The 144,179-nt window shown below is 41.6% G+C and overlaps 5 protein-coding genes and 1 pseudogene across 7 annotated transcripts in view; 4 read left to right on the top strand and 2 right to left on the bottom strand.

Moving 5' to 3' along the window:
• The first annotated feature begins 39,271 nt into the window (after window positions 1–39,271).
• On the top strand, window positions 39,272–45,762 carry TMEM72 (transmembrane protein 72). Of its 2 annotated transcripts, XM_052677500.1 has the most exons (5): window positions 39,272–39,660; window positions 42,943–43,009; window positions 43,420–43,491; window positions 44,092–44,231; window positions 44,417–45,762. In XM_052677500.1, the coding sequence occupies exons 1-5, from the start codon at window positions 39,591–39,593 to the stop codon at window positions 44,875–44,877; spliced, it is 810 nt and encodes a 269-aa protein (XP_052533460.1). In that variant the 5' UTR covers window positions 39,272–39,590; the 3' UTR covers window positions 44,878–45,762. The 2 variants fall into 2 exon arrangements, with proteins under 2 accessions (XP_052533460.1, XP_052533461.1); XM_052677501.1 differs by lacking the exon at window positions 42,943–43,009 and having other exon boundaries at window positions 39,444–39,660.
• Window positions 45,763–61,616: 15,854 nt separating this feature from the next.
• Window positions 61,617–68,435, top strand: LOC128077845 (lipase member M-like; annotated as a pseudogene).
• A 2,268-nt stretch (window positions 68,436–70,703) lies between these two features.
• LOC128077823 (lysosomal acid lipase/cholesteryl ester hydrolase-like) lies at window positions 70,704–115,598 on the top strand. 2 transcript variants are annotated; one of them, XM_052677381.1, is made up of 10 exons: window positions 70,704–70,809; window positions 73,367–73,505; window positions 75,888–76,002; window positions 76,892–77,090; window positions 77,667–77,776; window positions 79,086–79,222; window positions 79,793–79,933; window positions 81,006–81,077; window positions 82,477–82,545; window positions 83,511–83,749. In XM_052677381.1, exons 2-10 carry the CDS (start codon window positions 73,374–73,376, stop codon window positions 83,742–83,744), a joined length of 1,209 nt encoding a protein of 402 aa, XP_052533341.1. In that variant the 5' UTR covers window positions 70,704–70,809; window positions 73,367–73,373; the 3' UTR covers window positions 83,745–83,749. The 2 variants fall into 2 exon arrangements, with proteins under 2 accessions (XP_052533341.1, XP_052533342.1); XM_052677382.1 differs by lacking the exon at window positions 83,511–83,749 and adding an exon at window positions 114,942–115,598 and having other exon boundaries at window positions 70,705–70,809; window positions 79,086–79,226; window positions 79,797–79,933.
• Window positions 83,985–95,416, bottom strand: ANKRD22 (ankyrin repeat domain 22). Its single transcript, XM_052677383.1, has 6 exons — window positions 95,229–95,416; window positions 89,960–90,151; window positions 88,207–88,314; window positions 87,808–87,885; window positions 86,678–86,776; window positions 83,985–85,941 (listed from the first exon to the last, which is right to left on the bottom strand). Exons 1-6 carry the CDS (start codon window positions 95,247–95,249, stop codon window positions 85,864–85,866), a joined length of 576 nt encoding a protein of 191 aa, XP_052533343.1. The 5' UTR covers window positions 95,250–95,416; the 3' UTR covers window positions 83,985–85,863.
• Window positions 115,599–127,130: 11,532 nt separating the features above from the next.
• On the top strand, window positions 127,131–138,795 carry STAMBPL1 (STAM binding protein like 1). The gene is made up of 10 exons (XM_052677078.1): window positions 127,131–127,360; window positions 128,230–128,447; window positions 129,859–129,934; window positions 131,343–131,438; window positions 132,469–132,823; window positions 133,458–133,582; window positions 133,662–133,799; window positions 134,462–134,574; window positions 135,745–135,844; window positions 138,417–138,795. Exons 1-10 carry the CDS (start codon window positions 127,277–127,279, stop codon window positions 138,471–138,473), a joined length of 1,362 nt encoding a protein of 453 aa, XP_052533038.1. The 5' UTR covers window positions 127,131–127,276; the 3' UTR covers window positions 138,474–138,795.
• A 362-nt stretch (window positions 138,796–139,157) lies between these two features.
• Window positions 139,158–144,179, bottom strand: part of ACTA2 (actin alpha 2, smooth muscle) — a 9,361-nt gene continuing 4,339 nt past the window's right edge. The window contains exons 4-9 of the mRNA XM_052677079.1: window positions 143,811–143,921; window positions 143,242–143,326; window positions 142,998–143,159; window positions 142,574–142,765; window positions 141,444–141,625; window positions 139,158–140,643 (exon numbers count right to left, since the gene is read on the bottom strand). Of these exons, the coding sequence (XP_052533039.1) occupies window positions 140,500–140,643; window positions 141,444–141,625; window positions 142,574–142,765; window positions 142,998–143,159; window positions 143,242–143,326; window positions 143,811–143,921 (876 nt within the window). The 3' untranslated portion in view covers window positions 139,158–140,499. The remainder of the gene's footprint in view (window positions 140,644–141,443; window positions 141,626–142,573; window positions 142,766–142,997; window positions 143,160–143,241; window positions 143,327–143,810; window positions 143,922–144,179) is intronic.

Here is a 144,179-nt window from a genome sequence, read left to right as displayed (position 1 = left end):
GACCTCTCTGGGGTCTAAGGGCCTTCTGCAACTCCAAATCATTCATTTCAGCAGAGGATTTCCTCCTTGTCCATCCATGACCAGCTGCACAGGACACCAGCACTAGTGAGAAGTGGCAGCGAGTTGTAGTAGGGTGGGAAGAAAGGGTCCCCTTTGGAGAGATCCCTAAGCCAGGTGTCTTCTCTCGCATTCTCACAAGCAAGAAACAAATAGTATGGAAACATGTTGGGTGTTCAGGGAGCAAGCCCTACGGAACTGCTATGATGTACAGACCAGGTGCACTGCTGTTCAGAGATGGGAGTAAGGTCTTAAACACAGCGGAAGTGGACAACCCCACTAATTTCCCTGAAGCACCCCTCCATGTGCAGCTGCCAGGAGCATTGCATGCCATATGCAGCAGCAGCACAGTGCTGACAGCTGGGCCCAAGCAGGAGGCCACGCTCTGTGGGGTGCAGCAAGGGGCTGGGTTCTGCCTTGGTAGTAGACATGCAAAGGCACATCTGTGATCTATTTCTTTTGCTAACAAGAATTCTCCACATGAAGTCTTTTTACTTCCAATTCCTATTCTTGAAGATGAGACTAACGATAGTCCTAGAAGCTCCCATAAAGAAACAGGAATCTTCATTGATGCCTGCAAAGTCCTTCAGAAAACAGCCTGAGGATGAGTAAGGATGATTTCACTGATAAGCTGTGCATTAGTTGACAGACTGAGGAGTCAGGTTTGCTCCTGATTGTTAAGTAGAGCAGTCAAAGCAAAGTAGCTGTGTTGGAAATGCTTCAATTTTGCCCACCCGGATTGTAGCAAGATCAGCTTAGGACTGAACTAAGCTTTGGGGAGTCATTGAACTCTGACCTAAGCTAGAATAATAGGATGTGTTTATGTCTGACAATGGGGGAGCTTTGCAGAAACCTTCAGTGAGCTCCATATGCAGCACTGTTTTAATGATCCTCCTAAGAAGAGAATTTCAAGGAGTTGCATATGCCTTAAGTGTAAATTATGACACGCATTAAGGACCACCCGCATCAAACGGACGGTCGCCCCAGTCCAGGGTTTTTCATGGTGAATTGAGAACAAATTCCACAGCCCCTCTGCTTTGCACTTCCACTGCATAATATATTTTCCAAGTCAGCAGAGCTGTCTGCTGCTTATACAATAGATCCTTTCTCCCTTTTCCCTATACCTGTCAATTGCTCTCTGCCTCCATTTTAATTTATGTACACTTTCAAACTGTACAACTAAATTCTGGAAATGTGCGCATGTAGCATCTAGGAAAAGCCAGTTCCCAGCCATTGCAAGCACAGTGTTACCACTCCAGAGATGTGAATGGGTAACAGGAAGCCTTAGAGATGCACAGCATCACTGCACAACCCATGTTCATGTTGGCAGTGCCTCTGCTGAGGGGGCTATTTTTGTGGTTTACTTGGAATACTTCATGATTCATATTTGTAAGGAAAAACATGGAAGCCAAAAATTGATCTGTGGATCAAAGAATATCTCACACACTCTGATCCAGCTACATGCAGGCTCTGCAGATGGCTCTGAATTGGGCAACTTGTAATTCCTCGCAAATACTCTAACTTACCATCACAAAGTTGCAATTATGTTGCTTAATGTTTTGCATTATTGGTTTGTTGGAGAACCAGTCACAGCTCCCTTGTTAAACTGAGGATTTTCACTGTAAGCTAAGAATGAAATGTTTTCCTTGACAAGCTATAAATTCCCTATCTTCCCCCAGGCGATACAGTTTCTCCTCTGAAAAGTTCTCAGTAGATGTCATGCTTTTATCATGTTCAGTCCAATTTTCAAACTGAATATTTAACAGATATAAAATGACAGTATTTTGCAGCTCCTTATTTCAATTGATGATAATAAGTTCTCAGGAGTCTTTCCATCTTCTCTAGAGTAAAGGATCATTGATTATTTCTTTTTTTTTTTTTTTAATTGGCTGAATATGAAATCTGTTCCTTATAAGGATTAATAATTACTACTATTTTCAAAATCAAATTCTTTTCCTTATCAAGTGCTGAAAAATATTTTACTGCAAAAATTCTCTTCATAAGAGATTGCACACAGATCTCCCACAGATTGCTTTTCCTCTTGCGTCTCTGAATCTTCCCTCTGGTGCTCTGTTATTCTTTCATACGGTTATAAGCAAGGCAGTGCAGTTGTACAAGAATTTTTCCTTTTTAAAAAAAAAATAAATAATAAATGCATATAAGTAGTTGTGTTTCTTGCTTTGCCTCAGTCAGCTCTTTCCAATGCAGTATTTTCCACCGTTTCTTCCCCAGTGTGGGAATTCAGTTTAATTTGGGCTCAGTTAATCAATAGCTATTGGTCCGAAGAACAGCCATGAAATTGCCCTGGTGCTTTGCATTTTTGCACTTTCAGCTTTCTGTGGCCATGAAAAGCTGCTGTCCTTTTCCTGCATGCAAGGACACAATAGAAGTTTTAATTATTGTGCGTTTCTCCAGAGCTCATCTGGAAAATGGTTTAACGACAGTATCCTCACATGGGACTGCTTTATCATGACTATTAGACAACAGGACACAACTCTGAAGAAGAGCAGCAATGCAGAGCCACTCTGTTTTTCTTGCTTTGTTCCAGGCAGCAAGTAGCAGTGGAAAAGGCCAGGGAACTTCCTGCTCTGTTGGAAATTCTTGCTAGTGTAGATCTCAAGCACTGAAATTACTAGGCTCCCCCATGGAGATTGTGCTTTTACATCTCAGAGCCTGAGACATCAGAGATAATAGTGCGGAAAAAAAAATCTGGGATTTAGGACTGCCAGCAATGATTCAGGCACTGAGAACTAATCCTGAGAATGACTGGAATATAAGTAACTGAAACACAGAGGTAGCCATTATAAATTAAGAATACCTCTAGTTGCCACTTCCCAGCCACCCTACAACACCCATGTTCTGAAACAATCCTGTTGTCGGTCTGACTGAGTTGGTTACTCCAAAAGAACAGAGCAGAGACATTGGTAGACATCTAACAACACTCAGATGTGCACGTGGCCTCGCTAGCTTGCCAAACCACCCTACAGGACATAGTGCTCAGTGACTTTTTCGTATCAAGAACACCAAGTGTAACTACTACACAGATCTGAATTTAGCAGAACTCTCAGAATAAAGTCATTTTCTGTTGTTTCTGCTGTTTCCTACAGTTATTTTATTTCTGCCCTTCATCAAGCTCCTTTCTAATTCCTTTTTTTCAGTGCATATAATCCACTCAATATTAGATGCACCATTTTACACTACACATCCTCAGAGAATCATAGAACTGTTCGAGTTGGAACTGTTAAAGGTCATTTAGTCCAAGTCTCCTGCAATGTACAAGGGAGCTTGATCAGACTGCTCAGAGCCCCATCCAACCTGACCTTGGACGCCTCCAGGAGTGGGACATATACCACTTACCTGTGGAAACTGTTCCAGAGCTTCACTGCTCTTAAGTTTTCAGCACTTCTGCAGTAGAAACTCATCTCATCTCTAGGTTGCATTTACTGCCAATTTACTTACAACCTGACTCTGGAATAAGCGTTTCTATTTTTTCAAGCTAAAAATGTTTGTTTTTATTTAAATAGCAAATACTGTATTTAGTGCTTTCCAAACTACAGCCATCTGTCTATTATTAGCATCAGACCTTGACAATGGGAATATTCTTCTCACTAAATCACTGTTGAGCAAAATGTTTAAGTTTTATCATTAAGGAAAAAGGAAAGACTTTTCATGTCATGAATGGTTCTCAGGAGATGCATGCTGCCATGTAAAGCCAAAACTAACATGGTACTCAGGAATCATTCAGTTTCATGTTTCCCACTTCAAAACCAGAGGAATATGGGCCTGTAAAGGACTAGCTAGATCATCAAGTCCATTTCTCATAGCACCAGATAGTACAATCTCTAGAGGCTTGGCTCATGGTTGGTTTCTCCAAACAGATTGGTAGCAGATGATTGCAGTCGCATAGGCATTCAAACATTATGGTGCCAGCCTTAACTCAAAAGGAGTTGCAGATGCTCCATACAACTGAAGAGCCAGGACACTAATTTAGATGCAGTAATGGATCCAGTGTTTAATACTGGTTACGTCTCAGATATGACATGGAGTGGTCTTACCTGCAAAATCAAACTGATATTTGCATCCTGCCTTCCCTGCAACTTCAGAACAGTATGCCACACTTGGGCTTTGGCACGAATCCTGCAGCGTTCCTTCTGCAGCAGAAGTTCCAGGGGCAGCTAGTCTTTTCCAAAGAGGCAATATCCCTCCAGACATGCCTCAAAGCTTGAAAAAGTCAGTGAAACAGTATATGAGAAGAATGACATTAGCACATTTTCTTTGCCTGTGAACTTCTGCACACTTGAGTGAAGCCAAACCACTGAACATACTGCAAAACAAGGAGAGTAATTGAAGGCAAGGTTCACTTCAAAAAAGATGTTGAACACTCTGACCTCCACCCAGCAAATCAACACACTGATTTCACTTGCATGATCATGTAGCAGCCTTCCAGACTCAACTCATGAGAAAGGGTTGATATTATCCCTGGTTTGAAAATGATCTTATAATACCAGAATGGTAAGTAGGTGAAGAAAGAGGCCAGCACTGGAGACAAAAGACAGCGCTAGTTTTGCATCCAATTGTTCTTCAGAGGAGCAACCCTACTTCCAAGCTATTAATAGCAGCATAATTCAATAATAAGAATAATAAAAATAATAAAAACATCTGGATGAAATCAGATGAAGGGAGCAGAACTGCATGCGCACCAGGAACCCAGGCATGTCCCATGCTCACTTGCATATTTGGTACTGCAGAGCCAGAATATTTCATCAGGAGGGAAAGAGGAAGCCAGCCAGAACGTACTCAAAACCTGGAGCTCTGTTACTTTTAAACTAAACATCAGTGCATTTCTGCTTATCTCCTTTCCCCTGCAAAGACAGCTTTTGCTGAATATCCAAATGTTAATGGAACAAGCCCACAGGGAAGGCAGCCAAGCTGAGTATCCCTGCCCAAAACTAGTTTTTCTCCTTGATTACTCTCTTTTTTCATTTCTCCAATGTTTCCCAGCCTGTCTCTTTCTCCTTATTATGCACAGAGATCATCGTGACATCCTCCTAATTCATCTTGACTAGTACAACAAGCTCCCCCAGTACCTCCAAAATGTATATGGCTTGCAGTGATTAGACAGAGCAGATAACAATTGCTTCTCACATGCATACCCCAGGATGGATGTTCCCTGGCAGAGGAAGGGAGCTGCCTACATTGCTCTGTCCCTGAAGGAGGAGGATGAGCCAAGATGGAATAACTCAGTTACTGGGGTAATGCAAGTTTTCTCAGCTATGTGTGAGCCAAGATATCCTTGGATATGAGAGTCACAAAGGGCACACCGTCCTGGACTGCCTTTCTTCCACTCATCAATCAAGTCCAGAGGCTGACCAAATACCACTACTACTTGAGAATGCAAAATTAGTCAAGGCAGCCAGCCAAATACTCACACAGAATCACTTGACTGACCTATACGATCTGTAGGCTAACAAGTGCGTAAGCATAGAAGGGATGAGTTGAAGCCCTACATCATTTCAGTTGAAGGCTACCACAGAGCAGGAAAAAGTTGAGATCCATGGGACTGGAAGGAAGAAACCAAAGCTGCATAGATGAGGACACCAGCAGGAGCAGATCATCAAAGCTCCAGAGATTGCTTAGACTTTTTATATATGAAGATGACTGCCTCTAAAGTGAGTATCATAGCCAGCCATGAATCAGATGCACCCAGGAGGCAAGATAAGAAATCTTGTACTCTGAAACAGCAGAGCAGCAAGCAAATCCATACTGCTGGAGAGCACATTTGGAAATCCCCAATGCAGAACAAATTGAAGTATTTGAGAGGAGAACAACACATGGACTGTCTGGGGGCATGCAGCTCTGCTAAGCTTAATAGGCAAATTCTGTAGTACACAAGGTCTTCCTCTGTCCCCTTAAATATAGCACCTTTGGTATCCCTTCAGTGTTGGTTTTCAAGGCTAAGGACTATAAATCATTGCAACACCTCCACATTAGACTGCAGTTCTATACCTGTGCAGATCCAGCTGTCTCTATCCCAGGCAGCTGGAGATGCACAAAGGCTCTGTGCTGCCCAGGTAATCAACCCAGCTGCCCACCCTAGCACCCTCAGCTGCCCTCCACCTGGTCATGGTGTAGCAGAGCTGAGAAACATCTGGGATTCATGATCCAGGTCAAAAACTAACAAGTCCCCAGCTTGTAAAATCATCCATGATGACTCTGTTCCTACACTGCACTGACTCTGGGGACAGAGGACTTGCTCTGAGAGTTCTTGTGTCCAGACAGATAAAATGTACATGGGAGGAAGCAGTTTTCAGAAAAAGAAGAAAAAAATTTGCCATTCTCTCTTAGAAGTACTAGAAATCTGACAGCTTTCCCCACCTGATCTGATCCTGCAGCTGATGACCATATCATGGGAGATCTGCAGACCGACTCCAGCACAGACGTGAGATTGCAAATGAGGATTTATGGCTCAGCGGACAGGAGGTGATTGCAGTTTGTCTTGATAGTTACCTGGGGACTAACAGCCTTACACAGATGAAATGGTGAGACTATTAAAGCTGATGTGCTGAAAACACACAAGTTGTCCTTTGACAGCCTGGCAGACAAGAACCTTGCTAGAACTGCCGGTCAGAGTGATGTCAGCCAGCACACTGCTAGGGAAACATACTATAGGACTAGGTTCATCTTCACATAATGCTTACAGAGCTTTCTGGAACAGAAATTTGTAAGGATGAGAGCAAGGAAATCCCTTTTCCATCACCTGACAATGTTAAGTGTCTTCCCACTAATTTTGTGAACTTCATTATCATCTGCAGTTTTCAGTCCCTTCTCTCAGGGCTGGGGGGACTTCCTTGTAGTAGCTGCTTCTCAAATAAAAAAATGAAAATAATAAAAAATGAGCTTTTTCCATAAATAGAAATAACAGAAATAGAAAACTGATCTCACTTTGGGCCTGAAATACAAAACATCTGTACTGCCATAAAGACTAGAAAAGGAAACAAATCTTTGAGAAAATAAGATATGAGCAATTGTATTTTTTTTTTTTTTTTTATGATGCCTATCACACAACTGCAACACACGGCTGAAAGAGAGCCAATGTTTTTAATAACTTATGAATGAAAGGACACCACAAACAGAAGCTGCTTAAATGCTTACATGTAAGTGGATGGAGAAAAAAAAGAAATTATCTATTACAAGTCTCAACCATTTTCCTTCTCTCTGAACAAATAGCTCTGTCCTGGCTTCATGAATATCAGCCAAAAGATCTCAGCTTTAAACTCTGCAAAGGATCACAAACTGAGATAGTCTACCACTCCTCAAAGGAAGGAGTGGCAGACTATCTCAGAAAAGACAGACTATTGCCAGAAAAAACAGCTTTGATAATTGGAGAGATGGTCCTAAGCAACAGGAAATGTAATAAGTACAATGTATTATCATCAGAAGGAGAAATCCAGTGCAGAAACAGAAGAGATGATTGATAACTGTGCACTGGCTGAACAAGTAAGTGCACTGCATAGCATGATCAAGTCAAACTCAATGAGACGATGGTGGTGTTATTGTAAACAAGACAAATTGCCCTCTAAGATGTATTATTGTGTCATGTGTTTATAACATGAGCAATGATTTCACTCTTCTGGAATACTACGTTCATTTCGGGGCACCACAATTAAAGAGATGTGGGGAACTGGAAAAAATCCAAAGGACTGTAATAAAAATGATCAAGGCCTAGAAAAATATGGCCCAGGAAGAATAGATGAAGGAAGTAGATTTGTTTAGTCTACAAAAGAGAAGAGTAAGGAGAGATGTAATAGCAATCTTCTTACATTTAAAAGGTCAGGGAGAAGGTGATCGATTGCTGTCCGTTTTTACTGAGAGCAAGAGAAGAAACAACCTGTTTTAATTGAGACAAGGTGGGTTTAAAAGAAATATTAAGAAAGCTTTCCAACTATTAGCGTAGTTAAGCGTTGCAGCAGGTTACCTAAGGAAGGGGTTTTTCTTTATTCTTTGGCAGAAGAGTTATTTCTGCAAAACATGTAAGCTGCTTGCCTAGTAGAATGATGAAGGAGATCTCTGCAGGCTCATTCCAGCACTACAAGATTGTAATGAATTTGATTTTTCACATCAACTTTAGCCCCAGGAAAAACTCAGCGCTCCCAGCTTCTTCAGCCACAGAGAAGCTTAAAATGACCTCTGTGAAGGGACAACATTCCAACAACTGCCTCTTCCTGGAGTAGCTGGGCACAAACTGAATGTAAGCTTTGCAGATAAAAACTGCTAAATACATAATATACATACAAATGACCACAAATACATACACCTAGCACACTTTTTTTTCTGTAGTTTTCGTTACAGCTTGGCTCTGAATACCAAATTTCTCAGAGCTGTTAGATCCCTATGCCACATGGAGCATGGAAATACTTCACTGTGTTGAGTCACATTCATAGTTCTGCAGCCCATTACTTAGTTAAATAGTAAGAATCTTTGCTAGAAATTTCTTCCTTGAGAAATGTTATCCTTTTGGATTCAGTCAGTTCTGGAAGGATGAGATGAAAGGAATTCAAATGCCATCAAACATTTGGACACCCTCCGGCCCCCAGCACATTCAGGCCCATTATCCATCACTGATTATCCAGGTTTCTTGTTCAGCTATGGCAATATTCCCAAGCACCCTATGAAGTTTATTAGACTCCATTGCGCTCTCAGAATCTGCTTTTATTAATTTAATCTGTCACCATAAAAACACTACATCCTTTGGAGATGAAAAATAAATAGCAAATAAATTCACAGATAAAACATAATTGATAGTTGTTACCAAGAGAAGAGGAGACAGAACACACAAGTGTATTTAAAGCAGCTTTTAATGCATAAAAACCACTAGAACAAGAGGAGGATCATGCGAAGAAAAAGCAACCAAATGAACTTGGGGAAAATAACCTGCAAGGTCTACTCAAGGTGAGCAGCAGTTGGGAAGCAGGGATGCTGACAAACAGCATCAAGCAGCAAACCACATCCAAGCTTTGGAGGCAGAGGGAGCTGCAAGATGCTACATAATTGAGAGTACACAGCACACGTGGTTATTAGAAAAAGAGCACAGCCTTGTTACTCTGTATCAGGTGACAGTCAGCTTTCGGCCTGCATAGCTCAGTTCTTGCATGTTTGCCTCACACAGTTGTGTAGCGCAAGATACCTCTGCCAAAGGGCTTTCAGTCCTCACTGCCTCTGATCTGTGCATAGGCCAGACTTACTGCATCATAAACACCATCATCAATCCTATTAGCAAGGATTTGAGAAGCTGTCTAAAGACAAAAATCATCCCTGTCATCCCACAGTGCTCCTTCCCTGTACGTATGTACATGCAATGAGATCAAGACGCTGCTCAGAGGAGCGTATCACCAATAGAAGAGATGGAGCAAGACGACTGCAGAGAGCTAGCTTGATTTGTTGTTGCATCAACATTTAAAAAAAAAAAAAAAAAAAAAAAAAAAAAAAAAAAAAAAAGAATTATCAGCAAATTAAAAACAGATCAGAAGCTGAGCAAGGACTTTAACAATAGTAGGAGTGTATCACTGTTCACAGAGAACACAGGGCTGGGGAAATTCAGAGTTTTTGCCGTGATGATTGATGTTGCCCCTGGATATTTATCCTGCAGTATTCAGCTGCTCAACAAAAGCACTGAAAACCTGATAGCTAATGTTCATAAAATTCCTCTATTCTCCATAGCACGTAACCCTAAAGTCTTACCAGTCGTAGGGCCCTCAGCGTCAGCGGAGAGGTCTTGTGCCTCTGAGTCTGCAGCCAGACTCAGTGGAACACCAGTATCTGTGGCCACTTACAGGGCACTTTCACGCTGCAGACAGTTGGCAGCTGGTGTTTCTTGTGTTTCAGGAACACCAGTCAGCTTCAGGACTGGTTTAGGAAGTTCACTGGAGGTCATCAAGAACAAGTGCTCTAAACCACAGATATTTAAAATACCGTCTCCAAAGCTTCGGGTTAGACAATACCTGGAGGCAGAACAATTTTGGGGGGAGAATGGGCTTCCTCTGCCTGCCACTGAGGCTCTGCGATGTCAGGGCCCACATCAACAGGGATGTTAATGAGTTCTACCCAAAGACAATCCACAAATCCCCACGTTCTTTCCTTACGCGGATTCTCCTTCTCTCCAGTCAGTTATTTTCCAGGTTGCTGATTTTAACGTAAAATGCTCTTGAAAGACTTCCCCCCCCCCAATCTACTCTTTTCAGCTATGCTGTTTTATAGAAATTGTTGGCAAAACTATAAATATACATTTTCCCAGGTATCCTAAAGTTTGTAACAGCTGGGAAGCACAAAGTTTCAGTTTTTGCCATGATGCAGATAGACCTGCTTCCTGCAGGTACCTGCTTCACACCAAGAAGAATGTGACAAGGCTCAAGAGTATTTGGGTCAGCATCTCCAACAACAGAAGGATAAAAGTAAACTGTGGGGTGATTACAACAGGCAGAACAAAAGCTGCATGAGTCTCTACAGAGTTTCAGCTATCTCACACCTTAACTGTTATCCTGAAGGAAAGCTAAAGCCATTGAATAAGATTCCCATCAAAAGAAAAATATTCAGAGCATGAAACAGTTGTTTCAAAAGTACTTGAGATGTCCTTTCTAAGGAAGGACTCCCAAAGCCTTGCCACTTCAGATGATGTCTTAACACCCACAAAAATATCACTTCTCTGGCCTCCACCATTTGTTGCATCCAAGCTTGAAGAACTCTGCATATCTTCTCTAGAGCCTGCAGCTTCACTGAGCTATGAGTGGGGATTACTGCATGAGGCACGATACCTAATGCAAGTTAACTGATCTAGTCAAGAATATACAAAGTATTAGTGACACAGTCAGAGGAAACCCCAGAAACCCTGAATTTTGACAATATGTATTTCAGTCTAAAGAAAAATAGTACCTAATTTATTTTAGCAGCTCTGGAAACCCAGGCTTCCTCTGCAGAAAAGGCACTTGGTTAGGAGTGGAAGAAAAGTCTCAAGTCACCCAGGCAGCTCTAAGCAGCAGGAGTTCTGGATTCAGTTCCTGACAGTTTGTTTTTCCTACTTCTATAAGTACTTGAGTGCTCTTTAATTTAGTTGAGAGATGATTCCTGCCTCAGAGGTGCTTGGTGAGCAGCCAGCAGCAACCCAATAATAAAACACCTTTCCTCTGCTGATAAGAGAGCGTAAGAGAATTGTGCTGTGAAGCACCCACCCTGGGGAAGGAATGCAAGTGGTTTGCAATGGATCAAGCCCAGCTTCTTCACTCCTCCCTACCTTCCTCCCCATAAAAGGCCTGAGCAAAGCCACAGAACTCTCCCTTGTTGGTCCTACTCTTTTGATAGCCTCTTCTTGTGATTTTGGCAAGAACAGTGTCCTATCAGAACAAAAGTTTGCCACACTGCCTACCCACTACCTTACATTAACCATATGGGAATCCAAGTGCCACAGGGACTGACCTATACCCAGGATCTGGTGTGCTCACTAAGGGAGTGGGCTTGCACGCATGGTATCATCCATACTACAGTTTTCAGCCTCTGTACAAAAGTTATGTAACCACAATATGCCATCATCTGAAACAGTGTGTGTGAGGGAACCTGTTGATACCAGAGACAGGACAGGGAAAGGAACTGGGAGTTACATGCCTGCTTCAGCTGTGAATGTAAGCAGGACACACAAAGCCCTGGGCCAGATGCATTGCTGTGCTTCCCCTCAAGGAGTTGGAGCAGCTGATAACACATGGCCTCTGCCTTCAGCTTCCCTTAAGGCAAAGCCAAGTCTGATATTTCCAGGAGCACAATCAGACAGCAGCAGCATTTCCAGCCAAGCAGAGATGAATTAACAGACTCAGTCTGGTCCTGTTTGGCTTCAGTAACTACCAATAAAAACAAGAATCCAGAGTGATCACAGGCCTGATGATAGTTTGGGGTGTTTCAATTTGCTAAACAAACTCCATATTTCTCTTATGACTGAGGAATAACAAACACTGATCCAGTTTCACTGCTGCCTGGATTGTCAGCTTGATTTGTTCATGAATGTTACAGGGCTACATACTTCTTTACAGATGCATTCAATAAAACAAAAGCCCAGATAACTCTGTGGGCTAGTGACACCAAGTTTCCTACAGACCAAAAGAAACCTGTGCAGGCACAAGTGGATTATTTCATAACCGTTGTCTGCTTAGGAAACAAGGTTGAAGGGGGGAAAAAAAAATTACAGAAGAGAATGAAAGCTACTGAAAAATAAGCGTGCAACTGGAAACACTGCAGCCATCACATCAGCCAGCAAATAAAGGCAGTGTATGTTTTCTGCTGTTCAAGAGAGATTGATGTTCTATTCAAGACACCATAAGATTTAACTCTTTTTTTTTTTTCCCTCACGTTATTTTCATTAGTAATCTGAATGGCACTGGAAAGAAAAGGGTTTAAATTACAGAAAAATGGTTCACAGAACTCAACTAGTTTTGTGAAACCATAAAGAAGTTTGCAAGGTTCATAAAACCTCAAAAGACAGAAAATCCCCCCCACCTCCAACTTCCTCCTTATTTCAACTCCAGTCTCACTACACACATTGTAGAATGTTATGAGCGACTCTAATGGATTGTAACTTGGACCTGATGATGCTTCACTCTTCCTTGACATTACCATGCTGAGTTGGAGCTGATACTCAAGCAGAATCCCCCATGTAATGAACCTGACCCTCCAGCTTGATTTCCAGCCGCGAATTGGAGCTGGTGGGGGTATCTGGGCTTTGCTTTCATGACAAGTAATTGTTTGTACAACAGCATACAATTCCCCAATGCTTCATTATCCTTTTCTTTTCCATTCCACTGAAAAGAAATCCTATTCAGTTCCTGGGCACGGGGCATACATCCTCTCTGCAGCACTCCCAGCTGGTGGCCTAGTTATTTGATGAGAAGGGAATAGCCAAGCTGCATCTTAACCCCAAGCAGGAAGCCTGAAGGAGTCTCCAACTAAAAGCCAAGTTTACTGATCCAGCAAAGCCTCCAAAAGAATATTTTTAGAGACAAGTGACATACAATGAAAGGCAAATGGATCCTGTGAGAATAATTCCTAAGTAACAAATCACTGTTAAATTCCACAGCCAACTTCTTTACCCAAGGCTGGTACAGCCCATAGTGTTCAGGTCAGGACACCACAAATCCCCATCTACTCTAGCAACAGACATCATCAGGCTTCTTTGTGAAACACGGTAGACACAAAGAAGGGAAAACATCCTGGTCATTTTTTTTTTTTTTTTTTCTACATATCTACCTGATATTGCCTTTGTAGGCAAATGCGGCCTGGAACCTGTACAGAGCGTGGGTCTGGACACAAATGCCACGATGCCTGTGTGACATTTGCAGGGACAGGTATCCTCCATCTACACTCATCTCCCACCTGGAAGAGCCTGGAGGTAAGGTTTGCTTTACCCTCTGTGGAAACCTGCATGGTTCCTAAGTTAATTGAACACTTTGCATTAAAATCTTGCTAATCAGCCTTGAAAAACAGAAATATGGTTTTAATTGGAAGTTAATTGCTGTATTAGCCATTTACCAAACATACATCTGGCTTTTCCCCAAAAAGCAAATTCTGTTTTTCTCCCCACACAGCAAAAAACAGCTTCTAAGAATCTCCTGAGGATCCAGGACCACTTTTCCCCAGCAGTTCCCACTGCATCTAGAAGAAACACTGTGCTCTTTGAAACATGGCACCAATCACAACAACTGCCATCAGTCAGACCTTCATCCAAGCAGGGATCTTTAACTTGCTGGAACAAATGACTTTAGAAAGAAGGAACACCCTCTTATTTTGCAACCACCACATTCAAACTAATAAGTAGATAGCCTTTCTGTAAATCAATACAGATAAGTGGCTACAATTTTCTTAAGCTGTCTTTAAAACTTAAGCTCTATTTTCAATGCAATAAGAAATGACCTTGTGTGACTTCAGTTCTAGCCTCTCCTCCTCAGTCTGCAAATTATTATTCTGTAATAAGCAGAAAGACCTAACTCATATTACCAGAATACCATAGTTGATGTGCTATTTCTTGGAAAGAACAAAGCTGCCAGAGTCAAGGGCTAGAGTCTGAGAGCACCAAGTGAGTTACATACATTGCACAGCAAGAAGAACTGAGAAAAAAAAAAAAAACAAACAAAACAACTCTAGCATCTAAAACTAACTGAAACTGTAAATTTCAGACACTCGCTACAGACTCACAGCTTAGTGAAACAACATGGGACATATTACAGATCAGAGGGTAACATTTAGAAAAGGACTTATGCATTGGGGAAAATTCTTAAAAAACAAATACAAAACAAAACAAAAAAACACACACAGGATGAAGTTTGTGTGCTTTTTATTTTTAATGTGGTTCTTACAATTAACCAAAAACTGCCACAGAAAATTATCTTAGAGGTCTGGATTGCATCCAGGCATGTCTGTGCACGTGTCCAATCATCTTCTCCACTGCAGTATCCACAGTGCTGGCTAAATAATTAAAACTGGTGAACAGGTTTTCAACATTTTTGCCAACCATTCACTTCCTTGTTCACAAACAACCTCTGGGTAGATTGTAGGGATTTACCCTTATTTTGATTTGGTAGAGCCTAACATAACTTCTCCCAGGGGAATCAGAGCATCGTGTCATTCTCATATTGCTCTTAACTCGGGTACCCAGCATAAGTAATTTACTGCTCAGGCTTTGTTACTGATCTTCTACAACACTATGGCATGGTTTCTGACTGCATGACCTTGCTTGACTTTAATACATTACCTTTGTTCCAGGGTTAAAACAAACAAACAAACAAAAAAAAACCTATTTCTTGGCTAAATGTGCACCAATAACAGGCTCAACAAAAAACAAAACAAGAAAAATCACTCTGTATCAACAATGTAAGTCTTCCTTCAGGCAAGAACTTGCAGAACAGAAGAAAGGAAAAGACAAGCTGAAGAACCAAGTGGTAAAAGCCACTGGTGCAAAACTATTTGCAAACAGGTTTCAGCCTCTCAGTCACTTTGTTTGATTGTAAAGGACAGACACAAGAGGTCATGGAGTTATTTTTTTGTCCAAAATAATTTTTTTGTCATTCAGACTTGGATCTTAGTTTTTTACACTGCAGAGTCACCTAGAGAGAATCCACACATTGCAGTTAGGATGAAGACAGCCTGAGAATTTCAGCTCTGCATATCAGGAATGGGCTATTATTTGCGGAAGAGCGCAGTTCAACCAACAGTAATGTGTCCAAAATGTTCTTGGTCAAAACATGTATCAACAGAAATATGTTGAATACATTTTCTTACTATTCCTTATTGATTTACTCATTCAATCAGTGAGAAAAACGTGTAAACCAAATACCTGTTTCCTATGTGAATACCTGGTAAATGCCTGTATTAAAATTAGTGGCACAGCCAGTGACTGTACTATTCATAGCAACAAGGCAATATCTTGTAATTTTGATATATTTTTAAGACAATGATGTATATAATGAAGCAACAACATCCTCACTATATATCAATCGTGTGCTAACTGTACAAATATCTTACAATAACAGACTGAAGTTGGGTTATAAAATAGACATAGCTCAGTATGATAACTTTTGTGCAAGGGACAACTGTCTCCAGCTTCAATTGCAGTGTAATTGTGGAAGCACAAGATCAGAATGGTTAAGGCTGGAAAGGAATCCTGGAGGTTACCCGATCCAAAAAATACACCTTGTTCATGAGTCAGGTTGACTCCTGTCTATTTATTGACAAAGCTATTTCAGTTATATAGAGTACTTTGAAGGAACAACTAATATGCCCACTCATTCTTAGTTCAGTGTTTGATTCATGTCAGCAGCTGTATATGCATAGTCTGTTCTGCAGGTACTCACACAGAAGTGACAGAGACATGTCAAATTTACCAGCAGCTTCTCATTAGTGGTTCTTCCTTGATAATGACATCTGCTAAGGTTGATGACAATAACAGTACAAAAATGTGAACTTCAGTCATTTGGAAATGGCCTCGTGGAGGCTGTTTTGCACAGTATGATGATGAAATGTTAGGAATGATTGAGGCCAGATTTACAGCTGAGGCAGTCTTCCATCTGTATTTCATTTGAGCGCCACCAGAACAAAAATACCTTTAAAAAAATTAATCATTTCCCAACTGACCAAATCCTCTGGATATTTTGTCAGAAATACAATCCAGACCACAAAATCTTGTTCTCACTGAGAAGAGTTTCCATAGAATTGTTATATGGCTAGTCCAATAAGCTTGTACTAGTCAACACTGCAAGCATACCTCTTTACACTCTACAGAATAATCTTCAATCTCTGGCCAAAAGGTGAGATCCCAAAACTACATCCTCTTCAACAGTCTGAACAGTCCCAGGTCTCTCAGCCTTTCCTCATACAGAAGATGCTCCAGACCCCTAATAATTTCTGTGACCCCATGATGGACTCTCTCTAGAAGTCTTGTCTTTCTTGAACTGAGCAGCCCAGAACTGGACTCAGTAATTCCAGATGTGGCCTCAGCAGGGAGAATAATCACCTCCCTTGCCTTACTAGCCTTGGACTTTTTAACACACCAAGATACCATCAGCCTTCTTGACCACAAGGACATACTGCTGCCTCATGGCCAACCTGTTGTCACTAGGACACCCAGATCCTTCTCTGGAGAGCTCCTTTACAGCAGGAAAGGTCAGCTCCTAACCTGTACTGGTGCATGTGGTTATTCCTTTTCAGGTAGAGGACTTTGCACTTGCCCTTGTTGAACCTCATTAAGTTCTTCTCTGCTTAACTTACTAGCCTGACCAGTCCTCAAAGGAAAGGCTCCAGATCTTTGACCTCCCTCACCAGATTTAGTTTCAGGTGGGCCTTAACTTTCCTTGTTGCATCTCTGCATGCCCCAAAAAAGGTTCCTATATTCCTCCCATGTGTCCAGACTTTTTTTTTTTTTTTTTTTTTTTTTTTTTTTTTTTTACACATTCTGTGGACTTTCTTCTTCCATTTGAGTTTTTTCCATTATCTCCTTGCTCATCCTTGCAGGTGTTCTTTCATCTTTGCCTGATTTCTTACTATTAGGGATTCTAATCTTGAGCTTAGAAGTGGTGCTTGAATGTTAATCAACTCCTGGGCCCCTTACCTTTCAAGGCCAGACATACCCACATAGGTCCTTTAAGAGGTCAACATGGACTCTCCTGAAGCCCAGAGTTGCAATCCTACTTACTGCCTTGCTTCTTCCATGTAAGATTCTGAAATTCCACTATTTCCTGGTCGCTGCTCCAAAGGCTGCCCTCTCCCAGTCATAAAACTCAGTGAAAACTATTCTGTATAATAACTCTGCCACATACAGCCAATCATCCAAGGAGCTCAAGTTTATGTAATAGATGAGGCCATTTTATCAAGCCAGCCAGTATAAAGCACGCATGTATTGATCTGTCACAACAGTTAAGTTCCTAGAGAAGTGGCTAATAACTTCCATGTGAAATATTCAATCACAAGACAATGATGCACTTATATTTCTCACATACCCTCAGAAGGGCAAAAAACAGTTTTCCTGAGGATGCAGCTCTCCTGCTTCCACACCATGTAAGGCAAGGTGATAAGCTGAGGAATCACTGCCAGCAAAGGGAAGTTTTTATTATTTTTGCATACATTTGAAGTCCATGGTCTGGTTATAAACCAAGATGCTGGTGATTAGCTTAAAGATTCCCATTTGCCCATATTATAAACATTTTAGCCAGGAACAGTCTTTTTTACCTGTCTGCCAGATCCTCCTCCAGGCTCCTGGGGAAAACAGATGAGCTTTGATGGAGAATTTCTGGCAAGATTTTCTGAAAAGTTGCTATACTCCCAGAACTATCCTCCTTCCCACTGACAAGGTCCAATATTGCATTTGTAAGAAGAAATTGGAAAAGAGGGAAAACAGCAGTACTCTCCCACTTCTCACCATCTCTTTCTCTCATATATGCAGGAATGTGGAATATGCTGACTGCAGGGATGGAAACAGGCTGAGGAGGGACAGTTTTCTGATATACTCTGGTAAAGCATAATGTACATAGTAATATAGGACAGTTTTTCTGTATTAGCTTTCAAACCAGAATGCCTCACCACTCTGAAGGATTTACCATTTCCTTTCAGCACCACAATAAATTTGGATTTATACATACAGCATTTGGTACATGCAACTACAGAATGACTAAACAGCAGACAGAATAACTGACCAGGAGCCTTATCTGCTGTCATCAGACCAACTTCTCACAGATTAACACCTTCCCATTTTCCCCAAGTCTTTCTGGGTCTGAGTCCAGGTCTCAGAAGTTCTCACATCCATGCCAGCGACAGGCTGTCTGACCAGCTAACACTTGGAGCTGATCCTGAAGGAGCTGAGCACCTCATCTCAGACTGCTACAGGCACTGACGTCGCTGAGATGCAACCCTCAAGACTCACCTGGACAGACTAGCACTACACATACATTGTTTTTTCTTTATCTCCAAATGACACATTAATTACTCAGTGTCACTTCTGTCAGAGATCACTCCTAGATTACACTAAAATCCAGTAAATCACAAAGATCTATTAGTAAACTTAAGGGCTGACCCTTGAAGTCAACAGCTGGTCCTGTTAGGTATGCTCAAAATTAGAACATAAGTGCTTTACTACATCAGTGAGAAAGAAATAGTCTGCAGCTAAGGCCCCAGAAAGACATAAATTGCCAACAAACTATGATAATCTGCAAACAAAAAAACACCAACATCAAGATACACAAAATAATTATCTGTAGAAAAAGCTGTAATGCAAACTATATAGCAATGAGTAAAAGGCTTTGTGAAACTGGCTCTTTCTCAACACCTACATGCATGTGATCATGTTGAAAAATAAACCAAAGATAAGTCAGGACTCCTCAACATTGTGCTAACATCCTTTGAAGGCTTGGACAACACCTTCCAGAAAATATTTTCATAAAAGATGCTATTTGTTTTCTTGTACTTCCCCACTGACAAAGACAGTGAGAGATTTCTTTTGTTTCTGACTGCCCCAACCTCATTGTGAACATTAGCAGAAAGCTTGTTTAGAAGCACACTTGGGAAGACTGATGAAAAGCTATTCTTCAAAAGTCTAAACTATAGAACAAATTCTAAAAGAAATTACATTGTCTTTTCCAAGTGTTGGGATTTTTACCCTACCTCTTCCAGTTTGGATGTTCTGTCCTGAGAAAGCATTCAGGAAAGAAGACGGGAATGCTGAATTTTATATTTAAGCCTCACCAATTAGTTGAAGAAAATTTTTGAAAGTAGTGTAACCAGGTCAGCCAAACAGTGAGAAGACACTAAGGAGAGGATGGGTTTGCATCAGTGCAAACTGTGACTGTGGTTCTGCTGTGGACATGGCCTTGGATATTTAACATCTGGTCATATTACTAAGGAAAAAGTTTTGTTCGGCATTTCCAGCCATTTTGTGAATACAGGAAGCAGGAGAATTTGTCCCAGACAAATTTGCTCAGAATTCAGATGGAAAAAAAGAGGAAGGCAGCGCCTGGAACGTGACTTTGGTTTTGTACTTGAAACAATTATTTGAAGAGAGAACTGAGTTCCAGATGGTTAACTCATATTTGCAAAGATGAAGGATTAGCAATGTTCATTTCTTTAGAAATGTACGTACTTGCCAGGAGCAAGCAGAATTTATTCTTCATCTTCTTTATGGATTCATACTCTGCAATAGACAACAGGTTTGCCACTGAGTAAGTTTATTTTTATTGAAGAGCCAAATTCATCAAGCCCATCAGTGGAAAAACTGCAACACTTCTGACAAATGAATTTATGCCTGGCTCCATGCTCAAAGTCATTAAGAGTTTTTAAAGTGTGCTCTCTCCCTGTTTCTCTTGTCTTTATCATTACCTGAGCAGCCTTAGAGGAATGGAGTCAGCGAGTGATGCCATTAGGCCACCCTTCAGCACCCTCGCTCAACACAGCAAACAGGGCAGAGGGATCATTCCTCCCTGTCAGCAGTGATGTGGAAAGCTTGCACTGGAAGAGCAGTTGTTATTCTGCCTGTTGAAATTTTAACTTTGTTTTTTTTTTTTAAACCATCAGAAGCTCTTCTCCAGTATTTCCCTCCAAGTGGATGATACCTGCCTGAAGCTTATCCTGTGTGATCTCCTGCCAGATTCTTTTGTAGCAACAGTTTCTGGCTAATCAGGTATGGCACTCAAATAATGCATGTTTAAAAAGGCCATCCCTGTTTTCCTTGGGAAATCACAGGTAATAAATGGCTTAGAAAATTTGCATGCTATTTGTTAATCTTCATGGGGAATTCTTGGGCAAAGCAGCACATAAGATTGGCAAACTGATTTTACTACAGTTTTCTCTTAACAGTTGATAATTCTGAACTCCCTTCTCTCCTCAATAGGAACAAGAAAAATAGTAATGTACTGGGCACAAAAGCTTTTCATGGGCCTTTCAAACTGCATGCAGGGCAGTTTGGTATTGACCCACTGAGGGAGCCAACTGCTGCATTCCCCAGGCCCCTTGGACAATCCCAGCTGGGAAATGAGGAACTGCTCACCTGCTTGTTTCACATAGAGGGTGTCAGCCCACTCTTCGTGTACAGGAGGATAGATAGGAAGCTGCTGGGAGCTGGAGCATCCCACAGAGCGTAGTCCTGCCCTCGTCTGTAAGCATGCTGCATTTCACACAGTAAGAGCCCCAGTGGCAGTGATTGCCTGCTTCTCTGATTAGCAAGTGAGGAACCCAAAGACTTCCTGCTGAGCTGAAACCAGCTGTTATTAGCTAGACTATGGGCATTTCCAAATAGCATCACATGAGCTGGAGGAAGCTGATTACTTGATTAGCTGATTACTGCAAATAGTTTATTAGGGAAATTATTTCTATCAGCAGTCAAAAGAACATTTTGCTTTCATTTGGCTTCAGAAGCACTCCAAAGGTAGCATTTGTCATACAGGGCTTGCCATTTCCTATGTTTACTCTTGATCATTTTGTTCCTCTGCTCACCCAGTTGGACTCATTGCAGAGGATAGTCAATATGCACTGAAAATCAGTTGCATCTCCCACATCCCCAGCATCCTCCTCAGGTCCTTCTTCACAGAGCATTTAAACCCATTCCAACTCAAGCCACATCAAACAAAAGCCAGAACAACTGTTAGAACAGCAGAGATGCTTCCAGTGTAGCTAGTGTTAAATACAGATCATGGACAATTGCTCCACAAGACCTCAGCCTCAGTAAGAACAAAGGAAGAACAGAACTCATTTAACAGCTTCTCACTCTTTTCTTTCAACTTCTATTGCTCAGCATGGGTTCCTAAGCTTTGCTATCTGCACAGTGCTTACTTTCACCTCCTTCATCCATCCTGCTCACCAGTATTCAGTCTCAGTGACCCACAAGCACTAAATTTAACATGTTCCCATGACCACTACTTCAATTTCCAGATAAAACAGCAAAATAGAGCTAAAGGAAAGCAGTAACCATTTTGAGAAATCAAGGCCCAGATTCTCCTACACACTTTTAGGTACCCACTTGAAGCAGAGTCATCACAGCTCCTCCACACTACCCCCAATGAATATCAACAGCAAACATCTACATGTGATCAATCCTACACCATCTTGAGCACGTGCATGTTTTGGGACATAGATTTGCAGTCTTTATATAGTGTTTGTACGATTTAACCAGCATTAGCCATGCTGAACTCTAATAGCATCTTTTTCAGTTGCTTTACAGAGCTGCACATCCTCTCCAGACAGATGCAAACCACCAGGACTCCTTTTCTCCACTCAACACAATTTGACAGTGATTAACCAGCCTCATATGCTACCAATTACCTAACTTTTCAGACAAGTCCCCATGACTCCACACTTTGTCTCCATGAGGCATTTTGATCATGATGGATAACCCATTTTCAGCACCAGCAAACACCTCCTGGGAAAGGTAACTTTCCTAGAGGTTTGCAGAGTGCTTGTACAGCTCTCAGGCATGTGTAAAGCAGGATCTGTGACAGAAAGAAGGCCCAGAATAAACACAACCGAATGAGTCCAACAACAAGTGAACACAGCCCAACAGGAAGAAGCAGCTCTTGCACTACCAAGTAGTGTAGGAAAGCTCTCTGTATCAATGTTTCATAGATAGTGTTACAGTTACAGATGGTTTTTTTTTTTTTTCCTCTTTTTTTTTTTTTTTTTTTAATCCATCTTAGCCTTGTTTGTTTATGCAGAAAGCATTAAACTACTCCTGCATCAAAAACAGTGTTGCCAGCAGGAGCAGGGAGGTGATTGACCCCCTGTACTCAGAACTGATGAGGCCACATCTCAAGTTCTACGATCAGTTTGGGGCCCCTCACTGCAAGAAAGCAGTGAGTTGTCCAGAGAAGGGCAACGAAGCTGTGAAGGGTCTGGAACACGGGTCTTATAGGGAACTGCTGAGGGAACTGAGTTTGTTCGGTCTGAAGAAGAGGTGGCTCAGGGGAAACCTTATCACCTCCTGGAAGAAGATTGTAGCAAAGTGAGGGTTGGCATCTTCTTCTGAAGAGCTAGTGATGATATGAAAGGTGACGGCCTTAAGCTGCACCAAGGGAGTTTGAGGTTGGATATTAGGTGAACTGTCTTCTTGGAAAGAGTGGTGATACATTGGCACGGGTTGCCCAGGGAGGTGGTGGTGTCACTGTCCCTGGAGGTGTTCAAGAAATGTGGAGATGTGGCACTGAAAGACTGATGGTTGAACTAGATGATCTTTAGTGATCTTTTCCCACCTTAATGCTTCTATGATAGTCATGTTTGATCTCAAGATCAGCCTAGCCCCCTCCACGCCCTTCTGACAGGGCTTGCAGCCATCAATATTACAAAACCCCTCCACGTCCCCTATTCTAGGTAAAGCAGCAAGATACAGAGAACAATCCTCCACAGAAATACCAGGAATATAGCTTGGCACAAAGTCCAAGGAGCATTTTAGTGCAAGTCACATTTTCTTTCAATCAAGATGACATCAGAACAGCAGGAAATAAATACAAACAATTAGCACATATACACTCCTGATATTTGAATTGCCCAGATCAGAATCTTGCTAAAAGCTAAAAAAAGTGCAGCAGCCACTTATAATCCCTCAGGAAGCTTCTGCAAGGGAGAGGGCAGTGAGGCTGTTGAAAATCAGGTACCTGTCCTGTCACAAGTTTGAAACAGCCAGGAGCAAAATGCCAGTGCTGGAGCAAAGATTTCTTGCTACTCCATGTCAGGGTGTATCTGCCCATGCGCACGCTTAACAGCAGCCTGAAGAACCACACTACTTCCAGAGACACATCATCTTCCTGCTGTAAGATCAAGGAAATTTTCCTGAAAACTTTGGGGGCATGGCTTGCCTTCCATGGGATGATTTCTAGAAGGTGATCTCAAGGGAAGAGCGACCTCCCTTGAAATGTCTCTGGTGTGTCACCACAGTGTACACCTCACTCCTCCATGGTGGCTCTGGCCACACTGCCTGGGAGGAACCACCACCAGCAGAGATGAGAGACAGCCATTCCTTACCACATGGTCCATATCACTTTGCAAACAGATTGTTCCAATATGTTTTGTTGGTTTTATGAGACAGACAAGTGTCTTATGGGACATAAGGTGTAATTATACAGCAATTTCAATTAAGAATCAAACTAGTATTCAATAAGGTAAAAAGGTCAGTGCTATAACTAGCAATGCAGCTGGATGGTGGTTTTGCACGTGGCTACAAAATGAAGGGAAATCCTAACTAGGGCCAAAAATACCCCTGTCTTAGTCATAATTTTCTGCCAAGCATCAATCCCAGAGCAAATTCTGAAAGGATATTTGCCTGGATTCACAGTTTAAACAGTTCATTGTAGTATTCTTTGTTTTATCAGGTTCAGGCTGCAACTTCCACTCCTGCCAGAAACTTTTTTCTTCTTCCCAAGTTCTGATTACAAAATAATCAAACTGAAGCGATTCTATTCGTGGTGAGTCTCTCAGATGTCAGGCATTAGACTATAGCAAAGAAAAAAAGAACCACCAACGAAAAGCTAACAGCTTTTTTTTTTAAACAGTCCTGGTGCAGTTTAAACAGAGATTGAAGGGACAAACCTGAGACTTGCCAGTTATCAGCAGGAAATTGTCTCAGAGCACCCCCTGGGGGAAGAAGCTTGTGAAAACATCTGGAAGGGAATTTGAAGCTCTTAACTAGGACAACAAACAGCACAGCACTCAAAAGCTAATGTCGAGGCAGAATAATCTAAGCCCTAAAATTCTCTAGAAAATTCTATGTTTTATTTCTCCTCAGTGTTGGGCAGAGCTTAACATCAGATGTCAGAAGCTCAGCCTAAGCAACAAGGATACAAAGAGGCTGAGTAGGTGACCACCTGCAAAGCCAGAACGGGAGACCAGGTAAATTCAGACAGTGGCTGAGACAGGAGCTGTAGGTCAGCCCTGGCAGGGGAACTGCTTATTGTGAATTTCTCAAGGGCATTCACAGAGCACTACATCTTTCCCAGAATTCAATGAAATACCAGAAAACAAGATTTTTTCTTTTAAATAGATCTTACATTGGAAGTGAATGACCAAGATCTGGGGACACCTGCAAATCTCATGTGTTTGCTTCTGACCAGTCACAGACATACAAGTAAAGGATTACAGATTTAGTGAAATCCTCAGCCTGACTTCTCATGCAAGGCCTGCAATTGGCTGCAGGCATTTGTAAGTGAACACCACTTGTCCCAAGTACTGGAGACAACAGCAAGCTTTCTACCCCAGCCCCTTTGGAAATGCCTGTCATCAGTTGGGATAATATCTGTTAAGATTTTGGCAGGTACAAGATGGAAACCTGGTTTTAAATCTGGGCCAACTAAAGGGTCAAGTACTTAATAGCTCAAGTCAACTAACCATATCATGTCAGATGATTTTAAATAAAAAAAAAAAAAGAAGTTTTTTTTTTTTTTTTTTTTTAGGCTTTATAGCCATTCAAGTGGGGAACAACATCTCCTTGTAACTAACTCCAGAAGCAGATGATGCAACCCATGGAAGAAAAGGCTGGGCCAGAGCAATTAATTTTACATTGAACTGGAGTAGCAGAACCTTCCCAAGTAGGCAGACTTCTGAAAGAATTAGTGTTCATCTGATGTACACAAGAGACATTACCTTGGATGAGGTGAAAAGAAACAAGGCACAGAACTATGCCAAGAAGATCAGGACAGATAAAATATGTCTGGGGGATGACATGCAAAGCAGAAAGTAAGACTCTGAAGTCATCACCCTAGTCACAGTATAAGTGGGATGAACCCTGAAGGATGAAATATCCAGCACATTATTGCTCAAAACAGAATGACTGAGAAACACAACTCTATGCCCGCTGCAATTAACTATGTCTCAGGTAGATCCAACAGACAATTTATTTCTTTTCCCTGGATTTTTTGGGTTGTGTTTTGGTTTTTTTGTTTGTTTGTTTGTTTTTGAGCAAAATTTGCTTTGTTTCTTCTAGCAGAGAAGTTACTTTCACTCCATTCAACAATAATAATATTCTGAATTGATTAGCTCAAAGCTGCCTCTTGTCCAAAATTAACTTGCTTCTGGAAAAAGTGCCTCCATAAGTTTGCTAATGATATTTTAATCTGAACAGAAGTTAGCTCCTTGCTCACAGTAGTTGTCTGAATCGCTGTTGGCTTCTGAAATAGCTATAGAAAAAAAGAGAAGAGCTGTCTGACAACAGACCACATTAACAAGTGTCCTCCAGATATATTCATGTACAACTGGGACAAAAGCAGAAGCAGATTCATCATAACGTTGAAAAAATTAAATCCATAAACTATCTCATTATAGTAGAGAAGGCCATTTTACAAGCATTTTACCTATGCAGAGTTGACTTCTGCAAGCAATATCCTTTATAAGCACAGTCCCTACACTGACAGTATGTTTTGAGACAAAGGCAAGTATTGATTGCTGGAACAATCTGTTGCTGGTGATCACCAAGCCAGGAAGAAGAGAAAATAATCCTCAGTATAAATGGAGGCAGCCACTTCATATGCTTGCAACCTGAAGAAATTAAAGAAACATCTCAGGAAATAGTTGGCTGGTGATTCTCAACCTTCTGCACCTGACAGTACAAGAAGCTAATTGGTTTGGATATCTCGCCATTTCCAGTTTTATGTGACATGGCAAACAAAACTTTTCCTTGTCCTGACTGCTATTTGAACCAAGCATTTAAGTCCCAAAGGAAGAGGCTTCCTAACAGTACAAGACATACCAAACAACACCCAGGGCTCTGGATAATTATCTTTCCATCTATCTCTTAAACTCTGTCTAATGGGCTGGAATCACATCATGAAAACACCACTCTTGATCCTGCACCTGGTGTTCCATCCATCTCTATGATCCCAGCACCTTTGGCCAAGTCTTAATTCCTTCTCCTCAAGACCATCCCCTTGCACTCAGCTTCCTCCCAGACAGCCAGATGTAGAGCTCAAGCTCAGGACTCCTTTACTTTTCAAACCAAAAAATTGAATCAGCAACTGCCAGCCATTTAGCGATCTGACTTGCAGTTATCACACATACGATAACTGAGAAGTGCTCATCACTGCTGGAAAAAGTGGACAACAACATCTCCTGCTTGCCCCATGGCTGCAGAGGAGCCAGGACTCCATTTCTCATCAGGAATGCCTCCAAACCACACTGGAGGCAGGGATCAGCCCAGGAAGCCAAGCTGCTATACACAAACCATAAACTATCTGTCAACACCCAGAACTGATCCTGCCCAACTCCCTAAATAACCCAGACCCACAGTGTTGTTCTGGGGAATCTCTAAAGCTCTGTCAACATTTCTTGGACCTCCCAACCTCCAGCTGTCGATATGTTGAGACTTAGATTCTCCTTACATTCATAAGTAAAATCAGAAGCTGGGGGTGCAAATGTTACCCACTCCTAAAGCCTTCCCTGAATGGAGGTACTCACAAAGTATGAGAACTGGCAGCAGCTTGTTACTGTTGTAGTTACCTAGGTAATGAAGCTGCTGGGCATATGGGAATTTTGTGGCTCCCATCAACTTTGTACTTCTGGTGTAGATGAAGCAGCACAGCACACTGCTAACAACGGATAAGAGATAAAATGCAGGGAGTGATCTAACACCTGCAGAAAGGAATGTAGAAGAACAAATGCATTTTATGCAATTTAAATCCATTTTAACTCCTGCATGACATGCTTCAGGAAATTAGCAAAACACAACACCCATGGCAGGGTTTTCCTGCTTCTGGGTAGAAAAATTGGTTTAATACAACCCTCGGTGCATTAGCTGCATACAGGCTCAGCTTAGGTCTGGTATGGGGCCAGTTCACACATCAAGGGTGCGTGTCATGAAGTTAGGTTCTATTTTATTTGTTCAGCTCTCATCAGGGCTTCAGAGCTCCGATATCACAAATAACAAAAATCATAGAAGATAGCAGAGCAGAAACCTCAAGAGTAAAAAAAAAAAAAAAAAAAAAAAAAATAGCAATATATTAGAGCCTGTAACGAGACTGGAAGTACTATCTGGTTACAAACTGCAGTAGATGGCAAAGATTCCAAATTCCCCTCAAAACACTGAAGTGCTGCAGGGATAGCATGATGGATTTCAACTCAAAACACCAAAGAAATATCCAAGAAAACAAAGCCCTTGATTTACACTTATGTAAATCTTCCTCCGGGTTAATCTGCCCAGTTCTGAGATAACATGTAGATATTTCTTATACAGCCTAACATAAACAAATCCTCCACGTGCCATGAGTAGTGGGGCAGCAAGGAAAGCAGTTTGGGAGTATGTACTTTCCAGGGAACGGAAAAACACTATCATTCACTCTGAGTTTGGCTCTCAGAAATGCTGCCAGCAAGCACTTGATATGATCAGCCTGCTACAGGGAGCTCCATTTCAGCATCAGATGCCTGCATTGCTGGACAATTAGCAACACAGGGAGACTGGGAACATCACCTTACCCACTCTTGCTATCCCCCAGCCAAACAATTGGGGCTGAAGTTAGTGGGGACTATATCAATTGGCACTACTGATCCCAGGGGGATACTAGTCCTGGAAGGCAGTCTGACACTTTTCCACCAGTGAAACCAGCCTTCAGCTGAGGACCATGGGCTTTAACATTTTGTGCCATCAGCTGTTGCATGTTTCATTGATGTTTCACATCCAAATAGGGCACATGCTGCCATGTCATGGACAGAAGTATAACAGCTCTTGTTCAGTCAGTACAGGCCTCAGAGGAAAAATGTCTAAGTTCCCAAATCTTACAAGCACTGAGCCTATCTCGGTGATACAGGCAGTCCTGGCTGCATTCAGCCCCTTCCCACCCTTTCACAATCTGCCTCAGGCTGCACAGAAGAGAGGATCTTTCCTTCTTTGTGGAGAGCAGGAGGCAGCCCAGAGGAAGGCTGTGAGCACTCAAGTGCTGAGCTCTGCACAGGGAAAAGAACTCAGTCCCACAGATATCTGCTTCAAAAACATCCCTGGTCTGTCTGTTAGATTTTATTAGCAGTAATGTTTTAAGAACAGCTGAACACTTGGTTTCCCCCTTCCCTAGACTTTCCTCTGAAAAGTGAGCAAAGCCAGCTAGCATACACAGCTGCTCCTTCATTTAGAAGGACAGTGTTTTGCAACTGCTTGAGTCAAAGCATGGCAATAAACAACACACAGATTAAAAAAAAAACAACTACTACACTTATACATTTTTCTTGCAATTAAAAGTATCTTGAAAAGTATCTGCTTGGCACATCTCAGGCACTACACTTCCTATAGACACAGTTTTGGAGTAGCCAAATAAAGCCAAAGGCAGCAATATGGGTTCTTCAAATAGACTCTTACCATCAGCAAATCCTTGCTAAGTGCTGTGTGTACACTGCACTGTAAACACAGCTATGGAGATTACACTGACCATGTTAGGACTATGTGGAAAGCTAAAGGAATTGGGTGAAATCTCGCACTAGTCATTTTATAGTGCTACTGCTCTTCACCTACCACAGAGGGAACAGATTGATAGGATAATGTGGAATAAGCCATAGGAACAGACACTATTCACAATACAGCACCTCCCAGCCAACTGCCTGTTTAATAGAGAGAACCTGGATCCAGGGAATGTTTGGGCAAGCACAGCGCTAAGTTAACGTGCCTTTATTTACATGTCCCAGAGGGCCACACTTCCTGTAGTACAAGCTCCACAAAGGGAAGTTAGTTGTTTCCTTCATCAGTGTCTGGCTCTGCTCCAGAACCTTATTTTCTCCACAGAAGCCTCTCCAGTGAAGCTGTTTCCACAGGCTCTCTTTTCCTCATGCCCAGCCCTCAGGTGAGCAGGGGTTAGTGGGGCCCCTCTTGGGTACCAAACCAACTGGGATGCTGACACTCATTCATGCATTGTGCCCCAAAGTTACACTAGGGGCTCCCCACCATCTTGCAGGGGCAGGAGTCAGACTCACCTCCTCCCAGGTAGTGCAGCCAACCCTCCCTCATCTTAATCCCTGAAATGTAGCACCAAAAAGCACTTTGGGGAGAAGCTGGAGTCATCTCTCATCACATACACACTCTATATACGTAATTTCAGATTGAGCAGTAATAGCAGCAAAACAGTTTACTTCCAGATAAAGTTTTAATAGGTTCCGACCTCTAGCAGCCACACAGCCTGGCGACCTGCTCCTTTGTGTGAATGCCCATATGAACACTGCCGTAGAGTTGATCAAATGAGCTCACACCAGTTTCTTAAATTGTTAACACCATTTGTAGACATTGTCAATACCCTTAATTCCTATTTATTTGCTACCCACAGATAAATTGTATAGAAATACAGCTCTCGGTAGGAGAGGATTCAGTAGGCTGGAGACATTACAGATGCTCTGTACTGAAGGGTGGTACTGTACTGAATTGTACACTGCTTCTGGGATTCAGGTGAAAAAGCTAAAAACTTCCCCTGTGGCAGCAGTAAGACATTGGCAAGGAGCAGAACTTTAAAGCAGAGATTGCTACAGGATGGGTCAGATACAGGGTAAACTCCATAACTCATAAGCCACTCTTGAAAAAGTAAATGAGTAGGATAGCAATTCTGCAAATCTACTTCAACTTTACTGAATTTAGAGGATTACTACACAAAACTGCTAATGAATAAACAACAATACCCTGTATCAAATGAAATATTTACTCTGCTTAATGATACTCCTGAAGTACAGATTTTTTTTTCCAAGCAGTTACAGTGGAAAAAAAGAATCCTTTTTTCATAGCTATCCATGCATACCCACTGTCCACTCCAACAGCTGCATAGCTTCAGTACTTCTGGATACCTTTGCAGATTTATTAGCTGTCCTGCTACAAAATTCTGATTGTTCCTGGTTGCACAGTTTTGCCAGGGGTGAGGAATGTGGGAGGGATCTATAATATTTTTATGACTATGGTATGACCTTCTATCAGCTTGATGGGATTGAGTCCCAGGGCTCTCCCCTGAGAGCAGGGCAAGCATCCCTTGAAATGGATGTTCATGGAGAGACAGAGGTCAAAGTGACAGCAGGGTCTGAACGCTGGTAGGAGTTCTAATTATGAATGCAGCTACTATAGGTTGCTATTCTGGGAGCTGCTAACTTAACAGGCAAGTAAGAAACAGGAGGTTCTTCTCAAAAGATAGAGCACTTCCACCTCCTGCCTGTTAGGGATGTGAATTTTCTAATCCAGCAGTGATTTGCCATCCCTGCTTTATCAAGGTCAAAGAGAACCAAATCAAATCTTGTCTCTGCTTATTTTTTCTCCTCATACCAAGTTGGAAGCTCATTATCCTAAATCCCCTTTACCAGCACAGATTAGAAAAAGTTTCACTTTACAGCCTAAAGGCTAATATTAGTGGCTTTGTGGCAGCATTCTCACACCCAGTGTTGCCTTGTTAAAGCTGAGAATCTTTCAAGCAGACATAAAGCTATTGTAAGGACAAATTCAGTTAGAAGTGGAACACCTGCATTGAGAGCTTGAATTTAAGAGAATTCTACCTCTCCTCAGGACCTCTCTTCCTCTGCCTGACTCTCTGAAAAAGATTAACTTCAGTACACAATTCAAAGCAAGCACCAAAAACAATTTTTACCACAGGAGATGATAGTACAGAGGATTCACAATCCTGCAGTCCTGCCACAACTGATTTCTCATCTACTAACTGAAAATACTGGACACCAACCTGTGAACCTGCCAAAGCAAGCAGTGGCTTTGAGCAAAGTTTGTATCTGCTGGTACTCTTGGGAGGAAGACTTCAAGGACATCAAAATGGCATCCTAAGCCCCAGAGCCTCTCAGAGCTCAGAGTCCACTGTGAAGGATTGGCAAAGGCTGCCTGAATGTCAAAATCCTACCCATATCCCCTTTGCATGTTTTTCAGCAAAGCACAAAGCAGGCTGAAGAGTCCTACATTGCCAAATGTGGGGAAGAAGCACTTTTTGTGCTCTTCATAATTAAAGCTCTTCTCAGAGGGCACAAGGGTAGTTTGCCTCCTCGTGGTGGGGGGTTGCTAGTGCTCTGCTAATGAGAACAGGCTGCTGGCTAACAGGTGGTCTATGGACCCCGTTTGTTTGCTTAGGAAGCCCTCCCAGGCCAGGCAGGTAAGCAGCATGCTGCCCTTATTGCTCTGAGAACTGAGATCACAGGCTGTACAGATCAGCAGCCATACAAGCTCTGGTGGGGACAGGACAGCTGAACAAGAACCTAGCATAGCCTGCAACAACAGCACGGGAGAACAGCTCTGTCCTCACTGCGATAGGACAGCTTGGGACACACAAATCTGCATGCATCAAATTCATAAAAGCTTAGTTTGCTCTGTTGTCATTAGTAAAGGAAGGACTGAACACTGTGTTCTCACCAGATGTTGTTCTCACCAGGTGTTTATAATAAGGGAAAAAAAAGAAAGCTTTTCCAGGGGGCACCAAAGCTATTTGTGGGCATAGACAGGTTCCAACAGGACTTCAGGAGGAACACTGGTGGAGCTGCAGCCACCTGCCTGCCACTGGAGATGCTAGCAAGAACAGATCTACTCCTCCTCACATACACATAAAGAAGGTGTTTTTATGAACTTAGTTCCACTCCTTTTCAGCTGCAGAATCAAATCTTGAAACCTTGGTCTATGGCAAAAGTAGAACCAGCAGCATGCCCAGCTAACCAGCAGCTGTAAAACAAGGTACCAAACATATTCTACTTTCAGAGTAGCGCTTTCCCCTGGATGGGGCACTCTCCTTCTGAAACAATAACAAAATAGAAGGGGAAGGAGAAAGGAGAGGGAAAAAAAAAAAAAAAAAAAAAAAAAAAAAAAGCAGCTGTTATAAGCACACAACCTTACCTCTAAACCCAGGCATCTAGAAACAGCAGTAGTAGGGGGAATGTGCATCACTAAGCCCACTCAAAAAAAGGGTAGCTATATTCAGCTCCCCCAGGAATGAACCTCAAATATCTCCCAATACACCTTCTTTATCCCTTGCCATTGATATTTAAGTACCCTACTGTGCTCCCATAGGCAAGCACAACCTGTCAAGCCTACCTTGCACCTGTGAGGTGGCCACTTCCCAGGTGCAGCCCACCTGGGCTTCTAAAATCACAATCCCAACACCGCCAGGTGCAGTCTAGAAAGCATGAAAAAGGCTGGGAAGGGAGCAAATGCAAAGATGCTAACCAGTAGATGAGCAATAATGTTTGTTTGTAGCCCTAAATCATAGGTTTGTGTGTTGGGATAGTCCTATAGAAACATGCTGAGAACGTTCCTGGAGGGTGTGGTGGCAAGCTGTGCTTAGGCAAGCTGAAGCAATGCAAAATGATCAGATACAAGTATGTTGTGCTCAGGCACCTGGTCTGTTTGCATAACAGTGTGCCTGAAATTTTGCTTTCTTTTCAACTGAAACAGTTTGTCAAAGTGTTTGTAGCACGAGGTGTGCTATTACTTCAAATTAAGAATGTTTCTTCCTCCTGAACAACTGCTCTGAAGCCTTTCCTCAGACTGAGCCCTACTGTCCATTGCTAGCCCAGGCTTTTACCTTCCCACCTGATGGATGGTGCTGGTGAGGCGAAAGGATAGCCAACAACCGCCCCATGCCCACAACGGGCTACTGAGCACCAATGCAACCTGATGTTTCATTTTTAACAAGTATCCCCAACCGAAAGCAAGTGCTGCCTCACAGAGTGTTTCTCATAAGCAAAAGAAGACAAATGCAAGCCAGACACCCGAGTGTGGGAGGAAGAGGAATGCACAGTGCGCTCCTAACTGTCATCACATTGCTCTCGCAGGCAGCTTCCCCTTCTCAGTGGTTTGCACTGGAGGAGGGGATGGCTGAGAGTATTGCAGTGGGAAACCTCACACTTGGCTCTGCCCAGACTGATGGGATAGCCAGAAATTATAAACTTCGTCTTGGGCTGTGTCTGCTTGAGAAGAAGACTCATGAATACATTAAGTAAATGTGCTTGTGTCGTTCTCAGAGCTCCTGGGGGCTATGCACTGCTCACAAACTGCATCAATATTAGGATATTAGCCCAAAGATAATGGCAGCCACTTGTCTTCTGATCTGTGCAGAATTCTTGGCTTTTCACAATGGCAGTCTCAACAGCCAGCTTAGGAACCAAGGCAGCTCACAGGAGGGCAAGGTTGGGACAGGCTGGCATCATTTCTGTGTTGCTTCTCAGCAAGCTTAGTCAGAGTGTTTGGGTGACCCAGCACTCCCCACCCCACTTGCATCCTTGTCACTGCCCAGTGACGATATCTGAAGCACCTTCACTGAGGCTGGGTGGAGGAGAATGAGTTGTTTTTGAAATTGCTGGCAGGGCACAGCTAAGTCATATTTAAGTGAATCTCCCTTTGTGAGAATACTTAAAGAAGAGTCTGAATCAAAAGCTGGATCTGACCTGTGTTCACATCCACAGGTGACCTCACCTATTGGTCCTTTTGCCAGCAGCAGGAGCTACTGTGTTCACATTCACGCAACCTCAAGTTGCTTCCAGCCTCTTCAGTTCTCACTCATGTTCCCTTCCCTAACCTCCACACATCTTCTTCAGTCTCATCTTTAGCTTACTACATCTGTGATAGCCTCTCTTACTAAATATAAATGTGCAGACTCAACTACATAAATAAAATGGCCCACACGGTAAGCACACATGAGGGCAAGATGTCTTTCCCATGGACAGGACAATCAATTGCTAAGCAAATCCCAAGCACTGCACTCCCATGCCAGAAAAGGGAGCAGAAGGCCTAGGAGCAATCTCAAGCTGGCTTAGAACAGCTCACATCTACCTCCTGCTGGGGTGAGACGTTCCAGCAGTGCTGACAGGACACTTAAAGCAGGACAGCCTATTCCTCTCCCTCCACACCAGCCAGGAACAGTGGGTTCACAGGCTTGCACAGGAAGGTGAATAACCTTCCTGATTGAGAGCCACCATTGGATTTCTCAAGGGATGTGCAGGCAGAAGGGATGCATCACCCTGGGCTGAGCTGGGCTGACCTGCTGTGTGCTGTCTGCATTGAAGCTCCCTCTTTGCTGAGCAATTTCTCAGCCCCATCAGAGTCCCATCTCCAGGTGTTCCATCTCTGTGCCTGTTGCTGCTCCTTCTCACTCTCAGCTTCTCCCTCTCCCCAGCCCTGGCTGTGATAAACCTCCACTTTTAAACCTCAACACTCAAACCCCTTTGAGGCAACACAGAGATGATGGGGCCTGCTGTGCTTGTTTGCTTCACAGCCTTTCAGAGGCAGCTCCAAGTACAATGAAGCTCCAGAATAAATCCCACTGAACAGGAACACTTTCATAAATAACTTAAGCTATATAGCTTGCAAGTCCTCGTATATTTCTTCATCTCCACAGCCAAAAACATGTGTTTTGTGTTGCTTCACATAAATCTCTCAGTATTTATCCTCATAGACTCTTCTATAAATTGCTCACTAGGCTTCAAAACACAGCAAGCAGGCTCTTTGATGTGTGTCTCAAACACCAGGTGAATCAATCACTTCGCGTACACCTTGTTTGCTCCCACGCAGGGAGAAGTTACCGGTCCCCTTTGCCAGAAAAAAGGGCAAGAAGTCAAATGGTTTTGATGGATGGATAAACGTCTGTGGGCTGACCCTCCTGCACAGAGCTTGTTTATACTGCAACTTAGCAGTACTCCCTCCTCCTGATAGCTGATAAAATATTCCATCTCTCCTTATGAAATACACTCCAGACCAAGAGACTGCACATGAATATTTGATCTCTTTGTAAGCTCCTTTTCCACTATTGCACTTCCCCCATGGTGATACTTCTCTTACAGGATTAAGCAGAGAACCATTCCTGTCCTGTGGCACCACACGAGTGTACCAGTCCTGTTACAGGCCCACTATGCAGGGGTGGATTTCACTCAGCACCATTGCAGCACAACTTGTAGCATTTACTCTGTGAGCAATTCATGTTAATTCAGGTTACAGCTTAGGTGAATAACCTTCCTGATTGAGAGCCACCATTGGATTTCTCAAGAGATGTGCAGGCAGAAAGGATGCATCACCCTGGGCTGAGCTGGGCTGACCTGCTGTGTGCTGTCTGCATCGAAGCTCCCTGCCTCTACTTCCCCATGCAAAATGGAGATGAGTCAGTGCAATAGGAAAACTAGGAGCCTCTCCTTGGTATTGACACAGTGCTCCTGCTGGCAACGTCATCAGCTCTCAGCACTGAGAACCAGCCTGCACACCCTGCACACTGTAGCATGGCTGCCATTGATCCCAATGTGACAGCTCATCAATGATTTGTAGGGGAAGACAAGGGGATGGAGAAGTTGGAAAATGGGAACTGCAGCCTCAGGCAGCTTGGTGCTTGGTGTGTCACACCAGTGGTGTGACAAATCCAGTGGTGGGGAAGGAGCTGGCTGGTTTGGGGAGCTCCAGTCTTTGTTCAGGGGTCCCAAGAGCAGAGCAACAGGCTGCTCTGGAGATCCCCATGGTTAGTCTTTCTGCCCCTGCACCACTCCTGTGCAGTTACATGTTGTATCCCTGGGCTCTGCGCTTCCTTTTAACCTGTGATGTGGGGGCTGGACTGCTTTTGCTACAATCTGCTTCTTTATGGTGGAGGTTCCTGCATGTGTAAGCTGCATGTATGGTTCACATTACCAAGCTAAAATCTCCTGTCATCACCTGAGAGCCCAGGTCAGGCTCCAAGGCTTGAGTCCTGCCTGCGGGGAGCATCCCATTGGCATGAGCACCACATCCCTGCCAGGGCTCTACTCGCACTGCAGTGTTTTCCACCCACTCCTGCTTCAGCCCTCATACCATTCACTCTGCTACCAGCAAATGAATGTCATGGGCAGCTGAGAAGCAGTGAGAACAGAGGCAATCATTGCGGTGGGGTTTAACATCATCTTGATCCCAGTCTGATCTCTCCTGATATCTTCTCTCCTTGCTGAATTCCTGCTTTAGCTCTGCTGTCATCCTATTGAAGAGCATGAGTTTAAATCAATCATGCAATTAAAAGTAATACTACTAATAACAGTGAACAGAGGGGGAAGGGTTCCACTTGGGGATTTTCTTATCTCTGGGTTTTGAGTTTCCCTTTTTGCAACTTTATGGGAATATGTTTTCACTGGGGCTTGCATGAGGGGTACAACATTAGTCCATTGCTGGGAAAGCCTCAGAGACAAGAGTCAGACAGGCAATCATACAGGAGAACGGGTGCTCATGCTGACATGTAGGGATATCTTGTTCTGATGAGAGCAGCTAACTTGGCCTTGTGGGGAGCCTTGAAGGTGTCACAGGACTAGCAGCCCCACCACACCCTACATAAACTGTTATGAACTGGTGCCGGCCTCAGCTCTGGGATCTTCCAATCCTCCCAGTTTCCACGGGATCCATGTGGCATCTATCACACTCTTCTTACTCAGATAGTAAAACTTTATGGCATCTTTCATCATCGCCTTGCAGAGGGCTGGCTGCAGCCTGCAATTTGCAGGGAGCAGCCAGGCTGGCGGTGGGGTCCTGCTGTCCCCTGCCGGCAGCCCCACATGGTTGTGACACCATCAGGATGGTAGCAGGCCCGGTGGACCGCAGGCAGATCACCTCATCACACCAGGCCAGGGCGATGCTCAGAGAAACCAGACAGAAACCTTCTCTGATTCCCACCAGGGCTGAATGTTTGAAGTTACAGCACTTAATGTTCTTTCACAGGGGCGAGGCGTGTGCCGCTAATTGCAGACACAGAACAGTGGCCATGGTAGCCATACTACTACGATGTGACTGAAATGAAATGCGAGGAAGGGAAGGATGAAAATTGGGACTAGCACTGCTATGAAACAGTAACATGGTATAAAATCCTCTCAGCTAAAACTATACATCGTTGGAAGTAGCCAGTAAATGTGAATTCTGGCTGGCAGCCAGAATGCAAATGGCAAGGCTGTATGCACGGAAAGTTGCTTAATGTGCAGTGGAGACCACTGCTATCAAGGCTTCCAGAACAGGCTGTGCTGGCGCATAGGTTTTGCAGTGTTGGTTACAGGCTGTTAAACTCCTGTAGATCATAAATTCTCATTCTTTTTTTAACTGCATAAATTCACTCTGAAAGTCCTCACAGAAACACACAGAAGTGGCTCGTAGCTTCACTAGTAGCTTCACAGCTCCCCAATTGAAAGGAGGCAGAACGAGAGGAGATCCCTCTACCAAGAAAGGTCACGTTTATATGACATTACTTCATAGGAGCACTAACCAAAAAGCTCCTAAATGGAAGGAAATACTGGTAGTGTTGTCACTGAGGATGCCTGTCCTGCTCACACCATACCTTCCCTCCAGGTAAGGGACAAGAACTCTCAGCAAGTCAGGTGGTAGCCCACTCAGATGCTGGAAAATGGCTAGGAGAATGCGGGAGGGAGACAGGGGTTTTAAATCATTAATGTGTTAAGTTGCCTTTCCCAGATGGACTATGTTTCTCCATCACCACCCCCACCCACAAATTTACTTTTATTTTAAACCCTGGGGCTTGTTGCTGGCAAGAAAGGAAACTTTGCAGTCAAGGGCAGCCAGAAAAAGTCATTTCATTTCTGGTTGAGAACTCACTGCAGTTGGATGTGAGCCCCAGGGTGACCCAGTGGTGCTTTACCACAATGCTAGTGTGGGGACCATGTTGTGAGGCAGAGGACAATGAGGGTGGGCACAGAGCCCCACTCTTCAGAGACAGGAACTGAAGACAGCTCTCAGGACAGCAGCTTCTTCAAGGCTGGGCTAGTGGCTCTCAGCAATCCTGAAATTCCTACTACTTTCCTTTGGCATACGTACTTATTTTTCAGCTTTCATGCTTGTAAAGAAACACCTGAAATTCAACACATCAAGGTTAAAAAAAAAAAAAGAAAAAAAAAGATAGCGAAGAAAAATGCATCCAGACAGTTTGCAGACTTGGGGTTCTTCAGTCAGTGCAGTAATTTCTGGAGCCATTGGCCAGAGGAGCGCAGATGCCATTCCTGCAGCATGCCAGTGGCAGTGGGCAGGGAGAAGGACACCAGTGGAATCTGCTCCCCTTGGGGGCTCCTCTGCTGGTGTGTACTGGTTTGTCCATCCCTCTTGAGAAAGAATTGTAGGCTCACAGCTGAGTCACCAGCTGTGGAGATCCTAAATCCCTGTTTCTTCCAAAAATATGCTGTGGGGCAGGTGACAGAGAGGGAAACCCATGTGTGTGGGGTCTGTGCTGAGCCCACACTGGCAGGAGGCACAGTGAGGGCAGGAGCCATGGCGATTTGCCCAGCAGATGAGATCACTGCCTTGTGAGTCGCAGCCTGGTGGGCACCAGTGTGTGCACAGGTCTCCTGTTGTGCTTTGGGAGCAGAGGCTGTGCCCACCCAGGCAGTAGGTTGGGACTGGTGACCCCTGTGAGATGAGGTGTGTTCAGTGGGATGTGGGGTCGTGAGTAGGTGCACACTGCCCTATCTCAGCCTTCACTGTAGTGAGAGCTGCCCCTCCTCAGAAGCACTGTGTCCCAGAGAGACAGGCCAAGGATCCTGATGCTGTCTGCCAAAGCCAACACAAATAGGCCAGAATGCATACACATAGCCCTCCTCCTCTGACACCACTCCACGTGCCAGTGGGACCCCAGTGCAAATGGCTCTGGTGCCACTGAAAGGCTGGGGAGCCCAGGAGCCCCGCCGTCTACCAGGAGACTTCTGCTTCCTTGCCAAATGCAAGCATCATCCTCCTCACAAATGGTTAACTTGCAGGGAGCCGCACAGCACTAATGACTTCACATGCATTTAATCAGCTTGGGCTTACAGAGCTGCTGCCTTGGAGCAGGAAAGCCACGCGTGCACCCCAGTTGCAAGGCTGCAAATGCTCCCAAAGCCGCACCCCCCCTTACCAATCATTAATCATCATCGGGAGGGCGGGTGAGGGGGAAAAGGCCAAGTGTCTCCAACCCTGAGGCAGTGCTGACTGGTTCCCTGCAGTGGCAGCTTGTTCTGCCCCTGTGGAGGTGGCCAGTCCTTTGGGAAGGTCACCAGGACCTGCACACAAGAGGCTCAGCCTGCAGCTGGAGGTCTGAATACAGAGCCTCTTCTTAGCTGGCATCACCTCCATCATCTTCACCATGCGGCAGGAAGCATTCTGGAGTGCTTTGGAGTACACCTGCCGATTGTTGGGCATCACCACTGCAGCAGGTAAGAGAGATCTCCCTTTCTTTGCTACTAAAAGCATAGGGGTGGGGGCTCTTGAGCTGTTTCTAAGGCTTTGGCCAGGTCTAGCCACTGTTCCGTGCTGCAAGGGGGGTGAGGGAATTTGCTCCTTTTTGCTTTGAGACACATCAAAGGAAAGAGCTGGGTGTATGGGCTGTTTGTATAAGACAAAACAAAGTGCAGGTGGAAAAGAAAGCCAAGTTATTTTCTTGTAAAAACGCAGAGGAACAAGCATAGTGTGAATGGGACTGAAAAGCAAAATACTCAGGACAGCTCAAAACTGTTGGGCTGCCATGGTGGTGCAAAGTCTCATTCACTCAGAGTTGGGCTGTAGTGGACATCCCTGTCCCACAGCACAACTCTGAGTGGGATAAACAGCCAGGGCAGGGGCAGTAAGCTCAGATATTCACTCTGGTACTGCTGCTGACTCCCTCTCATGGGGGAGGGCAGGTAGAATTCTGCCTCAGTTTCTCCATCAGCAAAGCAGAGATCAAAAGGCTTAGCTTGCCTCATGGCTGGAGGTGTGAACAGAGGTTCCTGATGAGAAGTGTCTCAGGTGCCTGTGTCAGACTCCAGGAATTTTGGATTTCAGACATCGTTTGGTAGGTCACAGCAGGCCCTCCCACCCTGGCTTTTCCTTTATCAACTGCAGACACTTTGCTCAAGTCAGGGACGAAGCAGAAAGCACAAAGGTCAGCTGGAGAACACACAGGTCCCCAAGGACACCCGGAGCCCTGCTGGGACAATGGAGGCTGTGCTCCACAGTGTACTTTATAGACTGATAAAGTGCAGAGGTTCAAGTCATTGAGTTTGTACAAACTCCCCAGCACATCGTATTGAGATTGCAGGCAGGAGCTGGCACACTACTTTAACTAGTAAATGCAAATCTGTCTGTTCCCATCCTCCTTAGGCCCACATGAGCCTACGCTGATCATATTCACCCTTAAAGCTTCAAACTCACACAGATATTATTGGGTGAAAACACGGTCTTGTTGCAGGAAAATTAAAGCTAGAACAGTAAAAATGAATGCGTAGCTTGCAGTTTGGAAGAGTCTCAATGGAATATAATCTCTCTTGACTATTTGCTATTTTCCACACTCTGCATCATCCATACCCCTTCCCGTAGCTCTTTTTGAAACCAGCAGTGCAGTACCCTCAGCTGAGCAGCTGCAGAGTACAGACAGCTGCACTGCCAGTCTCTGTACTTTTCCATATCTCCGCTCTGATGCCTTCCTACTATCAACTGGTTTTCCCAAAAGGACAGTGAAGGAATGGGAGGTGCCCATGCTTTATTCTTTTGTGTGTCTCAATGGGGTAAGAAAACAGCTTGATGCAGCGCTTAGTGCCTGATGAGGTGTATGAGGTTTTCACATGAAATGGAAACCACGCAGAAAGGAATCCCACAGGCTTTGGTTGAATAAGAATAATGAAAGGGAGAGGAGAGTGCATCAGCCTCACTAATTGATCCTGAGAAGGTCTGGCCAACTCCATAGGCTTGCAAACACAAAAGACTGCCCACAAAATGTAACCCTTCCTTCCCCCAGGACCTTGGTGTGCAATGGGGCTTCTTGTACAGGAAATATCCTGTTGTCCATTGCTCGTCAGTGAGGAGCAATCAAACCATCCCACAGATGACCTCTGGGTTGGGGGTATCTCCGTAAATTGGAGATTTTAGGCCTCGTGATTTCTGCATCCAGAGAGTCTTTACTTTTTTCTTAATTCTCATGCTTTCAACCATTTAATTCCTAATCATGTGCCTTTAACCACATGATTTGGAGAAGATCCAAATCAAGGCAGCAACAAGTCCAAACAAACACTTCAGAAACAACCCTTTGCTTTTTGTAGATACTTCACTCAAACAGCTTTGCAGATAAAGCAGAAGCCGTGCAAAATCAGAAAAATTCCCCAGGCAAAGCAGAGTCTAGAGCTGTTGAATTCTGCATTTGTCTGTGGGGAATGACTGAATGGATGAATTCTGACTTTGTATAGAAAAGTGTTAAGAAAGTTGCTTTATCACAGGATAATGAAGGACAATTCCTTGTGTGTAGGACGGCACAGCTTGGTCTCTTCACAGCCCTCTGATGACAGTGATATTCCCTGTCTTTGCTTGGGTGTGGAGAGACAGGACGTGGGCCCCATATGTTCCCCTGGAGCCAGGAGGGGCCAGTAGAGGAGATCAGCAGCTGCAGGTGACACAGCAAGAACCAACAAAACCACAGCGTCCAGATGGGTCTTGGCTTGGCTGGATCAGCACAGCATGCTCAGGCACAGACCCACAGTACTGGCCCACCTCATGGCCGTGGTGGGCTAGAGCTTGGCTCCCTGCTTGTGAGCCTGGTACCCTACTTCTGTGTGGGCACAGCCACAGCTCAGGTAATGTAATCCAAAATCTGGAAAAATACTCTAACTCCAGTGTGGTGTTAGAGTAACCATAGCCTGCTGGCACCTCATGTCTTGGCCAGTGTGCGCTGAACAAGCTCCCTGCAGCTGGTGCAAAACACTTTGTTTTTGTGCTATTTTGGAAATACCCTTGAGGGATGTTGAAGGAAAGTTTGCATGCCATAAAGCTATTGGCTCCCAACGGCCAGTCCTGGAAGGACTTTAGCCTTGCTAATACTCTTAATCCCCCTTAAACTGACTCCCCAGTGTGCTGTGCTGGCTTGTGTTCTGGGTGGATGTTCATTCCTTGTTTTTAATCTGCCTGCTCCTCTTACAGGTTTTTGTGTTTGGCTAGCAAAGAATTTTAATGCCATGGCTACAGCCCTACCTGAATGCAACTGGCACAGTTCACCTATCCTGCCTCTGCCCTACAGCCACATGTGGGGTGCAGCAGAGCTGGTGGGCATGGAGAGGATCAGAGCAGAGAGGCCTCATCAGAGGCTCACAGATGTGTGGGATGAGGCAGGAGCAGATGGGGAAGTGCGACTGAAGTCTCTGCAGCAGTAGAGGGTGGGAAAGACATTGGACAGACACCATTGCTTATCTCTGCCCAAAGCTGTTATTCTCTGAGCACATCTTCCCCGGCCATGCAGCAGCAAGGCTGCCTGCTGGTATATTGCTGTGTTTGGTTCAGGAGCTGTACATCAAGGCCAGCACTCAGCTCTGATTTCAGGATTCCTGTATCAGCTTGAGTCACCAAAGATACAGATCAGAAGCAGATGCACCAACAGCCATAGACACCAGGGCATGGATGCTGGGAGCTGATGGGACACCAGAGAATCACAAACTGAGCCAGCAGTCAACACCTTTGCTGCCTTCCCTTTCTAGTGCTGATCGGCGTGGGTGTAGAAACTCTACAGCGAGGGCAGTTCAAAAGCCTGGCTTTCTACCTGCTGTGAGTATTTTTACCCTTGCACTCAGAGCTAGTAGAGGTGGCACAGTTGATTCCTCCACCAAATATAGCACCAAACTAGCCTGCAACAGAAGCAGGAAACAGTATTAAAGGCTTTGGGGAATTGAGAACTCTCTCATTAGGCTTCCAATGAGTAAGTTGATCCTGTTAGTGAGAATGACCCTCTCCTCATGCTAATGTAGATTCAGGCAGGCCAGAAGTGACACTGGCTGCAAGTTAGCCCTCCATGGGTGGAAGGTCTTGAGCTTTCCTCCATAAACCAGCCAGGTAGAGAGTGTTCAGACCCTAGCACACAGTCTTTGTTGTGATTGGAACAGTAAATCCCAGCCCTCTATGCCCCTTCTTCCATCTGCAGAGCCCAACCCTGCCTCCCTGACAACTCCACCTTTCAGTTTTTCAGGTATTGCAGTTACTGTCTGTGAAGGCTTCTTCTTTCTCAGTTTGTTCCTGGAGATGTGCTTCACGTGAGTAGATCCTGTCCAGTCTTTCTCAACCCTTGTGCAACTTGCCCAGGGCAACCTGTCACTTCCATCAGACCTGTCAAAGCTGCAACTGCCACACCAAAGGTCCTGCCCCTACTGCCATGGCAGTAGTGCAGCAGGGAGATAAGTGGAGTCATGTCCACACCTAATTAAACACGTTTTAACCCAAGTTTGTGCCATAATCTGCTAAGCATCAGTATGACAAACCGTAGTCTGCAGCATCTCCTTAGCACATGGTACAAAGTCATACAAGGGCCCAGCAGAAGTTTGAGTTAAAATGTAGAAAATCCTTACACTCTTCTGCTGACTTTCAGCATAAGCTCAAAATCTCCAATTGCTAGGAGGCAACACCTTAATCCAAATAGTAGGTATAAACATGCCAAGAAGAGGTCACATATGATGCTGACTTATTACTTCTGCCCACCACACTCAGGGCTCTGACTTCATTTAGCTTCCCTAACCAAAACACCAGTTTTTCTTGGCAAACTAGACTGAGAGTCTGAACCTTTAGATAGATCATGGTTAGGTCCAAACCCCCTCAGCATGCACTTGGTGTACAAGGACTTCTGTTTCTCTCTCCAGATATGAGCCCGACTCTTTGGCACATTCCTGCTGGAAGCAAGCCAGACGCCCAGGGAGTTTCCAGAAATTCCTGGGGTACACTCTGCTCTCAGTGGCTTGCTTCTTGCATCCCGTCATCGTCTGGCATGTCACCATACCTGGTGAGGAGCCTGAGTTGGGGTGGGGAGTAGTGCAAATGAAAGACGAATATGGTCTGCTGGGAACAATGGACTGGTAGACCCAGAGATGGTGAGGATGTGTGCAGTGCTGAGTTAACTGGACCAAACACTTATTGGCTAGCACTTCACGTTGGGCCAACGCTCAACCAATATATCCTTCTCTCCAGGGTCCATGCTTGTTCTCACTGCCTTGGCCTACTTCCTGCTGAGCAAGAGGAGAAAGACCTCAGGGCACAAAGACGCACATCCTGAGGCAGGCCAGTACGTGGACCCTTCAGCTACTATGGCAGCCCCAACCATTGCTGGTGACACTGAGCAGACCTACACCTTCCATGAGGCCCAGAGGGAGCAGCACTGCTCACTGCTGGGCCACATGAAGAGCATCCTGAAGGGCAGCAAGGACAGAAGTCTGACCCATCCAGCTGCACTCCAACCGGAGGTCCCACCAGCCCCACGCAAGCAAGTGCACTTCCAGGAGAAGGTGGTGCAAATCATCCCTTCTGTCAGCGAAAGCCTGGATGATGTGGAAAGTGAGACTGAAGAAACCACATCAGATACAGCACCCATCCTCACCCCTCCTGATACCCCTGTCGTCCTCACTCCCCTTAGTCCCACAGGACTGTTTTGAGGACTCACCAGCAACAAGGATAAGGCAGGCACACTTGTACTTGAGTTCTTCTCTGAGATTCAGGCAGCTGATGGACCTTGTGCCATGGGCAGTGCTGCCACAATGACTAGAGTATCACAGCTTCCTCTGCACTTGCTATGATCCTGGCAGGTCAGCAGGAAATCCCACAGGCCAACCCCACAGCTAGCAAGGAGGATGAGGGATGGAGTGTGTGTCACCCATGCCCCAGTGTGGAGGAGTGGCCCTTCTTGCCCTCCCTACCCTGGCTGGTTCACCTGTTAAGCAGGGACTGCATGTACAGATCAGGACTGCAGAGCTGGTGACAGGGACTGTGGTGGTCTGCAACCCTACAACACCATGCCCAGGGGACAAGCCATGGATTGACCAGCCCATTAGAAAAACAGTAAGGTTTCTCCTCCTGGGAATTTCCCTCTATGGCTTCATTCATCATCTATTACAGAATGACATGCCACAGCAGCAGCTTCTGCCTAACATCACAGCCATGACATTTGCTTCCTATGAGGCAGTAAGAGGCAGGAAGAGTGCTACCACCATCCATCAAGCAGCCCCTGTTGGGAACAGTTGTCTTCTGACTGTCCTTGTTGTGCCTGGAATTGCTCATGGAAGCTTGGAGTTATCAAGCACTCTTCTGGAGCTAGCTCTTACTAAATGTTCTGCTTTGAGACATATTCTGGGCCCAGCAGGGGAGTTTCGTCACTGTGGGAGCAGGGAGGACCCTAGGAAGCCTTCTGGAGTTAGAAGAGCTTTGGAATGCCATAGCACCTCAAGTTCCAAGATTCAGCACTGCACTGGTGGGCTCATCAGACTGTGCTAAATACGGCCCCCAGAGGGCAAAGGCAATAATAAAGTTACAATGCTGCCCCACAGGCCCTTTCCAATCCCTGAAGTATTCACCTTTGCCTTAATCCTACTGTATCCTCTGCTCTTTGAGGACCATTTACCTATAATACAGCATTTCTTTCCTGCTCAATCCCTCAGGCAGGATTTGTAACCTCTTTGAGGTTCTACCAGAGCAGTACAGGGCAGATAGCTCAAGACTCTTTTCTCTGCTCCCGGATCCATTAGCAAAGGGACCTACAGCTCAGCCTGTGCCTGCACATGCCATCAGCAAGACACTCTCATCAGCACCAGGCAGCTCTTGTGGCTGCACATGGGAAGGAGTAGTTTGCTTGGACACTGGACATGAGTGCTGGAGTGGGGGATGGTGAAGGACAGAAAATCCTTGAGATCTGCTTAGGCTGATAATAATACAGAAGTCAGTGTGGACTTTTTTTTTTTTTTTTTTTTTTTGGAAATACATTGCTTCATTTTAAATATTCATCTCTCTGAGACACAATCACCACAATTGCCATTTAGGAAGGTGATGTATTTTGAAGGGAAATGGGAAAATGTGAAGTGCAAATGTTCAAAAAGCAAAAGGAAAGTGATGAGAACTCAGTGCAACTTTTTAATAAACTCTGATTAAATTGTTCCTGTTATGGGAGATAGGTGGGGAAGAAGGCAGAAGATATTGACTCACAGTGGTTGACTGCCTGTGTTGGCTAGTGAAACTGTCCTCAGGAGGGGCTTAAAGTTGGTCTCACACACTCAGTCTTTCCTACAACTAGACATGAACAAAAAAAGCTTGTTCTGTCACTGATGTTTGAAATGATAACTGCTATCTATCTGCTCTATACACAATGCAGAGATTACAGACCTCTTTCTTCCAGTTGCCCAAATTAAAGCTCTGCTTCAAAATAGCATGCTAGAGAAGAGTCACATAGATATCTGACTTTAGGAAGAGTTAGTTTCCTCCTACACCTCCAGAACTGTATTCAGAAAATTGAAGCAATTTACAGACTAACTCCACCCCACTGATACCCTGGACAAAGTCACAGCTCCACTCACAGGCTGGTTTACTCATCACATGAAGAAATGAATATGAAGCTATTTTCCTCTAAAGTAGATAATCAAACAGCATACTCGTACCATCAAAGGCCCTACCCTAGCCATGCTGAAAGGGTATCATCCCTATCCACTTCTCCAAAAGACTGTGCTCAGAGACAGCTCCTTGATTCAGTCACACATCTGCCCATTATACCCACTCTTAGCGGCATGCAACTTTCTGCATCATCCCAGGCTTAACTCTGAATGTTGAATAACTAAATATATACATAGAGATAAGAGTTATCAAAAAGGCAGAGCTCTTCATAGATCAACTGATCTGCTGATGAAAGATCACATTTATGCCACTGTCTTCTTAGCTCTGAGCAAAGCTCCAGGACAGCCTGGGTGCACACAGCCAACCTGCATCCAAATGTCACACATCTGTCCTTACACAGCAGACCCACACATTATAGCCATATGACAGCGGAGATAGCTGGCAAGGGGAACAGCAGTGGAGTGAGAGTTCTGGGGTGGGGAAAAGCAAATTTCACCCCAAATTTTATTGTGCTGTGAAATGTATTTATAGAGTTCTTAATCATTAGCATCTGCAGAATCAGGCCTTTTTGTTTTCAGACATGTCTCAATGTAGAATTCCATTGGGAAATGGGACAGGGAAAGCTGCCAGTAAGGTGATTGCTCAGCCTTGTTGGGAATTCCCCTGGGCAGAGTGCTCTTCCATATCCCTAGATGCTTTTCTTGCCTGCTCCCTTCTGTTGGCCTGGCTTTTCTTGATCCCTACAGCTAGCTGCCCTAGAAGATGAAGGTTGGAAAAAATCTGCTCATTACTCCTGTGTTAAATTGTTCATTCAGTTAAGGTCCATCTCTGGCTCACCAGTAATTCTAGAGATAGATGCTCCTTCAGAGGCAACTAAGCTATAGCCCAAAACAACCCTGAAGGACACACACATCACACAAGCTGAGCTGCTGTTCCGCATTACCCTTTTTGTACATCCCCAGCTCTGCTCCCTACCGTCCATCCCATCCTAGTGTTTTTTTGCCAGCTTTTTCAGCTGACAGAGCTCAGTAGCCCAGAGAAAAAAAATAATTAGGAAAAAGAAAGCAGGTGGTTGTCTTCTAGAGGTAATGAGCCAAATAAATCCATGGAAGAAAGGGCCAGGCTCAAAATGAAGGAGGTGAGGGGAATACAAGCACCCTTTTCAAAGGCAGCAGACTGTTACAGCAGTTCAGCTGTGCAAAGAAATGTAACCTCAGGAGTTCCTTAAAATCCCAGTGTAGAAGGAATACTCACCCTCAGGGGGTGCTGGATGACCTTGCAGAGACTGCTTGCTGAAGTGTTCATTTCTCCTTTGGACACTCTTTCTATATCTTGTTATGAGAGGTACCTCAAGGTCTATTAAAAGCACCAGAGGCAGTGGAAAGTTGGAGGGTGAGGTATCAGCATGGAAAATTCACAGAGGCAGGGTGACTGCAGGAAAAGAAAGTGTAAGAACTTGATGCAATCAACTGCGATGTGCAGTGATACCTGAAGTTGAGCTGCCTGAACTGTCAGTCCACACAGCATCACATGAATCCTAGTATATTATTTTTGCATTTATTACTGCTAATTCATGAAGCAGCTAATCCACTAGGATTAGCCCAATGAGTTAGAGTTAATTGTATCAGCCTATAAACTCCTACGGTGTCATATGCTGAAAGGAAAGGAAATGAATCATCCAGAAGTAGTATGTGTGTGAGGTGAAACTCCACAAGGTAACCCTGACAGAAAAAATTCCAAAGTTTCCTCCAAAGACCTTCCTGCATGAGTTAAAGTCTGCCTGCTTTGAATGTATAAGTGCTCTGGAAACTCATCACAACACTATTTGACAGCAACACCTGCAGCAGTAAAGCCTTGCATTGGGGTCAGTGGCATGAGCAGCTCCTGACTCAGGGCTGAGTCACATGAACATGCAGGAGAGAACCTGCCTCCATTCTCATATACGGATCAGGAAATAAGTGCTGCATGTTGACATACCTGTAACACTACCACTTCACAGCCCTGTGCCTTATCCTATTACATTCACAAGCTTCTCCTATGCCCAGGCCAGAAGTTCTGATTCTGTTTTGAATGGACTCCCTCACTTTGTGCTCTTCAGAGAGTTACAAGGACCAGAAACCAAGTGCCAGGCCTGCCTGATGCTCCTCAGAGCTGTTAACTGTCAACATCATCTTGGCATGGGGTGGGCAAGGGCAGGAATCTGGCTTCTAGCTGCCAAACGCCAACCTGCATACCACAGGTGCAATAGTTGCACTTAGGTTATAGCTTAGTGAATGATTAATACACCTTTAGGAAACTAATTCTAGGCAGCTACTCACTCAGTATATGACTTTAATGAATCCTGTTTTGGTGTTGTATGTAAAATGCCAGGAATCTGATTTCCCAACTAGCTTTTTGGATTACATACCTATAGCCCAGAGAAAGGAGACTATACAGCAGCCACACCTCTGAGAAGGCAATGCCATGAGTGAAGGTCTTTTGTAGCTAACCTGGAGATGTTTAAGGCCTTTGAAGATTCAGTCTGAAGATGTAGTCCCTTGGTACCAAAAACAGCATGACAGTGCCTCTGTTTTCCAGGCCTGTGCATCTCTTCATAGCTGTTTTGCCTGCACATGTCTACAGTTCCTTATGCAATACTCTCAAAAATTTTATATTACTCATAAGGTTGCTGTTATTGTCTGCCTTTGCTTTATAAATAGCATTTAATAACATAAACAGTACTTAAGTAGCACTTTCAACCATGGAAACATGGGCACAAAGTGATAAAACAGATTTTGTTCTGTGTCCTGTAGCCACAGTTGAGAATGTCTCAAGCCAATTAATTACAACATTGCTATTTCCTGAAACAGCAGCAGGGAACACGTATCTTTTAAAAGATGTGATAGAAACTACCCAGCAAGGCAAAAGCAAATACACCACATGAATTTGTACTGCAAGAGAAATGCTATTGCAGCCAGTGTGCAGTTTCTGCCACGAGAAGACCCCCTGCTTTCTTGTTACCTGCTTGTATCTGTCAGTGATAGCAGTGTACTACTGCAAGTTTGGCTGCAGCTGCCATCCCAGCATTTTCCATGGTTTCCACCCCTGCGTGGTCAACACCTGCGAAATACAGTTACCTGGGGCTGTGTGGAGATACTGTGTAAAGCTTATTTTTGTTACTCTGTATTATTAGCAAAAGTAATTACTGTAGTTATTTCTCCAAAAGCATGAAGTCATGAAAACAATTTAAAAGTTTAAAGAAAAATCAGCTTAGGCAATGTCTTATATATTTTATATGACTGTAATTTCCATGTTTCTGGCATTCAAACGGGCCATTCAAATGACTTTCTTTACTTCCTAAAAAGAGTAGAATCACAGAGTCATAGGACTGCTTGTGTTGGAAAGGTCCTTAAAGATCATCCAGTTCCAACCACTCACCATGGGCAGGGTTACCAACCACTAGATTAGGGTTTAAAAAGTTTTAAAAAATATGATATGTCAGACAAGAACACTGAAAATTATGAGTTGAATGGCACTAAGCCTAAGCTAGTCTCAAGCAGAAAATCATTAACAACGATTAATTTGTAAACAAACTTCCTTAAGAAATTTTCTTATCATAGAATCATAGAATCACAAGGTTGGAAAGGACCTACAAGATCATCTAGACCAACCTTCCTCCCATTACCACTGCTACCACAAACTAAACCATAGCTCCTCATCCAGATGCCGCTTGAACGCTGCCAGGGACGGTGACTCCACCACCTCCCTGGGCAGGTCATTCCAGTGTCTGACCACTCTCACTGAGTAGGTGTCTATGTGTCTATATGGCTCAATCTCTACACAGAACAGCTACTAAGAAGTTGTACCGAAACCAAGTAGACTTTATTTTCTACATTGTTGTTAACATTTTTATTTTTATTTTTTCCCAAATCCGATCTATTCAAAATAGTGGTGAGAAACTTTAACGGGGCCCTACGTTCATGAGTCTGTAAATTTACTCTGTATCGTATGAGTTACTCTAAAACAGACATGTACGAAAAGCAGTCAGAAAATAATTTTATCATCAACATCACAGAAATAAAATCTACTGCATGACTGAAATACAGAAAAAAGATCGGAGAAAACAGGTTGCATTTGTTCTATAAAAAAATCATATCGTGGCGTTCTGGAGGATACCTGGGTCAGGAAACAGAGTAGATGGAATGAACTATGACTGGAATTGAATAAAATAGAATGAACTTCAGATAATACAAATGCAATTCCAACATAGGCAACGCTTCAAGTATCCAGTACTGAAGAAGTGGAATTCCTGAGGACTGATCCCAAACCAGACTTGAAGTCCAAAGATAAGTTATTGATCCTGCTTTAAAACTATGATAATTTCTCAAATGTATTTTTTCCTCCACATCTGCCTCTCTCTTCCATATGATAATAAACAAATAAATGATGAAGAAAAAAAAGAAAAAGAAAAATGAAGAAAAATGGCTATATGCTGTATGGTCTAGAGAAATAAACCGATAGTATGACACTGAAATATTACTTCTTCAGATCAGCAATCTGATATAATTGAATAAATTTCATGACTAGAATCACAGGGATTTCACTTGGGGCTTTGGTATGTGTGATTACTTGATAGGATATAAAGGTCTATGGTGGACAGCAGAAAAACAGTGATGAGGTAAGAAAACACCTGTGAGGATCATGAAGGCAGAACTGAAAATTGTGTGCAGGAAAGCTGAGAAACAGGAGGAATGTGAGTTTATGAAAGGCTGAAGAGTTAAAAAAGGATAGGTAGATGAGAAAACATAAGAAGACACTAAAACAAAAAGTAAACATGACAGACATGAGGTGTTGATGGACACACAAGAAAACAGTGAGAGCAAAGGACACCAATAGGACTACAAGGAAGACTGAAGCACAGAAGAGCAAAGGACAGGAGACAGGCTAGGTTAGGAGGTGGCCTCACCTCACAAGAAAGGAGAGCATAAAGGAAAACTTACTTCATTCATCCAAAGCAGAAGTATGGCAACATATGCTTGAATTTGAAACTCCAAATTGAATTGCATAAATCAGGAGTGGTTCTTTCCTCTTGAAAGGCCAGAAGGCAGACTGAAAAAAGCAAACATACATCAAGCATAAGCAAACATGTCAATGCATGATTAATTAACCTGTATAGCTTTTTTCAACATCTTTTGGATTTTGAGATGGTTTAAACACATTGTGCAAAACTCCTCTGCTTCTTGCAGCATAGCTGTGTGGTTTCATGGGAAGAACAGTGGGACAAAGTGCACTACCTCACTGTAGAGTTAGGTGACAGGATGGTGCACAGAGACAAGGCACACCAGGGTGTGTATGGGAATGGCACATTTTCATGGCACAGTTGCAGCAAATCAGCTTTTCCTTTGCACATTCATGAGATACAACACCTCATCGTGCCACGATCATATTTGGCAAACAAGGCTTACATGAAATGACCTCCCATATCTCTTACGAATAAGCAAGACAAGCGTGCATTGCATAGTGCCTGCTACGCAATGCAGAGAACCTGCTATTTAACTCTGTGTTACTCCAGTAAATCCACATTGCTTTGGTGGGACGTATCAGGATGACCGTCTCCAATTAGGTGCATTTACACTGCTGACTGTGATTTCCCAGGCAGAAATGCATGCATGCTTGCATGGTAGCTGAAACACAGTGCATCTGGTGTTTCAAAGGCAGTAAGTACTCTGGAATTAGTACACAAATAGCACTAACCTCTGCAGCATATGCTCTTCACTTCCCCACACAGACTAACTCTGTAGGTGTTGTACAGATGGGTGAAAACACAATGGCCTGTTGTCCCTGTAGTGCATGTAAGGAAATATACCATGATCAGAAATGTCTGGGCATAAAGTAGACTTACCACTAGAGGTAGTTCCAAAACCAAATATATCATTAATAAAATTAAAAAGAAATCTAACCTGCGCAACATGGGAGTACTGGGTACAAACATATAAAATCATCTATCATGTATTCTGAAGTCTAAGGAAAATATCAGGACCTTTCTGCTTGTAACTCATAAGTGAAACAGTCAAGGAGCAAGCCTGATAGAGCTCAATAAACTTTTGGATGACGATCTCAGACATACTGTCTAATTAGGCAGTCCTGTGTGGAGCCAGGGTTTGGACTAAATGATCCTTTTGGGTTTCTTCCAATGCAGGATATTCTATGATTATATAAATATACTTGCCATGTTTGTAGTAACTATGACAAACTATAATTTAAATTGCAATGACTTAACCATTAACAAATATACTTATTACACAGCTAGGACTTTATTGAAATGTTGGTCAGTATTTCCCTTAAAATTGGTGCTCACAGTCACACGAGGATGCCAGCCTCGCAGTCATAGAGAAAAGCTTAAAAACATGGAGTTCCTAATGAGGCAGGAGTTTGCTCATGGCTCCGAATGCTGAGAGCTGGCTGTCCTGTATCACCTGGAAAAGGAAAAACTGTTCAGAATTCCCCTTGTAAACAACCTTCCATTTTTAATTCGTGTTTTCTGTAATACTCAGCTACAAACAGTAAACAATTTGCAGACAACAGCAAATTGCAGATGCTCAGAAGTTTAACTAGCTTATGCCCATCAGTCATCACAGATGGAAATCTTTTTCATCTGAAAATCTAGTTGTTGCTTTGCTTAAGCCAAGCAGAGGATACCTGCAAGCTCAGTCTTCATTCTTTACTACTATTATTTTCATGAACAAAATGACCTTAAGCAGATTAGGATAAAACATGCATACCTCCAAACATGATCCAAGAAGAAGATGGTTCGTATAAACTGAATGCTCACAAAGCCAAGGAGTAATGCCAGAGGCAGGTAGGAAACCCAAGAACATCTACAACTAAGTGCTTAAACCTATGCTTGGTACTTCCTGTTGCTGGATCAATGGTTACTGGAGCCTCCCATAGCTCCTCATCTTGCTACACTTCTTCACCCAAGGTCCCACAGATAGCAGAGTCCAGTGATTTTGGAAGACAGAAAAAAGAATGGGAAGCAGATCACTTGTTGACATTCCCTAGTATGGTCCCTGCAATGTAGGTTGTCATTTACGTGAAAAATAAACACTATGAGGAGAAGGTTGTACGTACACACCCTGTATTGCACATTCACCCACTAGTACTAATGATTTCACCCACTAGTAGTTGACACTTGATGTACCACACATAGAAATATGTTTGACATAAACAATTATGTAGCTCTGGCTTTGATTTTATTTTCTCACAAATAAACTCCAGGGTGTAATTCTCTGCAGCCTCAGATTAAAATTACAGACTAATCATCACCATGCCTGATGAGCTGACCTGCTCCACATCCCTGTCAGCAGAGGACATATGTGCACGTGCAACAGCTTCTATGATGATGAACATGCAGGAACTCACTCTACAAAATATTGTGCATCTTTCTGCATCTGCCGAAATCACTCGAAACTGGAACCTCCTGTCCACCTTCTGGAGAGCCTTCTCAGCTTTTCTCCAAACAGAGTTTTGGATTCTCCCTCCTTGAATTTGAATAATGCTCACCAGTGAAAAAGGCAATGACACCAGCTTCGGAGTGCTTCATAAGCTGGTTCTTTTACAGGAAATGAATGTTGCCTTATGAAATTAAAAAAGCTGAGTGCCTGATATATGCCCAAGGTACAAGTTTTATACACATTTGCACATTTCCTGTAAGACTAAGGGTAAGTACATAACATCAGAGGAACTCATTTATGCAAAATGTTTGTACGTCTTTACATTTGTGCGCGCCTTTGAAAAGAATATAGCTCTAAAAAAATCTTGCTTTGCAATGGCACAGTCACTTTCCCATACACAAAGCCAGTATGAATACAGCAACAGCACAGAACCATACAGTTATTTTAAGCCTAAGGGAAGATGGTTAAGCTGTCTTCCTAAAGAAACAATGCTCAGGGGATTATCGTCTCTGTGTGTCTGTATGCTCACAGGCAAATTTCAAGCCTTGTGACCATTTTTCACTAATACCAGTACATTCCTGGCCAAAAGGACTGAGTCTTCATCTGTTTCATGGGGGTGGGGAAAAAAAAAAAAAAAAAAAAAAAAAAAAAGAAGGATGACTGAGTAGAAGAGAAGAGAAGGACTGCAAGTGTATGTAATCATATCTTACCCAGCATCATTGAGTACAAAGATCAGGAGAAGAAACAGAAAAGCAAGAGAAATACCCCAGTCACTGGAAATGTTGAATTTGCAACCAGCTGTGAAGTACAAGCTGCTAAGAAACCAGTATTTGCTTACCTAGTGCTCAAAGAACAATTTTTCAAACACAGAAGAGTTCTGATATGATTAAATGAAAATTTCGAAAGCATTACCAGCTCCAAGAATCCACTTGTCAATTAAAAAAAACTTTTAAAATTGTTATTCTTTCAGATACTTATTACCTCATTTTAAAAGAAAATACTTACAGAATCACAGAAAAATAGAATCCATAGAGTTGGATCCTTTAAAGGTCACCTAGTCCAACTTTCCTGCAAATATCAGGGACATAAATCAGGGGATCAGAAGTCATTACTGACTTCTTCGTTGCCAGCAGTTTACTCTCCTAAGTTTCTGTCATCACACCTTGTAATAAGGATATTCCCATCTTTACAATTCATGTGAATCAAATCTGATATCCCTTAGGCAAGGATTTTAGCAACAATATTCATGCAGTTATCAACTACCTACCAGTATTTGGAATGACTACTCAGATTAACAGGAATGCAACTTGAAATACAACTCAGACACTGTTCAGACAAGTACTAGGAACAGCCTGTGCACAAAATCCTCGTAGACAGAGGTGCCAGCTGGGCAAGGGGAGAGAAACAAAAACGTTGGAAGCAGGAGTGATTTAGGCACAACAGTGATGAACAGCTCCATGTCCTTCATTTGTTTTTGGAAAGTATCAACTTGGGTTCAGCAGACAAATCTTTTCTTTATAAGGAAAAGCTTGTTCTGAAAACACAAACTGTGTTTGGTATGCAGCTTTGCTATTCAAAGTACATTCTATAGATAAGGTTTAAACACTTCTATCATGCTGTTTTCCTTGCAAAAGACCAAAACAAAATTCTACTCCCTAAGTGCAAGGTAATCATCTTAATTTGTTACTATTTTTAATTATTTTTATGGTGGACTAATTAATGTGGGAAAACTAATGCTGATGCTCACTCCAGGCCACACTCAACTCAGGTCAGCATGGACCAGTTACAAGTGTGTCAAAATACCAGTTTCAACAGAGTACAAAGGATTTATGATGGCATTAGCACTGATGAGACTCCCTCATTCAGGCAGTGCCACTTGAACACAGCACATCGCATTTTGCACTTGTGTCCTATTATGCACATCTTCAAGTGGAGTCTCTCCCTTTGCTGCTGGGAGGTATGAGGTCCATTAGGAGTCCTTTAGGACTCTGTCTCACCACTAGGACGTGTGCTGGGAGGCAAGAGTGTTCCAACCCGGGAACTGTTGAGGAGTGGATGGCTGAGGGCAGGCCTTGCCCTGATAGAGACTGCAGTTGTCCCACAGATGTCATGAAGAATGTACTAGTAGCCCTTGTTCCTAGTTCTTACTGTGTTTTGCTCAATCTTGGCAAACAACTCGTCACACCACTGGCATGAAATATTTTTAGGGCCATAAGAGAACACGAAGGGTTCCTTCTGTTTTTGCTGCTGTGTCTCCTTGGAGATGACTGGCCAGCAGCTCAAACAAGAATACGACTGTTGCTCAGTTAAACATACCATCCTCTAAACACCCTCCATAACACACTCAAAATAGACAGATTTTCCTGATAGGAACATATGCTAACTGGCTGAAGAAGCCAAAAGGACATATTTGATCCATGAAGAACTATATTCAGCATATTGCAAGTATTTATTCTTACCTCAGTTCCAGGAAGAGCCAGGTCTAATCTTGAATCACGAGGGAGTAGAAAGAGGAATAAATCTGCAGAAAATATCAAAACGCTAGGGATTATATATCCTGTGTGTTGCTTTTTGTCCAAGAGAAAACAAGGAGCTGAGGCTTCGAAAACTGAATACATTGCCAACAATTTATGCAGAGGCACTCATTTATACAGTGACAGTTGGGACGACCAGTTTAAAGTTCTTTTGAGCATACCCACAATTGTGAAACTGCAGCCACAACCCTGACAGCAGTATTTCAACCTTTGAGCGTTTCCACTGACTCCTACACCTGCTCATACAGTGAGCAGCTCCCCTTGAAGCCTGTCAGCTAAAAACGGAGTATGTGTCTGTGGTCAAAATGATCAACTGAACACACCTCAATCATATTCTTTCCTCAACACAAGCATTTGCTCCAAACAAGTGCTAATACACCTCAGTGATTATTTTACCCGGTCTTCTGCTACTCAGCCTGCTATTTAAAGTCGTCTTGGAGGGAAGATCATAGATAGAATCACTAAGGCTGGAAAAGACCACTAAGACCACCAAGTCCAATCGTCTCACTCCCATCATGCTTACTAACCATGTCCCTCAATGCCATGCCTCCACAGTTCTGAAACACCTTCAAGGATGGTGACTCCACTACCAACTCCCTGAGCAGCCTCTACAAATGCATCACCACTTTTCTGAGACGAAACTTCTCATAATATTCAGTCTGAACCTCTTCCAGAGTAACTTAAAGCCATCACCTCTTGTCCTAAAAGATGTAAGACGTTACTTACATGCAAGGAGGTAAACACAAGATTAAAAAAAAAAAAAACGAAGAAATCCCAATCCCACAAGGAGACAAAGTTAGGAAACACATGCTAAACCCAACTCTGAAAATCATTTATTTTCCTATTTCCTTGGCATAATCTGAACCTAGGCTGTTATATTTCTCATTGAAGAGTAGCTCAGACATCAGATAGGGAACATGGCCACATCATGTCTATACTCTGCACAAAGAGCCTCATAAGTTCCCTATTCTGAAGACGTGGCCACCTTCTCAAACCTACCTAAGTTCCAACCGGGGTGATGCTGGCCAGCTTGCAGTATGCTTGAGGCCCACAGCCTTATGGGTATGTTTCCTATGTCCATAAGGATATGGAAAAACATTCAAGCTTCCTAACTATATATTTAGGTAATACCCACTTTGTGGACACCTTGGTTGCAAATAATACAAATAAAGGAAAATGTCCTGCTACTATTCTTACAACAGCATAAAACTGGGGAACAACATTAACCTTAAAAGAACAGAAGAAAAATATGTGCAATGAAATCTGTAGAGGTACCACTTTTCTGAAAGAGTGGTCAGGCACTGGAATGGGCTGCCCAGGGAGGTGGTGGAGTCACCGACCCTGAAGGTGTTCAAGGAACATTTGGATTTTGTATTGAGGGACACAGTTTAGTGAATACTATTGGTGATAGGTGGATGGTTGGACTGGATGATCTTGAAGGTCTTTTCCAACCTTGGTGGTTCTATGATCTGTGATCAAAGAGTCAGAGTGCATCCCGCTCTTTCTACATAAGATAAAAAGCTGGAATTGGCAGGCTGTAAGTAAACAAGAATTCCATATTTACAATTTCATGAGGTACAATATCTATTCTCAGAACAAATCTTGTCCGGATCCTGCAATGCCAGTCCATGGAGGCTGGTATTCTCCTTAAAAATCCAGCTATCTGTGATTGTAAAGAAAAGGCGGTTACTTACGTAATGGCTGAGGAGATGAAAAGCATGAAGTCTGAAAACAAAAGGAGTCACCTCTCTGCTAACACCTGAAAGCTCAAACATTATCAGAGGGAATGAGGAACGGGAAAGAAATTGATGTTTATTGGCAACATTTTACATGACTGTGGGGAAAACACTGGATGATCAACACTTCACTGCCTTCTTTGCCCAGCATTTCTTTCAGACACCCACAGAATGAGTCTCCATCCCTCAGCTGCTCAGCAGAACACAAGATTTCTGGCTCATGATCAGTAACACTTTCACTTACCTAAGAGCAGCTAGGCAAAAATAAAGTTTTATAACGTCTCTTCCTTTTCCTACAAAAGAGACAGATATTTTAGGTAGTATCAGAAAGTAAGGAAGTGAGAATATAAATTGTGCATTTGTTCTGTGATTAAAAAAAAACAAAAACAAACAAGCAAACAAAACAAAAACACACACAAAAACCAAGCTTTCTGATGGAGGAAAACAATCACAATCTCATTGAGTGGGAAAATAACACATGCAGTAGATCTGCTGGCTAATTCAGTCCATCTTAGAGATATGCCACTGGAACCACTGAGTTTTCAGCATGCTGCAGATATTTGTATACTGCAGAGGGAATGCTCATCCAAAGATCCTGCATCATTTTTGAGCTGAGAGCATAGATTGTAAAGCTGCTGTGTATTGATTCAAACAGGCCAGATTCCTCACATTTTTTTTCCAGTTCTAATTTCATAAACAAGCCTGGATGTAATTACATTCAGTCTTTACCTATCATTATATTTATCAAAGCTCTCTTTTCCTTTTCCTATTCTCATTTTACAGATTGGAGAAATTTTGCCACTGAGCAGTTCTTTATAAATTACATTAGGCAACTACAAATAAATACTTCATTTAGAAGCCTTAATCCTTACCTAGATGATAAATAACTGATTTGCCCAATTATTCTAACATCCCCAAGAGTTACCTAGAAAAGTTCCCTGATTAACATACAGGATAGGGTATTGGCTTTGTAACACAAGTGACTTCCTTCTCCAAAGAATGAGTGTAATCAGTTTGTACAAAAATGTTCCTTTCCTTGGATTCTCTGATGCTTTTCACCTTGATGGAGAGCAATGTTCTAACACAAATATTAGCAGAGAATCCAGACTGCTGCCAAATTCCCTCAGACATGTTTAAAGTCAGATTTGTTCAGTTTAATTAACAAGTAGAGAGCATCAGACTAACTGCATTTAGTTTTGAGCAACACTTCTCTCACAGAAAAGCATAGAACTTGCCTGGACACAAGTGCAGAGCAGGACTCCTGACAGGTGTATATATTGTTTTATCCAGAGAGAAGATATGGCCTTTTTTTTTTTTTTTTTTTTTTTTTTTTACTGTGATGTATTTGTTTCAAGGAATTAGTTGTTCAGAAGAAATCAGAAAAATGATCCTGAAGCATTTATTAATAATGTAAGTTTCTTGGTGGAATTAGCTAGGGACAAAGGAATGCACGGCTCACAGCAGAGAAATTTCTAGGTATTCTGAATAAAAAGGTTGACAAACTGCCTTCATTTAACCAACTCTAATTACTCTATGTGCTATTGTTTTCTGCTACAAACCAAAGCGGACTACTCTCCTTAGTACATCTGCAGTATTAATTTCCTTTTAATATCAGTTACTGGTTTGGCACTCTCCCTGTATCTGAAAGAATGAACTTTTGGAATGCTCTGCCAGCATTTCATCAGCAGAGAAGGCTCTGAGTTACTAGCAACTCAAATGAGCAGCGCAGATTTGAAATAGACAGCTTCCCAGAAGAGCACCTCTCAACCAATCAATATGTTTAGGTCTGTATTCACTTGCTAGAATTTTTTTTTTTTCTGTCCTGCATGAAAAAGTTACACTGAATAATTCTGCAAGTATAAGTTCTAAAAAAACTATCCTCTTTCATAAATGCACCCAGGCAGCTCCTCATCTCAGGTCTGTGAAATGCAAGCTCCTAATATCATGCTACTGTAATTTTTACATTACTCAAAGGTTTGTGATCAGATGTCACTGGTGCAACAGTTTTTAAAAATTATTTTAACTGAATAGTCAAACCCTAGAGGTTACTCAAGGAACGAAGGAATTTTAGTAGTAGTTTGGGGGTTACAATATCCCCATCTAATATTGTTTCATACAAATGCTTAAATACCTGAAAAGAAACCCCAGTTGTTGTTGCTCTCTATTATTTCTTTGTAACAAATATCTTAAGCAGTAATGAATGAAAAGAACTTGTGCAAACAAATGCATTTGTTCTTTCTCTTGCAGAATGACCTCATTGCATACAAAAGGTCCCCCAGCAGGAGTACAAAGCAATGGCTGAAGATGGTTGTGTCATTACTATTAACAGAATCTCCTATGGTACACAAAATCAGGAAAATCCAAGTACAGTTTACTAATAGGAAACAAACGCAGCTCAGTTAGGATGTATTCTAGAAAGAGATACTGCAGAGTTATAAGACATCTACCAGAGTTTGTGCACCTAAGTGAATTTTCAGCATTCTAGCTGCCTCGAGCAGTTTGTGTGCTCAATAGGATTTATGTCAAGCACCTCTGCTTGTAGTGAAAAACTCCTAATATGAATTCAGCATTGTAATTTCATCATAATAGGAGTTGATGAGTAAAGTTAAGATATATGTACGTGTGTGTGTACATCAGATAAAAGGTGCAGCCTGATTAATCCGCCCATTTTGCAAGAGCAGGTCCAGCTTCTGAGTTTATTTTGTCTTACACCTTTTTAATTTCAGTGTCTGATTCATATTTTGGATACATGAAATGTCTGCAAATGATCCCGTATCTTCCTTGTTCTTATCAGTACTGAGCATCTTCAGATATACAAACAGTGACCTGAGGCTGCCAACCCACTGTTGCTGATAACTGGACTTACCTTCCTACAGATGTTTCCAAAACTTTACAAGAGATTCTCTCTTTACAGACAGGTGTGCTCTGTTCTTATGATCAGCTATCTCCCTGTAAGATGGTACAGGGCCAAATCCCTGCGTTGAATATAGGACAGCAATGTCCCTTAACTACCAGAAAAATCAAGAAATTTTATGAAATGCTGTTTTGTTTCTGATATGGCTTTTCAATTGCAAAACTGGCTGTATTTCTCCAACATGGACTACTGGTAGATGCCAGTAACTAGGTCACAAATCAGCCCAACAACAGCTTGGCCTTCATGTTAGCTGATGCTAGCTATGATGTTTGGATGGGAAACAGCAGAGGGAATTGCTGGTCCAGAGACATCAAAATTATTCCACTGATCAAGATGAGTTCTGAGCTTTCTGATACGTCAAAACATTGAGGAGTATATTAATTTCATTTGGTTAAATCAGAGATTAACATACATTAATTTTTAAAAAGCATTATTTACATTCACATCAGCTGAGATGTTCCAATGCAATTACAAGGGCTTAACAGAGGTGCAGACTAATCACCTCCTTTATTGCTAGCAGAGTTCAGGCTGGAGGCACAGCACGAGGAAAGCTCAGAGGGATCTGCACAACTTGTGTCCCAGCTATTCTGGTTTCGAAGGGTTTTTAGAAACACTGGCCCATATATTTGAACGACAAAAAAAAGAAAAATCACAAAAGATACAAAGCAATTTCTTTCTACTTATCTTAATGAACATTAAGATATACACTGTTTACTGGCAAATTGTGTAAAATGTGTGAATCCTTAGGAAGATCTCTGCTAATGTATCACCACTTGTTACAGTTCAACTCAATGCTCCTTGAAGTCAGAATCCTCTTGTTAATGTCAGGGATGAAAATATCCCAGCAAAGCTCAAGTAGTATCTTCTGCATCCAGTGCCCTTAAACACTGGATCTGAAACAGCTAAGTGATTCACAGAATACTTCATTTGCCAACAAGTCTGTAATAAAAACATAAATTCAAATGATATCTTAAATTATGCGCACTTCTCTTTCAATTTCCTACCTGCAGTTTTGATTAGATGGCCAATTTTGATCTTCCAGCAGCAATAAACTTCAGAGTGAAGAAGACTGGACAGGAAAAGCCATAGTATATTGGTTATTCACAAGGCACCATCATTGGTAAGTTACACATGGCAGACCAACACTTCAGGAAAATAGAAGTAAAGCCTAGTTTGAGACAATGTACCTTGGCTTTTTATCAGCTCTTTGCTGGAATAAAAAACATGTGATGAGCTGTTTTCAGCATATAGGCAGGTTTAATTTATTGTAAAGATGATTAAACCTAAGGGGTCAAATGTACCACAGCTGTAAATGCTTCAGCTTAGAATTATACCAGAAATTATTTTGAGCCTTTTTGTTCCTTTCAAGATGTTTGTGCTCAACAACTAGCACTGGCTAGCTGAAAAACAAAAAACAAACAAACAAAAACAAAACAGAACAAAACACCCACAAATAAAATAGGAAGAGGATGGTAGGAAGAGAATGGAAGGGAAGGAAAAGTTGGCCAGTTTGTGATACCAAATATATTATATATACACAAAAGGGATTGAGAGGAAGGAAAACATCTGTAACTCACAACAGTATACCAAACATGTGTGTACATCAAAGTATTTACTTACATTTAAATGAACTCAGGAGAAAATTGTAAATGCAAAACATATAAATTAATGTCTCTGAAGTGGGAAGTAAGACCACAAGCTGATACTACAAGGAGCAGATACTTCATACCAAACTAGGCTGAACAGCAGCCTCTGAAAAACTAACAAGGCTGCCCGTAGTTTTGAGATAGCAGAACAGTATACATAAATACTGCAAAACATCTGAGGTACACAAATGATTTTCTTTTCACTTTGTTTTTATTTCTTCAGCTTTCATTGCTTTTTCAGCAATGCGAGAACTGGCACAGAAAAATCAAACTCTTTATTGCTTTGGCACCTATCACTGCTATTAAGTATGCCAAAAGCCCAGCATACATTCCGGAAAAACTGCTCTGGGTATGTGGTATCTCAGCTTCAGATGTAGGATTATCTACACTTGTTTGCTCAGCTCTTAAAGGGGACATATAGAAGGTTTAGCACTTCATAAATTTTACCTATTTGCAGGTAGGTAGATTCACCTTATGATTATAGATCTTGCAGGACAATAGGAAAAGCTTTTTGTAGGACAGTAATGTGATATTGGAACAAGTTACCCAGAGAAGCACAGCAACACAGACCCTTGAGATCTCCAGCCTCCTTCTAGAAAAAGCCGCAGCCAGTCTGGTCTATTTCTTCTTGTAGGAGGCTTCCAGATGAAACTTCCAAAAGGCTCTTCCAAGCAACTTTTTAGTAGCTCTACAAACTAAATTAGAACTTCCTCTAATCTTCAGCTTTTAAAGGCATGAAAGAAGCAGGCTGAATGGCTAAGGATCTGCCAAGCTACCATCCAGGTGCAGGCTATCAGTAATTCCAAATTCATGGCCATAGAGGATACTCTGAGCCCAAAAGCCATTACCTCTCATCAGGTGTAACTTTTAACATCTTTTAAAGGCATGCCAGCCATACGACAATGTTCTGGGAATTGTAGGAAAAATGTTTCTTGATTTATCTTTGCAGATTTGGGCAAACTGAGCTAACACAAAAAGGAAAAAGGAGCCCAAGGAGGGTAGTGTGTGATGTTTTTTAGGATAGCACACACGAGGTTGGGTTTCTACACAGTCTTGGATCTGTCCACAAAATATCCAGTTACTTATCCTATCCTAATGGCAATTATCAGGTGCCATTAATTGCAGCAATAAAAAATTAATTTCTTGATGCCCAGATCAGCAAACACTAAACCAGAAATGAGTGCGCTCCTTAATTCGCAGTGATATGAAAATCAGAGTCAAATCAGTGTGGCAGATCATGTATGCAAAGCTACTTATGCATGGAATTATTTGCAAGCTTAGAGCTAAAATATAAATCAGAGTTAACATTTAACACATACCTTCATTAAAAATGATGTAACATGAGTTGGGCAATGCCTGACAGGCTGATGCAATGGAAAACACCTAGGATCATTCTTGTTTGTGTTAACATCGTCTGACAAAGGAAGAAAATATGAGAACCAACAAAAGATCTGGGTGAGAGGAACAGGGTCCAAACCTTTTTAAAGGAACATTTTGCAGTGCACATTCTGAAATGAATGCTACCTTTCTTTCACAGGGTTTGCTTGGCAAAAGAGAATTCCTTACCCAGACTGAATGTCTAAGGAGGCTGATAGTCCCTCTCTGCAGCCACCTTGCTTCTGCCAAGCTTTGTAGAAATGTCTTCTTTAGTGTGGAGGACTATAACATGAATTACATTGACATGGTATGTAGTGCTCTTACCAGTTTGAACAACAGTTTAAGCTTCTGCTCCCAAAACCTACCTCCCATCTTGTACAACGAAGCCAGAACTCTATTTTTCTGCATAACACAACAGGGAATAGTTCCAGTACCAGACAGTGCTATCCACTGTTTGCCTCAGCGCTGGCAGGGCAGCATGGCCTTTCTCCTCATAAGAACACTCAGCATCATCTCTACAACCCACAGCTGCCTCAAGACTTCCAAATAAATCACTTGCTTTGAGAGGAAGACTGTTGACTTTCCACCTAGCCTTCTCCATCTCAGATTCTTTCAGGTTCTTTATCATCCTGGAAAATGTTCTGATTGGCAGCTGTCCTTTTTCTGTTGCTCCAAACCTGATGCACATGGAGTTCTGGGGAAGTCTCTGATCACACCACTGTGCTTTCTCTTGGTTTTATTGGTACAAGATGCTGCTCTGGCTGCTTCTGATGCATAGCTGATTAGGAGAGAGGAAGAGAACATTCACTGAATATTTTCTTTCAGAACCGGGTCAATATGTATATTGCATGAGCTGCTGCTGGAACATCTGTGCAAAACATAATCCACTGGAGTCTGGTACAAGTGATCAAACTTCTGGCACACAAAATAAGTTCTAACCCCTGGTTGTACTCTGTGGAATGTAGGTAGCTGATATCTTGCTGTGAAAACTTTGCTCACTGCTAGGAAATACATGCAATCTGTTCTTCACAATTACTATCTCAGTTCAACGCATTGTTTTTCACTGATCTCTCTTTTGCCAGCAGAACAGAAATATCCTCTGTGACACAGGAACATGTGAAACCAACAGCGAAACACTGAATTCGTGCATGCTGAAGGTTGTATATGCAGATGTGTATAGCACTCTTTTTATTGCGTATCCAGTACCCTATATAAATGGTGTCTGCACTTCAGTGCAGAGCCTGCTGTAAGAAATCACCATTTATTTCTCTAATGTGGGGTCAAGAAATGAGCAGAGACATCAGGTGCTTTGTAGAATATCAGATTTGATGAATAAGGACCTTTGTATTTTCATGTCTTGTTTTCTAAGTTTTCTATTTGTGGGCAGAAATAGAACTATAAATAATAAATGGTTAATTTATTTACAAAGTACTGTCCATCACCAATGCTGATGGAATATGCCTGTTTCTCTTTGGGTTCATCATACAGGTTGTTGTATGCAGAGAGGTTTCATGGCAGCACTGCAGGCTCTGCCCTGCAGCAGAGCAGGAGTCACTTGCAAGCAGGGTGAATTTGCAGGAAAGCTTGTGCACTTTTCAACATAGCAAACACAAGAACGTATTGAGTTACAGCTGCACAGGCATTTACTCAAAATCAAGTAACACCTTGGCTGTGAATTCACATGGGATATTAGATGATAAGTTGTTTTCATAACCATTGCAGACCTGCAAGGAAGAAAGGTTACAGAGGTACTGTGAGGGAGCTCTGCAAATAGACTGAGGTTTAATTCAGCATCTAGTCATAGACTGGCAGGTACAGACATGCAGGAGTAATACTCCTAAGCTCTTGTTGTTATTGCTATTATTACTGTTATAGGAGTTAACAGACACCTTGCATCAGTATTAAATCCCACTGGTGGCTTCTCTTACAGTGGAAAAATGCATGCAGTAGGCATAGAGAAGGATCAAGAGGGGAAACCTAGAAGTGGTGACTTCTGTATTCAAACAGGAGGGAGAAGTGAAAACCTAGAAAGGAGCCACTCCCAGAGCTGAGGGAGAGTACATGACTGTCAGAAGAGGACACAGCAACAGCATGGAAGGGCACTTGCTGGAGGCAGACACTAATAGCAAGGTTACAGACTAGAACAAATTGCCTGTGAAAGCATCCCTAAATCTTTCTACAGGTGCGCTGATTCTTTTGACACTGATAAAAATATTCAACTCATTTTTGCTGCTTGAGGCTTTTAACTAACTGCTGTCTCTTTCATAGATCTTAAAAGAGAAAAGCTTCAGCTGAGGCTTTGGATTTGTGTCAGAGGCTTAGTAGGGAGAAGTCCCATAACCTTCCTGAATGACAGCTTTGTAACTACTCTTCTCTGGTTCATCCAATTAGGAAGCTCATTCAGGGAAGTTCCAAGCTTATGACTGGGACAGTTCAAAGAAGAGCATCAAGAAATACCAGCAGGTAACATTCAGTGAAATAATATTGTCACCCTTCGACAATGCAGAAGCACTGGGAAAGAGAGTAATGATGTATCAAGAGTCACAGTTTCTGAATACATGTAGAAGGATTTAGCCACCACAGTTTGTATTATGATTTGCAATTTGGAAGTTCAGAGAGAAAAATGCAAGCGTTATTGTTAACAAAAACGGGGAAAAAAAAAAAAAAAAAAAAAAAAAAAAAAAAAAAAAAAAAAAAAAAAAAGTAAAAGAAAGAAAGAAGAAAAAAATAAAAGGAAAAGAGATAGTAAGATCAAACCTTTTTTCATGAAATGGTCAATAGTAATAATAAGAAAGAAGGGCAGAAGAGATGGAAAATGAATTCTGAAAAAGAACATCTAGTGGGTCAGACCAAAGAGGAATTTTGCCTATGAGCATGGCTGACAGTTGCCAAAGGGAAATAGTATCAGGAAGAAGGCAAGTGGAGAGTCCTAGTGTGTCTAAAAGCTACCTAGATTCTGGACTCAGGAGACCTTGACCTTTCATACACCCTGAGCAACCTCTCCTCCATCCAAGACTCTGAGCCCATCCTTGACCCTCTGACCCTTTAGGTCTCCAAAACAGTCTGTAATTAGGAGTTTAATGTTATGTGTTTTGATGATGGCTTGCATGAAAAATAGCTTCCTTTGGCTTGTCTTGAATTTTCTTGCCCCTGGAAAGTCACTGGATGCCTTCTAGGTTTTGTGTTCTGAGAAACAATGAGATAATTACTTCCTGTATTCTTTCTTCATACCACTCATGACTGTTTTTTGTCTCCTGTCCCCATGCTGGCCCCTATTTTCCAAATTCAGGAATCCTGAGCAGCTTCCTCTCTCCTGCTACAGAAGTCACCTCATGCTTCTTTTCACCTCAAGCTTGTGACACCTTGCCTTTTCTAACCAGACTACATGCGTCTCCTGGGGCTGACCAGTACTCCAAAAGGAATATGTGAGATGAGGTCCAAGACAGAGGTTTATCCAGGCATCCTCTGTCTTGTTCTGGGCTCCTGCCCTACAATTTCCTACCTGAGAGAGCAAAGATCTAACTGCAATTGTTTGTCAGCTCAGGAGGTGTGTTTCTTTTGCCTGTATTGTCATCTGATCATTGCTGTGAACACAGACAGAAAAGACAAGCAAGGGCACTTCCCCGCCCTTTATCTTAGGCAACTCTACTTTGAACACTGACTGAAGAAAACACCAGATGCATGTTTAAAGGTTATTCGTCTTTACTGGACATTCATTCCAGCACTGCTTCATGTTTTCCAGGCTACTCCTCCTCTATACAAATTAGAACAGATGATTGTACCAACTGCAGTATGGACTAGGGGAAAAGACTTGCGAGCAGATCCCAAGGATGTGGCCTTTTTACTTTCTCAGATTAAGAGGCTCCTCTATCACAAGATGATTCCTGAATGGGCACACTTGGATTTCCTCTGGAGATTGGATGCACCTTTGTGTGTTTACAATGAAATTATTGATGTGGTGCAGAAGTATCCTTAACTCATAAGCAGTAGCCCTATCTGGCTAACTTTTTCTGAACATGATCACTGATCTCAAGAAGTTTTCCACTGATTACATAATTTCTCACTTTATTGGGTTGGCGGTTTTTGAAAGGACTGTATAAACTGAGATAACTCCAGCAGTTACAGCATTTATCAGTTTTATTATTAGTAAGATGATAACCAGAAAGAAAAAACAGAGTTCACACAAAATATTCAGTACTGTAAAAAGAAAAAGAAAAAAAGTTGGTTTATCTTCATTTGAAAGAGAGCCTTTCCCTAGGCTGGAAAGAGTGCTTTAGAAAAAGCACTGAAGGTGCTATTCCATCCTATTCCATCTCCTGTGGGAAATCTCTCTTTACAAACCTTGCAGCAGTGATGTAGTTATTGCATAAAAGCACTCACTTGAAGGATAGCCTCCTTGGTTATTAGGTTACAGTATTATAGCTTTGTGCGTCTCACAATGAAGTCTCATTAGTGGAAAAGAAATAGAGTGCACTCAGGGTGTCACTTTTTCAGTGTCACCCTCAGTCTCCATTTGAATCAAGCATCAAGATGGGTGAAGTATGGGATGTGAATCAGCAGTTACAGCTGTTGCACTAAGATAGTTTACAGGTGACATTATATAACTCTATGCATAAACCAAAAAACTAACCATGGCCGATACCACTTCTATCCCCTTCCTTACCAATACCACCAACAGGCCTGTTTTGCCTCCTGAGTTGAAGCCCATTTTGCTTCTTTGGCCTCCACAAATATAAAGTTTGAAAAAATCAAATCAAATTCCTTCCAGGCAGAGATATACCCTCCACTCAATGTAAATTCCAAAATAAAAGGACAAATGCATTGAAGAGAGTAAGCCCATCAACAGACTTACTGCTGGTAAAGGGAAATGTGTGTCAACTTGAGATCTAGCTTATGAATTAGGTTTAGAAATGGAATAGCAGTAGCAGAGCATCCCTCAAATTCACTTGGGAAAGAGACTGAAGCTATGCACCTATCTTGCAACTTGAGGGACCAAATAAGAGGCTGGGTGTTGAAAATTTTGCCATGGGAAATCAGTAAAAACAGGCTGGACAAGTGGTACTGGAAATATCACGGAGAATGTTGATCTCACCTTAGGACATGAGGAGCGGTGTATCATCACATTTCAGAGCCCTTCTGACAGAGAAAGTTAAGCTTTGGTGAAAGTTTATCATGCAGAAACATCAAAGCTATAGTGCTTTTCACTAAGAAATTATCTTTTTCATCATTCCACATAATGCTCTCATTGTGGTGTAAAGTAGATTTTTTGTAGTTTGTGTGTAGAATAGAACTGTTACTGTGGCTTCTCTGGTATCCTGTTCTTACATCACTTCTCTCCTTCCTCTGCCAGCTTACAGCATTGTATTAGCAGCTGAGAATATATATCTTTCATCTGCTGCTCTTCTAAAAGCTCAGCAGTCAGTCCATGACAAAACACAAGTTCTTCCAAAGATATTTATGAATTCATAGGCCAAAGGCCTGGTACTCAGGCATGAGGATTCTGCTTTGATTGTAGCCTAGGTGGCTGCCTTAAAAAAAACAAGGTGCCCTTCTAGTCATCATTCTAGCCATCAGTTTCAGTGAGAATGAGCCTCTGAGCTGACCACAATGAATCCAGCAGTCAGGAAGAGGTCCCCCAAAGATACAGTGTTTTCAAAGTTTCTGAAAATAGCTAGGGAGAAACAGTAACTCTTGTTTATTCTCTCCCTGGGAAAAAGGTTTTACAAAGTGTTCAAGCCTTCTTTGACATGAGAGTGTCTCTATGTGAGCCGTGTCAACTCTGAGAGCCTAATTGAGAATAATATGGATATCCAGAGTTGTGGTTCTCACTCAAAAACATGTTTAGGAATGTGTGTGCAAAGATAAATTTGAAGTTAACATAAATGCAGATCAGTAGCAAGAAGAATATTCTTCAGACAGTATGTTGTGAGAAATTAGACACTTCTTACTTTTCATCCTAAAATATTATATTTAAAGCAGTCCTCAAAGTGTGAAATATTACAGGTCAAGGTCTGCCACAGCCCAGGGAACTGGAATGCCCAGGTCCGTGCTGAATATCATAACCACTGGTATGTAAGCAATTGTTAACCTCTCCTGATACATGGTTTTGTGAATTTAACTGGAAGATCTTTTTCATCACAAAGATTTCCTCACTTCTGAAGCACTGCCAAATCAGCAGTTAAACATGCTCTACAATACATGCTGCCAACTCATGACACTCACTATCCTGAAGTGCTCATTGTGCTTGGACTTCCTTTTATTGGCACAGGTTTCTGCCAGTGAATCATTCCGCTGCTGGAGACAGACAAGGAACTGCAGCCGAAGACACAAGTAAGGCAGTCAGAGCAGAGGTAAGTTGCCTGTACATATGTGTTTGTGATCTCTTTCTCTGTTGCCTATCTCCATAAAGACATGCAGTCTTGGTTTTGTGCAGTTAATTGTAGGAATAGATGGCTTGTTTCCTCTCTTATCTGTAAGCCTATTGCTATGCATGAAAGTACATTTGCTGAAGTTGGAAGACAAATAAGTTCAACCTGCAGAGAAAAAAAGAAAAAGAGTGACTGTTTCATTTTCCTCTACTTATTTATTCAGTCTAAGAACAAGAGAAGTAAAGTCTGAGTATTGAAGCAGTGTATGTAAATTGGACTTTCAGTTCTTGAAGTTCTATGCATATGTACATTTTGTTAGTAAACCAACAGATTCTCATTTATATGGATAAATTTCTGAAGGTCTTGTAGCTCAATTTCACTAACTCTTAAAAGTCCAAAAAGATCTTTTAAGTGTTTTCTGACTTTTTTCCTTCTAAGTATGTTTCTTTTCTGACAGTTTACCATGTCCAGCATTTCCCTATGGTTTCATTTCTCTTGAAGTCTTTGCTCCTGAGGCTTACTGGAGCACTGGCCTGCTAAGACTGATGTTGCTTAGCCTGCTGCATCTGATTCAAAAGGTGAATACCTGGAAGTCTGTGAGGCATGCCAGCTAACCTATGTGATAATTGAGTGCTTTGAGAAAAAATTGCCCTAACAAGAGGAGTGATTTAGCCTCTCTATTGCCCCAGTATGACTTGCGAGAGATTTGAAAGCACGCAGAGACATTAGCAAAGTATTTTCTTCCCAAGTGAGATTCCACGTGCAGAGACAGAGAGCTGCATTTTTCTCCCACTGGGACAAAAACAACAGAAAGCAGAAAGGAGTATTGTGTTGACTCATTGTGTAGCTGGGAGTCTTCCTGTTTGGACAACAAAAATTAAGAAGTATTCAATATACAAACAGAACTGAATGGTATTTGTTTTGATGCCAAGTTTAAAGTTTTGGGTGTTTCCAAACTCTGCTTCATTGCAGTTGTCTGATGACTCAGGAGGTTTGTTAAGTTTGTTCAGTAAAATTTGAAGGTTAAATTGAAGATCAGAAAAAGCCAGAACTACATTTTTCATAGGAGATTTGGAGTGCAAAAATCTCTGGTCTCAGAAAGACTTGTTACCCAAGCCTGATTTATTCCTAATGCAGATGGGTCTGCTACGAAATTCCCTCATGAATCCTGATGACCAAGCACACATACTGTGGCTGTCTTGGAGCTGTATGAATGCTGGTTAGCTGGCTAGGTCACTTGTGCTGACTGCTCAGCTCATTGTAGAATATGTCACAGCTGGAACAAATCCCCTGCATAGTCCTTCCCCTCAGGAGTAACTGGGAACCCTATTACTTCAGAGGCTCAGTGTTGCATTTAGCAGAAGTTCATCAGTGACATCGAAAGATAATAACAGGATTGACAGAACGGTGAACAAAGTTAAACATCCACAGTGACAGAAGCATGCCCTGTTCTGAGGAAACCAAGCCTACAAGAGCCATGATGTCCCCAGTCACCACTAGTGCGTCAGTCTTACAAGAAACCTCCATGAGCTGAAACATTGTATTGCATTACTCATCACTTTTGTCCCAGAGATCCTATTGTTGAACTTTAGGTATTAAATCTGATCTTTAAGATTGTTATCCACTTGCAGAATGACTGCTACTTATCTTTTTCAGCCCTTATTCTCCCCTCACACTGGCAGACACAGCACACAATCATAATTAGATATATTGAAGCTTTTCCAGAAATGTAAGTCCAATCATGAGCTACATGGATGAATCCTTTTTGTAAATTTCTTCACATTGGAAAGAAAATTCCTATCCCACTTATTTACAGCTCTTTTGTAGGCAAGAAGCACTGAACACAACAAGTTTTCACAAGTATTTCTTTTGCTATCCAAACAGATTCCACTCACAGTCCCCTAACCAGTAGCTTTCTATGACACATGGTATGCTCTTCCCTCTTCTAGGGAATGTTGGAAATAAAATTTGTATGCTGACAAAAAGTCCAGGGAGGCTCACAGAGGGAAATGTTCTACAGTCATCAATTGGGTTTGGGGAAAACAAAGACTAAAGCCTAGAAGTATATCTACTGTAGGAGGCATCAGCCTAAACTGTTTCTAGACAGACTGCACTCTCCAATTTCCATTCAGAATAGCTGCCATGGAGTCCAGCCTGCAAAGAGCAAGGTGTCACCTCCCCACAACCAAGACAAGATTTTCAACGACAGCTGCTTCTGAGAGAGAAAGGATAGAGACCCCTGGCAAAACACTGTCAGTTTCCATTGCAAACTGCTCTAAAAATGAATACTTCCATGGTTTCTCAGTGGTAACAGCCATCAGTTTGGGAGACAGAAACTCTGAACTAGCAGCAGAAAAAATGAGGGAAAAAAAAGGAAGTTAGCAGAGAAGGCTCTTGGATGAAGTGGCAGAAATGGGCTAGTGAAGAATACTGTTGTTATGGTAAATGGATGAGTCAAGCAACTCCATATGCAGGACTTCCATGAAGTCACAGCTCTCTCTTCCTAAAGCAAGCATACTGCATCTGTTCTTTCACACAGACCCAACATGTGGTGTCTCCTTGTGCTACTGTGTTCCCAAGCCGTTGCCTTTTCAGCAGGATTCACAGCACTCCATGCTCTGAAATCAGAGGAAGGGCTGCACAGGAAGCAACGCAACCCTGAAGACCTCATGAACGTTGTAAGTTGCCTCATTTTCTCTGCATACCTTCTTAACATGTCTTTCACAGCCCCACTACCCCACTGTACTATCTCAAACAGGCCATGTTAAAGTCCTAAAGAAGGGCCCCCTCCCTATTGCCCACTTTCCCAACCTGCCTTTCCCAAAGCCACTGCATTAGATTCAGGACTGCAGTGAGGGCCATCTCCGAATGCAGTGGGGACAGACATGATTTGTGTGCACTGCACCAGAACACTGACACAGCACTGGAATAAAGTGTGCCTGCTCCTGCTCTTGGCTCAAAGGCCCAGCAACTCCCCAGAAGCTGCTGGAGAGCTTGAAGATCCAGGCCACTGAATTTTAACCTCAGCAACAGCTGGGGTGTGTCACACTCCAGTGTGTGACATACCCACAGTGTGACTACTGTGGGTAGTGCACACAATATGCAATTTCAGCCTGAACAATAGGATTTCTCTGCCTGTATTTAGGGTGAACCCTAACAGATACGTGACAAACACATGGCTTATTACTGTGACTCTTGCTTGCACAGTCACCTCTCCCAACACACCTTGATGTCTCCAGCTAAAGCTGCACACAGGAAAAATTGAACTGGGGGTGTTAGTTGACAGCCAGTTGAACATGAGCCAGCAGTGTTCTCAGACAGCCAAGGCCAATGGCATCCTGGTTTGTATCGGAAATAGCACAGCCAGCAGAGCAGAGAGGTGATTATCCCCATGTACTGGGCACTAATGAGGCCACATCTCAAGTAGTGCATTCAGTTTGGGACCTCTCACTACATGAAAGCTGCTGAGGCCTTGGAGTGTGTCCTGAGAAGGGCAACAAAACTGTGAAGGGTATGAAGCACAGGTGTTATGGGGAGCAGCTGAGGAAAATGGGATTGTTGTCTGGAGATGAGGAGGATATGGGGAGATTTTATCTCTACAACGGCTATGGCGAGGTAGGGGTCAGCCTCTTCTCCCAAGTAATAGCGATAGGAGAGGAGATAATGTCCTCTAGTTGTGCCAAGGGCGATTCAGGTTGGATATTAGGAAAAAATTGTTCTTAGAAAGAACGGTGATGCACTAGAACAACTGCCCAGGGGGATGGTGGAATCACTGTCCTGGAGGTGGGTGACTAAATAGAAATGTGTAGATGTGACACTGAGGGACAGGGTTAGTGGGCATGGTGGCGATGAGTTGATGATTGGACTAGATGATCTTAGTGATCAATGATTTTATGATTCTACGCTCAGTACAGTGGCAAGTTCTGGGCTCCATCAAAAGAGGGGTGGCCAGCAGGGACAGGGAGGTGATTGTCCCCCTCTACTCTGCTCTTGTGAGGCCCCATCTGGAGTACTGCGTCCAAGTGTGGAGCCCCCAGTACAAGAAAGACAGGGAGCTGTTGGAGAGGGTCCAGAGGAGGGCGACTAAGATGATCAGGGGACTGGAGCACCTCCCTTATGAAGACAGGCTGAGGGAGCTGGGCTTGTTTAGCCTGGAAAAAAGAAGGCTGCGGGATGATCTCATTGCAGCCTTTCAATACCTACAGGGAGCCTACAGAGGGGAGAGGAATCAACTCTTTGAAAGGGTTGACAACTGCAGGATGAGGGGAAATGGTTTTAAGTTGAGGGAGGGAAGATTTAGGTTGGACATCGGGGAAATTCTTTACAGAGAGAGTGGTGAGGCGCTGGAACAGGCTGCCCAGAGAGGTTGTGGATGCCCTGTCCCTGGAGGTGTTCAAGGCTAGGTTGGATGGGGCCCCGGGCAGCCTGGTCTAGCATTAAATGGGGAGGTTGATGGCCCTGCATGTAGCAGGGGGGTTGGAGATTGATGATCCTTGAGGTCCCTTCCAACCCTGGCCATTCTGTGTGATTCTGTGATTCTGCAAGGGAGGTTGAACCCTTCCTTCAACCAGCAGGTTCTCACAACACTAAGTACTTCAAGTACTGTGAATTTGTAGTAGGCTTACATGGCTTACCTAACCATACTTTGGCAGGAAAGGACTCATTATACTACAGACAACATTTTTTGGCATAGTCGTATACCGATACTGGTGCATGTTATTACTCTTTAGAAAAGTACCATCTGTATCAGCCTGGCACAACACGACAGATGATCTCCCTTGGACTTGCTGTGAGAGTTTAGGTAGTCTCCCTTGAGGAGACAGTACCTGAATACAAGGAAACCTGACTTTTCAAACTCCTTTCCCCAGTCATCACACTTTACAAACATGCAATTGATTTGTTACCTTTATTTTTAGACATGTGTCTAGTGAGGAGATGAAAGCTTTCAAGATTTGCAATGCACTGAATGCTGAGTGCAGCCAAGAGCTACCTGCCTGCCTTCCTCTGCTTCAGAATGGGATGGTTTCCATGTTACTAAGCTCTCCTTTGGCTTCCCACAGAGTGAAATGATCAGGTATCATGGATACCCATGTGAGGAGTACGAAGTTACCACGAAGGATGGATACATACTTGGTGTTTTCAGAATTCCCAGTGGGAGGAACATGCATAATACAGGTGTGGCATACATAAGGAAGGTCTGGGATCCAACTCCTACTTGGGTGCCCCCATCTTTCACACTTGCGTGTGCAATGCCATGTTCCATGCTTTTCCATCTCAGCAAAAGCAGCTAGCAAGGAATTCTGAAACCATCAGAATCCTCACATTCAATGTCTCTGTAATTTCAGACTTTTCCAACTTTGTTACATTCCAGTTTTTCCCTGTCACATGTGTTGAGAAGAGGGTTTTAGAGAGATTTACCATTAACATTCTAATATAGACTTAAAGTAGCAAACAGAGGCTTGCCAACTAGTTAGGCACATCAGTAAGAATTCTCATTTTTCTGAAAGACAGATTTCTTAAAGGTGATAAGAAATTAGGTTATCATGGAAGACCAAATGCATTTCATCTGAATAGCATTAAAAAATTCAACTTGGAATTCAAGATTCCCTGGATTTTGCTACTTCATATATTACTCCTTAAAATTATTCTATAATTTGTTTTGAATACCTTCCTTGGAGATCTGGACCAGCCTCACCATCCTCAAGATAAGGCTGATCAAACTTAGATTGGCAATCCTCTCTTCCACAAGCTGTTCTGCCTTCAGTATTTTTCATCTGTAGGTAGATGGTTTCAACTTGTACCTTGACTGTCCAGAGCAAAAGTAGATGGGGAACTGGCCACCTCATCATTTTTTTTTATTTTTTATTTTTTTTGCCAGTCCTGACATGAAATGGTTAAACTGCTTGCATGGTACAAACCCTTCAGGTTTCTCAGCCCAGTATCTATGCATAATTCTTATGGAAGCTTCTTAAAGGAAAGACTTAAAATCTCTCACAAACTAAACTCTGCACTCAAATTAATATTAACCACTGCTCCAATATAAGAATATTTTAATCTTTTCCAGGACAAAAGCCTGCAGTCTTCCTACAGCATGCTTTTCTAGGAGATGCCACCCACTGGATTTCTAATCTGCCCAACAACAGCCTGGGATTCCTCCTTGCAGATGCTGGCTTTGACGTCTGGTTGGGAAACAGTCGAGGAAACACCTGGTCTTTAAAACACAAGACCCTTAAGCCCTCCCAGAAAGAGTTCTGGCAATTCAGGTATCATGGGCAGGGGAAATTACTCAGGATAGAAGGTCCCAAGGGTACTAGATAGCTTCATCCTGATGGGATTTTTGCTTAGCATCAGAAAACGGTCTACATAGTCCAAGAAGAGTTAAAAAGCCAGACAAAGAAGGATGACCACTGGAACTCATGGTTGGGAACACTGGCTGAGGAAAAGATTTCAGACACTGGTAAATGAAAGGGGATGCTGAGGAAAAGGGAGGCAGCACTAAGGAAAGGAGATCAATAAGCTCAGCTGAAACAGGTTGAGCAGCCTCATCTGGAGATCCCTGATCTCTCACAGCTGAAGTCAACCAAAAGAAATGTATTTTGTAACCCTTGCTAGTGAAAGCCCTGATTAAATTCACTTTCCCAAGGGCCACATATGACAGTTTTGCACCTTCTCTGTTGACACCCCAAGGCATCAAGCAACCTGTCAGTACAGATGTGTCCTTCTGTGCCTTTCTTGTCTTTGAGTGGATCCTGCTCAGTGCAGTGAATGAAACTGACATTCAGTAATTCACATTATGATAACTCAACTGCCTGCCAGATTTGTTTGTTTCTCCTCTGTAGCTTTGATGAAATGGGTAAATATGATATTCCAGCAGAGCTGTACTTCATCATGAATAAAACTGGACAAAAGAATGTGTACTATATTGGTCACTCTGAAGGCACTGCATCAGGTAAGCTCAGGACACTTACGGTTCACCATCACCTGTGTTCCCAGCTGATCAGGAGGTGGATCTCCCCATTGACTGCTCTTTTCTTTGTTTGTGGAGAAATGCCTTCTGAGATTAGAGTGCAAAATATGAGACTTTTTTAAAAACAGCTTTGGTTGCCATTATAAACAAAGAAATCTAACAGGAGTTAGAAATGTACTCCAACTTTTTAAACAATTAGAGACTTAAAAGCCGTTCCTTAGTGTGTACTCCAGATACACTGGGCATATTTCTTAAATTCTCTGCACCTGGAATTTTAATTAAGTTCATCTTTTGTGTTAAGATATACAATTATTTTCCTTATGAACTGTAAAGAAAAACTAATAAGAAAAAAATGCATATAAAATACACAATTTCAAATAAGACAAGGAAGAAGAATCTTAGCATTACCAAGTTGTATGACTTAATACCTATCTTATAAACATTCATGAAATATGCTTTAAATAGTCACTGGCCACATTACCATTTAAAGATACATTGCCAGAGGCTGAAAATTAGGATCTAAAAAGCATTAATTATATATTTTCTCCTTGAGCCAACCTTTAGCATTAACCAAATTTATGGCTTTTGAGTGCAACTTTTTTTTTCAGCATCAGCTAGAAGTTTCTATTGTTTATAGCTTATGTGCAAGGTTCATAAATGGATGTTGATTGAAAATGAACAACAAATCACTCATTAGGGAAAACTATTTGGAAAAAAAGAGAAGAGATGAAAATGTGGGAAAATCATATACTATCATAGGTCTAGATCTTTCCTTTCTTATCCTCTCATAAGAGTATTAAAAGATTCTCAAAACAAAGCTAACTAATCATACAGATGCCTCTGATGTAAACAATCAGTTGAAAATACTCAAAGCTCCAGTATTCAGTTTATTATTCTACTGTTCCATGGATGCATAAACACCTACGGTCATTTAAACGCTATAATCTGAAATTTTCATTTTTTTTAATAGGGAGTTTTATGAACATTAGAGGGAATCTGATCTTGTCACCTAAAACTCTCTGCCACATACTTGTGAAAACTGTTCTGATAAAGGCAAAGTTTAGACATTCTGTGAAGTTCAGGATGAACTCTGACTCCCAGATAAAATTCATTTCAGGATTTAGCATTAACACTTGCCTTACCTAGAAGATGCAGCGCAGATAAACACGGACAACAGGAAATGGGTTACAAATCTTGTCTCACTTCTCATTTGCTACCTACTTCATACTTGTTTATTTTTGCCCGTTGAAGATGTTTTCACTAACTCAGATTGGCTCTTCTACGTTTGCAGGCTTCATAGCATTTTCTACATATCCTGAGCTGGCTAAAAGGGTGAAAGTATTCTTTGCTCTGGGCCCAGTAACCACTTGCACATATGCTAAAGGCCCTTTGATGAAGATAACAAAACTTCCTGAAGCTGCACTCAGGGTATGTCTTTCTTCCCCCCACAAGGCACAAGGCCTGGCTTACCATCTCAGGGTCCAGGCTGCACAGTCTAGAGAAACAGCTTTCAAAGGGACAAGATGCTGATACTGAGCTTGGGATAAAATATATGCTTTTGAAAATTCTCTTCTGAAACTCTGGGGTGGGGGAAACACAGGAGAAGAGAAAACTGGGGTTTGCAGCAGGTACACTGAAGTATGAAATTCTCTTATCGTTGCCATAAACTAGTGTTTTGCTGGCCTTGTATAGGAGGAAGTAAAACAGATCTGCAATAATAGCTATAACAACCTCAGACTTGAGAAATTAGTCAGCACTGTGGCCACAACATTAGAAACCAAAGGGTGGTTTCCTCCAGGACTGAAGAGAGTAAAAAGAGCAGGAATGGCTCGTGGTGAACCATTGGGAAAATAACACTTCAATGGGCAGTAGGAGGGCAAACTGTTTCAGAAATCTTTGAATACAGAGTTGGGAGACTAGGCTATTACCAACATTTTCCTGCATAAAATGCTCTTGTAACAGAAAAAAAAGAATTGTTGCACTTTTCCCTTCCCTCAGTTAGCATTTGGCTGGAAAGGAACCATGCACCAGATTGGATTTATGCAAGGACCCGTGACGCAGTTCTGTACAAGCAGTGATAGATTTTGTGGCAAAATACTCTGTTATATAGCTGGGGGCAACATACAAAATCTGAACACAGTAAGTATATGCAAAAACACCTACTCAAAGTAAAATTAAAGTGATTTTGGAAATTATATTTTGCACTACGTCCTTAACCTTTTGTCATAAACGTTAATGTAAATAAAACACAACATAGTTCTCAGCAGAGAGAATACAGGACACTGTGTGGACGAGGACTAGAGTTGACGATGAGACCAACAAACAGACATACTATGTCTCAGAAAGAAAAGGCTGAATTTAGTCTGCAGCAATATTGCATACATCTCTAGGTATGTCCTCTTTTGGGGACAACCAGAGGTCGGTCATATACACATGCTCTTTAAAAAGAGCCAATGGATGATGGAATCAGACTTCAGTGTTATTTCTTAGCATGCAGACACTATGGTCCTTTGAACAATAATTAAAAAACTGGAAAAGTTCTGCTTCTCTTTCCAAATTTTAGACTGCTTGAGCCAGATCTCAGTCTCAAAGAACTACACAAAGTCCCATTTTTGCTATTTTCAGAAATGGGCCCAACAGTTTAATTCGCAGCACAGAGAGCTACAGAAATTCCTTGCCCTGTGCCTGAGGAGTGCAACACTATGAGATTTCTAGAGACAAGTACTTGACTTGGATTAAGTCATTAATGTTCTCCTCAGGGCAAGGTAAGTCTGAAAAAGAAACAGAGGGGATGGAAATAAAACATCCCTTTAAGAAAACAATAAACACAAGCAGATGAAAAGTCAGCCTGTGATTTATAAGATTACTTCTTTAGCACCTGGAAAAAAATAAGGAGAAACTGAGTCTTCAAAAGACTTACGCATGGGTGGAGGTTAAGCAAGGATGCTACTCCGAAATAACAGGAAGGTTTTTTTCTGCTTCTGAGGACCATAGGATTCCACAGTGGTACTGTATTACATCCTCAATATAAGTTGCTTTCTGAAGAAAAATCTGTGTACAGATCCACGCTGTTAACAACCTAGTCCTATATCTGCCTTCCACTTTTCTGTTTGATATTTGAAGATTATCCTATTAAAACAGAGCTATAAGACAGCATTGTGTTGCTCAGCATTGGATCCCTGCCTTTATAACATTTTTGCTTTCTCTCCAGAGTCGAATAGATGTATACGTAGGACACTCCCCAGCTGGAACATCAGTACAGAATATAATACATTGGCATCAGGTATAACTGCATACTGAAATATAAGCACTCACTACAGCTTTTTATGCAGCTGACAGGCCATGGGGAACTCCAGAGGCAGCGGTTCTGGGAAATTCCCACCATATCTTCTCAAATAACACCCTAAGCAGATGCCACTGCAGGAGCACTGCTTCCCACACCATTACCCTAACTGAGCCTTTGGTATCAGGCAAAGAGATTTCCCCAGGGCACATCAGGCCTCTCTGCAGTTGGGCTCCAGTGGCTTCCTGCCTCCAGCTTTGTTTTTGCCTTGAAAGCTGCAGAAGAGCACTCAAGCACAGCCTGGGCACTTGGCAGGCAGTAGGAAGACAGTGGAAACCTGACTATGCAGGGGTGAGCCAGAACAAAGATATGATCCAGGTTTCAGCTCTCTCCCGGAGGGTTAACTGCAGCCTGGATCATCCCCCAGAGCCCAGTCAGCCACACACAGGCTTCTGCTGGGACAATGGGAAAGTGGAGAACAGCCTTTTCAGCTGGCATCCTACTCTCAGACCTGAGTTTGAACCAGAACATGGCAAGAGAGTGCCAGCTCAGAAGCACAGCCCTGCACGTGCACAGCACTGTGACTGTTTTGGCCAGCACTACATAAAGAGTTCAAATCTCCAGCATCCAGACCATCAGCAACCAGATTTGGCAAATGGAAGCAAGGTAGCAGATTTCTATAGCATCCTCAATTACTCAGACCTTCAACTCAGCCCGTGTGGGAACAACTGAGGAAGAGCTCCATAATGGCCTCTCACCTTTCATTCTCTAAAACCACTCAATAACCAAATTACTAATCAGGTCTGAATTTTAAAAGGGCACTCACCTTTCCAGTAGGACAGACTCAATTGAATTCCTTTTTATAACAAAACAGATTCAAGAGGGCTACTGCTAAGTGACAAACTAATTACAATCCACCTGTGGAAGCTGAACTCTGGTAGGAATAACAGTGTGTCTGGAAAGGTCACCATTACTGTGAGCAGATCAGACCCCACTGACCCACAAATGATGTGTTGTTGTGAGGTGTGATGTGAGGAGATACCACTGATTACACCACACAACTAATAATAGCCCTGACAGGTTCTAGACAGGTCCTCTTCCCAGTGTGAGAACTGGACACAGCCCCACGTCACAACTAACTGAAGTGACTCCAACCAAATTTGAAAAACAAACCATCCCAATGGTGACAGCTGGAGAACAGGACGTAATGTTTGCAAGGGTAAAGGTGACAAAGCCACTCATGCCATCCTATGGCCCATCCCAGGAAAGCTTGCAACTGGAGGAAGGGCCAGGAGGAGTCTGATCCTTGTGTTCAATCACAGGGAAGAAAAATACCACCAGCGCTCTGCTCTGTCTCTTAACGCTTTCATTTTATCTGTCCTTGTTACAATATCCACAGGTGTTCCATGCAGACAAATTCCAGGCTTATGACTATGGCTGGAAGGAAAATATGAAGAAATACAACCAGGTAAGGCAATATCGTTTTCCTGAGAACTTCTTCTTGGGTTTTGGCAAAACTAAGAACTCAGCACTTCAGCACACATGACATCAGCTGCTACGAAACGTCTAAGGTGTTGTGAGATAAAGTTTCACCTGAACCTAAACCTAACTAATATAAAAAGTTTATCATTCACAGACAAAGCATAGACAGTTTCTTGCAGACAGTTAACAAAACTTCATTTTTCTTTCCCTACTGATGCAGGGATGTATTCATTGACATGCTGACTTACCAGCCATACTCAATTGACCAAGATCCATGGCTAAGTTCTAGGACTGTATGAGTATGAAGCTCCCAAAAATCCTCAAGGCCTGCCTTTCAATTAGGGAAGAGCCTCCATATGTGACCTCCATATGGTTGACAGTCATTTCACTTTTAATTAACTTCGAGCCTGATGTTCTGTACTACATCAGGTTGCTTTGTACAGATTGAAAAGCTGCAAAGACATCAGTTGAAAAGCAGCAAAGTTCTGCCTATACACAAAATTACAAATAGCCAAATTATAATATTGCTACTTCATTCCTAAATATAACAATTAAGACAAAAATATAACAATTAAGATGCACTTCTTGCCCCAGCAAAACATTAAAGAGATTCCCTAAATATGCGCATGGGTAAGCTCCACGGTCTTTTCATGGTAAATGGATTCACTGCTCTTTCTACATCCATACACATGATCAGAATAAGCAGATGTCAAATTTCAGGACAACTCATAGCCACTCACTGCAGAAAGAGTCTAAGAATAGGATGAATCATTCCCTTCCATGATATGTAGGGACTGGAGCTAGGGAAATATGCATTAAGAGAGCAGACTTGATCCCTACTCTTTTCGTGTAGTGAGTGCAGAAGAGAAATAAACCTCTGCACAGAATCCTTTTTCTAAACACAGCTTCTGATATAACAGCATTCACTCAGATGTCCTCCCTTTCTTGCAGTCTACTCCTCCTGCATACGAGATAGAGAAGATAAGCACACCCATTGCCATTTGGAGCGGTGGACAAGACAAATTTGCAGATCCCAAAGACATGGCAAAGCTGCTTTCTCGGGTTACTCATCTCTCTTATCATAAGCATTTTTCTGACTGGGGACATCTTGATTTTATTTGGGGCCTTGATGCAGCTGAGAAAATGTATATGAAAATCATTGAACTGCTAATAAAATACCTTTGAAACCACATGCAAAGTGTTGATCCATTCAAATCTCCAACATTTTTATTTCACAAAAAGAATGATACCTGAGGAACAGATAAACACAGAGACAAGAGTAAAGAATTCTAGTACAGGTGTTTATCTGCACTTGCTTATTTCTTGCTTTCTACATAGTTAGAGGTTCTCTGTGATGTTACTGTGACTGGTATCTTCCTAGGAAAATTAAAGTATATGGGAATAAAAACTGAAAACACAAATACATTAGGTCACATTCTTCAAGGATAACTTTATTTGGACAGCTCTTACTTACACAAGACTGATTTTCCTAAGCCTAAATGATATATTCTCTCGTATAGGCAGGCAATCAGTTATTTCCAAATACCAAGAAATTCAATTTCAAAAGACAATCTCAGCCTTGTTTTTTGGACTTATCCGATTATTCTCCTGCCCTCCTTGACCATACATCATCCAAAGATTTGTTCATGCACTGTAAACCCTCAGCTACAATGACCATGGGTTGTAGATGAGGAATAAGAGGATGCAGATACATCAAGCCACACTCCAACCAATACAGTTGTCACCTCATGTAGTAATCTTAACATATGCAATTAAGTGGTTGAAAGCACTGTGCTATTGACTTTGAATTTTACGTAATTTTGTGTCTTGGCCAAAATTTGTTCATGGTATTTCTGAAATATGTGAAAGCATTCAACTATTCTCCCTTCCAATCCATTAGCTGAAAGGGACATTATCTTCAACCTATGCCATCTGTGCAAGCACTTCACTTCTACTGACATATATGTTGATCTGGTTGAGTACCTGTCCTCAGGTTACACACAAAGTGGTCATCTGTGCAGGCTCAGACAGGTAGCTTTGTTTCCTGGGGTGATTCTGGGAGGGATCTAAAGCCTGACTATATGCTCAGCCAAGACTGCCTGCAGTTGGAGTTAGTATCCAATAAGCTAGGTACACAGAAATATATGCCAGATTTGCTGCAGTACAGAAAACGTACTGTAATGTGGTCCATGCACCTCGTCTAGCAGCCATTAGCAGTGCTGATCATAGCACCTATCTTCCAAACTTATGGCAGCTTACACAGAATGGCCAAAACTACTGAGAGAGACAAAGATCCATTAGACCAAGGAAATAGGACACAGCAGTGTTTGAAAGCAGACTTTCATTTATAAGTGCATTATTAAACCACAGAGTGGCAGGCCAAGCTAACAAATTACTTACCACTTCTGGTTTTCTACTATCTTTACTTACACAATAAAAGATTCATGAATTTATTATTATTATTTTGGTATGTGCACTCTCTGCTGTGTGCACCACTCTTACAAGCATACTATCCTGTCCATTTCCTTGAGAATAATATATCTGGCTCCATCATTACAGCATTTCACTGTTTTATTTTTTAAATTTTATTAATTTTTTTTAATATTGGAAAAGTAGTCAAAAGACTTGCTTCAAACAGATTTTCATTGTTATTTATTAATTCATTAAAGGAACTTGGAAACTCTCTTTGTTTCTAGACTCCAATAATTCAATCTCTTGATGCTTCTTTTATGTAAAACAGAAGATAATCTTTCTCTTGTAGCAATATCTTGAGAATTAAGGTGTGGGAAATTTGTAGAAAAGAAGGAAGAAGTGCTAAGCAGAGCAATCTATTTGAATAGTCATTCCCATGGTAGGAAAAGAAATACTTAGAGAGTAGGTGCCTGACCTTGTATATGCTGCTGTGGTATACTGTTCAGCTGTATCCCCTAAGGAAGCTGTTACACAGACTATAAAAAATATTTTATTTCTTCATTGGCTGCTTATCATCACGTGTGGTGCTTTGGTTTCCACAAGTCTTATCTGAGCAAATCAAGCAGTAAAATTGGAGGAGCAGATGGGAAGAGCAATATTTTGAATGCAATTGTACTCATTCACAGCTTAGTAAAAGCAAATGAACTCCTTTCAGTCCACACAGTCCTGAGGGTACTCACAAGTCTCATACAAAATAGTCAAAGCCCACATCAATTTGGGTCAATTATCAGTCTGCAGACCCCTGCAGGACTCTTGCTGCTATATAGAATGTATTGCCTGATGGAGTGATTTTCTGCGCTTTCAACAGTCCTTGATGAAGTCCCACCAAGCATTAGGAAGTTTTCCTTAACATGCTTTCAATGTTGCTGAAATGTAGTCTTCTTGCAATATCTAAAGGAGTCTCCCCATCCTGAAAGAAACAGATGAAGTACATCAGAATATGATAAATATAAGTCAAATACAAACAAGTTTCCTGAACTGCCGTCCTCGGTGTTCTGCATGAATTTCACTGTCACATCCCTGATCTAAAGGAAAGATTTCAGGATACGCTGGGTCCAACAGAACTCTTACTGAAGTAAAGGGTAGTACCCTTGCCTCTTCTCCAGTAGCAACAGCCGATCCACCATTCCCTGGGGATAATGTCCAAAGACATCACAGAGTTAAGAGCTAACTTCAAGAACAACACAGTCAGAACTTCATTTGTCTAAACTGAACAATAATAGATACTCCTGGATATTTCTTGTGACAGTATTTGAGCTCCTTGAAGGACAGCAGAAGCTTGACTTAGCCCATTTCAGAAGAATGATGTCTACACAGAGCTCCTTGGAGGGCTCTTAGCACTTCTCTGCATCCTGCATCTTAGGAACAACTGTAGCATAGCTCTGAGTTCAGCAGTTTTGCCAATCTTGTGAATGTGTACACTGTTGCTGATGGTAGAAATCCAGTGTGAAGTACCTGGACTTAAAGTTCCTGTTGCCAATAAAGGAAATGGGGCAAATATTACTTTAAGCCCCACAGCAAAAAAATCTGCTGCCAGGAAGCTGTGCACTGTTTCTTTTTTAAATTGCTACACACCATCTAAGGCCTACAACATATTGATTCACTGTCCTGATAAGGATATCCAGTTATAAGCTCCACCTTCTTACCTGATTCTTCACAGAAACATCTGCATGAGCTTCAAGCAGTAGAGGAATGACTGCCTGATTTCTCATTTCACAAGCGTAGTGAAGGGCTGTGCTACCATACTGAAGGGAAAGAGTAGCAGATGGATTTTAGTTTTATTCCTTCTTTAACAGAAATTAGGTAAGTAGTGCTAGCAAAATCCCTTTATATCTTATAATTTTCCCCCTAACAATTGGATGAATAAAATATATAATCTCATGTTCCAATGCACAACACAGTAAAGCACTTGTCATAATCACAACAGGAAAAAAAAACCTCTTCTAGGATGCAGTTGCTAAAACCAAGTCTGATACCTTTAGCAGGAAGCCGGTAGTTCTACACTTACTTCAAGGGATTCTGTGATCTCTAGCTCAATAAATATTTCTTAATTTATATTATTTTCTCAGACTTATGTATTTTAGAATTTGGTTGCTATTAAAATTGTAGTACCCCCTTTTGTGCATTGGAGTTCTTTGGCACACCCAAGCAAAATAGTCAACACAAACACTACACATGGCAGACCAGTATACTCTAAAGACCAAGAAAAGACCAAGTGCTAAGGCATGACTTTTGCCCAGAGGTCAACCTTAGCCTAATGGTGATAAATTCAGAACCTATATCATCACCAGAATATCTATGTGATTAACATTTAATATCTCAGTATTTCAACTCAGCTGGCCTGGATTTGCTTTTAAAATGACTTTGGTTGAAAAGGTCTTGATAAAATTAAAAACCCAGTGAAACTGAACTCCAGGAGTATACATCACAGCAGTCAAGAAGCTGATAATCACTTACAATGGTCTGAGAAAAACACACATCTAACAACGTCATGCTAGGTTTTAGATGCTGTTTGGAACAACTGCTGAAGCTAAGAAAAACAAGTTTGAGGAAAAATCTATTGTTTGATGAAAAAGCTGTCAGTGGAGAATTATTTCTGAGTACATTACATAAATATTGCTGAAGTGTCAAGGATGAAAACTAAATCTTCCTATTATATCAGTTCAGTCTCTGATCCTACTCCAAAAGCCGGATTGTATAGCTAGAAGTCTGAAGTCTGCTTTTACTAATACAGCATGCATACAAGCCACAATTACATTTATATAAATCCACTTACATAGTCTGTAGCATTAACATCGACTCCAGCCCAAAGCAACATCTTGACCAGGTTTTCATTCTGTTTCGTCTTTGAGATCTGTTTAGTGGAAGTGTAAATTTACACAGTGAGACGCTTCACCTGTATACGCTGTTAAGAAGATGTTGGTTACATATTGTTTTCTCTGAATAAGAAGTGTCAGACTTCTGCAAATACCAGAGTGATGCAGTGACACAATCCTGCCCCTTCACCAGCTACGCTCATAGTGAAAACTGCTTCTTCTGTTGCTCTCCATCAGTATTTGCTTCAAAAAGAGCAGCCCACGTTCTGTGCAGATTCATGGCCTGAAATATCACCATAAGAAAGGTGATAGAGGAGAAGTAAATGTGTAGGGCCTTTTTTACTTTCATCCAGACTCACCATGAGAAGATATCCAATAAGTAAAACCGGCATGAGGATTATGATGAGCACATAATCAAGGAAGGTAAACCGTTTTCTGACAGCATAATGCAGACAAGTGCGGTGTTTCTAAACATAAAATAGAAGAACTCTGATTAGTATCAAAATCACTTCTCTGATTATATTAGTATAGTATTGCCAATACTAGATCCTTTCTGTATTTCACACACTTTTTTTTTTAGGTTATCAACTAGAAGTAGTTCTCTGATTTTCAAGTAGAAACAGGCACGTGCAGTATGCTTCCTTCAAGTGGGTGCACATTTGACTCATACAGACTCAGGGAAAATAGGATCCACATGCAAGAACAATGGGAGATCCAATGGATTTCATGGATATGGCTGCAGACTTAACTGTTGAGACAAAGAAGGCAGAGTGGAAGTCTACCCTGACTCAGCAAGTTAAATCAGCAGGAAGAATCCCTTCTGCTCCTCACAGAGGTTTTGATTACTGAAGCACAGACATAGAAGAGCCGATGTCACTGATGTGAAACAGCAAATTAGCAACACCCATAGCAGACTCCTAGTATAACTATCTTTGAATATTGTATCTACCAAAGAAAAAGAGAAGAGCTGTTAACTTGCACATTAAAGAAGATGAGTTTCCTACAACTCATTAAACTGGAGTCTGACAAATCAGGTTATGGTGTTATGTCATGACCCAAAAAATGCTCAGAAGCCTTTCTGTGTAATCCTCTGCTTCCTATTCTCAGTTCTGAACACCTGTCAAGCTCTGCACCCACCTGTGAAGGTGAAGCAGAAAACAAGTTAAGAAAACCAGGCAAGGCTAAGAAATGGCTGTCAATGCAATAAGAACGATCTTACTGCAAAGTACTGAACTATTTCAAAGGGACTTCAAGGTGACACAGAATGTTCTGGATCAAACAGAGCAGATAGAAGTGAACATTCCACTGACTTCATACACATTTTCTGTGAAAAAAAAATAAAAAAAATGCTGGACACCAGAGTATAAAATTGCACATGAGTGTCTAAGAACTTGCTAACCATTGACTTAGAGTTTGAGATAATACAAGAGTTAACAAATATAGGTAATTTTTCCTAGCACTTTATCACACTTAATATCATTCCACAAGAACAAATTAGCAGTGAAGCCAGAACATGCATTTTCCAGGCTCCTTTTCTTTGTAATCTCTGGGGAACCTGCGCATAAACACACTTCCTTATCACTCTAGGGAAAATAACCACTCGTGGCTGTTCTAGAAGGCAGGCAGATTTTAGAAAAATATGGATTAGAGGAAGAACAGACAGAAGGCTGCTCCCTTCAGCCCTCAGGTTCAGTTTTGTCAGGGATCCTTATGGGAGGAACAGGCAGGCTGTCTTTCAGATCTTCCTTTTAACTGCAGGATGAAGATAAAGACAGAAAAGAAAGGCTAAGAAAGAACAGATATAAGCTGGAGGTCAGGATGAATGCAGGGTGATGCAGGCAGAATCTACTGGGGACTGGGGATGACATGCAGTGTCGAGTAAATGGGAAACAAAGAGAAACTGAGAATGGCAATGTTTCTTACATGTTACGTGCATTTTCAAGTCAGGAAAATAGGTGAGGAAATAAATAGAAACATAAGAGTTTACTGAATTACAATGTCAGGTTTAGACATGCCATGCAAACAAAACTAAGGTTTAGCAGTACTGCCAGTGTTCTCAAATATGTACTCAAAAGGGCAGCCAGTGCAAAAGCTGAGTCTGTGACCACTTACCTTGTTTCTGAGGTTGACATCAGCATTCTTTTTAAGAAGATAGCTAGCTATTCTGTTGTTTCCCTGCTTGCATGCGCAGATTAAGGGGGTATCTCCACCAAAGCTGTCCTGGATATTCAGGTAGCTGCTGTTTTTATCCAAAAGGAGCTGAACTTCATTGAAATCGTTATTATAAGCTGCCTGACAAATGGGCTGAAGAGAGAAGAGAATGTTTGTCAGCACACACCATCCACTGACTTCTCTGTACCGTCCATCCTGACTTTCTGCTTGCACATCCCAAGAGCCTCCCATGCAGCCCCGACAGAGGCTGCCATTCCAAGCGTCTTCCAGAAGATGGCGGTAAGAGATACACCCGCAACTTCTACGTGGCTCGCAGCCCTCAGCGTGAGAAGTCTGACACGGACCGCGTGCAGAGGGTAAATTTTCTGTTCATCTTGGAACAGAAAGCAAGCAAGCCCTGGCAAGCCCACACCTAGCCAAGCTTACAAAAGCTTTCCCTTCAGATGGGCACTGATTGAACAAAAGGTATAACTCCTGACTCATCAGTTCACAGAGCAAAACCACATAGCTGGTGAAAGTTGAGTCAGAAGTATTTTTTAAAATTAAAATTAAAATTAAAATAAGAAGGAGAGGAAGGAGAGGAAGGAGAGGAAGGAGAGGAAGGAGAGGAAGGAGAGGAAGGAGAGGAAGGAGAGGAAGGAGAGGAAGGAGAGGAAGGAGAGGAAGGAGAGGAAGGAGAGGAAGCAGAGGAAGGAGAGGAAGGAGAGGAAGGAGAGGAAGGAGAGGAAGGAGAGGAAGGAGAGGAAGGAGAGGAAGGAGAGGAAGGAGAGGAAGGAGAGAAAACACCACATTTCTGTTATTGGGCTTCAAGTTAAACCTCATACCTAAAGTATATGTACATGCACGGCCACAGCTCAGATCCTGCTTGGCTTTTGAAAACTGCTGCTCACATCTTTGCTCATTATGTTCAAGCACCTCTGACCTGCTATTCCTTCCCCTTCAGCAGTAAGAAGTCAGAATAAGCACAGGTAGAGAGAAATAGGAGACTATACACTTATAGTCACCAGCAGGCAGAAAAGAACAGCCTAACTTGTAACATTTGAAGTTCTTCAGTCATAAAGAGAAAAGGTTACTTCATTATATCCTCTTCAATACTGAGGTTCTTTGCCACTTTCCAATATAGTGTATTTCTTCAGTTGGTACCTGCAGGTTTTCATTTTGATTCTCTGTATCAGAAGCTAAAAGTGCTACAAGATCTATCTCTGAACTCTGAGTCCTCTCTACTCACCCTCTTCTGCTGTTACACCTTTTCCACATAAAAAGAGATTCCTCTTATTTACATTTTTATTTCAAACATTTGCCTACAGTACAAGCTTGCTTCCAATATCATTGCTGCTAAGTCTTCTGAACAACTGCACTAGATAAATGATTTCCCAGTATAGAGAAAGTACTTTCATGCTTGCCAGACCTTGTGTCACTTCTTGTTTTGTTTTCATTATATCAGACAAGAATTTACAAACACATGCAACAGTGTAATCTTGTGTCATCTGTCCCTACTCTTTTAATCCATTCCTATGACATTTGCTACACATTCTTTCAGAAACAAACCAGTTTTAATGATTTAGAGGAGAAATCCCCCTTTTAAATGGCTTACTGGCATAAGAACCTTGTCTATCTATGCCATTTAATTAATCTGTTCGACTAACCACCTCATTCTCAGTTATGTCTGTGTCTAGGACTACACCTTCACTTTCACATCCACAGAAAAGAAGCTCCAGTGCAGTCTGTCAGTAGACTGTTACTCTTGCTTTTAAATACAGCCCTGTTCCTTTAAAGATGCAGGAGGTTTGCTGCTTGGTTGAATACTGGCTCAAATCCCAGCCATTTGCTACACAACCTTACTCCTTTCTACTCTGATTCTTGCTATGCCAGCAGCTAACGTCATCAGATGACACGCTGTAGTGTTTTTCTTTCCACACTGCCTCAGAGTTTTACTTTCTCAGCCACTGAGGCATTTTTGACTGATATTTTCATTGACCCACAGAATCTTTTTCTAAACCTTACACTACTGTTGAATCCTGTTCTAGAACCATGAATAATGATAAATTATTACACCCAAACAGAGTACATTACTTGGAACTGCAGTCATCCACAGAGACAGGCATGCAAGAGCCACACACACTCTTTTATCTTCTGAAACTGGCAGTTCTAACCAAACATCTCAAGCACAGATAATTTAAGGAAGCAATTCCCAACCATTTCACCAGCTAATATATGGGTAATTTAAGTACTTAAAGTAACTTTTAAATGATTACCTTTTCAGTGAAGTGGGATGTCTTTTTTAGAACTGACTCACAAATTAATGCATTCCATTCATTAAAAAAAAAAAAAACAAAAAAACAAAAAAAAAAACAAAAAAACAAAACAAAACAAAAAAAACACCACACACAAAACAAACAGGTTTTGTGGGCTTCTCTTAAGGCCCATTATTATTCTGCAGGTTTGCATCCTAGAAAATATCTATTTTAATCAAAGAAAATGCATTAAATGTGAAAAGGCCATAGTTCTAAGATACGATATACATCCAAAATTGACAAACAGGACTTGAGGTCTGGAGGAGCAAAGGTACAAGCAGGATATTTAACAAAGGAAACCAAACAACTATGAGCACATTGTTTTGATCACAGTAGTACTCAGGACATCACAATAGTATTTAATATTGAGCTCTGTGGAGAAGAACCTGGGTGTTCTGGTGGACAACAGGTTGGCCATGAGCCAGCAGTGTGCCCCTGTGAGCCAAGAAAGCCAAAGGTATCCTGGGGTGTATTAAAAAGAGAGATCCGGCAGGGGGAAGGAGGTGATTCCCCCCATTTACTCAGGCCTAGTGAGGTCACATCTAAAGTACTGTGCCCATTTCTGGGCTTGCCAGTTCAAAACAGGTAGGGATCTCCTTGAAGAAATCTAGTGGAGGGCTGCAAAGATGATAAAGGGCCTGGAGCATCTCCCTCATGAGGAAAGGCTGAGTAACATGGGTCTGTTCAGTCCGGGGAAATGATGACTGAGTGGGACATCTGATTAACATTTATAAGTACCTAAAAAGATGCGGGAGGCAAATGGATGAGTGAACTCTCACTTACACATCACCTACCAGCAGTCTGATGACCCCCAGAGAACTCTGAACAGATCTACTCCTGCTCATCAGTGGAGCACAGAAGATGCAGCATTACTCCCAGTACAAACACAAGCTCTGAGAAAAATGGCTCTGAAGAGTGGAAAGCAAGACCAAGAACTTGAGCTTAGGTAAAGAGGAAGTGAGTGCCTCTTCCAAAGCAGCAAAGCCCTTCACCTCTTCCCTCACACTTCTGCAGAACCACACAACATGCAGACATGCTGCACACCATGAACCTAACAGCATGACTCTGCACGAAACATATACTAATAGGGACACAGGTTAGGCAACAGTTTTCATGGTTAAAATCGCTCAGTGCAAGATCACCAGATATGAAGTGAAAGTAAAAAACATTAGCTGATAGATAGAAGGGCAACACCTCTACAGAACTGATTGTTTTTGGTATCAGTTATAGTCCATATGGCTACCTGGTAGTTTACTCAGATCCAGATGAATTGCACACTAAATTTTCCTACTTGCTTTCAGTGATTCCTTGTTTAGATTTGCTTAAGTACTAATAAAAAAACAGCTAGCAGTTCAGCAAGTTCTGCCAAACATGAGGTAAAAGTTTGTTAAAATCAGGGTGGTGAGACATTGGAACAGATTGCCCAGAGAGGTAGTGGGTGTCCCATCACTGGAGACATCCATCAGGCTGGATGGGGCTTTGAGCAACCTGAACAAGCTGTAGGTGTCCCTACCCATTGTAGAGGAGTTGGACTGAATGGACTTTAAGGGTCTCTTCCAAGTCAAACGATTCTGAGATACTATGATAAAGTTTCAAGGCACAATACAAAGGACAAAGCATTCAGCTGCTAGGGAGGAGGCTAAAGGTAAAGCTAGGACAAGAATTTCAAGTGGAAATTGCCTTCTCTTTTGAGAACTGCAAGGGACAGCCAAAGTTATATCAGACATTTGCAATTGCTTAGAAAAAAAGGAACACTTCATTTTATGAAGATATTCTGAATCAATCCACAACCTTTTCCTGTGTGCTAAAATTCATTCAAAGGCCTTCTACAAACTAAATGGGAAAATATAAATCGTATTTGGGAATGTACTAGTATCCCTTCCATACTTCTCAGCAAATAAATCTTGCACTTTAATTGCACTTTTATAGATTTCTATCAGCTGTAAATAAACTATCTTAACAAGAGAACTACATCTCACTAAAAACACTTTAAGACAAGAAACCAATGCATATGAAATGATCAACTAGAAAGCACAGAAAACATGGATAGCATTTGAACATTCCCTAAACATTGTGTTAATTCTACTAGATGACTGTTTCTTATAGTATATATATACAGAGATAGTACAATACTATCTCTGAGTAGCCAAACTGGAGAGAGACAAAAAAGATGCATTCTACTCATTCCACTAGCGTGTGAATGCACAGATTCAAGCTCCCTATAATACTGAAAGATATTTTCATTGAATAGCTTCTTAAAATTAAAAGGGTGTCCTTCAGGATGAACATGTGACCTTTTAAAGGAATGGATATACAATGCTGTCTCCAGAAAGAGAAGCAGCACATTGTATTCACAGTCAAAAAAGAAATGAAATCGTCATTTGTTCCTTAGTGTGCAAATGGAAAATTTATAAAATAATGAATATGCTTACATAGCACTTATGTTGAAATCCATGGTTGTGCTAACTGAATTACAGTGTGGGGAAAAACTCATAAGAGCTAAAAAATTTCTTTTAAATCACATTTCTAAACCAAAGCTTCCATAGATAATGTTTCCTTGGGCACCAGCTTTATTATCTGTATTCAACAGAAGTTAAGGGATCCTCTTGGAGTTCTTAGTTATTCGTACACAGTGCTCAGAATCATTCTGATCTCAACACAAAACAATAAAAAATGTTGAGCAAAAGCAAACTTTATCTACAAAGCCACAGTAATTATACTGGTTGTGGTGCTTACTTTACTCCTACAAAAGGCACTTTTGTCAATTTGTAATAGCTAAAGAACAGTATTCCAAAGGAAAAGAATTGCCGTATTTTTAAGCCCGTGTACATGATGACATGAAGGAAACAAAGTAAAACCAACATATATCCACAGCCTCAATAGCTTCAGTTACTGTGCAGAAAATGACCACGTACCTCTGAGTAGAATATCCCCATGCCTATTCTTCTCTGCTTGAGTTCTTTCTTGTTCACCAGCTCAACACATTAACCTCGCTTGAAATGCTCTTGAACTTGTTTGAATCTGGTTAACATTTAACTTAGAACACAGGAATCACTCTTAAGCTACATTTGCCTTCTGTGCTTTCTACTTGGTGATATGAAACAATTGTCTTCAGAAACCCAACCCAGCAAGGTAAACGTGGGAACAGCAGCTTACAAGAGACTGACAGAACAAGTTGCAACAGAGAGAAGAATTTCCCTTTGTCATCTTTGCAATAACAGCCTCTGGTTACCAAAAAAGGAAAGCAGCAAAATAGGCTGGGGAGGGGATGGGGCTGGGTGGTAGGGGAGGAAGGAGAGAAGAAATAAGAAAAATAAGCTAGTGAACAAATGGGGAAAGGGGGTGAACAAGTAACTAAGAACAATAGGTAGCTTGCCACTCAAGCTACTTTGGGTTTACATATCCTGAACTCACCTCAAGAAAACCTCAGAGGTATACTAAGATTCCATACCTTATTAAAAAGATTTCCTGGTGTAATTAGTTTCAGTCTCTTATTAACTAGACCAGCCCATTTCATCATCTGCTCACTCATCTCTTCCTAACCTTGTCCAAACACTAAACATGACTCACAGTAGCCTCCTTTTGTGGTTTCACACTGATGGACAGCTAAATAGCACAACTGCTCTCACACCCTCCCCTCTCAAAGGAAAGAGGGAGAAAATATGGTGGAAAAAGGCTCAAGGCTTGAGACAAGGACAGGAAGACCACTCTCCAATTGCCATCATGGGCAAAACATAAAACAGACTCAACAGAGGGAGATCAATATAATTTATTGCCTACTACAAACAGACCAGAGTAGTGAGAAACTGAGATAAGCCAAAAATACCTTCCTCACCCTGCACCCTCCCTCACTAACCTATTCCTAAAGCTTCCATTCCATTTAAGTTTTCAAGGTTCTGAGGGTAAGATGACTGTATATCTGTAGTACACTCAGCCAGCCTGAGGAAGATATGTGTATTTTAAATATCTATAAACACTCCATAATCTCTTTCTCTTTTTAGTTTGTACTCATTACTTCTCTTCTCTTTCAAGCATATTAAAAAAAAAAAAAAAAAAAAAAAAAAAAAAGAGCTTTAAAACAGGTGCATGCAACTGCCCCTTTTGACTTCAAGTCCTGTGCATTACATCTGAAAACTTCTTACCAAACAATTTTCATATTTCTTCTTCATTGAAGCTGGGAGACAAATACAAATGCTGATTTGAAAGCAGCACCTCCTATTTTATTCTGTTGGCGCATAAAAACAAGCGTACATATTTGTGACACAGCAGTAGAAACACAATCTTCCCACCAACATTCCATGTTGTTGCTGGCGACAAATAGCAGCAGAGGGGCAGGATGATAAAACAGTGTCTGACATGGAATTGCATATGAACCAAAGGTGCATCCCTGAATTCCTCCATGTGGAAAAGATCCACGAATACTGGTTGAATTTTTATGGAGATTGAACAGTGGATGCGAGCACAGCAAGGCGGTGGGTGGCACATTTCATTAGTGGTAACAGTGATATGAAAGACAAATCATGTTCCAGACAGCCTGCAGAGCTGTTTCACCATGAAACCAAGAGCTTCCTGATCAGCTCATCTGCACAAATGTCTCTGGATAACAGCCCATGAAGTGCGTACAGAGCGAGTATTGGCTGCAGTGCATTGGAAATGATGGCAGCAGTACTGGAATATCACAAAGTTTGCTCAAGACAGGTCCCAGAAATGCTTACACACAACAGAAAGAACTCTATATGCAAGTTTGCCAGGATCTATAGCACCAATGAGGCAAACGGTGACGATTTCCTGGACGGTACCATTACTAGTGGCAAGACGCGGTGTTATCTTTATGAGCTGGAGTCAAAACAGCAGTCCATGGAGTGGCAGCATATGAATTCCCCATGGAAGAAGTTCAAGATGCAGCCTTCAGTGGGTAAAACAATGTGTGCTGTCTTTTCAGATAGGAAAGGGGAGATCCTTCTGGATTTCCTGGAAGCCAAACAAATGACCAACCCTGACTGATACACTACGATGCTGACTAAGCTGAATGTTTGAAATTCCCATGTGTGACCAGAAAACGAAACAGCCTTTCTTGCAACACAACACCACCAGGTCCCACACCAGTCCTAAGTTCATGGAACACACTGCCAATCCTGGATGGACTGTCAAAACACACCCACCGTGTATTCCAGATTGGCACTTCTTGACTACTAAACTTCTAGGCAGATGAAAGATGGTTTGCGTGGGCTACATTTTCTTAGCAACTATGCTGTCGTAGGAGCTGTGAAACAGTGGGTCACACCTCTACTGGTGCAAATTTTTACAAGCGTGGCAAGCAGACACTTGCTCATTACTGGTGAAAATGCATATTTAATAGTGATGATTATATTGAAAAAACAATGTTTAGTTGCTCAAATAGTTATTATACTATTTGTATCTGTTGTAGTTTAAATGGAAATAAATCAGAGACATTACTTTTGGAGCAACCTACATAGAACTGCTTACACTCAATCTTTCTCTAGTTAAAGTAGAATAGTTTCACTGACAAGCATTAGTTTGCTGACACCAGTTCCAAGCCTTTCAATGGCTGTTTACCACAAGAAAATTAGATTGGATTGTAACTGAAACTTATACTACATATGCCTGTGATAAATCTCACTACAATCCTCCTAATATATTGATCTTCCAGCATGGTGCAGAGACACAGAAGAGTATGCAACATTTTAGAAGCGAATGGCAGTATTTCATCATGTCCAAACCTTAAGGAATGGGCATTCTCCCAAATAAATGCCATCTACTAGCTAAGTGGTTGGAATTTATAAACTACAACTCATTCAATGAAGCCTCAGATCATTCAGCTGTTCTCTATAATAACTTTATAGGGTTCTTAATCCTCTGCTAACACCACTATACAAATCCACAATAGCAAAGGTGGATTTTGGCTAGGGTATAGTCTACTTATGGTGCTGTATTTTGTGCTTGTGAAGAAAACAATGTTGACAACACACCGATACTTTAGCTCTTGTTTGGCAGTGCTAATAAAACTTCATATCCTTTTTTTTCCTCATGTTGCCTTACTTGTATGTGGTCTGGGAATGCACAAGAGGTTGTGAGGGGATGTAGTCAAGACAGATGACCCCCAGCTGACCAAAGGGATATTCCACATGATATAAGACCATATCCAGAAATAACAGCTGAAGAAAAGGAGGTGGCACGGAGGGCACAAGACTCTTAGAGTTACAGCTTTCATCTTCTCACATAAAACCTACACATGATGGAGCTTGTTTAACAATTTCCAGGAAAACACCTGCCTGTCAATGGGAAGCAGCGAAGGAACTCATTTTGTGGGATGTTTATATTGAGTTTCTGTGTTCTTACCTTTCTGATTCTCTTCTCAGTCCCACTGTGAGGAATGAGCAAGTGGCTGTGTGAGAATTAGTTGACCAGAGCTAACCCACAACAAAAGTTTTTTTTTATATAAGAAAAAAAAAAACAAACACAAACACCTACAAAAGAGCACAGAGACAGCTTCTGGCATCACCTTTCACCAGATCATGTAGGTTACCATTTAATTCAGCATCACATCTCCGACATTTGTAAATCAGAAAAGTGACTATTGTGGTCAGAATTTTTACCTGGAAAATAGATAAGCAGCCCAATTAGATGACAAACAAGATTAGTACAAATGAGATTTGCACAAATGTATGTATTCACTGGTTGACTTCTGCTTCAGATACATCTTTAGTAGTTGATTGTGCTTACAAATGAATCTTTGAACCCTGATTATTACAGGTTTTGTTTTTTGTAGTTGATGAATAAGTCATTTTTCTCCAAAAGATAACAGGATTCAGTTCATGGGCAAACTGGGAGCTATTCAGTCTGTGTACTTCTTGAAAGAATTTCACAACACCCGAAGTGTTTCCTGAAAGTCAAAACTGTTGTCCATTTGAAAATCTCCACAGCATCAGCAAACAGTACAAAACAGTACAATGTATCCTAAGGACAGAATACAAGAGCCAGAGCTGCTGAATTTCAGTCTTTCTCTTATGAATAATGAATCCTAAGAGCAATTCAGAAAAGTTGATTCAGGTCTGCCCAAGCTACCATCTCCATAACCAGTTCTCTAGCAGTATTGCAAAATTTGAAACATAACAGCTCTTGAAAAATGAGTGGAGCTTTCTATTTGCACAAGCCTGTAGATATACAAGCATTTGCATTTGCAGCATCAGTCTTATCCTATAGGGTATTTCTTAATCTAAATTAGTCAAGTAGCATATTGAATGGGCGATGCCTCATCAAAGTCATGTATCTGATAAACAAGTAACTCCTTTCCCATACACACCTGTTCAAACAGATAATCATCTGGAAAACGTAGGAAGAAAACTTGAAAGAACAACAAAAATACTCAGGAAGAGGAATAGAGCTCATAGTAAGAAGGAAGAATATACACAGACCATCTCCTTAGATGAACACTTACATTTCTATTTCAAAGTACTTGCTTGTTCTTTCCCAGAATGAATGCCTGAGAAAAGTAAATCCTCACTTACAGCCACCACATTTTTGCCAGAATTTGTAATGTCTTCTTTAACCTGAGTAGTAGGCAGTTTTAAATGATAAACATTGACATGACATATTTAACTCTTACTAGTTTGATCAAAAAATTAGGTTTTGGGAGCAGGAGCTTAACTCCCATCCTCTAGAATCAATCCCAAACATCTATTTTTCCACATCACACAACACAGTCCCGGTACCAGACAGTGTTGTCCACTGTTTGCCCCAGCACTGGCAGGGCAGCCCAGCCTTGCTCCTCACAAGAGGGCCCAGCACCATCCGTACAACACACAGCTGCTTCAAGTCCAGTCTGTCCTCTGCCAGATATCACCTTGCATGCTGCCTCCTGGTCTCATTGCACATCTTCAGTGTGCTGACACACCATGGAAAAGGAAAGTCCTGTTTGTTTCATGTTTCCAGCAGTTCTTTGCAAGGTGTATATTCTTCTTGTCCTCCACCTCCAAGCCTGCAGACCACCAGGGATGAGTTTAGAGGCACAGAATTAGGCACTGGGGGTTAAGACATATATAAGCAGTTCATGCTATGTCTAGCAGCAAGTCAGACCCACCAGGCCCTCAAGGTTTTGCTCCAGTGTTTTCAAGGAAGAATACTAACTATCTCAGCTGTATGCATTCTCTGTGTAAGGAAAGCATCACAACATGTTCAAGAAAATGACTGTATGTCTCTCAGGTTTTGTGCTTCCTATGCTCTTTTTATAAGCATTACTTTCATTGTCACTTTTCCATGTCACCCTCTCTTTTCTGAACGAAAGATAAGAGACAACATCTGGCTTTGTCTATCTTTCGCTTGATCACTTGATCCTTAATACCTAACAATATCATAAATCATGTAAATTCTGTACATCTTATCTGCTTGTGTGAGAAGGAACTAGATAAAATACTGTAAATTATTCCAGACTGAATTAAAAATACAGTATTGCATTACCTCAAACTACAGCAGAGCAAGGTCTGCTATCTCATACTGAGCAAGGATATCAGAGTAGACATGCTGTGACATTTTTCACTGATTAATCACTTTTTTTTTTTTTTTTTGTCAATTCCACAGACTACTTACTACTTTAAAAAGCAGAATGATCTCTGTCATTACTGCTAGGTATTAGGTTGATCACTACCAAAGACTTGCTTCACTCTATTTTTCATACATGGAACAGCACATTAACAGCATCCGCATTCCAGTGAAATCGCTGTACAAGAATCACTTTCATGTGGTGTTCTTCTAAAATCCCACCATGACAAAACACAAGTTCTGAACTATTTAGCAGTGAATTCACTGAAGGGACTGGTGCTCACGCAGGAGAATTTGACTTTGTCTTCTAGCTGCTTAAGGACAAACACTGTCCTGGCTATTGTCAGGTGGCCAGTTTCAGTGAGGACTGAGCCCCTGGGCTAACTATAATTTATTCATCAGGTAGGAAAGTTTACACAGAATTTATAGAAGTGACTTGGAATAAACAAGAAGTCCTGCTAGCATACTGCCTTTGACAAAGTGTACTGTGCTATTCACTGATCTATGAGTTTAGAAATACATGTTTAGTGCTAAATACACACATTCTAAATCATCTGTCTTTTCATTCTAAGATTATGTAACAAAAAACAAAATAAACCTGTCCTCAAGAGACCAGTTAAGTGCAGTTCAGAAAGCAAGTGACAGGTGTTGAACCAATGACCACAGCACCCTCTTCACAAATCACAATAGCAGAGATGATATTCTTAGCCAGGAAGTTTTGAGAACAGCTGTATTCATCTTCATTCCAGAATAATATGAACACTCCCCAAGACAGGCAGTAGTACAGAGTCTGTCACATCTTCAGGGAACACGAACCCCCAGGTCCCTGCTAAACATCTTAACCATGGGTTAGGTGCCTCTTAACCTCTCCTGGTCCATGGTGCAATTAGGTCTTTCAGAATGTCATACAAAGGTGCTGTTTATCATAAGTACTGCCAAATCAGCACTTAAGAATGCTTGCCTATACACACAGGGAGCACACAACACCCTACTGCTGCTCTTAAATGAATTTTGATTTCCTTTTATTGGCGTAGCTTACCACCAGTGAATCAGTCTGCTAGCAGACACAGACGAGGACCTGCAGCAGAGGATTTAAGTGAAGCAGTCAAAGTAGAGGTAAGTTGCTTCTACATATAGGTTTGCAGTCTCTTTCTTGTCTGCCTCCATAAAATGTGTAATTTTCTTTCATTCAGTTTATTGTGAGAGCACTCTGCGCCTTCTGATCTGTAAACCTGTTGCTATTCATCAAAGGGCATATTTGCTAAATTTGAGAAGAAGACGTTGACCAGCTAGTGGAAAGAAGGGAGTAACTGACATTTTCATCTCGCTCTGCTGATGTTTTCCTCTCAAAACTGTCATTATGGTTGACTGAAAATGTCAATGTTGAAAAACCAGACATGAAATGACCATTTGCTTTCACTGTTTCAAATGCATTTAACTTTTCTTCATAAATTAACCAGGATATTCATATATCTGCTAGCCATGTTAATGGATTGGGTGGCTTTTAGTCCCACTTACTGCTATGTGTGGAAAAAAAAAATTACCCTCAAGATTACGCTGATAAATTTCTAGAAACTTTAAAACTTACTTTCATGAAATAACAAAAACCTTCAGAAGTTCTGAATGGCTTTCTTGATGTCTTTCTAGTAGTTTACTTCTTCACTATTTTTTTAATGAAGTATTTCTGTTAATCCCTTTTTGCCTCAGTTAAATATTTCCCTTTTTCAGTGCCTTATAACATAGAAAGAATAGAAAGTAGTTCAAAGCTCACACAGTCAAAACTTCACCTCTGAAATTAATGAGGCAACTCCAAGTTTTGGCACGCACTAATTGGTGCACTTTATCTGATTTAGAAAGCATTAATGTTTAAGTGCCTTAAAGCATACCAGCTAAGCCAGATGACAATACAGTCGATAGGAAAAAGTATGCCTGAAAAGGACAATAATTTTCCTTTATAAAGTAGTTAGTCTGTAGAATGGCAAAAAAAAAAAAAAAAAAAAGTAGATCGGTCAAAGAAAAATGTGACACTTTGGCAACTGCAAAGTAAGCACACCAGAGTAAATCTGCATGGCAGTCTTAAAATTGAGTGTATTTCCTATTTACTTAATTGTTCTAGTGACTCAAGGAGTATAAAAAATTTAATTAAAAAAAAACTAAGAGAACTGAAAACTCACTTCCTCATGAAGAAGTTGAGTGAGAATAGATTTCTTAGTTATCCGTTCCTAGCTCTCCAAATCTTGAAAGTCTTCTCCACTAACATCAGATAGTACATCGTTTTCACAGCCTCTGTTCTGGTTCCTCAATGCTGATTACAAAGGCAGCTATGGCTAAAACCAGCATGTAACAGCTGATTTTGCTTGTGTTCCACACAGCCAGGCACTAACGAGGTAGATTCCAGTCTGCAATTTCTGTTCAGCAAAAAGGCTTCCTCACATCAATCCTCCCCTAACAAAAATACAAGGGAAGGCACAATCTTAATCTTCAGGTGGTTAAGATGCACATTTACAGTAAGTAGGACTATATGTGAAAGAAAGGAAGAAACTCATGGCATAAATTGGCACTGTTGTTCAGCAGTAACATTCCTCTAGTCCTGTTCCACATCCTCCTGAAGCCCTTGACTAATTCCTTCCCCTGTTACATGACATTAACTGTAGACAGTCCCACCTTATGCAGGTATGTATTTCTGCGAGCCCCTTAGGAAGCACACCCAAGACAACCCTAGAGAGACTCAGGGCTTCCTGCAAAATTCTGCAGTTCTCTCTTCCTAAAGCAAGCATACTGCATCTGTTCTTTCACACAGACCCAACATGTGGTGTCTCCTTGTGCTGCTGTGTTCCCAAGCCGTTGCCTTTTCAGCAGGATTCACAGCACTCCATGCTCTGAAATCACAGGAAGGGCTGCACAGGAAGCAACGCAACCCTGAAGACCTCATGAACGTTGTAAGTTTTCTCATTTTCTCTGCATACCTTCTTAACATGTCTTTCACAACACCACTACCCCACTGTACCATCTCGAACAGGTCACGTGAGGAGGCTTAAAAACAGGCCTGCTCCTGTTGCACATTTTCCCAACCTGCCTTTCCCAAAGCCACTGCATTAGATTCAGGACTGCAGTGAGCGCCAGCCCTGAATGCAGCGGGGACAGATGTTGTGGTGCAATGCACACAAATCACACTGGAATAGAACGTTCCAGCTCCCGCTCTCGGCTCAAAGGCCCAGCAACTCCCCAGAAGCTTCTGGAGAGCTTGGAGATCCAGGCCACTGAATTTTAGCATCAGCAGCTGTAACTGTGAATAGCTCGCACAATGCACAATTTCAGCCTGAACAATAGGACTTCTCTGCCTGCATTTAGTGTGAACCCTAACAGACACATAATGAACATGTGGGTTATGACTGTGACTTTTGCTTGCACAGTCACCTCTCTCAACACATCTTGATGTTTTCAGCTAAAGCACAAGGAGGGAAAAGAGTGGGATACTGCCAAGACAAAGATCCTTCCAGCTCTTAGGAAGGTACGGAATACCTTCCTAAGAGAAAACTTGATGTCCAATCCAAACAAACTGAGCTGCTAGAGAGAAGTAGAGGCAGAGATTTGTTTCTAGTCTTGATGGAAGTCCTTCTCTTCTGTAACAATTTGTTTGCTCAGTGTAGTAGCACAGGAGGCTGAACCCCTCCTTCAACAAGTAGATTCTCACAAAGCTAAGTAATTCAAGCCCCCTTGCTCTGACTCACCAGAACTGGCAAGACTGTAAAAATAGGTGATATTTTGTAATAAGAGCTCCACCCTACATGGCTTACCTAACAATATTTTAGCAGGAAAGGACTCATTATGGACCAAAGACATCCTTTGGCACGGTCTTATACCAACACTACTGCATGTTTACTCTCTAGAAAGGTACCATCAGCACAACATGATGATCTATATTGTATTTGCTGTGGGAGCTGAGACAGTTTCCCTTTTGGAGACAGCACCTGAGCTTAGGGAAATCTGACTTCTCATGTTCCTCTCCCCAGCAACCACACTCAAACCTGTTTTCATTTTAGAATGTGTGGGTCTAAGGAGATATAAGCTTTCAAGCTTTGTAATGCACTACATGCTAAACAAAGCCAAGTGCTAACACAGAATCACAGAATTGTAGGGCTTGGAAAGGACCTCTAGAGATCATTGAGACCAACCCCCCTGCCAAAGCAGGTTCCCTACACCAGGTCACACAGGTAGGCGTACAGGCAAGACTTGAATATCTCCAGAGAAGGAGACTCCACAACCCCCCTGGGCAGCCTGTTCCAGTGCTCCATCACCCTCGCCGTAAAGAAGTTCTTGCGCACATTCGTGTGAAACTTCCTATGCCTGCCTGTCTTCCTCTGTCTCCACACAGCCATGCTCTAGGAAAAAGCCTTGCTGAAACACAATTCTGGCATTGTTGATGGGGACCAGGTGTGACCCAAGGGCAACCAAGTGCAGTACTCCACTTAGGCAAGCAGCTTAGTCACCCAGTATAGTTCTGCTTTGTCCCATACAGAGTCAGATATCAGACCACTACTCCCCTAAGCAGATGTGAAGCAAATTTTTGAGGCAACTTTTTACAAGACCTGTAATATTTAATTTTTGCCACAGTCCCTTAGTAGCAATGGTCCTTACACTACTGTTACAGAACACCCCTATATCTATGTTGCTCAGCTTGTTTGCCCTTCAAAACAGGCTGGCTTCACCAGTCTAACATCATCATCCCTAAGCTCCAAAAGTACAAAGATGCATTCAGAAAAGGAGTGGAAAACATTGGGATGGACAGAAAACACTACTCCTGGGACAGTCCTAATACAGTACAGCATATTTAACACATTTAACCAAGCTCTAGAGTCCAGAAACAGTCTTATTTGCAGCACAAGCGATGTTTATCATCTCACCATTGTTGTAACTTTGATTGTACAGGTACCACTGCCACAGTAATCACTAGCTAGCCAAAACCTAAACAGTAGCGTGGTATGTCAGGAACGCACCAAGCGTAATTATGTGCTTCTGTCCAGACAACCACATCTTTTGTTATTTCAATTTGAAAGATGAAGTACTGAAGAGCATCAACCACATCAACCAAAGGCAGCTCTTCTGCTCTCACCATTTTTGGTATCGTTCGACCATATATCCATCCATCCCCAAGAGAGAAATAGGTAGAGCTTTGCTGACCTACAGGAGTCTTTGTAGGGTCCCTTACCACCAGTATAACATACAATAGTAGAAAATAAATCAGCAACACAATATCACATTCATCTTCCTGGCACATTCTTGGCTAGCCGCATATGCCTGAACAGAAGTAGCCTTCAGAGAGTTTCCACTCATCTCTACAGAGCAAATGCAAATTAACAAGTTCTCCTTGGCTTCCCACAGACTGAAATGATCAGATATCACGGATACCCCAGTGAAATGTATGAAGTTACTACAGAGGATGGATACATACTCGGTGTTTTCAGAATTCCCAATGGGAGGAACATGCAAAATGCAGGTGCGGCAGTCATAGCACATAAGAAAAGTCTGTAATCCAACTCCAAGATCCCATCTGTCATGCTTGCACATGTTCCACACCTTCCCATCTTAGAAAAAGTAGCTAGTTCAATTCAGAATGTAGGTCACATCCCTTCTTCATAACCTATACTCAGGTTTCAAATTTCTCTTACTTCTCCCCTATTCCCCTCCCATGATTTCCTTGGACTTTCATGTTTAGTACAACTGTTGGCAGTCTGGAAAAAAAATTCTTCCAATTAGTTCTTAAGCAATTCAGATTTAAAAAGAACCTTTCATTTAACATAATTAAGGAAAATGTTCTAAACAAACAAACAAAACAAAACACACACACACACACACAAAAAAAAAAAAAAAAAAAAAAAAGCAAACCAAACCAAAAAACCCCCACCTGTTTTGACATCAATATAAAAATTCTCTGCCTCATGAAGGACAGCTAACCTACTGTCAAGAAGGCGAATGTTCTGTAACAACCTGTTGGTGAGAAACATATTGTTTGTTGATCAGAAATATTAAGAAAAACTGAAAAACTATAATGAAAGTTTGTACTTGGAATTCAAGGCCAAAAATACAGGACAGCGCTGCTCTGTTTCCTGCTCATATTTTGTTGTCTCAATATGTAATTTTGTCTTCAATCTTTCATTTTTAGAAATTGAGGGATCTGTAGATTGTTGATTTTGGGGGGAAGGGGAGGGGGTAAGGGGAGGGGGGAATGTGGGCACAGGCCATCTAAATGTATTCTTCACTTAAGTCCTCCGGGCATCTTACCCCAAAATGCTTGGGCAGAATTCATCAATTTCTTGAAGAAATAATAGTTTAAAAACTTTCTGTAAAATCATACTGTGTTTTGAGTACTTTTAATTTATTACTATGGCATAAAAATCAGTAAAAACACTCTTCTTTTCCAGGGCAAAAGCCAGCAGTCTTGCTGCACCACGGTACTTTTGCAGACTGTACTTACTGGATTGCTAACCTGCCCAACAACAGTCTTGGCTTCATCCTTGCAGATGCTGGCTATGATGTTTGGCTGGGAAACAGCCGAGGAAACACCTGGTCTTTAAAACACAAGACTCTTAAAACATGCCAGAGAGAGTTCTGGCAGTTCAGGTACTCTGTGGAGAAGGACTATCCAAAGAAAGCAAACTTCAGTGGACTAACAACTTTGGGCAACTAATACTGACATGTAGGATCTATACCCTTCAGGCTAGTGATTTTCATGTAACCTGACTTAAAATGGGACAGACAATACCCAAGATCACCAGACCAATTCCTTCTAGATGCATCTACTTCTAGGAATGATATGGCTAGGTGATCTGGGCAGGTCTTTCTGGAATCAGCAAACAAAGAAGCAAAGATGGAAGTACACAGGCACCCCACCATTTTTGTACATATGTAGTGCCTGTTCCTCTGAGGAAAACATTTCCAGAACTAGGAGGCATTTGTAACCTTGAGATCTCTCACTTGATGTCATTACTCCAAGTGCAGACAGGAGAGAATAATGCTCAGTTAAGCAATGAAATCTGATCCATGGCAATAGACATTAACTGAAAGAGAAATGTATTTTGTTACTGAAACACAATGGAAAGCATAATAAGATGGCAGAGCAGCAAGATCATAGGCTGCAAGATCATAGGAAATGAAAAGCTACTATAGATGTAAGTGCAGTAGGTGCAGAAATAAAAGAAAGCAATTGTTTACCTTCAAAAGACCTGGAAGGTACTCAGGTATGCAGGAATCTCCAGATAAGATTAATTCACCTCCACTACCAACCCTGAAGTAAAATCTGGGAAGGAGTGGATCCTAGCCCAACCCTTTCTGGTCACTCAGGATTTTTGCGTGCACCTGTGCTCCCTAGGTTGGCCTCGCCTTCCTACCAGGTGCTCAATCAATGCTTCAAGCTGTGACTCAGCATTTCCACTGCAGTTACCCCGCTAGTGAGAGTACTTAAATCTGTTCCCACAAGAGCCCCAGCTAGTGAACAGAATGGGTACCTTCTCAGTAGAGAGAGAAAGGCACTAGGCAGCCCTTCAGTACTATTGCATCCTTTTTTTTCCCCAGCTCACAGAAAAGAATGCAGACTAAGCGTGCATTTGAACTTAGCTCAGTACTAAGGAAAACTGACATTCAACAATTCACATTGTGATAAACAACCTGCCCCTCTGACAGCTTTTGTTTTTCTCCCCTGTAGCTTCGATGAGATAGGTAAATACGATCTCCCGGCTGAGCTGTACTTCATCATGAATAAAACTGGACAGAAGAATGTATATTACGTTAGTCACTCAGAAGGTTCAACTGCAGGTAATGTTAGGATTGCCTGGCTGTGAAATAGTTAGCATCATTACCTGACCAGAGTGTGCCTCTCTCTGTCAACTAGCTTTCTGTCTCATAAAAAGTTACTTAAGGGAGAAATACTTTCTAACTTGATGCTTGAAAAATATGGGAAACTTTCCTGCTAACTATTCTGTCTGATACAAGCAAGCAAAACAGAATCCAGAAATGCTTTAAATTCAGTAACTAAGGGCTATTGATACATAAAAGCTACTATTTACTAGGTGCACTCCACCACAGTTTGCTAAGTATCCTTTCTTATTACTCTGTAGCCATTCATTGTTACTTTTTCCAGAGTCTTCCAGCAAACAGATACTTTTCATGAAGTATCAGCAACAAGGAGCTTTGATTAACCTCAGATTTTAAGATGCATGCGTCCAATCCTCATGGATTGGTTGTAAATGTTAAAAACAATATATGAAACAGTTTAAGAGTCCATAAAAGTTTGAGAAGAAAAGCAGAACTTACATACTACTAAGTCTCATAATTTAACAAGAGACATTTAAGGTATAGTTTATCTATGACTATAACGCACCACTACTATTTCTAAACCACTGAGGAGATATCTGGGGGAAGTTGTATGCGTCTTTCTTACTAGAATATTATTTTCCTTTCCTCTTATAAGCGCATTCTAAGTGTGTGTCTTTGGGCAGCACATCACCCAGTCCAAGACATCTCTGCCCTTATCCACAGGTAAATCTGTTTTAGGCAATCAGCTAAAATTGTCACCAAATCTGCCAGTGGAGAAATTTGGATGTGTTCAGAAAACAGGATAAGATATACCCCTTTTTGTTTCTCACTTCTTTCTTCCTTCCTCATACTGTTCCTTTATGTGTGTGTATTCACGCTCACCTGAGTTTGCATGTTACAAGTCAAAAATTGTGTTCTTAATGTCTCAGCCTTCATATATTTATTACATGATGGTATGCCATCATAAACATAGTCTTTTAGAGACTGCAGGGTAAAAAAAATTATTATTTTATTAGAATTTGGGAAACTTTAAGGGAACCTGAATTCCAAAAATTGGATGGATGCATCACCTCTCAAAAAGTGGCTTAAACTTGCCAGTTCTGAGAATTTTTGGATATGCTCTAATGAAGGTCCTCAGGGAAAAAAAAAATAAAATCTCAATCAGAATTAAAAAGAATCAAATACTTTCCTTAGGTAAGGAAAGAGGGTGGTAATATAGTCTCATTTCTTGTTTGTCATCTATGCTTTCATGTATTTGGTCTGTGAAAGATCTCATCACTAACTTGATTTCTGTCTTTTGCATTTGCAGGTTTTATAGCACTTTCTACTTATCCGGAGTTGGCACAAAGGGTGAAAATGTTCTTTGCTTTAGGACCAGTACTCACTGTCACACACGCTACCAGTCCCTTTGTAACATTTGCACGTCTTCCTCAGCCAGTGATCAATGTATGTCATTCCTTCTTCTGAAAGACCTGAATGCCTGCTCTGTCTGTGCTGGACTCACTCAGTCTAGACTGATTTTCAAGGAGGCAATGAGTTAAGATTGAATTTAGGGTATCAAACTGTTGATAAAGCTGGTAGGCTTCAGACCTTCCATGGAACAAAATTACAAATCTTGATGCAACAAATTTTTGGAATTTCTTTAGGAAAACTTGCATGTTGTACCATTGTTTGTTAAAATCCAATAATTTTGAATGACACTCACAAATATCATAAAGAAAAGTTGTGTACATACTCTACTAACTTAAGTCTTAAGCTCAAGTAGAAAACTACAAATATTTCACAACTTAAATTCATTAGATATGCAGTTGCTTTATGCTTGTGAAATATTGACCTATAAAATGATATAGGAAATTTAAAGAGTTATGTCTGTTTCATACCATAATTTGCCAACTTAAAAGTATATTCTGGGAATGATAGAAATCTCCTGTATGTGAAAATGCAGGAGTATCTGCTTTTTCTTCCCAAGTTGTACCAATTATGTGAAAATACAGTGCACAGCTCTCTACAGTGCTCAACTCTTGCACTTGACTCCCCCTCTTTGCTAAGTATCAGTGCTCAAATTACAGGTTTGTGCACCTGCCTGAAAGAAGTTTTAGGGCACTGGGGGTCTTCCTGTAGTCTACAGCTGTGACTGAAATCAATAGGCCTATCTCACTTAAGTCTGCACTCTGTAAACAGATGGATAGCAACCTCCAGGACACGTACAAAGTACAAAGTACAAAGTACAAAGAGACAGGAGGAATGCATGGTGTATTCTGGGGAAAAATTCGCTTTAAATGACAATGGAAGGACAAGCAGTTTGAGCTAGCTTAGTTAAGAGGCTACAGTACTAGAGTAGAGAGAGAGGCAATTTGCTGCATGATATAATCCTGCAACAAGATAAAGTTTCCCACTCTTCTGCCCTTCAGTTGGTCCTTGGTTACAAAGGAGCTCTTCATCAGAATGAACTACTGAGAAGGCTTGCAATACAGCTGTGCACACCTCTGCAAAAAGTTTGTGCCAATATCCTCTACTCTATAGCCGGCGGCAGAGCGCAAAACCTGAACACGGTAAGCATGTCCAAGAGCACATTAATGTCTGTAGAATGGAGGCAATTTTGGAGGAAAGTGATTTTTCTGCCCTGTGTCTATATACAGTTGCCAGGAACATAAAGAAATATGTTGCACTTTTCAAATAATTCCAGCCAGGACCTCTGTTGATGATGAAATGGGCCACTTGTATTCAATTCACACAAGGGAGAAAGGAAAACAGTTTTTTGGTTTGGTTTGGTTTTGGTTTTTGTTCGTTTTTTGGAAGACCTTCTGCATGTCTCTTCTCACTGTTTTTTGCTCTCTGACACTCATTATTTAACAAGTCCTCCCATAAAAAGCTCTTACACATGTGATTTCATTATGTTCACACGGGCAGTCTATTAATAACCTTCTTCCTCTCATGATTAAGCAGAACTCTACTTATAACCATCAGGCAAACTGTAAAAACTGGGAAACAATCAATCCATGTTTATTCCTCACATGCAGTTTTCCATGCAACTAATCTATAATGTAGGAAAGTCTCTTTCATAAGGATAAAACTCAACATACTCATTCCTTGTGTACAGTCATATCACCTAAGAGTTTACCATCAGTTTTGTTTAATATTTAAAAAACATCCTCTATACTAATAGGGGCTATAACACAGCAGCATTGTGTTGCTAAGGTCTTTCTCAGATTTATTCTGTCACAGCATTGGATCCCTGCCTTTATAACATTTGTGCTTTCTCTCCAGAGTCGAATAGATGTATACGTAGGACATTACCCAGCTGGAACATCAGTACAGAATATAATACATTGGCATCAGGTATAACTGCATACTGAAACATAAGCACTCACTACAGCTTTTTATGCAGCTGACAGGCCATGGGGAACTCCAGAGGCAGCAGTTCTGGGAAATGCCCACCATATCTTCTCAAATAACACCCTAAGCAGATGCCACTGCGGGAGCACTGCTTCCCACACCATTACCCTAACTGAGCCTTTGGTATCAGGCAAAGAGATTTCCCCAGGGCACATCAGGCCTCTCTGCAGTTGGGCTCCAGTGGCTTCCTGCCTCCAGCTTTGTTTTTGCCTTGAAAACTGCAGAAGAGCACTCAAGCACAGCCTGGGCACTTGGCAGGCAGTAGGAAGACAGTGGAAACCTGACTATGCAGGGGTGAGCCAGAACAAAGATATGATCCAGGTTTCAGCTCTCTCCCGGAGGGTTAACTGCAGCCTGGATCATCCCCCAGAGCCCAGTCAGCCACACACAGGCTTCTGCTGGGACAATGGGAAGTGGAGAACAGCCTTTTCAGCTGGCATCCTACTCTCAGACCTGAGTTTGAACCAGAACATGGCAAGAGAGTGCCAGCTCAGAAGCACAGCCCTGCACGTGCACAGCACTGTGACTGTTTTGGCCAGCACTACATAAAGAGTTCAAATCTCCAGCATCCAGACCATCAGCAACCAGATTTGGCAAATGGAAGCAAGGTAGCAGATTTCTATAGCGTCCTCAATTACTCAGACCTTCAACTCAGCCCATGTGGGAACAACTGAGGAAGAGCTTCATAATGGCCTCTCACCTTTCATTCTCTAAAACCACTCACTAATCAAATTACTAATCAGGTCTGAATTTTAAAAGGGCACTCACCTTTCCAGCAGGACAGACTCAATTGAATTCCTTTTTATAACAAAACAGATTCAAGAGGGCTACTGCTAAGTGACAAACTAATTGCAATCCACCTATAGAAGCTGAACTCTGGTAGGAATAACAGTGTGTCTGGAAAGGTCACCATTACTGTGAGCAGATCAGATCCCACTGACCCACAAATGATGTGTTGTTGTGAGGTGTGATGTGAGGAGATACCATTGATTACACCACACAACTAATAATAGCCCTGACAGGTTCTAGACAGGTCCTCTTTCCAGTGTGAGAACTGGACACAGCCCCACGTCACAACTAAGTGAAGTGACTCCAACCAAATTTGAAAAACAAACCATCCCAATGGTGACAGCTGGGGAACAGGATGGAATGTTTGCAAGGGTAAAGGTGACAAAGCCACTCATGCCATCCTATGGCGCATCCCAGGAAAGCCTGCAACTGGAGGAAGGGCCAGGAGGAGTCTGATCCTTGTGTTCAACCACAGGGAAGATAAATACCACCAGTGCTCTGCTCTGTTTCTTAACGCTTTCATTTTATCTGTCCTTGTTCAATATCTGCAGCTGTCCCATACTGACAGATTCCAGGCTTACGACTACGGCTCAAGGATAAACATGCAGAAGTACAACCAGGTAAGGCAATGTGGTTTTCCTGGGAACATCTCCTTGGGTCCTGACAAAGCTAAGAACACATGACTTCAACTGCTGCAGAAAGAAGGAGATAATGTTTCACCTGAACCTAACACTACTAAGCACAAAAGGCACAGACAGTTCCTTGCAGACAGCTAATAGAAGTTCCTGTTGCTTTCCCTACTGATGCAGTCCAGTGACATGTTCATTTACCTGCCATTCCCAAAGGACCACATCCATGTCCTAGAACAGGATGAGTGTGGGACAGCACCTCTTCCCAACAAATACCCAACCCTCACCTTTAAGTAGAACACCAGCATGGCCAAAAAAGCAAACAAACAAAAAGGAGAGAGAAAAGGAAATGCATCTCTTGCCTTGATTTTGAGAAGGTTCTTACCCCCAAAATAAAATGGGAGGGATGCTGCAGAACAGCATAGTGAAGAATGCTGTGGCAAACTAGTGTATACTCTAAGGAAAAAAGGAGATGGACAAAAATTCGTTACGCAGAAATGCTGCACTCCTGCAACACTGACAATTTATCTGACAGTATTTTGAGATTTAAACTGACTTGTTGACTTCTAGTGGTAATTTCCATGTCAGAGCACGCTATTTGGTGGGTGATGTGCTATTTTATAGGCAGAGAAATATTCCAAAGATTTATCAGGCATTTTCCATCCACATGTGGTGTGCAAATACAAAGAATTGGATGAAGTTCTATTCCCAATATAAGTTTAAGAAACTTATATTGGGAAATATAAAAAAAAAAAAAAAAAAAAAAATAAAACCCATGTGACAGCCAATGAGAAAAATAATAGAATCGCTTTTAGATAATAGAGGTTATTGTCAAAGCACATTTTGCATGTGCTTTTACATGCATCAGCCTGTAGACTAACCTTGCATTAAGTTACTCGGCTCAGGGCTCAGAAGATTCCTGATCTGCTCTGTATTTGGTCAGTTTGCTCTGTGATAACAAGCAAGTAGCTTCACTGGCTATTACTCCCTAAGTAGCTATGATGTAGCTATGACTGAGAGAGTGTTCGGTTTGACACAAGACAACTAAAATTCTTTCTCACTGTGCCACAAGCACAGAAAAGCACAGAAAAGAGAAAAAAAAAAAAAAAGAATGGGACACATGAACACCTCTTCAGTTCTCTCCTGATAAAAAGAAACACTGTTCTTTCCACATCCCTATCTATGACCAGAATAAGCAGGTATCAAAGTTCAGGACAACTCATAGCCATGAACTGAAGAAGAGTCTAGAAATAGGATAGATCATTCTGTTCCATGATATGTAGGGACTGGAGCTAGGGAAATATGCATTAAGAGAGCGGACTTGATCCCTACTCTTCTCGTGTAGTGAGTGCAGAAGAGAAACAAACCTCTGCACAGAATCCTTTTTCTAAACACAGCTTCTGATATAACAGCATTCACTCAGATGTCCTCCCTTTCTTACAGTCTACTCCTCCTGCATACAAGATAGAGAAGATAAGCACACCCATTGCCGTTTGGAGCGGTGGAGAAGACAAATTTGCAGATCCCAAGGACATAACAAAACTACTTTCTAGGATTAATAATCTCTATTACCATGAGAATTTTCCTTTCTGGGGACATCTTGATTTTGTATGGGGCCTTGATGCAGCTGAGAAAATGTATATGAAAATTGCTGAACTAATTAGAAAACAGCCTTAAAGATTCATACAGGAAGTTCCTTCATCCAGCAAAGCCCTCAAAGATTTCTATTTAGCAGTAGAATATAGGCGTAGGGATTGGTATAGGGGTTTATTTCTTTCTTGCATTGTATCTCACGGCTTTATGGTATTTTGATGAAGGCGGGTAGGTAGATAGGGTAAGGTATGTTAGGAAGGTAAGAAACATGAAGATGACCACTGAATATACAATTGAGAAGGCAGCATGAGTTACTTTGAAATATTTTAACAGTTACAGGACTGATTTTGCTACAAACAAGCTTTTATCTCCCTTGTATACTAATATTATATATTCCATTTGAGACAGAGGTGTTATCATATGAAAACATTAAAATTGGATATAGTCATTTCTCTGTTTAAGTATTACTGATCTTTGCTTAAATTAAATCATTATCCTCTTCTTCAAGTCCTTGGCCTGTTTTTATTTTCTCACATTCTCAAGAGCAGCAAGCCTGAACCCCAAGATCTTCTATCATAAGGCTACCCTAGCATTTGAACAGTTTGCCTTATTAGCCCAAATACCAAGGAATTCCTCCAAGGGATACCTCTCAAAACTTATGTTGGGGAGAAACCACTTTCTGCTAACTCACTTGTTAGAGAGATGCAGATACTCTCTCCTCTTTCATGCCCACATATCAGCAACTCTCTTGTTCACTCCCCGAGTACAAAGAGAATAAACATCTCTATAACTATAACCTGGCAACTGAGGATTGAGGCGATGCAGCTGTATCAGGCATCATGCACATCAAGGACTAGAGCACCCATCTCAAGAAACATTCCTGATATTGTTAGTAAAGTTGTTTCAGGATCTTTTAACTTCTCAGCTCATCATGTCCACATATTACGCCATTCACCTACAGAATAATCCAGAAGGTGAAAGATCACACCAAGGCTTCATCAATACACTCCAAGATAGAGTAACTCAGGTGCTGTGGGTGTTTCTGGGTGCAAGGTTAAGGCCAGATTCCTCAAACAAGATTTGCAGCAAATGAAATCCATTTGATCGTTATCTGGAGACAGTCATCAATATAAAAACAAAACAAGTTTGTCTCATGTAACAGACAAAATATATGCAAAGGAGATGAATCACCTTGTCTAACACCTACCACTGGGAACTCAACTCAAACATATGGAGAGCTTTATAGTCCAAAACCTAGAGTGGACTCTCACCCACACCACATCAGCTGCCAGCTCTCAGCAGCCTGACCACCTCAGAGAATTTTGAACAGACCTACTCCTGCTCCTCAGGGAGCACAGGAGACATAGCACTGACCCCAGTACAAACATGAGCTAGCTTAGATCCTCCTTTGACAGAGCACATGACTCTGCCCCACTAAAGAAAGCCAAGGACAGTTGATGGGAACCATTCCTGGGTGATGAAAGAAGGCGAATATAGCAGCTCTTCAAAAGCCAGTGGTGTGGATACAGAGCTAAGACCAAGCTCACACAGCCTGGAAGTGGATACCAAGAGGTACTCAAGGAAATGAGCTTCTCCAGAGAGCCTTTTCGTGTTCAACTAGAAGAAGTAGTCACATATATACTCTGCAAGAGGTCACAGGGAAGCATTTGCGTAATGAGTAAAACACTGTTCAGAAAAGAAAGCAACTAGTTTAACACCATCTCCAACCCAAGATTTACTATGGGTTGCCAAAATTGCTTACAGAAGACAAAAACACTTCCAAACAATTAGATAGGCTTGACACTTGATGGTAATGATTCTCACAAACCATAGTTATCTTCATGTTAGAATCCACCAGGAACACAATCCTGTAATGGCTTGTGTCAGCACAAAAAAAAAAAGCATTAATCTTTTACATGTTCTGTCAATAGACTGTTAGCTACACAGACTACATCCCTGCATTGCTATGAGAAGTCCTTGCTCCTCTGGACCCACTCCATCAGCTTCTCATCCTTCTTCTGCTGGAGGCCCCAGAACTGTACACAGAATTCCAGATGGGACCTCAGATGGGCAGAATAGAAGGGGACAATCCCTTCCCTCTCCCAGCTGCCACCCCTCTGTTGATGCAGCCCAGGATACAGTTGGCCTATGGGCTGCAAGCCCACACTGCTGGCTCACGTCCAGCTTTTCATCCACCAGGACTCCAAGTCCTCATCCACAGGGCTGCTCTCAAGAAGCTCTTCTCCCAGTTGAATGTCTGGGATTGCCCTGATTACAGTATCTTACGCTTGGCCTTGTTGAACCTTGTTAGGTTCCCACGCGCTCATTCTTCAAGCCTGTTCAGGTCCTTCTAGATTGTTAACGTGGTTCTAACTTCAGCTCTGCAGCCTTGAAGACCTTCCAGCAACAAGTGTATCCTAGCAAATGCCACATGTAGAGCATAGATGGCCAGGCAGGACAGCAAGGGACACCTGCACTGCATTTGTATCTGCCCAGCCCTTGTTCCACTCTGCGGGGAGAGAGGCTCTCCTGTCCAGCAATAATCCACCTTCTCGAGTGCAAGCCATATGCTGAGCACTGCATCGTCACTGAAACCTCTCTTTATCCAGACTCTTCCCTCAGACGGTTAGCAACCGCTGTTGCTCCTTACCTAAAGGAGGTTTAGATTCGCCCGAATGAACCGCGTGCGCTCACTGCTATATTCGGGCACATGTGGAGGTACTGAAGCGGTGCCTGCCCTGCCCTACGGAGCTTGGAAGGGATGCGGCTCCAGGCGCCCGGCGTGGGGCAGCAGCTCGCTACCGTGCTGTAACGGCCGCCACGGGCGCACGGCGGCGCCCCGGCCGCTGGGCATGCAGGCAGCGGCCCTGCCGCGCTGCCCGGCGTCGCGCAGGCTCCTCCCTTCGCCCCGCACCGCGCCGTGACCCGGGCCGGCTGCGGCAGCGCGGGGGGCTGCGCTGCGCTCCTCTCTGCGGCGCCGGCGGAGTGCGGGAGAGGCCCAGGCCGCCTCCGCTGCCTGGCGTCTTCGCTTTGTCTCTCGCCGGGGTCGGCCACGCGCGTGCGAGACTCGGCAGCCGCTGACGGAGAGCGGCTCGGCGGTAAGCAGCCGCCACCTCCTCCGGCCTCCCTCCCTGCCTCCCTCCCGCTGCTTTCTGTCGGTGCTCGCTAAGGGGAAAGAGGTCGCTCCACGCCGCGCCGCGCCACGCCGTGCCTTCCCGAGTGCGCGGCCCCATCAGCCCAGCCGCCTCCCTTCCCCTGCCCTGCCCTGCCCTGCCCGCTCTCAGGTGCCGGCAGCCCGCGGGCCACAACGGCTCCGGGCCACCCCGCAGAGGCGGGCGGAGCCGCGCTCACTGACAGCCTGCCGGGGCCGCCGCATGTGCCCGCAAGGAGCCGTCAGCGCCTGGCCCGGCTGCGAAGGAAAGCACTGCCTATGCCTGCACTCCATTTGTAAATCGTTCCCGTCCCCAGTTGCGTACCTATGAAATATTGTCATCGGGTCAGAAAGTGAAAGAATGTAAAAAGGAAGAAGTGTTGCTACTTGTGCACCTGTAACTCTCACTTCATTTTGTACCTACATCGTGGTGATCTCTGTAGGACCTCAGCTATCTATCCAATGTGTACTGAGCAATGTAACTTAATGACTCTGTTACATGGATGCACCTTCCCATTTCAGAAGGGTGACAGAAAGTTCCTTTGAGGGAAGTCCTTTTATTTTGGATTTTTTTTATTTTTATTTTTAATGTGTGCAGTAGTGAATGTACATCCAAGAAGCCATGGGCAGAAGCAGCACACTGTCTGTCTTCACATGAGCAGGTTTTTCTTTGAGTAGGTTGAAGTGATTGACTGCACAAAGCTGGAGCTTGCGTACATTTGATGAACTGCCTTAGAGCAGCAGGTCCTAGAAAGTTGTATACAGACCCACAACCTCATGAAGTACTCCTAGAAGAAGGTGGATGTTGCTGAGGCAATGTATTTTTTGTCTCATATATTGCATTTCTACATGCTCAGGATACTAACAACTAAACCAAATGCCACTATTAGCAAATCCAGAGTTTCTTAGATCATGGAGAACTACAGGAAGTATTGTTCCCAAATGCAATACAATACTGTAGGCACAAATCGCATGCTCGTTTTTTCATTAGTACTCTAGAGCTTGTAAGTGCAAGGAATTTTACTGTATGGTTTTAGGTTTGAAAATAAGATTCAGTGGCTTCATCAATGAGAATACCACAAAGGTGTTTCTTGTGGTTCTATGTGTCTGAATAGATTCATGGTGAGGCCTTAAAGTGTTTCCTGGAAGTTGATCTCCATGCCAAGGGAAAGAACAGTTTGAGATGAGGGATGTCATGAAATCCTCAGCAGCTCAGGGAGTGGCAAGTGTGAAGACACTGAAGGAAATGCAGTATAAAAATTAATGGTTCATCTGTGTTTGTCCAACTTGTATGCGTAGGGTGTTTTCTTTTTCCTGGTCTTATCTGACTCCTGATATTTTATTTCTGTATCAAAAGTTACGTTTCCAATTTGTGTTCTGAAAAGCAGGTTGCTACCTTGTAATGGAAGTCTTTGTCTATATCATTTCAATAAATACATAACATTTGGATTGCCATGCCAAAAAACAAACTTTCAGGGCGACGTTTCAACTAGAAGTGTCTGTCCATGGGAGCAAGTGATCTTGCCAGTTTGGTGCAGATCCTGACCAGTCCACATATGGCTTTGTACTGTTCCTGCATGGATATCCCTCGTATAAAAAAAAAAATCAGCATTTGAGATCTTACATGGGTGATCACACCCAGTGATGCCATGAGTCAGGCACCCCCTCAGGCGCATCCGTGGCCTATCACTTCCTACTGGCAGCTCCAGATGACTCACAGTTCAGCACTCTATGTGTTGAACTGAGCTTGGGAGGCAGTGGACTCTGTAATCATTGGAAAAAGTACCTGCCTCTTTCAGCATCTCCAGGTCACTGTCAGAAGGCCTCCAGAGATCTCCTGCTTTTTCCATTGACTAAGAGTAAAGCCTGGATAGGGGGTGTTAATATCATCAGATTCATCCTGAAAGGGCAAGTAATTAATTGGAAAATTATTTTGGTCCAGAGATGGTCTCTGCATAGCTTCCCTGCGTGAGCTGCACAGCACTGCGCTCGGCTTTCAGACTGTGGGTAATCCAGCTGGTTTAAGGGCAGCTGCTGAGTTACACTCAGTGCTGCAGTGAAGTGTGTGCCTGTTGTTGTCAGTCTTATAAACATAAAAACAAGAAATTAGGCATTGTAATTATCCTTTTTTTAACAAGAAGAAAAAAATAGACTGTAAAGGCAAACACCTTTTTTTTTTCTTTTTTTTTTTTCTTTTTTCCTTTTTTTTCCATCTACTCATAGCACAAGAGATCCTACAGCTAGATTAGAGAAGGAGGTCAAAGACTTCGTTATGAAATCAACTTACAGTATTATCTTACTATGTTTCTGCAGCATGGTGCTTATGCCTGATTAACTGGTGATTATTTGACTAGTTGACCACACTCCATCCCGTAGGTAATGGCACTATCAGTTTTTTACCTGCATTTTGCTCACTTAACCATTAGGGTGCAGAATCCACTGAACTAATGCCCCAAATTGTTTTTTTTTTATTATTATTATTTTTTATTTTTCTAGACTGAGGCCACAAGACAGGCATGACTCTATACAGATAACTTAATAAACTCGGAGTGGACTGTAAATTTGTGCCAGAAATGTCTGATAAACTTAATTCTCCTTTTTCTCATCATGTGCATTATGAGCTGTAATGAATAAGACAATATGAATTTGTCATCCAATAGAAACCAAAATGGATTGTTGCACGTGGATATTTACCCCATTAAAAGGTGTCCTTATTAGTGGTTACAGAATTTGGAATTGTTATAAAATCAAGTAGCAGTTATTGTCAGAAGAACCATTATCTTTCATGGGAAGGAGAGCTCTTGCTCCTTCTTGGGGCTTTGTCTTTGAGACAAGCAGGGCTGCAGGCAGGAAAGCTGCAATTCCTGAGAATTTGGAAGTAATCCTACTCTTTGTTTCATGGGAATCTCTGATGTGTCACAGACCTCTGTGCTGATTTTAGCCTTTGTTTCCCTTGGCAACACAGCTTCTTGTCTTCATAGTGGATGACATGTACTGCAGGTATCTTTTCTCGGTATTTCAGCTGAGTCATCAAAGAACAAATTTCTTTCATTTATTCCTTCTACTGGCTTAATATGCCCTAGTACAGTCGTTTTGCTGGGGGACTGTTGTGGATTTCCTAGATGAAGGATGGGGCATTATTCCTTCACGCCTTGTCTAAATTAACCTTGTATTAGGTCATAGGAGAGACGCTGTCCTGTGCTGCAGGCAGCCTGAGGGTGTTACAGATTCAAGGCATTCTGGTGATACTTTGTTACATCAAAAATGGGTTGGGGTTACCGGAAAGAGGGAGGGAGGGATTAAGTTTGTTTCAATACAAGAAGCCATCAGAGAAAATAACCCCGAGGGCTCACTGGTCTTTAGTTCACAGGTTCAGGATTTCCAGACTGTTTTTCAGGACATTGTTTTGCAAGTGGCCCATATCATTGCAGGTAGAGCACATTAATGAAACTGGTAGCAAGCCATCACTGGCAGCTCAAATGCATGGTTGTTGTTTTGTTTTGTTTTTCTTTGTAGTAACACAGGCACTACAGATCTTGACTTCAGAAGCCTACTTAAAAATGAAGGTCAGAGTCCTTTGTGCTCTGAAGAAATGTCTGTAGGTTCTATATTCATGTTCTCTGTAGTGGTGATGTTTGTCCTGAGGGCAATTAATTCTGTTTCTTAGTCAACATACCCTTACTCTAAATTTTAAACATATGTCAGCACATGGTCCCATCTAGTCCCAAGCCTCTAGCAGTTAACCTCCATGGGCTGCATCAGCATTCTGCATGCCATATGTTAGAGAGGAACTGAAATAGAATCATCCTAAATTAAGATTGTGCCAAACTGGAAGAGGATTGAGTGGTGGAATACACTGTCAGTTTTGAGTTATTGCTCAGGATGGCAGTGAGGTTTTATTCTGTGAGCTGTGGAAAGGGAGCTGATGAGATGCATTTTGTTTCCTGTGGATAAAGATGAGAGACTTTGCTCATGGATATGTATCGAATGGTTTTATTCCTTACCACAGACATAAAACATGAATGAATAAAAGATTATTGCTGTGTTAAATTATGAACATTTACTGAGACAGCCTTTTACAGAGCCCAGTTTGGTAGCTCCTACTATGAAGAGCAATTCTTCATTGAGCAAGCTGGGGCTGTCAGCAAGCAGTTCCTTCCTTCTCTTCATTGAAAGGCCCTTCTGTTGTTTTGTGATAGCTGCTTTTTTTTCTCTGCATCAGAGAATGATCTTGCTGTGACGTTCAGTGCTTTGTGTTTTTTTTTCCAGAAGAGACTACTTACTCTCCCAGCTGAATCACTTGCTGTGATAGGGAATTGCTGTTTCAGAAAACATGCTGACAGATGAACACGCTGTTTCTTTTTGGAGAGAATCAACAGAGGGCCTTTAGCTGTTTAGGCTGTTTTTAGCATATTTTGTATCAAAACCAAGCATGTGTGGAAATGATTACATGCCGTACCAATATGCTTGGTGTTTCAAACAGAGCTGGAATGAGTTAGATGCCTGTGTTTCTAATCATTTTTTTTCACCAAATTCAGATGAACATCAACTTCAAAATGCAGAAGTACAAATATTTACACCATGGGTGACCTGTTGGCATGAAACTGTCCTTTGCCTTCATCTAGCAATGACTGGATGATGTTCTCTATTTCAAGTCTGCTGAGACGTTCCATCATGGGGAATTAAAAGGGTTTTTTTGCACTTGCTTATTTGACTATTTTAGTGAGAAGTGACCTTCTTGTGGTTTGAGACATCTTTATTCCAGAGTTCTATAATCATCACACTTCATAGAGTAGTAAAACAGAGCTTTACAGAGTTTTAACTTCCTATTGCAGTATTAAAGTAAGCTTTTTTGTAATCACAGTATGAATATAGAGCATTACTTTCAAGAGTATTTTGTAGAAAGGTGGAATCATGCCACTTTTTAGCTCTTTTATTAGCAGATATCTCCACACCTTGATTGCAATTAACTGAAGCAAACAATTTTAATGTGCTTTACATTCTACCGAAGTATCTAACAAAGGGTGAATATTTCTAAAACAATCTACTGCAAACATGCAAAGAGTAAATGATTGCTGATGCCCCAGGCTCTTGTAAGTTTTAGCAGAAGTTTAGCTTGCACATTAAAAAGTGCTCTGTAAAATTTTAGTGGTGATCTCTGTAATGAAGCTTTATTTATTGACAAATGCTGCGGGTGGTAGGGAAGTCAGTGTAATGCAACAACATCTCTTGAAATGTAAAAAGCATGTTACAGGGAGGCAAAGTGGAAACTAGTGATTAAACTAGTCATGTATTAAAGTTCAGCTTTAATTTATAGATCTAAAAGGTCATTCAACATCTAAAAATCTCATTTCATGACAAGGAAGACAAGCAACCTCAAGCTGACAGTAACCAGTGGCAATTCCATCCTCATGCTTCTGCAGCCTGCAGGTGTCAGTGACAGTGTCTCTCTGTGCTCCTCTCTGCACCCTGAGGCCCAGCACTGTGTGACTCCATGTTCCTCAGCAGAGCTTGCAGCCGGCCATGTTGGCGTGCTATGATCTCACATGGTTGGGTTGCACAGCCCGTTGGCGTTCCAGAGCCTGCCCTAGGCCTGGGCCTAGGTGGTGTGAGGTTCTTTTGCCCAGACCAGGCAGGCTTTGCTCAGCCATTGCAGACACAAAACGTGTGACTTCATTAGTTCAGTACTTCACCAGGGCTGATTAGCCTTGCCGTGCAGCCAAGCGTACCACCTGCCCCTGCCGCTATCACAGGCCATGATTCTGCAGCTTGCCATCTTAGCTGGGCTCAGGCAAAGGGACTTGCTCTTTTGTGCTCATACTATTGCTAGAAACAAGCCTGTGCAGTATCCTGTGAGAGTGCTACCACCTCTATCTCGTTAGCCCTCTTGATACATGTTGATATACTTCGTGTAGCTTAATGTTTGAGTATGCTCTAAGTTGAAGTTGTTCTCTGCTTTTCATTTGCCTTCCACTTAATTCTGTGCTTGCTTGACTGAACTGAAAGGATTATTTTTAATAACATTTAAAACACACTTTTTTTTTTTTTTTTTTTTTTTTTTGTACAGATATTTCTTCTTAATCAGACAGTACCTAAGTCCATCTAAATTAGTTGGAGTGCCTGAAACTGTACAGAAGAAAAATGCATGTTCACTCTTAGACTTTAGAGCACTTTACACTGTAATAGATGACAGCAGCTCCAAGCTGCTGTTGGCATTTATCCTCCATGCTTAGGGCTGGAATGTGGTTCCCTGCATTTGCATAACTATTTTGTGTTTCTGAATGTAAAATTCGTTTCAGTTACTTGCATTTCTCTTTGCTCTTGTGGAGTAAAACATGAGATTGTTTCCACAAGACAAGGAGCCATTGATCAGAGCTCCTGAACTAAGTTCGAAAAGACATTTCCTCTTCCATCCGTTGTGATCCCCCTGCTCCCCCGTACTCAGTGGCCTGGCTGTGCTCAGTGCCTCACTCTCTGCACAGCTGCTGCATCCTTTCCGAGCACTGGCACAATTTGAAGAAGTGGGAGTTGCTTCTTCTTTCTAAAATACCCAGTGTTGTACGTGGGTTTTTGTTCTTCATAATATTGCTTCTTTTGGTTAAAAATGACTCAAATAATTTCTTCTTTTAGCCCTGGTATTCTTAGAGGCATCCAAGGGGTTCCATGATGCTCCCTTGTTAGTTCACAAGATTTTGGCTGGGAGATACCACAAGCTTCTTTAGCAAAGACTTTTTTGGTAATGGTGGAGGAAAAACAAATAGAAAAAAAAAAAAAAAAAGTAAAAAAAAAAAAGGTCACTTGTGTGTTTCTCAATTGCTGCCCTAAGATTTTCCTGTTTGCTGACTAGTAAGGGCCTAGGTGGTCCAGGATTAAAAGCCTTCAAGTGTGGTATCAGTTGGAAGAAGTGTATAATCCATATCCAATCTTGTGCCCATTTCCATGCTAGATTTTGGAGAAGGCCCATGAGGGAGACAGTGCTTGAGAAGCAGTTTTTCCATTAAAGCACAGCCCCAAATGCCAGAGTTTAAGGAACATCTGAGCAATACTCTCATCTCAAACACAGGGCTTGCATTTTGGGTGGTCCTGTGTAGAGCAGGGAATTGGACTTGATGATCTTTGTGGGATTGCCAACATGGAATATTCTACGACTCTATGATTCTGTGACTAAAATGCATGCTTTTTAGGTCTGAGGCTTTTTTTTTTAATTAGTGTTCCAAAGCCAGACAGAGCGTATGAATGCAGAGCCTCTTATTGAAAATGTAACATGTGCTGAGCATCAGAACTGCAAGGAAAGAAGACCGATGTAAACTCTGCACTATCCAGGCTTGTAGTCCTCCCCTTTCATAGCCTACTAGGGCTGCCATGATCCAGCTTAGTTCAGGTGGAACTAGCTATAGGGAACCATAAACTTAGACTTGGCTAAAGGAAAACTATTTCATTACTGTGGTCCCGTGAGGCCTTTCTGCAGCCTGTGAATAGGCAATGAATAGGGCTCTCCTGCCAAGATTATCATTTGTACCAGAGCTCCATTTGTATAAAATTAAATCATTTAGAGAACTTTTTCCATCAGTGCTACCACCACAGCTAATATTGATGTATTGGGTGTAAAAGCAAAGCTTCATTGTTGTGTGTGTTTGTTTTTTTTAACTTCCAATAGCATGTCACAAACTGTGCAAGGGTTTTGTATACCTGAATTTGAAAAAGCTGGTCTTTAAACTAAATGCACAGATCTGTGACATGCCAGATGACAAGAACAAAATTCTTGAAAATGGAAAACATGGGAGTAAAGTCAAGCAAGAATAAGTTACTTGAGATTAGGAGATGATATGTAAAAACAGGGTAAGGCTCATTCACTAAGCATGCAAATAAGGGATTTTGCAGTTAAGCAGGATGATTCCAATTATTTTTAAAGAAAGCACATTGCTTACATGAATTTAATGTCTCCTATAACATTTCGTTATAACATTGACAACTAATGGTTAAAACTGAAGGCTGACCTAACAGGCAGTGGTAGTTCCTGTAAAAATGAAGATGACCCAAATTCAGAAATCAATGCTTCAGCAGCAGGTGAAAACATGATAGGATTTTTATCTTCCAACCCAGAGCCCTTCGGCTTCTAGAGAGAGAAATGCTGAGAAAAGATCTTTGCTGAACCCACATATGCTTTTACAAAACATAAAGCAATTATGTATTGCAATATATGAAGCATCTTTGACATTCAGAATCAAGCCTGTTTGGTTTGAGAGCACAGAAGTGAAAGGCCACATTAGCTGCTTCACATTTATATTTCCAGTATAATTTAGATAATAAATTTTCTTCTTTTTTTATGACCACAGCATGTCTAAATATTTGTCTTTACTTGTTCAGAACTGCTCAGGGAGTAATTACCATCAGTCAACTTGTCATATTTCATTGTAATTCAAGTGGAGTTGAAGTGAACAAATTGTGCAGTTGGAGCACGTGGTACTTTATATTGCTGATACGAGTTTGTATGCTGTCTTATTTTTAATTATAGACGTAGCAGGGAAATTCATACTGGTTTAAAATATGCTAGTCATGAACATATGCACAAGGAAACATTCTGTGCTTAGTCTTCAAACTATTAAGGCTTAATGCTTAGAAGTTGGTTTATTTTCTCGGGCCTTTTTTTTTTTCTTTTTTTTTTTTAAAATCCAAGTTGCTGTAAAGATTGTAAAAATAATTTACTACGCTGTGTGAGTCCACTTTGATAATGTTAGAACGAGTCAGCTAGTTCACAAATGTTCTGTACATTCCTACTTCTAATTCGACATAGCTGAATTCTAGATTGCTCATAAGCATGTAAGCTTTTGAAACTGAAGTAATGAGCAGATACAGGCATACAAACTGATATAACGTTTCAACGTATTTCTAATCTGAATGACTTATCCTATTTCATCCAGCACCTGACCACGATCAGTGTATCTCTATTAAAGTTTCCCCGGGCTCTGAGACAGCTGGCTGCAAATACGGAGCGCTGGATTAATACTTGAGGCAGCCTATCCTTCACAGCCAGATGGAGGCTTTGGAGCAAAAGAGCAACCTCCTTGGTTTGCAAACAGAGGGCAACATGGAACAACCATTCAGTATTAGTTCCTTGGTATGTATTACAAAGTGATGCTTTAATGGCTTAGCACCTCTTCAAGTAAAAGGTTTCAGAGCAGTTCAGCAGCACTGATGTCAGCTGAAAGGGCATTTTCTTGAGTTCTGCCAGCTCCTCACCTCTTCTTATAGTTTCGCTGGATTTGTGTTTCTGTATGTATGGTCTTTAGGATTTTTGTTTGTTTTAGTGGTCACAGTTTAAAAGAGTTGAAGTGAACATTTTAAATAGAAAAGATAAATCCTTTCAGCAACATAAGAGGAAACAGCTTGCAGTAGCCACCTTATTTAACCACTTAGCAAGAAAGTAATTACTACAATAAGAAGCTCTGTTTCTTCTCTAGCAGAGTCAGTTCTAGATCCTTAGACTTAAACTGCTTCATCTGAAGCCTTAAAATGAACTGCTGACTGCTCAGGGAAATGTACTGCTCTTTGTTAGCTGTACAAATTAGCTGTACCCAGCAGTCATACACAATACATCAGAGAACTGTATAACAGTGATTTGCACCTTCAGACCTTCCACTAGATTACTTCAATAACGCAAGGCAGAACCCTTCTTTAATTTCATTTTTGAAGATTTCTGAAGAAGACACGTTTTGTGTCGCCTTTGATCATTTCTGCTGAGGTTTCCTTATTTTTTTTCCCATAACTTCCTTTCTGAGATTATCTTATAGCTTGAAAAATAAGGGAGAGGGAAAGGATACTTTCCTATTTGTAATGCAATTGAGAAACATTAGAATGCTTTAAAGTTACTAGCAATGTAGAAACTAATACCTATTTTGAAGATTTCCTCTGAGTTTCTTGAATAAGATCATTTACTGAAAGTGAAATACAATATCTTGTTCCCCTCACTACACTGTTCTTTTTCAGAAAAAGCTCGTAGCTATTCCTGACCACACGGACATCTCTGTGACCCCAGAAGAGAGAGTGCGTGCCCTAAGCAAACTTGGCAGCAATATTGCAATCAATGAGGACATCACTCCACGTCGTTACTTCAGATCTGGAGTAGAAATGGAGCGAATGGCATCAATTTATATGGAGGAGGGAAATCTGGAGAACGCTTTTGTTTTTTATAACAAGTTCATAACGTAAGAAACAGTTTATAGTAATTGTAGCTACTATTGTAAGTTACAGCACTACAGCTGTAGTTGTAAGCGGAGGGAAATAAATATTTGCAATGAAAATGGAGCACCCTTTTAGCTTAGGAGAAAAAATGCTCACTGTTTTCTTGCAGAATAGCTACCTTCTTTTGAGATCTTCAATCTAATTCCAGTCTTTATTGTAATTTCTTCTCTACTACTAGTGGAGTAGCCTTACCTGCCTCCTGACTGCCAGGGTGAATTAATGTAATGTACAGAGGCTGAAGTTTGCAGTACCAGGCTATACCATGAGCACTGTTCCACACAGGTTGTTGTGTATGGATCAGGATGTTGGTAAAATACAGCGTAAGCCTTAACAATCAGTGTTTGCATAAGATTTCTGAGACTAATCATTAAGCCCTGTGAGCCTCAGCAGATTTTAAAGGTGATAACATGACACAATATTTAAAAGAAAAAAAAAACAACATGAAGAAACAGCTTTTTGCCCCAGAAGGATTAAGCATCATTGCTTCTTAAAGCAGTAAATGCAAAATCCACAATGTATGTTCATTGTATGATTATTTTCCCCATTTAAAAAAAAATCTGAACAGCTTTCATTACAAATCTTGAAATAATCGACTGAAAACTCTCTCAGTGGCAGATTTAAACTTTTAAGTAGCTCCCTTTGCTGTAGGAGTGATTGATTTATTTTGCTGCTTCTAAAGTATGCGTATTAAAAAAAAAAAAATCCTCTTAGATTTTTTTCAGAAGAAACCTTCTTTTCTACTTTTATTTTCCCAATATTCTGAAACCTAAACCAAATCTTTCTTCCTCAATTATGTTAAATGCATGCATCTGTCTCAAAAGGAGGTCTGGAGGTGAACATAGCATAAATTGCTGGAAAAATGATAGCAGCTGTGAATTCCAAACTTTTCTGCAGCCAAGTGTTGCAGTAATTTAGATGTCTGGATGAGTTAATAATGTTGCATTTAGCTGTACAATTTAGTCTGGTAGAAATAGCTGGTTTAATGACAGTGTCTTATTTAAGATTCCTCATTTCAGCTGAGGCGACAGATCAAGATGGCAAAAATAAGATTTAGTAACAGTGTCTGGTGTGGAGGGTATTTGCAGGTGCTGAGTGCTAGTTAATCCTTTTCTGACCCAACCCACTGCTAATGAGAAACAAAATATATTCAGATGTAGAAAATAACTTCCTGTCGTTACCCCATGTGTCTCATACCAGCCATACAAGAGTTTAAGCAATAGTTTAAATGAATGAATGGTGTAGAATTCTGCTCCAAATCATCTGAAATTTGGTGTTTAACAGTTACAACAAGTGAAACTGATTTTTCTGCCAAAGAAAAGCTAACAGAGCTATTCCTCTGGCTATCAAGGCAAATACGCATGCTTAATTTTCTAGCTTGTTTGTGGAGAAGCTGCCCAGTCACCGAGACTATCACCAATGTGCAGTACCAGAAAAACAAGTTATTATTAAGGTAGGGTTATGGTTTCCTGAACTTTGAGACACGTTTTCCCCATTTCTGTTCTTTCCTATCATTCTTTTTTTCCCAGTGCGTACATAGCCCAAGGCAGCCAACAGAGCTTGAAGTTCTGATAACTTTCTCTACCAGACATTTGTGTTTTATGTTAGTTTAACCACTTTGTCATTGCTGTGCATTCCAAAAGGTGAATAAGACCAATCTCTGAACAAGTCTGTAGATTGTTGAAACCCAGGTACATCTATTTCAGAAAGTTTACATGATAAAAACACGCTAACCTAACTGCATAAAGTTTCATTCTGATCCTAACTATATGTATGGCTACTGATCCAAATTTCACTGGAAACAGAAGGAAAGAGAAATGTGTGGCCTTACTGGTGTCTGCACATTATTTACTTACCAGCTTAAGAATCAAAGTGAATTTTTGCGTAATTTATTACCAAATATGTATTATTAAGTTTCTATCAAGTTTTTTTTCTTCCAACATGGTTCATCTTACTTTTCTAAAAGACAGTTTTCAAATATAGCCTTATAAAGAACTTAAAACATCTCGAATTACTCACTGAGGATAGTTAGAATAACAATAAATGTATTTTCTGCTTTATGCCACAGTATTTGCATGGCTTTCTCTACCATTAAAGCTACGTAACGTCATATTTAAGGCTAAAACACTTCATGCCAAATGTTGATTGTTACCCACAACCCAGGATAACATCCAAGCTGAGAAAAGGAAAAGGACTCTAATGTTTGCTCCCTTCTATTGCACATGGTTGCTTCCCCCTCCCTTGCTTACAGCCTCTAACTTATTCTGTAGTGGCCTCTGTATCAGCTATAAACATTAACAGTGCTGGTTTTGTTTAAGTTAAGAATCTGCCAGAGCTGTCACAGAACCCACAGGTGCAACTGTAGCCTTTCTTTTTTCCACCTAGAAGTGGGCATATTACGCTTTACTTCTGTCCAGGGAGCTCCAGGGTAAAATGTGTTGATCCTGCACAAAACACTAAAAGTTGGCCCTGGCTTTAATTTATAAAATATGTCTTCTTAAAAAAAAAAAAAGAAAAAAAAAAAGACCTTAGTCATCACACACCTGTTAAACAGAAGTAACAGACTGCTGGAAAAACAATCTCCTCATTAGATAACAAGTAGTTTTATAACAGCTTTACTTACGTAAATTAATATAGTTTATCAATGTGCTATGTAACCAATGTACTATGAAAGCATAATAAGCTGATCATTCTCTGTATAATTCCTCCTTGCTTTCCTGGGAAAAGAGCAGTATCTTTTAATTATTATTATTATTATTATTATTATTATTTGAAATCTGTATTACAGATGAGTTTGGTTTTCAGGTGATCCTTTCATAAAGTGAAAAGTTAACTTACCTATCTTTCTACTCCACCCAAAGAAACTGAAGGAGGTTGCATTTCCACGGACAGATGAACTGAAGAGAGATCTTTTAAAAAAATACAGCTTAGAATATCAAGAATACATGCAAAACAAAGTAAGTTTTATGTGGCTGTAAAATCACTGCTGTATGAATATTTTTTGCATCTATACTTCATATAAGTAAAGCAATAAAATAGCCATTCTGCACAAACCTAGTTACTGCTTACAGTGGCTTAGAATCTGATCAGTTGGTCATTTGAAAGTAAGAGCGAGCTTGGAAATAAATGTGCTATGGTAGCTGCATAATAGTTGAAGAAGATCAGAACAGTTCTTTGGTATGCTCAGGTTCAGTTTTACAGGGAGGATATTGTTCAGACACCTGCATGAGTCTATAGAAAATGCATGATGGCTCTGAAACCGGAGGGGTGGCAGAGATGGTACCTAGCATTCCTGGGGCTGGGGTGGGCACATGCACAGCATTGGGGTGTTAAGGGTTAAGCCCCTCTCAGCAATTCAGAGAAAATTAAGGAAAGAAATAAACAGGAGAAAGTCAACCAACCTATACAAACATCTCTTGTGTTGAAAATTGTAAGGATTTATATCTTATCTCTTTACCACTGCTGTGCTAAAAAATACTTTTTTTACTTACTTGATTTAGTGATCTTCTTTACAAGGAGAGTGGTTAGGCCCTGGAATGGGCTGCCCAGGGAGGTTGTGGATGCCCCGTCCTTGGACGTGTTTAAGGCCAGGTTGGACGGGGTCCTGGGCAACCTGATCTAAATGTGTACGTTTGGTGGCCCTGCTAGGCAGGGGGGTTGGAACTACATGATCCTTGAGGTCCCTTCCAACCCAGGTGATTCTGTGATTCTGTGATCTCACTGCTTAAGTAAAGCATAAACCATCACAGGTATGCAGGCTGGAAGGTTCGTGTTAGGACTTCCTTGCTTACAATATTTCATTCTGTATTGTACTACTCTGGGGGATAGGCTTGTGTTTGGTACTTTAGCTAACAGCTTCCAGAAGGCTTTTTAAGAAGAGATTTTTAATATAATATACTTTTAATATTCTTTAATACAATTAGATTGCTGCTTTCCCCTCCTTTCTATAACTTTAGTGACTATGTGACTATTTTGCATATATTTCAGAACAAGTGTAAAACTGAATCTCTGAAGAAACTAGAGCAGCAGAAGCTGATAGAGGCAGAGAAGAAACGAATTGCACATATGAGGCAGCAGCAGCTTGAATCGGAACAGTTTCAATTCTTTGAGGATCAGCTTAAGAAGCAAGAACTGGCTCGAGATCAGAAGATTAAAGAGAGCATGGTTATGTCTGAGCAGATAGATGGAAGTATGCTATCCTGTATTTCTGTACCTGAGAACAGTTCCTCATCTACCACACTGCAAGAGAAAAAAGAGAAGAGTGATATATGTGTCTCTACTGGAGATTTACCTTCAGTAAACCAGGCCCTAAAGCCAGCAGCTGCTTTAAGTGCTGTTCAGAGTAAGTGCATATGTTCTGTACCCCCTATCTGCTTCTTTACTGCTTAGAGCAAAACATGTATTGCACGTGCTTGTGACAGTTGGACTTAGAGGTCTTTTCCAAAGTAATGATTCTATGGTTTGCACACTTTGAGAGCATCTGTAGTGGAATAAGCATGAATAGGTAAATGTACATGCAACAGTTCTAGTTTCCTCATTTTAAGAGAGACGTTGTAAAGTTCTACAGTTTCCATCTGAGCACCAGTAGATGCATCTGGAGATGGAGCCTCGGTGTTCCCATAGCATAAAGTCTGCCTGAATCTTGAGAACAGAAGCAGAACCTGCAGAGGCTTCAAAGTTTTTTGAGAAGCCCTGGCCTGAGAAACTAGATCAACTCCCTGTCACCACAAGAGGCAGGCGACAGCATATCTTATGAGTTGGTGACCTCAATTCAGCATGATGTGCTTGCAGCGTAGGTGTAATCTCATTTTAGATATCTGTGATGTGATGAGTTTAATTTCTTAATCTTTAATAATTTCCTCTATATATACAATATATACGCAATATATGTATATTGCTTTATAATAAGGAATGTCACTGCGTAGGCTACATATACATTTTTCTCTCTCTCTTTCTCTCTCTTATTTGTTTGCTAGCTCAACTGGCTGAAGCACTCAGAGGTGTAATTTTACCCAGGGATCTCTGTCACAAATTTCTGCTGCTAGCAGAGGCGAATACATTAAGAGGAATAGAGACATGTGGAATTCTCTGTGGAAAACTGGTACACTTTAACTTTCACATTTGTATGGGAAGACACTCCTCCTTTTCTCTAAGTTACCTTGTCAATGTTTGTTTTACAGACACACAACGAATTTACTATTACCCATGTAATAGTGCCAAAGCAATCTTCAGGACCAGACTACTGTGACATGGAGAATGTAGAAGAATTATTTGGTATTCAGGATCAGTTTGATCTCCTCACTTTGGGTTGGATACATGTATGTATGACACAGATTCTGGCTTTCCTGTATCAGTTCTGCTGATAGAACAGATATTTTGTTTAACCAGCCCTGGAAATGACAAGCCAAAGAAATAACTGGCAAAATTCAAATGAATTTCTTTGCTTAATTCTAATCATAATGATATAAATAAACATTGATGTTCTACCCAGGTAACAAATGTCTCTTGATTAATGAAGTTGAGGCACATTGTTTACACTGTAGGGCCTGCTTTTGCCAGTGCAACTTTTGCTTCATTTTGGGGACCTTTTATTACTTCTTAACGCCATCTATTTTCCACTGTATTAAAAATCCATTAAAAAAATCTGAGGGTATTGCACTGATTGAATTCATTATTAATTATTTGAATTTCATTCTAGAGATCTTTGAGCAGTAATTTCCCTTTTATCTTGTACTTCTTCATTCCACTTCTTTTCCCCCATAATTGAAAAACAGTTTGTGTATCTGCTTGAGATTATGTCCCACGAACTTCACACTGAGAAGCCACCCTAACAACCAAGAATTTGTGTTTATAAGAAGATGCCAACCTGGGGAAACACCAATGCTTTTACTTGTTAAAAATTATTGTTCTTTCTTGAATACATGTTGTCCCTGGCTTTCAAGAAATATTTCACGATACTGAATTTTCCTTCTTTTTGTAGACACATCCAACACAAACTGCATTCTTATCCAGCGTTGATCTTCATACTCATTGCTCTTATCAGCTCATGTTACCAGAGGCCATTGCAATTGTTTGTTCACCAAAACATAATGAGTGAGTTCTGATTTTTCTAAGTAATATGGTGATATATTTACATACTCCTTATCTTAAAATGGGATCAAATGCAAACAGCACATGTCAGCTGGGATGATGGACAGGAACGAGTGTATTATGAGTTTGTTTTCTTTAATCTATTTAGACTTGCATTCCAGTCAGTTGGTAAGCACAGTATTTTTTCTGACTTCTTTTTCCTCCTCCCTTCCCAGCTCCAGGTTTTAAATTTTGATTTATTTTTATACTCTGCTCAAACAAGTACTAATAACAGGAGCTGTTTCTGTAGACTTCATTGCCAGTGGGCTACCACAGACCTATCTTCCTTCCATCTGAAGGAGGAAATGGAAGGTTTAGACATACTTCTATAGGATAGTATGAAAGCCTCTGTTTTGGGAATAGATTGGTAAAGGTCACTCTTTGCCTAATCAGGTTCTATTTTCTTATTTCATAAAATACAAGCAGCAAGAACCTAGTAAAAATTATAACTGTAAGAAAAAATGAGAAGGTTTATAATGTTAGAGATTGTCCAGAGACACTGTTAGAACTCTGTACTCAGAACCTGAGTGGATATGGTCCTGGACAGCCTGCTTAACGTGACTCTGCTCATACAGGGAGGTCAGACCAGGTGATCTTCAGAGGTTCCTTTCAATTTCAACAGCTCTGAGATTATTGTTTGGTTCATTTGACATTTCAAGGCCCCTTGTTTATCTCTGATATTTAGACTGTGCATTTTTTTGAGACTGTCTTTCTGGCCTTCTGCCTCCATAGATAACTTCTATGAATCCCATTCTAGTTGGCCAGCTTTTTTTATGAGCCATTCAGGTAGCAGAGCTGTAAATACAGCTGGAATAGTAAGTGCACAAGAGCTATGCAGCAGTGTCTGCGTACTTTCTCCAATCTCTGTAGTCTCATAAACTGCATAGCCTCTGCTGGTACCCTGTAACCAACTCTAACCTGTTACTCCTGTCTATAACATTAATTAATCTGGTGTCAACTTGTAGTTATTAGGTTATTACTGTTTCTTGGTGAAAATAAGTACAGTTTAATGGGAGTCCAGGGTATCAGAGGTGACTGAGAACCATCCCACTGTCCTTCTGTTATTTGTTTGTGAATTTCTGTACTTGCATTACACAGACATTGTGTAACAGTAGTTCCATGTTTGCTTTCCAGTACTGGCATCTTCAGACTGACTAATGCTGGCATGCTTGAAGTTTCTGCTTGTAAAAAGAAGGGATTTCATCCACATACAAAGGATCCCAGGTTATTTAATGTAAGTGTATGATCCAACATGTTTTTGATTAGTTGAGTTCTTGTGCATAGCCCTGCAAGTAGAAATTACACCTGCTGCACTTTAGTTTCCTTTACTTTTCTCCTATCCTAATAACTCTATCACCAATGAAGGCAGACATCAGGACTTAAGTAGCCAGTAGCAGCCATGAGACTTTTGTTATGCTTTGTCATTCAAATAGCACCTAATTACAAGCAGCTGCCATCAGTCACCATGTTTGTCCTACAAAGCAGCAGAACTGCTTCTGACAAATTCTTTGCAACACCAGGCAAAATACTGTTCGGAATACCAATAGTCATAATGCAGGGGAAAAAAAAGAGTTGACTCACCTAGCAGGTGGTGAGGAGTTCTGACTGGGGGACACTCTATCTCACAAAGCAGCTTTCATCCAGCAGATTATCTCCTTTCTGAGGCTACTCCTTCAATGAGCCCGGGAGACCCAAGGCCCACCCCTTCCAATCAAGAGGGAAGCACAGGTGAATTGCTTGCACCTGTGCTCTCCGAGTCAGCCACCTGCACCCCTTCACCATGTTCTCCATCATCACATCAGGCCGCAACATCACAGTTCCCCTACACACCACTTACTTTCAGAAACAAAAGCCACAATTTCAATAGGAGTTGGTCCTAAGCTCTCCAGTTTATAACAAAAATAAATTAGCTCATCTCCCCCACTGTGTCATTTCAACACAGCATTCCAGCTGCTGAACCCTTCATTTTCCATTTTTTCTACATTCTCGTAGGCTTTTTTAGCTAACTATTGTTTCCTTTTGATGTTTTAGTAGCATAGCATGCTATGCATATGGTTCAATGGCACAGTCATTCAGAATTATCAGAATGTTAGTGCTATCTGGAAAAAAAAACCACAATTGTCTTTATATATGAATAATTAAGATATTTTAAATGGGGCTCATGTCAAATACAAAATAGTTTATACCTCTGGCTCAAAATAAATAACTGAAAGACTTTAAACACTACTTCGTTGTTGTAGGACTCCCATAATATCAGTACTGCTCAAAAAGTAAGAGAGTTTGGGTTCTATATTTTGCTTTATTCCTTTATCACTGACTCTAGGGGGATTGAGAAGGTAATCCAAGTCTGAAACAAAATCTTAAGGATTTTGTTCCAGATAAACTCTTTTCACAGAATCACAGAATCACCCGGGTTGGAAGGGACCTCAAGGATCATGTAGTTCCAACCCCCCTGCCTAGCAGGGCCACCAAACGTACACATTCAGATCAGGTTGCCCAGGACCCCGTCCAACCTGGCCTTGAACACGTCCAAGGACGGGGCATCCACAACCTCCCTGGGCAGCCCGTTCCAGGGCCTAACTACTCTCCTTGTGAAGAACTTCCCCCTAACATCCAACCTAAATCTTTCCTCCTTCAACTTGGATCCATTTCCCCTAGTCCTGCTGTTGTCAGCCCTTCTGAAGAGTTTACTCCCCTCCTGGATGTAGGTTCCCTTCAGGTATTGATAGGCTGCAATGAGGTCACCCCGCAGCCTTCTCTTCTCCAGGCTGAACAAGCCCAACTCCCTCAGCCTGTCCTCATAGGGGAGGTGCTCCAGCCCCCTGATCATCTTAGTCGCCCTCCTCTGGACCCTTTCCAAGATCTCTATATCTTTCTTGTACTGAGGGCTCCACACCTGGACACAGTACTCCAGATGGGGCCTCACAAGAGCCGAGTAGAGAGGGACAATTACCTCCCTCTCCCTGCTGACCACCCCTCTCCTGATGGAGCCCAGGATCCCATTTGCCTTTCGAGCTGCCAGAGCGCACTGCTGGCTCATGTTCAGTCTCTCGTCCAGTGGTCCTAGTTCATGAATGAAGTTTCCAGGTACTCAAACTCATAAACATTAGACACATTGCTCCTATGTTGAACACAAAACATCCTGTCAAATACAATTCCCAAAACACATTAATCTTCCAACAAGAACAGTAAGAGCACAGCGTTTTTTTCCTGGAGGAAAAATATCAGAGGTGCTAATACAGGAAGCTTCCTGAAATCTGACTGGAACAACCCTTATGTGCGTCTGTCTAATTTACAGCAAAATCTGTTCTCCACAGATCCAACACATGCTCTTATTTAGTCATGGCTATGTCTAAAGACACAGTCCTAAACGCTTTAAAAAACACACAAAAAATATATGGGCAGACACATCTGAAACTTCTGCAGGATGAGAGCAGAGTTCAAGCTTCCCTTGCCTCTGTCCTCCATGCATATGTTCTAACACAGCACACAGCTCCTTCCTCCTCCATTTCAGGTATCCACTGCTGGGATATGTAAAGGATCACACCGTACTATGCTCTGTGTCACAACCAAACATGAAGCAATTTCCTCTACAGAAATTTATTTCTTTTTCTATATTACAATCCTTGCTTTATACAGCAGTCTACAGCTGTGAAGACAAGGTTTGTCTGTGAACAGGTGCAGTGATAGGCAGGCTTAAGGCTGAATATATAGGCAAACTATTAGGCAGGCTCAAGAAGGAAAAGTCTGAAACATGCTATTAATTTACTGAAAATGGTTTCTGAATAATGTACTTTCTTTCACAGCCATGCACCCATGTGGTTGGGAAGGACATAAAGATAACTGTGCTGGATCTGAGGTGATACAGATGAACAGTTGCAGTGTTGCTATAAAAGTGGCCAAAAGAGAAAAATGGCTTCCTGTTTTTCTTATGTTTTCAGAAACGACTTTTATATTTATACATTTTAGATTGAATGGTTTGGTATTTATTGCTTTTGCCTGTTTTGGAGTTACTTTGTTGCCCTGTCAAGATGGAATTCAGTGGCATTACCTGAAACTGTAGATGTATCATCTCACTAAAAACAACAATAAAATGAACTTCAAGCAACAGTAACAAAATTGAAATAAATAATGCTCCTTTTGTAATTTGTTGTTGTTGCCTGAGAATTACAGATATTTTTAACAGTGGTTGGCTTTTGATGACTTCCAGCTGCATAGATGCATTCATAGCTTCTTTGAATTTACATTGTATGTAGCAATGTAGAGGCAAACACATCAATTCAGGGATTTGTTTTCATCCTTGCATAGCTCAAGTTTATGCTAAGTCATTAACATAATTAAATCCTTCACCTGAGTTCTGACCGTCATTGCATCCTGGAATAGTAGAGAAGAATCAGTCTTTTGGATAACTATGTTTTTTCCAGCAATTCTCTTGATAAAACTTCTATGTTAAATCAAGCTTTTATCCTGACAGTGATTTCCTGAATGTGGCTAGAGTTAGGCAAAAAGATCTATCTAGAGTAAGAAGGAAGAACCATACGAAGGTATTTGCTCTTACAAGAGTTTATTTAGCGTCTGTCCCAAGAAACCTAGATGACCTAGACTTTAAATAATAAGGTTAGTACAAAAGAGTTCAGAATGTGCACTGAGTCTGAAGATGGACAAGATCTGAAACCTAGCAGTTATGCAGCCATAGTAAATAACAGGTGCTGCTGCAAAAAACTTACAGGTTGAAAAGTAAAGCATTACAGGTAGGCGAGATAAACAGTTGAGTTTAAGGAAGGAAAATAAGTAACAAAAATAAATAGCATCCTTCATCCTGAATTCTAATGAATACGGATTGCAGCAAGGTCCTTAGAACTGACCTTCTTCAGATCTGTCTCAATTAATTCTTTGGTCATAAACATATTCATATATATGTATATATATATATATATGTATATATATACTTCTAAGACAGCAGTATTGGCTTCAATGCTTATGCGTATACTTCTCTTAAAATCAGTTTCAATGTATTTAAAACAATAAGTGGAATCAGAAAAGTCATAGAAAAAAGGACATTGTCTAAAAACATTTTATCTGTTCTGATTACATTACATCCTCCCCTTCAGAAAAACAAACTTCTGAAGAGCAATTGTATTAAGCCAGCTTAATTACCCTTTAGACTTTGCTGAAAATCACAACAACAACACAAGCTACACTCATTCTGAGGATATATAATAGCAAAGTCACCTTTTCAAGCTAGTATCAGAATTTAGATATGCTCCCAGAAGGACAGTTTTAGTTTCTATCAAAAATAAAACCAAAGAAAACAACCATGGAAAAGATATAGCAAGCAACATACACTACTGGACCACAGAGTATAAGAAGTGCCTTTTCCAGCATGGTAACTGTGAACTGAGAAGCGATGTGGTCAGATAGTATTTCTGGATAGAGCAGATGCAAAGCAGAGTGCACGTGCTCCTCCTGGTATCAAGCACACACTGTGCCCCTCTGGTGCTGCCCAGAACTTTGGGAGCACCATGACTAGTTCTGCTTGCAGACTGCAATGCCTACCGAGGCCGAATGCTGGCACTGTACAGGCTGGCAGCTGGGCGTTTTCTGGCGCTGATACCATTGGCCAACAGGTACCGCTTCTAAGCCCACAGCGCAGTAACAAATTTACGCCACGAGATGGAGCTTCGCACCAGCTGTAAAGGCAACTCCACAACTGCATCTCTAAAATAGGAGCAGCAATTTCGTTTGCATATTTTAAAATTTATTCCAAAAAAAAATACACCAATTAACCAGCCATTATGATGAAAGATTTATGGAATGAAATTTTAAGAATGTATTTTCCTGAATACATTCACAGTAATATGCTAAAAAGACATACAGGGATAAAGCGATTTAAAAGCATTTGCGGTGAACAATGGATGGGCCAGCTTCATCATATTCCTGTTTGCTGATCCACATCTGCTGGAAGGTAGAGAGGGAGGCAAGAATAGAGCCTCCAATCCAGACGGAGTACTTACGTTCAGGAGGAGCAATGATCTGTTTGAGAAATAAAACCATTAAATGCAACGTTAAGCTATGAATTCGTTGTACAAAACTATTAAAGCATTGCTACTTTGTATTAGTGAAAACACTGTACATATGCACTAATGTCTGCCCTTGCCTTGCAGTTAGCCACTGCAGCAAGCCATAGTTACAAAGTTGTTGCCTGAGCCTACACCCTTAATTCCTCTGGTTGAGTTAGTCTGCCCAACACAGCAACGTGTGTGTGTGTGTGCAGTCCTATCCACAAAAGACAAAAGGGGAGACAACCACTCTCATAGCATGAGACAAATATATAGTAGTATATACAGTAGCCCAGGGGGGCTTGGAAGAATGAATGACGTTCCTATTAGCGCAGCTGACAAAATGTTTGCAAAGAAAGGAAGGGGAGAGCTGAAGCAACAGAAGGATTAATAACTTGTTCTTAACTTTTTCTTTACTTGTAAGCCAAAGACAGAAGCAGCATTTTCTACATCTAATTCCATTAGCCAAAAATTACTGAACAAGCTGCAGCTCTACAAAAATGTACATTGGTTGATTTCATGCTATTCTTCTTTGGCCTTGCTAAGTCAGTTTGCAGAACACAGCATGAGAAAGGAAGCTAGAGGAGTGAAGGCTCCTTTCTTCTTTTAGCAGCCAGGGTGACTCGTTCAGTTACCAGGGATGATTTAGTAGAACATACAGACTCAACTGAAAATATGTACAAAGCACTTTGTAAAGAGTTGTTATTTTCTGTTAGATTTTTTGAGGATTTTTTACACGTCCCCCCAGATAGTTTACAAATAATTGCACTGTACCTTGATCTTCATGGTGCTGGGAGCTAGAGCAGTTATTTCCTTTTGCATCCTGTCTGCAATGCCCGGGTACATTGTAGTGCCTCCAGAAAGCACATTGTTGGCGTAAAGATCCTTTCTGATGTCTATGTCGCACTTCATGATGCTGTTGTAAGTGGTTTCATGAATGCCAGCAGACTCCATGCCTACAGAAATGACAGCAGAACACTGAGGAAGCAACTCCATACAGAGACTTAAAATTGTCTCTGAACAGACAATGTGAGCTGCAGTTTGTCTTTGGAAGACAACAGTTTTTAAGGTTGCAGAAACATAGAAAGTCATTCTGCAGCTGTTTGAATTATTTACTTAGGAGCTCCTTCAGGTACAGCCCTCCTTCCCCACACCCGCGTGTACACTCAACTCCTCATTAAAAAGAAATTCCAGGGGTACGGAGTAGTACAGTTTCCAATAGGCTTTTGCAGACAACCTCATACGTCCTAAGAATTCCTTATATGGTCCTGGGATCATCTGTTTTCTTTTTCTTACTTTTTTTTCTCTTTTTTTTTTTTTTCCCCCTTCTTTCTGAGTCAGTTCAGAGATCAAACAGTCAAAATATGTCCCAAAACCTCTAAGTATGCAGCTACTTAATCTATTTCTGGGCTGACATTCTATCAAACAAGATTTTTAAGTGACCTTGCTGAAAGCTTGCCTCCATGACCATTGATTTGTTCTGCAAATGTGATGGACCCTGGATTCAGATTTTGGGGGAGTCTTTCAGTAGAATAAAAATAGTGCGTTTTGTCTGTTTGCTTTTTAACCCCTCTCTGCAAGCACACTCAGACTATAACCCTCATAATATTTAGAAAACTTTTTCTGCAGCCAAGATTTTCATAGTAACCAATACATAATGTACAAAATGGTGTGGGCTCAAAGCCAGAAGTAAACACTCAGGGTTTATTTTGGGAAAGCATTTTGCTTTACTGTTTGACATAAATTTCCTCCCAGTGTATTAATAGTGCTGTTCTGAAAGATTATTTTATAATGGGCACTGGAACATACTTGAGTATACATCTAAATGAGCTAGCAGTGGGATAAAATCAGAAGAAAATAGAGACCCAATATTTATACCAAAGCATAACAGTCATTCTACCTACCAATGAAAGATGGCTGGAAGAGAGTCTCTGGGCAGCGGAAGCGTTCATTTCCAATGGTGATGACCTGGCCATCAGGAAGCTCATAGCTTTTTTCCAGAGAGGAGGAAGAGGCAGCAGTGGCCATCTCATTTTCAAAGTCCAGGGCCACATAACACAGTTTCTCCTTGATGTCACGGACAATTTCACGTTCCGCTGTTGAGAAGATTCAGCTTTTAGAATGGCACTCAGCCACACCTTCATTCTCCAACATCCTCTCCATTTTTATGCAGATATTCTCTGCCAGTCCTGCAGAGAAAGTACTTTTTCCCTGTTGAATTCTTTCTTGTTGATAAAACAACTGCAGAACCACTGCTATTCCTTCTAAGGCAGCTAGAAACGTTGCACATTAAACAACTCCCCTCCTTGTCTAGCAGTGCATCCTTACCAGTTGTAACGAAGGAGTAGCCACGTTCTGTCAGGATCTTCATGAGGTAGTCTGTCAGGTCACGGCCAGCCAGGTCCAGACGCATGATGGCGTGTGGCAAAGCGTAACCTTCATAAATGGGCACGTTGTGGGTGACACCATCCCCAGAGTCAAGCACAATCCCTTTGAGAAGATAACACACAGTTCATGCTCAGGTGCTCACAAACAACTGCTTTGAACACCAGTGCCACCCCCAGAGGCCTACCAGTGGTACGTCCTGAAGCATATAGGGACAGAACAGCTTGGATAGCTACATACATGGCTGGCACGTTGAAAGTTTCAAACATAATCTGAAATGCAATTAACATAATTAGCTTAGCAGTAGGGATTTTAGATTAGTTGTATCATTACAACAAAGGAAAAGGAAAATACAAGATTTTTGTATTTAGTGATGGCAGTAACAAGGAAGGAAAATACATTTAAATCAAACATATTATCCTCTGTATCTGATCTACATCTACGATGTATTAGTACGGACACATTAAAGATCATTTTGTAGTAGCCCTGGAAACACACACACACACACACAAAGATGAAAGTGGCAACACTTGAACAGACTGGAGTTCTCACATCCAAAACTGATTCACAGACTTTTTCAAGTAAATGTAGTAACGTAGACATCCGACACATAGTCATGTGCACTTTCTATCTTCCCTTACTATGAGATGCACACTACAGAACAGCCAAGTTGTCATGGCTAACTGAAATGATGATGTTCACATCCTACTGAATTCACAACGTTGGAATTATTCCACAGCTGCAGGGTGAGATTACCTGGGTCATTTTCTCTCGATTAGCTTTGGGATTCAGTGGTGCTTCAGTCAGCAGAGTTGGGTGCTCCTCAGGTGCAACACGGAGCTCATTATAGAAGGAGTGATGCCAGATCTGAGGATAATGGCAGAAGGCAAAGGAGAAAAATACCATCAACTAGCAGCTCAGAATGACTTTCAGACAGGTTTAGTGCTCCAGCACTCTGCTTATAGCACTTTTGAGACCAGTGAGTAATGTTTCACATGCAATCGTTCTTACTGCCTTCATAGAAATAACCAAGGTAACTGGAAACACTCAATCCTCAGGTAAGAAATATCACAGCTAATGATAAGTGATTTCTTCAAAGGGCACAAAAAATAAATGAAAATAAAT

The sequence above is a fragment of the Tympanuchus pallidicinctus genome, unplaced genomic scaffold (genome assembly GCF_026119805.1).
Source record: "Tympanuchus pallidicinctus isolate F22 unplaced genomic scaffold, pur_lepc_1.0 scaffold16, whole genome shotgun sequence".
In the NCBI taxonomy this organism is placed as follows: Eukaryota; Metazoa; Chordata; class Aves; order Galliformes; family Phasianidae; genus Tympanuchus; species Tympanuchus pallidicinctus.
This window is presented reverse-complemented; position numbering and strand designations above follow the sequence as displayed.

What these genes read in the sequence shown, in the direction of transcription:
- ANKRD22 (XM_052677383.1), bottom strand. Translation starts at nt 95,249, where the DNA reads ATGGGGATATTCTACTCAGAG. An exon ending in ATGTCAACCTCAGAAACAAG is followed by an intron (nt 88,315 to 89,959) that starts GTAAGTGGTCAC and finishes TTTTATGTTTAG; the next exon opens with AAACACCGCACTTGTCTGCA. An exon ending in ATGTTAATGCTACAGACTAT is followed by an intron (nt 86,777 to 87,807) that starts GTAAGTGGATTT and finishes CTTTCCCTTCAG; the next exon opens with TATGGTAGCACAGCCCTTCA.
- LOC128077823 (XM_052677382.1), top strand. Translation starts at nt 73,374, where the DNA reads ATGTGGTGTCTCCTTGTGCTACTGTGTTCCCAAGCCGTTGCCTTTTCA. An exon ending in AAAGAGTTCTGGCAATTCAG is followed by an intron (nt 77,091 to 77,666) that starts GTATCATGGGCA and finishes TCTCCTCTGTAG; the next exon opens with CTTTGATGAAATGGGTAAAT. An exon ending in TGAAGCTGCACTCAGGGTAT is followed by an intron (nt 79,227 to 79,796) that starts GTCTTTCTTCCC and finishes TCCCTCAGTTAG; the next exon opens with CATTTGGCTGGAAAGGAACC.
- STAMBPL1 (XM_052677078.1), top strand. Translation starts at nt 127,277, where the DNA reads ATGGAGGCTTTGGAGCAAAAGAGCAACCTCCTTGGTTTGCAAACAGAG. An exon ending in AAAAACAAGTTATTATTAAG is followed by an intron (nt 129,935 to 131,342) that starts GTAGGGTTATGG and finishes CTCCACCCAAAG; the next exon opens with AAACTGAAGGAGGTTGCATT. An exon ending in TGTTCACCAAAACATAATGA is followed by an intron (nt 134,575 to 135,744) that starts GTGAGTTCTGAT and finishes TTTGCTTTCCAG; the next exon opens with TACTGGCATCTTCAGACTGA.
- TMEM72 (XM_052677500.1), top strand. Translation starts at nt 39,591, where the DNA reads ATGCGGCAGGAAGCATTCTGGAGTGCTTTGGAGTACACCTGCCGATTG. An exon ending in AGCCTGGCTTTCTACCTGCT is followed by an intron (nt 43,010 to 43,419) that starts GTGAGTATTTTT and finishes TCCACCTTTCAG; the next exon opens with TTTTTCAGGTATTGCAGTTA. An exon ending in TTCCTGGAGATGTGCTTCAC is followed by an intron (nt 43,492 to 44,091) that starts GTGAGTAGATCC and finishes TTCTCTCTCCAG; the next exon opens with ATATGAGCCCGACTCTTTGG.